Source organism: Amborella trichopoda, chromosome 1 (assembly GCF_054954075.1).
Source record: "Amborella trichopoda isolate Santa Cruz 75 chromosome 1, AtrichopodaSantaCruz75HAP2 v2.0, whole genome shotgun sequence".
NCBI classification, from domain to species: Eukaryota; Viridiplantae; Streptophyta; class Magnoliopsida; order Amborellales; family Amborellaceae; genus Amborella; species Amborella trichopoda.
In genome coordinates, this window is record NC_142336.1 from 59,133,588 (window position 1) to 59,274,231 (window position 140,644).

Below are 140,644 nucleotides of genomic sequence, written 5' to 3' on the forward strand. Positions count from 1 at the left end.
TTTCGAATGATAATGAGGAATTGTGATGATCTGGGTTTACTCTTGCCTCGGAGTTTCTTTTTTGAAGGAACCAAACACAGATGGTTCTATTTGGACCGGAAAGGGTTTTTGGGTTTTGTTCAAGAATGGTGAAGTCTGCCATGGATGAAGGAATTTAGAATTTGTTTTGGGTTGAGTTTGCCATGGATGAAGAGATCAGAGCTCTCAGCAAAATTAAAAGAAGTGAAGATGACAGTGATCTAAGAGGTGAAGCCAGTCCAATGGCTGTCTACCTTTGGGCGGATGATGATGATTATTATTATTATTATTGGAATCTGTTGGACGGATGAAATATTTTCCATATAAAGATCTCAAAACAAGTTCAGATCATATTTTGGCTCAACCATGCCCCTCCCCCCATAGGTACCAAAAGATCACATACAATTTCTACTGCATTTAACAATTTCTATTCTACTTAAATAAGCAAGCACTTACATGCAGTATCCTCAAAACACAAACAGAGAGTGAACACTAGGGGGAGATATGAATTAAAGTGCCTCCTTGATCACCCACCCAGTAAGCTCCAAAAGAATGAACTTTATGAACAATACCAATAGTTGGTTTTGGGGGGCACTTTCAAATACAAGCACCTAAAAATATATGGGATACAATAAAACTGTTTACCTTTGATGCAATATGGTCAACAACCATCCCTGACCTTCAGATGTGAAATTGAGCGGTTGGATGAACACTTGTTCACGCTCAAAACTTACGAAATTTTTTCTCAACCTATGTACAGGAAAACGATAAACCCAGCCATCTAATTTTCATCTAATGAACTCGGATTTGTGGGGCCTTTGTGTATGAAAGGTAACGGTCTTCATTGTATACACATACAGTGCCTGATGTGTGGGGTATCAATGTCGAAAGGTCTTCACAACCTGTTCTATCCTTCGCCGGCAAAAACTACATACAGTGCCTGATGTGTGGGGTATCAATGTCGAAAGGTCTTCACAACCTGTTCTATCCTTCGCCGGCAAAGTGGGCAGCTTGTCAAGTGCGACGAGCATGATGTGCAACAGCACATATGACCACACCTGATTATACATACTCACTTAGACACAATAGCCACCATAATTCTTTTTTGTTTTGATAACTCAAAAGTCAGCAATTAATAATGGACTCGATACGACACTTCATCTTAGTATTAAGGCGCTCTCGCCTGACATCCAACATCCAAGCTTCCATAGGCGGAGAAGTTGAATAACTGTTCCCACCAAAAAACCATGCGACTTTAAAAGTGGGTTAGAGCCCATCAACACTGTCTTTGAATAAACATGGACATTGTATCTGGGGTCTGAGAACCGCATTCCATATACATAAAGGGCGCGGTTTCTATATGGTTGCAACCTTAAACAATCCAATTAAGGCGCACCTCGCAATTTTATCATAACATGTAATTTTGTTGCAAATTTTTTTTAGGATTATCTTAAAAACTATTTTCATATCTAACTAGAAAATTTTAATTCCAAAAATGGTTAAAATCAATTAGATCTATAAATATACGAAAATATTGAAAATGGACGGTCTAAATAATGTATTGCAAGATGCACTATTTTTGGGACTCAAAAACTTCGTTTTTTTAATATTCATACATCACGATGTCAAATGATCAATTATTAGGTTTTTCAACATTAAAACAGCTTTTCCACTAGATTTTTGCGGTGCATCTGTGATTCTACATTTAAGGTTGCAACCTTATATAAACTTTTCCCATACATAAAAGGTATAGAATATTTTTCGCACTAATTACAATGGTAGAATGATCATCATCTTAGTAATCTTCACTGGCACATGCCATCAAAATGATCGTCAAATGATAAATATGTGCATGGAATGATTAGCTTACATTTTGGTGGTTATTCAAAAAGAACTTTGGTATGTGTCTTAAGGATAATTGGCTTGGGTTGTTATTTTTACCTTGCTTAAATGGCTCATTAAAAGCATTTCCGTCCTTTGTTATGTTAAAAATTGGCATTTTATAGGTGGTAGTTTTCGCCATTTGCCAAAGGCAAAAGTGAGAATAGCGCATGAAGCATGGGTGTTTATGGTGCTAACATCAGCAATGACATATATTTAATGATCAATAATATTATTCATGCTCTGTAGTAACATTTGGTGAAACTTCACTTATCCATAGAGTAGCGAACTGTTAGCCCATATTAGGATTGGTGGTAAATACAAGTAAAGGTCAGAACCTAAGAAATCAAATAATCCAAGTAGACTTTGGGGAAATGAATGAACTTACGGCACAAAAACAGCATTATATTGTTGCTCCAGGCATATCACACAAAGATCAGGCATCATGCATTCCCTTTTCATGTTGGGTTCTAGGCCATCTTCAGCTTTCCCATTAGCCCCTGCTAATATAATGAAACCAATATCAAAGGATCAAGAAAAACTGCAAAAGAGAGATTTTCAGAAATAAGAGCAACTTCAGACTTGCAAAATTTACCCTGGTTATCTAGCTCTGATCGCTGAGCTGCTGCAAGAACCCTGAAAAAATTAAGAAAAATATTAGACAAGACAAATGGGGCAATCAAAAAAATATTTACACAACTGAGAAAGATTCATGATGCCTTATTGTTAAATATCTGAAAGAAAAATCACAAAGCAAGTAAGTTGTGTTGAGGAGATCCAGACAGATCGGAAAGTACACACTTACCAAGCCATGAACGTCACATACAACAGAGGATTACTTAATTTTGAAAATATGCATTTTTTTTTCCAATAAAAGCAATGCAAGCATTACATTACAAAAAATTCTAAATTTCCAAATATTTTATGTAACCAAATGATCCTAAATAATATGTGACAATGAAAGAGTTCTTTAGAAAACACATTTGGGATTCAGCATCTTTGCCGAGTAGTTAAAGCATGAGGCCTACAACACAAGCAAAAAAGTTTCAAGCTTCAACTTCAAAAATTAGTGATTCTTCAAGATATTAATGTATAATGAGTCATTCCAAGCATTAGTTGTTTCATTCCAGAAATTCATTTGTTCATATTTGTTGCTTCAAAAAATACATACCACATATAGCCTTATATAAAAAGGACATGGATTCCAGAATCTGTGCCTGACTTGGATTCGAAGAATCTGACACACCTACCTATGTTTTGCCAAGTCCATACGTCACATACATATTATATATTTATAGACAAAATTCCTTTGTGATCTCTTAAAATAAAATAAATTTTAAAAAATAAAACATGCCCATCCAAATCAAAGACTTCAAATGATAAGGCTCATGTGCCTATATCTGTCTTACTAAATGGACATATGTGACTCACAATGCAGACACACGTCTTACAAAACTGGCACACACCTAGTTCATCCAATCTATGGACTCACATGTCCACATTGCAGACCAAAAATTGAATTTTTTTCCAACATGCAGGTTGATACAGATTTTTGGTGTCTGTATGTACGTTGACAAACATGTCTAGTACGTCGGTGAGTCGGATTCTCCCCTACGCACACAACATGCATATCATTGTTACATTGCATATGACGGAACTTGAGTGGGGTGGACTAGGATGTGCTTAGGGTTCTTGTTGGGACTCAGCAGTGAGCATGTGGAGTCAAATCCTTCCCAAGTAGGTTTAACCTTTGAATAATGCGGTGCCCCAAAACTTGTTTTAAGTCCCTGTACAGAAAGGGTGAAAGGTTATTAGATAAGGCTGACTCCATGGAGAGGCCACTTTCTTTTACATTATGGAAGCATTATTCATTTATTCTCATTAAAGAAACATTGGTCAGCAAGTTTCACATGTCCCTGTATCATATTAATTTGATTTTATATGTCCATCATATTCCGCATGTCCACATAATTTGCAGGAAGCGAAGAGATTGGAACATTCCTTGTGCATTTATAGAGATCTGGCATTTTTTTCCCCAAGCTCTCTTTCTTGGGTAATTACAGTTATAGATATCCTGCAGTCTTCATCTCGTTTAGTCCTAGGATACTGTTTCAAGACAGTCGTATTTATGGGGGTCCTGCTGTGTGTCAATCTTCTGGGGAATTTCATAAAAGAAAAAAAATAGGATCTCTACGTAACATAAACTAGGTATTGAATGTAAATTGAGTGGTTAGAACCAAGTGACAACAGTTAAGAAAAAATCTTACCTTCTTTGCAGAGCCTTGCGACGCCTTCTTTCAAGGAGATAACTAACCACATGCTTTGCCATCAGAAAAGCACCAAATACTGTGAACCCCAAGGAAGCAAACCGGTACCACCTGATGTAATAGCAACCATAAAACAAGGTCTACATTTATGCATACCTCTCTCTCTCTCTCTCTCTTTGTGTGCGTGCATGTCTGCCTGTGCGTGTGCGGGTGTGTGTGTGTGTGTATGTGGAAATTTTGATTGATAACAAATTCAAGAATTACCTTGACCATTGACCAAGATTGGCAATAAGGTCATCGATATTCTTCGGTGTCACATAGAATGGTCCTTTATGGGGTCGTTGTATCCTAATTGTTCCAATGTCATCCTTAACAGCCTATGGCAACACAAAACCAAATCAAAAAGGGAGAAGGAAAAGCATAACTACTACAAGCACGACTAGGAATGTAAACATCAATCTCTTGCTGGAATAGGAAAGTTATAATTGACAACTTTAAGGAAACAATTATAATAGACTCATTCAAAGTTAAAATATAGTTCAAGTACTACTGCAGTTCAATAACTTCTAACCATAGCTTAGTCAAACTTTTATTGTATACGTTTATCGTATACGGAGCACCCAAAAATTGTGGGATGCCATTTTTTTGATCTTTATGTAAACCTTTATCCTATGAGGCTGAAGGACAAGTTCTATAGGACAACGGTGTGACCAGATTTGCTCTATGAGTACGAATGTTGGGCGAACAAAAAACAAAATACCCATAGAATAAGAATATCAGAGATGAGAATGTTGAGATGGATAAGTGGCAAGACAAGAAAAGATAGAATTCGAAATTAATCTATTTGAGAGAATTTAGGTGTGGCACCAATAGGCGATAAAATGCGAGAGAGTAAACTTACATGGGCTGACCAGGTGTGGCGTCGACCAAGTACAACACCTGTTAGGAGGTGCGCGTTAATTCAAGTGGAAGAACTTAAAATGACAAGGGGTAAGCCCAAAAGGACATGATTGGAAGTAGTCCGAAAAGATATGGGGACTTATGGCCTCATTGAGGATATGACCTTTAATAGAGTAGAATGGAGAACCAGGATTCATGTAGCGGAACCCAATTAATTGAGAAAAGGCTATAATGATGATGATGATGTAAACCTTTATCCTATATATAGAGTTCATTTTCTTCAAAAAAAAAACTTCATATAACAATTTTGCTAGCATAGTGAAAACAAAAGGGCTTTTGCAGAGAAGAATTTCATGAACTTGGGGAAAAATTACCTCCCCAACAACCATCAACGATGTGCCTGTGGGAAGAACTCTTTCGATCCTCTTTACTCCAAGCATCTGCAGCAACATAACTTTGCTAAAAAGATTGATAAAAAAGGACAAAAGCTTTTCTAAAAAGAAACCAAATTGGTTTAATAATCATTCTGATCTTCCAAAAATATCTTAATTAATACAAGAATACACAAACCTTGAGGCCTTGCAAATAATCCAATGTTCCACGCACTAAAGAACGCCCTGATTCCTCAAAAACTTCACTGGCAACAGATAATACCAACCCTGTTGCGCCTCGAGCACCAATGACAACGACACGACCAGTCCCATCATCCTGTGAAGAAACCGATTTCTAAAATCAGGATTCAAGAGTATCATACAGATAATAACAATGCAACCATATCCATATTTACCATAGTCATGAAGAGGAAAGCTACAAACATGGACACGAACTTGAAATGGTTTGTTTAAAAGGATATTAACCTAAGCCATATCGAAGCACCCTTCTCTCTCTCTCTCTCTCTGTCAGAGTTGGCAGTGGAAAAACAAAGTTCTTGGTTGCCAGCAGTGCCTTCCTCTCTCTTCAAAGAGGGGTGTGTGTGTGTGTGTGTGTGTGAGAGAGAGAGAGAGAGTGAGAGAGAGAGAGAGAGTGAGAGAGAGAGAGAGAGAGAGATAAGGTGGAGCTGAGATTAAGTGAAGCTCCAACAACTGTCTGTCGAATATGGCCCCAAATAGAGGGAAATAAACCAAACCTCCTAAGCTTGATAGATGTAGATTAGGTCAAATTGGGGACAAAAAGGGTGTGTGTGTGTGTGAGAGAGAGAGAGAGAGAGATTCTACGGATGTATATTTTCAACTCAATCTTCATCAGAAGCTGCTCCCAACTCAAACATAAAATTAAACAGAATCAATATCACAACAGCGTAAAGAGGTTAAAACAATTACCAAATACCAAGGAACCTCTTTACTCATAGAAAGCATCAAGGCAGAGTCTTGTATCCAAGATCCAGTGTCATTGTGCTTTAGAAAGTGTTGTTCTGCCTGTAAGAAAAGTCAGAATTAGACACCCATTTCAGCTCATTCAACTTCAATACAGAAGAAAAAAAAAAAGCCTAGAAATGCATTCACATACCGTTTCCTCTAAAATTACCCCTCTTAGACCACTATGCTCACAGTGAATTGGGGTATCTGACCCTACTCGCCCCGAAACAGTAACAACCAGTGGTAAAACTTTACATGCAGTGTCAAGAAGTAGTGCTGCATGCATGAAGTTAGAAAACCCACCTTTAGTTTACTTCTTAGCAAATAACAACCACATTAACTATACAGTTGCAATGGAATAGTCAGGGAGTCCAATTTCAGCAGCTATGACTTCACGAAAAAGTTTATATCTATCACAAATAGTACATGAACTATGAAATCAGTTCCATGCATTTCATATTTCCTTGTTTATTGCTCAATTTTGTACTTCCCATGAGGAGGATAATGTACTAAGCAGCTTTTCTACATGAGATATTCCTAAATGAATTGCATTTCCAAAGAAATTTTCCATTCATTTGCAAAAAAAAAAGAAGCTGCATTACCAAATATGAATGTACAATGAATTAGGATTTCCCGCTGAGAGGGAAAAATAAACAGGTTAAATAACATCTAATATCTCACAAGGACATACTTAATAATCAAAAGGAAAAACGAGGATACATTGTGGATTAAGATTTTTCCATTCATAGATTAACATAACAATCGGGCATTTCCAAGTCTGATAGAAAGCCATATAATAGAAAGCCCCATACATCCAATAATAATTTCAAAGGAAGAACATAAAAGAGAAACAGTTTAAATCGGACTTTCAGGAATTAATGTAGACATATCAAGATCACTAACAAAACATACAAAAGGTTGGAACTTTCTGAAAATGATAGATAATATAATAGGTGTTGTGAGAACAATGTGAAATGTCTTTATTTAAAAACAATAAAGTTTATAAAACATATTACAGAAAAATAGAGAAAAGAAAAACAACTTTCCCACATAGCAAATTAGACTTTCAGAGACCATATTAACAATCCAATCCACCAGAAAATAAAAAAAATAGAAAAATAAAGAAAATTTGGAAATTTTATATAAGCAGGGAAACCCACTCACCCAAGTCCTTCAATTGGTTAACAATATATTAGACTTTCAGAGACCATATTAACAATCCAGAAAATAAAAATAAGACTAGAACAATCTATAACAACGGAAACCCACTCACCTAAATTCTTCAATTGGTTACACAGCAAATTTCACTTTCAGACACCATATTAACAATCCAATCCACCAGGAATAAATAATAATAATAAATAAATAAAAAAAAAATAATAATAATAGTGAAAGATTAGGAAAAATCATATAATAAAAGAAACCACTTACACAAATCCTTCAACTGGTTAACCCTAGTTACTGATTTGAGAACATCTGCATCCCTGCACAAAAATACCAACAATAATAAGATCAAATTATATAATATAAAATTCAACAGTTCTAATTAAACAAGGATAATGAAAGACTAAAACCTAATAAATTCAGAAAAATCTTAATTAAAAGAAAATGGGTTACCTTCCACTGTTCCTTCCAAGAAGATAGAGCGCAGCTGCACTGAGACAGCAACTCAATCCACCCCATGGGATCATCCTCAATCAACTTCTACTTAATTCTCACTGTATTTTCCCAAAAAATTTATAGCTTATCTCAAGAAAAATCATTCAGAAAGAAGGGATGGGATCATCCTCAATCAACTTCTACTTAATTCTCCCTGTATTTTCCCAAAAAATTTATAGCTTATCTCAAGAAAATTCATTCAGAAAGAATGATAAAACATCTAAAATAGAAAAAAATGGGACCTAATCGTGAGGGAAAGGTATGAATAAAAGTGAATAAAAAATGCAAAGTGTGAAGCGTTATTTTTTTTTTTTTCAGAGAAGAAAATGAGAGTAAAGGGTTGGGAACATGATACCATGAGTTTACGGGAGGAAAGCCAATATAGTAAAGCAGCTTGGGGATGACGGTAATGTCCCTAATCTTTTTCATAATGACTGAACGATATTTTGTAATTGAAATAATATTTTTTAAAGGGAAAAGTTTATATAGAACCGAGGCTGTAAACAATCAAATTAGAGCGCACTTCAAAAATTTCACTAGAAGAGCCTTTTTTGATACTCAAATATCTTCAAATTGATCATCTCGACATCAAGATGTATGGGCATGAGAAAAAAACGGATTTCAAGTTTTGAAAATAGTGCATCATGTAATGTATTTTTAGACCATCAATTTTCAAGATTTTCAAGTTTTCATATATCTGCTCCATCTACACTATTTTTTAGGATTTAAATTTTATAATTAGAGATGAAAATATATTTTAAAGCTATTGCAAAGATTTCTAATATTGAAACCACATTTATCGACATTATTTGAAGGTGTGCTCTACATCGATTGTTTAGAACCCCGGCTCTATACAAACCTCACTCTGGAAAAGTTTATATAGAGCCCTGCTCTAAACAATCAAATTAGAGCCTACCTCAAAAATTTCACTAGAGTAGTTTGTTTTGATGCTCAAATATCCTCAAATTGATCATCTCGACATCAAGATATACATATATGAGAAAAAAATGGATTTCAAGTTTTAAAAATAGTGCATCTTGTAATGTATTTTTGGACTGTCAATTTACAAGATTTTCATAGATCTGCTCGATTTACACTATTTTTTAAGCTTTAAAATTATAACTAGAAATGAAAATATATTTTAAACTATGACAAAGATTTCTAATATTGAAATCATAGTTCTCAACACTATTTGATGATATGCTCTACTTCAATTGTTTAGAGCCTCAGTTCTATACAAACTGCTACCAAAACTCATAAATCTAAAACCTTCTTTAAAGATGAATTTGGAACGATAACGTAATTGAACAGGTCTATCGCTATACCAAAAGCTTATACTTTTATAATTAAAAAAATATGATAAATAATTCTATAAAACCATCCTCCATCTACCCATTTGTGTAGGACCCTAAAAGATCAACATTAAATTTAATAGAAATCTATAGAAAAGTCAAGTTCCACACCCATGTGAAAACTTTTCTAGAAATCGATGCCAACTTTAATGGTGATATTTTGGGGCTCTACACACATGAGTAGGAGAGGGTTTTATCGGATCATTACTCTTGAGAAAGTATATAATAAAATCATTTATTTTCGGTAGAAGTTTAGAAGTGAAAACTAGCGATTGGTTTGTGACATTGTTCGGGCACAAAGTTCAAAAAAATTTATTGAACTTGTTATATATTTTTAACCTTTCAAATTTTACATCTAATCGATAAAAGTGATTGTGACCTCCCTTGTATCAAAAGTGATCCCTTTTATAACTTACTAGTAGATTTGACGAAAATAAAAATAAATCAAAGAACAAAGGAAAATTGATATTATAATTTTAATGTATTTATCTAATGTTAGATGGAACTTAAAAATTATTTCTATAACCCAAAACATTATATCAAAATATCATAGTTTCGAGCACTTAGGAATTCATTGTTAAAACTTTGAAAAATAATCATAAGGATATTTTTATAATATAGAAACTTTGCTTAAAATAACTTCAATTTTAATATTTTCAAATCCTTCTCTCTAAACCTCCACCCTCTCTCTTCCGCCCTCCCTTTCTTTCTCTTTCTATATATTTTGGATTTTTTAACTTTCTAATTTAGTGATTAGATTAGAAAAATACACTTATTTAAGCTAGACATTTTAAGATCTCTCCCTTAAACTTATTTATCTTCTTCATTTTCTTTTCATTTATCTCTCTCCTCATGTTTTTTCTCTCTTTCAATATCCTCTCCACTTTTCTCCCCCTTAAAGATTATGTTTTCTCTCTCTTTCAATATCCTCTCCACTTTTCTCTCCTTTAAAGATAGGGGTTATGTCTCTCATACATGCTAATTTTAGGAGATTGAGAACTCTCTATTACATTCTCTCTCTTCCCTTATGCTTATTCTCTCACCACTTCGCTCTCTTTCACGCTCTCTCTCTTCTCTTAAAGGTGTTTCGCCCTCTTTGTGGGAATGTTTTCAACATCTATAGAATTAAGGTCTTCTTTAAAGGTGAGAATGTCTCCTACAACTTCTATTGAATTAGGGTCTCCCTCAAAGATGAGAATGTCTCCGCTAACTTCATAAAATTAAAGTCCCTTCTTATTTTTAAAACAAGTGTTTACTCCTTGAATATATTTACTAAAATAACCCAATCTTTTCTTGCTAATTCTTGCATAGAAATATGCCATTGACCTGGGTAAAGCTAAAGCAACAGTAATATTTATAACATGGTCCCAAGCGGATACTTGACATGTTCCCCCTCTTCCGGGTCCATCATAAGGGAAACAAAAACCTAGATTTACTTTATCAGGTATCAAACGGGAGCTACGAGCACATAGAATGCCTTTCAATGGTATCAACATGGTCACATGGATCGTAAATTCATGAATGTAGTGTACTTAACTCTGGCCTAATAATATAGTATGGTATATAGTTAAATGGTGTGGTTAGTATAAGATTAGATGTTTCTGATGGAAATTACATCTTATTACTTAGAATCTCACCAGAAAACGTATTTTAGTCGCTAAAAAACCCTTTGTCGCCTGAGAATCTATTTCTCCCTTGCTTATGAAATATGGATATCCAAACATGGTGAAAATATATCGACACTTAAAAATAGACAATCCAATCAAATTATAAAGTAAACTATTTTTAGAGCTTGAAATCTAATATTTTTACAGATTATACGTGTAGGTTGAGATGATCACTCTAATGCTCTACGGGCTCTTAAATAACAATCACAAGTGAGATTTGAGCTACGGATTTGAAAAACCAAAGCCCTATCCTAACCATTTCTTGTATATAGAGGCTTTGCCAATTTTCGAGCTCCAAGAGGACATCCTTTACAATATGTTTTTTACCTAACTGTAAGTATCTCATGATTCTCATCGGAGTAATTGATTTGAAATCTCATAATTCTAATTACCATCATGCTCCACAATATTTATTTCTTGATTTTTGAAGTTTTGAATTGAGAAAATTCAATGTTGCATATATTTTGGACGGCTAATGTTCTATGGAGTTCTGAGTAACTATTCCCAGAATTCCAGTTAATTATTAAAAAAAATGTTCTATTGGATCTTCTTTTACCTTACATTCTAAATTTATGATCTCCATGTAATCTTTTATGTTACTTAGTTTCATGACTTCATTACGAGAATATTTCAGTAATTGATTTGAGAACTCAGGAATTATAAATATCACCGTCCTTGACTATATTTAGCCGACCCCAATTACTTGAGAAAAAGCTTTGACGTTGATGGCAATTGTCGTCGATTACGTCAATTATATTTATATTTAGATTTCAAAGTTTACAACTAGAAAAATCTTGAAAAAAATCTCATTTGTCCAAAAGCCTGATATTTAGTGCTCCAAAATGCACATGCAAAGCATGTGGGATCTATCTTGTGTCGCCATTGAAGAAACCCTTATAGAATCTGGATGGAGCTTTCATGAAAAAACATACAAGTTTCTTCAAAAAATAACAAAAGAAAAAGATACAAAACCGCCTGGCATAGAGGTTCATAAACCCTGGCCCTGGCCCAACCCGACCATCAAGCTTATATTTTGGGCCCTCACCCCGGTCTTAAACCAAATTTAGCCACCCTGCCATTGCCAGCCCTGTTCGCCATATGTGCCTATATCCATATGGCCAATGCTCTGGGCCATGTCAACCATATCTTTGAGCAGTAATAAGAATGCTCAAGTCAACTAAACATGCATTAGTGTTTCAAAAAGTGCTAGGCGGTACCTAGGCGGCTGGGGATCATGCCGCTTACGCCAGACCCAGAACCTGGACAATTTTTTTTTTTTTTGGGTTTTCTCTCTTGAAAATAGCCTTTAATGGATTTTATGTTTCAAATGAATCTAAAACCCACAATTTTGCCTCTTAATATAGCCTCTACTGGGTTTTAGATTTCAAATGAATCTAAAACCCACAATTTTGCCCATTTAATATTAAGGTTTTAGGTTTTAAATAAACCTAAAACCTACAATTTTGCACCTTTAATATTAAAAAAATGATCAAAAAATGCCCTGGATGGGGTATTGGCCCTAGGCAGGTTCAGGTGGGCGGTCGCCAGGTTCAGGTGGGCGGTCGCCAGGTTCAGGTGGGCGCCTAGGGTTTTCTACCTATTTTTGGCGCCTAGGCTTGGGCGGTGCGCCCAGGCCCCCTAGACCGCCTAGGCGCCCGCCCAAACGCTGAGCGGTCCGCGTGTTGAAACACTGACATACACCACCCCAGCACATTATATGGAAATTAAATATTTTCATAATATACAATAATAACATTTTTCTCTACATTTTGAAGGTGATTCTAATAAATGGCAAAATCTTTGAAATTTAAGTCAACAATGAGATCATTTTTTTCTACGAGGGGAAAGCTCTTGAATGAGGCACAAAAAGAGGATTCACAAAGCAAACCCAAAATCTTTGTGATGCACAAACTCATGTCACAGAAAGTGAAACAGCAGCAGATCTGAGTTTAACACCATCTTCTTCCCACTTGGATTGCAGAGCAGCCGCTCCGGCAATAATCGCCTACAACAATTGGCATTCTTTTATTTAACTTGAACACACCATAATTTCAAGTTTTAAATGATTCTAATTAGCCTCAGCTAGCCTCAGCTAGCCTCAGTACCTGAATTAGTTAAACGCTTTACATACTCTGGTGGAACCATGCTAAACAATTTTACTTTCTTTGATTCTTCTCATTACCCACTAAAATATACACGTTATATTCATCATGAGTTCATTTATAAAATAATTAAAATTTAAATGCTTTGCATACTCTGGAGACAATTTTACTTTATTTGATTCTTCTCATTATCCACTAAAATACACACGTTAGATTCATGAGTTAATTTTAAAAACAATTAAAATTGTGAATCAAGTTACATGAAACGGAATATTTAGCCAATGCTCAAGAGTTACTCAATGTTGTTGATTTGGAATCACGAGATGATGCCACAAATCATGTATTCATATTATTTATTTTATTTCATTTTTTATTTTTTTTACCTCCTTCACTATTAATCTTTCTGAAATATACTCTTGCCTCAGTTCAAAACCTTTCTGGCTTCTTTATCCTCGTATCTTTTTTCCTATTTGATGTAATTTCTCCAACTTTCATAGTGTTCGACAAATACCCATGAAAGAGAGAGAAAGTGCCAAAACTTCATGTGTCCAAATATTTCTTATGCCTAGACGCTTTATATATTTACGTAAAAGTTTGAGAAGATAATGCCTGCATAATTTGGATTTTTCTTTTTCTTATGATACTCTCTCTCTCTCTCTTTCCCTTGCCAATCCCAAACAATTGGGATAAGACTTGAATGATGATGACTTTCTCTTTTTTTTCTTCATATTTTTAGCACACCGCCATATTTGCAAAATGCATAATGTTGGAAAAGCATCAGAAGCATGACCAATACCACACAGGAGGAGACAGATAAAAAAAAAAAAAAAACAATGGCAGTAAAACTTAAACTGAAGAATAAAAAAGCTAGCACTAACCTTTCCACTGTTCACTGCAGCTACTAAAGCAACATGCTGGTCATCTATCTGGAACTCATAGAAGTAATAAGTCCTGAAAAAAAAATCCCTGAAACCTCAGATCATTGTCCGATGGGTCAAAATCACAAAAAAAAAACCAGATAATAAAAGGTATATCTTACAAATAAAGAATAAGATTTGCAATAGGACCCATTGCAACAGTAAAACATATTAGAAAGACTTTATTTTCTTATTAGGAAGAGCAAAAACCAGGTCTATCTGAAGTTCTTAGCCAGTGCTTTAAACGAGGCTCGGATCAGGACAAGTCTGAGTCACCCAGTTCAACTCCTCTGAGTCTTGTACAGATTCAGTCGAGTCTGTAGAAGAATAACAAATAAAGGCCAAAATAAAGCGGGGCTCAGACTCGGGACTAGCCAAGGTCCCCAACGAGCTGACTCAAGCGACTTTTGAGTCAGCTTGGCAAGTTTTAAACACTGATGGTGGGAATTAGCATGACACCATCTAATCGATGGATCGATGGAGTTGGGGACAGAGGGGAATCCACTGTTTGGGTCATGTCCCACAGATCAATTGAAAATGTTCGACTAAGTGTTTACCAGAATTCGGTGACTCGATCAAGTCCACTTGGCCTCCGCTGAGTAACCTGGCCTCGCCCTAGTGGCGAAGCTAGTTTGGGGGCGGTTGGGTGCCCAACTCACCCCCCACCAAAAGCCCCCCAAACAAAATAAAAAAAAAATTAATAATCTAAAAAATAGAAAAGACCACTATCTTAGAAATGATTTTTAGATGATTTGATAGTTTTTAGGATGATTTGCGATTTTTCTTTTTTTCCTCTTTTTATTTTTTTTGAAATATTCATGGTACAAATCAAAATTTTCAATAATACATATTTTATAGATTTTTTCAACTTCTTTCCTTCTAATGATTTTTATTAACTCTAAGTACTTTTCTGATTTTTTATTTTTTAGAAGTTTTTTATTTTTCTACATTTTAAAGTGGTGGGCATAACTGAGTTACTTGCCTTGGCCAAGGGCTGAGTACCTTGGCCTGGGCAATTTCCTAAACATTGGTCTCTACCATAGTCCAGGTAGAACCCATTCTACTTGATCATTCCTCTTAGGAAAATGATAACTTTTGCATAATCATAGTAGGTCCACTATCCCACACTCCCAAATGGAAGTTCACCAAAAATAAAAAATAGTGTACTCATGTTTTTTACTTTAAAGGTTATTTATAGAACATTTTGGAAAATTTCTTATACGTTGAGGAACAATATTAACAAATGAGAGAACCAAAATACTTACAATATCTTGGAAAACTAATTGGTCATATAACACTGAAGAGGGAACTATCATACACCTTAGCATGACACCTTTTCCAACTATCACTGCAACTTTACAACTAACATAAATATTCACTATTCTTCTTTATACAATACATATCAAGATGCAACTGATAAATAGTGTGAACCTAATTATAATTGGAGGAACCAAAAAAAAAAGACAGATTTCAGGATGAATGCAGTAATTCACCTGGGACCTCCTTCTTCCTTAATTTTCAAACTATGTGCAGAGTACAATGTTGCTCCCCCTGCAACAGTAAAAACCAAGGTCACCAGAAAATAAACAACAAGAGAAACTTTGGGAGATAGTATATAGGAAGCCTAACAAAAGAAAAAGAAAACTAACAACTAAAGTTTCTATAGTTCTGGATCAAAGATAATCATAAACCATAACATTGGTCATGCGTTTGGAAATAGCTTTGATAGAAATCGTATAAAAATTTCGACCTGGAACAAAGATTTTAGATGCTTCTCTCAATGAACCCAAATCGGTGATATCTTTGGCCTGTTGCAGCAAACAAATGGTCTATAAATAACATAAGAATTCAAAGGGCTTCAACTGTACCTCACATAGTGAAACTTCCTAAAGAACAATGTGGTGTACCTTAGTAAACTATTTAAAGCAAACTCGGAACCCCATAACCAGATGCACAAAAATGATAAAACAAAAAGTAAAGGAATTCTATTCCTTTTAAGTTTTAACATAGCAAAAAAATGGTCAAGAAATGCAGTTCTTCAATGTCTTCCAACCCAATAAACCATTTTCTAGATAATTCACAACAATACAGGCAACTAACCACCATTATACCTTCCTTTTCCTCTGACAATTTATACATTTTTCTACACAAGCAACTAACAACTAACAACCATTTATACCTTCTTCGTTTTTTTTTTTTTTTTTTTTTTTACTACATGGCATGTTGTATCAAATAACAGCACCAAAAAATCATATATATGCTGTTGCAGATGAATTTGACAGTTCTTGCAAAAGGTTTTGAAAGAACAAACCTCAAGGAAAGTAATCTTAAGCTGATTGGAAGGACGAGTAACCACACTAAGAACCTCTGATCTACACCAATCAACAAGAATGAAATTAAGCAGAATATTGCAATAAACACTATAGTTAAGATCTTATTTTTTGCAAGTTTCAACTTTGACGAAAGCAAAACTTTGAAGTATAAATCAAAACATCACCCATCAGGGGAAGCAAAACGCGCAGCAAACGTCTTTGGCTTTGCTCGATCTCCATAGAGTGATGAACCTGCACTGTAATCCTTACAAAAAGAGAATGTGTCAAATTTTGTTAGACTTCACAAAAAAATCAGTAATCCTTGAACAAGAAGCAACTGAGAAAAATGACCCCTTCTTTCAGAAATTATAATATGAAATCGTTGCGAGTTTAGAAAGGACTGAACCAATGAAAAACTACTACCAACAATGTACGAAGAGACCAACACAAAGGATGGCGTTTAGTACTTCAGCCTAAAAAGTAGGACGTCTAAATCAATTATCATTTCATAGTAAAATAACAAAATTTTAATGTATAGAATGAGAAATGTTTAACAATTATTACGTTGGTGTAACCAATTATATTCAAGTGGGATAAAGCTTGAATGATAATGAAGATGATGAATATAGTTGGTGCAACAGTAGACCCTATGAACTTCGCGTTAAACATCTTCGGTTCAAATTCCATGCTCTGTATAGACTTTAATTTTCCTATGTCCAGAAGTATGGATTCTGTGTCCAAGTGTCAAAAGTATCAATATGCAAAAGTAAGAGGTCCAAATGTCAAGGTAATACGCAAAAGGTGTCTGGTTACCTAAACTCAAGCATAGAAGTAACCGTGGTTCTCATTATATTCTCACATTTCCAGGATACTTTGGTCATTTTCTATCCAGCGGCAGTTGGAAGGAGGTTCGTTTTATTGGAAATATAAACAATCAACCATTTACTTTTAATACAAGGAGACGTGATCGTTAGATTTAAAATCAGTCACTCGAGGATGTGTTATTATTTAGGTAAAATATCCGAAACAAAAATTTTTTTTTTATGGTTGCATTGCACTTTTGAATTTCACATCCAACAGCAAAAAGTAATTATACAAAAACATAAATGGTCTCATAACATACAATCCCATTATCATTACTCTTTATATGATATTCAGGGTAAATTTGTCCTCTAGATGAAGATTTTCAGTTAATTAAATTTTAAAAGAAAACCGCGGGCAGTTAACTAACCGTGGTTTGGCTTAATCAGCTTTTAAGAAATCAGGGGTAGTTTCGACATGCGAGGGAGATTTCGCTAAATTCCATAAAAGAGCTTGCAGTATCGAAATCGAAAAGCACACTTTCGAAAACACCAAATTCCCGAAATTTCGCCAAACTTCCCGCCAAATTTCCAAATTTTCGCCAAACTTTCCCGCCAACTCCAATTTTTTATTTAGGAATTAAAGTATTTTTCCACAGCACAGTCAGTGTCGTAATTTTAGATTTTCGTTAAAATTGATTCTAATTTTCTCACACATAAAAAGCCTCCTTGTGCTTCCAATCTTTCAACAAAATTTCGGTGAAATTCCAAAATTTCAGTGAAATTAAAAAATTAGCTTTAAAAAGCCTACCCCAAGTCGCCCTGAAATAGCCAAACTACCCTTCTCAACTTCTAAATGACCAAATTCGACTTCCCCTTCTTCACAAATAACCCAGTACATTCTTAAATTTCAAAGCTGTCCCTCCATTCTCAGAACCAACCCCGCTTTTCACCGGAATTCTTAGAACCGCAGCACTAATTCTCAGCCTAATTTGCATGTCAATTCACATACCTCAGGCTCCATGATGTCCTGGAACTGAGGAGGAACTCGAATTGAGAACCCATCCCCAAAAAATCGATCCCATGTCCTCGTATTCGAAACTTGAAGAACTGGTTTTCTCGGAGCTTCTGACGCTGACGCCCCTTCGGTGGAGATGAAATCGACAGCCACGTTTATCAGAGACAGCGTTCCAGTACCAGTTACCAGAGCAAAGCCCCTTCTAGAAACCTTCTCTAGGGTTTTGTTCAAATCGGTTTTAGGTTTTGGAAATGAGCTATGTGCAGGTTCTCGGAAATGGGTTCTCGGGTTTATTGGCCCGCTGAATTGTGTCACAGGGTTCTGAAAAATGCACTCCAAAGCTTTTCTACAATGAAATTTAGGGTTTCCGAAGGGTTTATAGTGAAGGTCGAAGTGGGAATGGAGGATTAGGGTTTTTGGGTCCGCCATGGCTGATGAGAACGTGTAAATATGAGAAGATAAGGGGCACACATGGTGGTCTGGGCTCCAGTGATAGTTACAGAGATTAATTTAAATTATGTTCCCATAAGGACATGTTTTCGCTCTACAAAGTCCCCAATACCTTGAACATCCTGACACCTTAAAATTTCGACTGAATTTCGGGTTCGAAATCTCGGAGAAACTTTAAAAGTCTAATATTTCGGCATTCTTTCGGCAAGCACTGGCCCACCTCTTCTCTCTCTCCCAATTCACGGCCACTAAAACGTTGCAGAGTCTCTCTATCCACTAATTCAAATATATGAACACTCTTTATCCAAAACAAATCCAAAGAACAAAAATTGAAAATGGATGAAAATTTGGGAGAAAAATCAAATCAACACGGTTGATAATAGATTGAAGCTTTGTAAATGTTCTCTCTATTAAACCCAACCTGAAATTTCTTCATTGACGACTAGTTTTCCCCGATGGAAACCATTGTTTCTTCACATTCGCTCTCCTCCCTCTTCAGTCCAAAACCCCCCATTTTCAGAGCTTCCACCCCTTCTCTCCCACAAATCAGACACTTTTCTCTCTCTACAGCAAAACCCACATCCCAAAATTCAAGAAATCTCTCTCTAGCAGCTTTACAAACACACCCAACTTCTCCTCTCTCTGACAAGAAGTGGGTCAACTGCATTCAGCAGGGCCTTGCAGCCATTGCAGTCTCTCTTGCTCTCAATTTCTTTACAGTTTCTCCTGCTCAGATTGCTCAAGCTTCGGAGTTTGATGTGATCAATGGAGGTCCACCAACTGAGTCTTATGTGGTGGATGATGCAGGGGTTCTTAGCAGGGTGACTAAGTCGGACGTTAAGCGATTGTTATCAGATTTGGAGTCAAGGAAGAAGTTCCATATTGATTTCATCACGGTCCGAAAGCTCACTGTGAGTTTTTACCAATTGGTTATGGCTTCCTTGTGCTTTTCTTCTGCTCTTTTTCCTCAGAGACTAAGAATTGAGCTCACAGAATCACATTAGTTTTTAATTTTAAGTTTATATGGGGATTCTCATTAACATCTTAGTGGTTTTGACCAAATTTGTTTACAATGATATTACTAAGATTATTTTTGTCATCATTTTGAGAAAATTGTTGTATGTGATTTGGCCAACATTTCATTACATGGATTTTTTTTTTTTTTTTTTTATTACGTGGGGAATATTTCATTTGATTAGATTTGGTTTGTAAGAAGAAGACTCTTGTAACTTAGCATAGCAAAGCACAATTATTCTCAAATATCTAATTGTTTCTTCTTAATTTTATTTCCGTTAAAATCAAACTATAATATTTATTAATTCTGGTACTCCTTATGGGCAAAAATAATTAGTCCTCAGTGACTTGGGGTCCTTTTCTTTCTCTTCATAGAGAAAACATGTGGCTACTTGATTTTGGAATACTAACTTCTATAATTTGAAGTGAAGATGTCACATGGAGCATTTTTTTAGTTGTTTTCTTGTTGAGCAAATTGATATTAGTTGCCTGGTTTTGGCGCTTTCAGCCTCTATCTTTGCCCTCGATTATACCTGATGAAATTTAGATTACTGCTACAGTACTTCCAAATTTGAGTTTCTTATTTCTCTTTTTCCGTTCAAGATGAATTAATTGAACTTATAATTTTAGGGTTTAATGTTCATATAGTTGAATATTACACCAAAGTCATTGCCTATTATAGTTAGAAGAACAATCTTCTTCTTAATTTTGTGGTATCCTTTGTTAAATTACGTTTTCATAGGTCCTGTTTCTAGTTCTCTCCTTGAATTAAGAAACTCTTGAATTGGGGTCATAATTGAACTTGCATCAATTATACCAGAGTCTGTCTTGAAACAATTTAATGATGAGTTCATCCAATTGTGATGAAAATATGTTTGGCGGCTTTGGCCAATGATATGCTCTCATATTCTTGGGCATTTTGAAATGATTTTTTCTATAGTTCAATCATCTATAAAAGCCATTGTTTTTCTTGTTGTATAAAATCTCTCTCTCTCTCTCTCTCTCTCTCTCTCTCTCTCTCTCTCTCTCTCTCTCTCTCTCTCTCTCTCTCTCTCTCTCTCTCTCTCTCTCTCTCTCTCTCTCTCTCTCTCTCTCTCTCTCTCTCTCTCTCTCTCTCTCTCTCTCTCTCTCTCTCTCTCTCTCTCGACTGCAGAGCAAAGCCGACGCATTCGAGTATGCAGACCAAGTGTTGGAACGCTGGTACCCCTCGATTGAAGAAGGTAATGATAAGGGGATTGTTGTGCTTGTCACCAGTCAGAAAGAAGGTGCTGTCACAGGTGGACCTAAGTTCATTCAAGCTGTAGGAGATACAGTTCTCGATGCCACTGTATCAGAAAACCTCCCTGGTAATGTAGATGCTCATCTACCAATGCTACCGATAAAGCTATTAATTTTCCTTTCTCGACTTATTGAACTTTTAGGATGAAGTAGATTGTTGAGGTGCTAAATATGATAAAATATTTTGCTTTTGTTACACTAGGCTACTTCACAACCCTGAAATTTAGGTTTCTCATACTTCAGTTGTATATTGGTCCAGTGCCTACTAATGAAATGAAGGCATTTGTATGCATATATGATAATTTTAACATGGAAAAGGGAGTTGGCATAACAGATACGGTTGTGGTAACATGCATAAAGAAAGGAGGCATCCCAAATTGAGTCAAATGCGTCTCAAAAGGTGTGTGTTGGTGGGGTTTACTTTCAGCCCACCTTCATATGTATTATTATGTTTTGAATGTTAGGTTTTAGGATACATAATTTTTGTGGTGGCATTAGGTAGGTTAGATGTAATGGAGTTCCTTTTGGATTCAATGCAGCAAAGAGGTTTGCAGATAAATGATGATATCACAAAGAGATCATGGATACGCTCATGAAGCTATATTAGCAAAGTGTCTCAAATGATGGGTTAGTCTAGATCAAAAGGAACTTACAATAGGAGGGGACCAGAGCCATGGGAGGATAAAAGCATTTGAGTTTAGGCTCAAAATCTGCTATTAGAGGGAAGGTTGAGAATGTCATTTCGGACGGATGTAGTGATGCACATGGGTGCCAAATTCATACTCCAGTATGCAAGTAGCTCATATGGCTAACATCCATTTGTATGCCATGTGAACCATATAAAAAGATAGTTTAAATTATGGTTAAATTATGGTTGGTGCCATGTGTCACTATGTGACGACATGTGAACCATATAAAAACAATTAAAAATTGTGGAGGGCTCATTACAAGGTTGGAACCCTAGCCATTTTAGCATACCGTACTTTACCACCTCTCTGTTCCTTCTTATTTGGTATAGAAAGGGAATTTATTTTATGTAAACTGAAAAACACAATATTTTATTTATGAATCTTTTGTATGAACGTGTCTAGTTATATTGGCTTTTTGGACCGAAAGTGCTAGACACCGTAGTCACATGTAGACACCAACAATCATGTAGGTGCAAATGTAAAACTTGACTTTAAGGTGCTGACAAGGTGATCATATATGCTTTAATCCTTGTGAGCTGTTGGTGATCATCAAGGCATCTATAGTGCCCCTGAGGTTGCACCAGAACCTTGTCAATTGCTTATTTGAGAACTATGATCATTGGCTCTAGAACTGAATGATTTCCTTGTATTTGAGAAAAACTTCGAGATTCACAGGAACTTAATCAGAATAAATCATATTTTTTATTATACAATCCACCAGTATGAACATCAACAACTTCCAATTGGATGAGTTTTTCCTCGATAAGTAACTGCTTGGGCCAACAAATCCTACCAACAAGAGAGATAGTTGGAGAGGTGATAAAACCCTAAAATTGTAATTACAAGGCCATAAACCCAAAAATGATTTATTGTTTTGTGAAAGAATGATCGGGCCTATGAGAAATACATATACATTAAGTAAATGTAAATTACATTCATTTCAAATTTATTAAACGAGGGTAACAAGTAAGAAAAGGTAAGAAGTAAGAAGATTATTCTAGGAGCAATATAGGTCCTTTTGTATTTGTGACAGTGTTACATGCACACATACACAAGTTTTGGTATCTAATTTGTATCAAAGATGTGTAATATTTTTCTCAAAAAATCGATATCGCAAGACGTGTCCTTGAATTAAAATTTTAAAATAAAATAAATAATTTTCAATGTTATATTTTTCATAATTTATACACTTATGCACTGGTGGTAGAGTGGTGGAGCATTGGGTTTCACTGCAGCAGATCCCATGCCTAACCCACACGTCTCGTGTTTTAATTGTATTTCAAACCCACCTATACTGACACATGTCAACACCTGACACAAACCAAGAAAGGTCAGGATAACATTGTTTAGTGTGGGGAAAAGAGATATCTTGGATAAGTCACCATTGCATTGATTTAAGCCTCTGTAAGTGTCGCATTTCCAAAGTAGCCCAAGCATCAACACATGAAAAAGCATGTATATATTCGTGTGAATGCACATATATCATATTCAAACACCCATGCACATGCATATATAGGTGTACACAGAAAGTATACCTTAGGTACAAGGTCACAATAACCCCTAACGATCAGATGTCAAATCAGGAAGCTGGGAGTCTCCCATTGATTGTACCCAAAGTCTGAGAAAATATTTATTGTGCTTTGCATAAGGAAGTGACCAACCCCCAGCCACCCAATTTGACATCTGACTGGCGGGGATGATTATGACCTTGTATCAAAGGTAAACAATCTTATTATATACATTCCTGTAAGCATAGATTTGTACGAATACTTCTAGGCCTTTTAGTCTATATGTTTTCTCATATTGTGATTCAAATTTCATTTTATTTGCAGTCTTGGCCACTGAGGAGAAGTACAATGAAGCTGTATTTAGCACTGCAACGAGGTTGGTAGCAGCCATTGATGGCTTACCAGACCCTGGTGGCCCCAAGTTCCAGGACAACAAGAGAGAGTCCAACTTCAAGACTCGTGAAGAGACTGAAGAGAAGCGAGGCCAATTCACCGCAGTTGTTGGAGGCTTGCTTGTGATCGCATTTGTGGTTCCAATGGCTCAGTACTATGCATATGTCTCGAGAAAGTAGACACCGGAGGCTCAATATTTATCAGCGACTAAAATTGTATAATCTGTTATATGTTGTAGAGGATATGATTTATGAGAAAATTTTCTACTATTCAGTAAAGAAACTCATTTTGTAGCTACCATACATTAATCAATTAATGCATTTACTACTTGATCTTTTCTCATGCTTAATGTGTCGAATTGTGTTCAATGGTTGTTGAATGTGTTTTAATTTTCATTCATGATAAATTTATAGTACACATTTTTTTTTTTCCCAAGTAAACAAAGAGAGAGCTGTAACTAGGCTTGCAACCTTAGTGGGAGAAGAAATGGCATTTGGTCAGAGAAAGGTGGATCAGCATATTTTCCTGTGAGGATTTGGGATGAGACGTATCGGTTTGCAGCCTCAGTGTAATGAATTCCATCCCAGCTCACATACTCGGTGGCATCGTTACATGCTTGTGCTGTTACTTGGTTTCCATTCAAGTTCTTTGTTTGCCCGCATGCAATCCGGCTATCATAATTTAATGGAGGTCCACCATATCCACAGCAAGCTGTTGTCGAGTGCTCGAATCCTACACACATGCATGCGCACACACAGAGGATGTAGGACCATATCATATCTCTTGATGAATTTACCTATCATTTAGAACAATATGCACTGTAAAACCTCTCTCTTACCGTATCGGGAATAATTTGAAATGAGGCTCAATTTGATGGAGAAAACATCGACATAAGTCACATTGGCACCCGTTAATTGGCCTTGTAGTTTGCTGCAAAGGGCATGAAGCTGCAAATTGAAGAGCTTTGATGCCTTGTTATGAGAGATGACACACCCAAGCTCATCAAGCTTTGATGGTTCCTTTCCAAATGCTGCTATGTTTTGGGGCAAACAGCCCAATGGACCTGTGTTGTGTATCCAAAATTTTCTGGCTCCCGAGTCATATATTTTCTATGAAACCAACAGGATTCATACTCAGTAATGAAACATGCCAAAGAAAATTGAACCTTGCTCTATAAATAATAGAGTAGAGGATTATATTTGGAGTGGTCAAATCACTTTACAAAAATCACTGAGGTGGTCAAATCAACATCTTTATCAAGAATTGGGTGTTTTAAAATTAGTAATTTGGCCCCCACTTGTATTTTAAGCAAATTACCAAAATGCTTTTATTTGTTCAAGATTCCAAACATGAATAAGTAAAGTCCAGATATTTTTAACAAAAATAATTGAGAGGGTACTTGAGCAAATTGTTTTTTGGGTGAATGTACTTGATCATATTGGGTCTTGTTAAAGTAAACATCTTGTTGATAAATTTGTTTTCTATACTACTTTAGTAATTTTTTGACATGGTTTGACCATTATAATGATATCTTCCCTCGTAAATAAATATATTGAGGAAGATACCACTATATATATATATATATATATATATATATATATATATATATATATATATATATATATATATATATATATATATATATATATATGCGTATAACATACTTTTAAAGCTATTGGAAAGGTTTTGATTAACCAAATAAATTATCATCCCCTCCTATTATAGAGACATATACACATATCCATACATATCTAATACTTTTCTAAATTTTTTAAATATAGAAAATTTATCAAATTACTCATGAAAGATTAAAATTTAATATTTTACCCATATAGTTTGATTTAATTTCAAAATACTAATAAAATAGCAAGGTTTGCAGTTGGACTAGTTCCGAAAAGGTAAATTGTTAAATAGCTCATCTCTTAAAGGTATTCTGATAAATTTCTCTTAAAATATTGAAGTGGATATATATATATATAAAATTGTAATTTTGAGATATTAAAGTAGAGAGAGAGAGAGAGAGAGAGAGAGAGAGAGAGAGCCATGTGTCATGTAACCTTAAGGCTAGTCTCAAATTCTGATAGAATTGTTGGGATGGAAGCCAATACTTGATCCTCACTTTTAGAGTAAAATGCACCCGCGAGATCATTTTGTCCAATATCGAATGTGTAGAGAGCGTCGTCAAAATCATCTTCTCTTGGAATAATTTTGTTCGTTTTTCCTCCTGTAAAGAAAGGCAGATAGAGAGAGTCCGTAATTAATATATTTAATTTAAATAAAAATATATTTTTAGAAATAAAATAATATTTAAATAAAAATAATAATTTTTGTAGTAAAATTAATTTCTTTTTTAAAAATTTATTTATTTATTTTTGTGGCAAGTTCTATTTAAACTTGATAACAAAATGGAAAATTAGATTGTACGTTTACCTTTAGCAAGTAATTCAAGAACACGGGCCTTGAATCTTAAGAACTGGGCCACTTGAATCCGAAAAGAAAATGGGCTCACAGATTCGGCGGTTGCCCGAAGTATGGTCGACCCAGCAGCCGCAAAATTGCTCCCCTTTCGGAAACTTGGCGATCCCAACGAATCCAGATATGCGTTGAGAAATGGTAAATTCATTTCATCAGCTGCAAAATAAATAATAAATCGATATATAAATTTCATTGAATTTTCCATATGCATGTGTTACTAAGAAAACTGAAATGCATCATGTTAATTTAAATTTTAAAGCTATTCATAGCTTCTCCCCTTCACTTGGGAGATGTAAATTCATTTTATGGTTGAAGCAGGACACTGTACACTCAATTGTTCAAACCTTCCCCCCATGCTCTTCTTTCTTTATCCCAAATAAAACTAAAAACAACCCAAAAAAAAAAAAAAAGTGGAAGGATATACCCAAAAATTTATCTATGAAAAAAGAGAAGATATTGGAATTTTTTTTGCAAAAACAATATCAAATATTTTGTGGAAGAAACCTCAATGAATGTGAAACATACCAAGAAAATCAATTATGAGACGACCATCGCAGAATCGGCCCGCCGGACGAGAGAAATATGAGCGGCCATTTGGCGGGTCGAGAGGCTCGCCGACGCCTGCTACGAGATCGCCGGTGTCCGAATTCGAGTCCCCAAAATTGAAAATTGCTGGTGGATTTAGATCGACACCTTCGACCAAGTGTGAATTTTGAAAAATTATAAAAAATAGGAGAAAGTGCAATCTTGTGAGCCAGGCCATGGAAATAATGGCCTCTCAACTTTGGAAATGGAAGTTGCAGCTTAAAAAGTGCAAGTTGGTCTATAACTATCAAGGCAGTTGTTAAGTATTTTTTTGAGAGGGTATTAAATAGCAAAGTTGGTGAGAGATGAGTATCTTCCAAGGCAGGCTTGCTTTGGCACCTACCACATAAAAAAACAAGATATATCATATAAGTTTCACATGAGCATCAAATTTTTGGACATGGAAATAGGTGTGGCAAATGGTCGGGTCGGTACCCGATGGGACATGGACCCAAATAGTATACAGGTGCAATATTTAGACATGGCTTCGACCCATTGATCGTCTTGGCTTGAACATTATGGTTGTGGAAAAAAACTAGGATTTCATGTTCTAAAAATAGTGTATATTGTAACAAATTATCTAAACCGTTCATTTAACCCTAAAAATAAATGTTCATAGATTTGTAAGATCTTTACCATTTTTTTAGTTTCAAATTTCATTATCAGTGTTGGAAATTGATTTTCTAGCCATCATGGATATTTTTTTCATTGACAAAGTGCTTTCCGGGCTAGGATTTGAGGTGAGGCTTTATTTTGTTTTCATAGAGCCTAGGCCTTAAACCTCGTCTTTTAATGGAATTTGTAAACTACAAAACAAGCAGACTGGGAGTACGGGGGTATCTACCAATTCGCTTCTCTAGTTATCTACCAATTCGCTTCTCTAGTTTTCATTTCTCAGTGTCAATGTCACCCCCACACAGTGCTTTCTCTATTGGCATTCTTTCTGACATCTATATATTTTATCGCTTCCCTCTGCACCTACCATACTCCTGCTTGGTAGTTTTCATTTTGATATTCTACACACTCAAATATGAATATGAATCGCCAAATCCCAAGTATTCTTGCTTCTTCATTGTTCGAATCATTATAAGAAATGAGGTATCTATATCTATAAAAATAGAGTAAGTGGATCTAACCTCTAACTATTGAATTCGTGAGTATATTAGCCCGAACTTTCAGGTTCTCATCTCCATATATAGTATTATTTGATCCTAAACATAGAATCTCTATTCTCCCCCTTATCCAACCGTCTATTTTTTAATGGAGGGCTAAGATTGTCCCAATCACAATGACACGTCTTTACACTTTTTTATTTTTAATTTTTGTTCTATAAAATATTTTGAAACCAGATTTTGGACGTTCATTCCTCTATTAAACTCGAATTAATGAAAAATATAAAAAAATTATTTTCAATGAATTTAAATGACCAAAATACCCTTGGAATTTTTAAGGGGTATTTTGGTCATTATTTTTTATTGAAAAATTATTGTTAATATTTTTTATAAGTGCGCTCCAATGAGAAGATAGCACGCATCAAATTTCATATTCAGAAAAATTGTATTGAAAAAACTAAAAATAAAGTACTTTGAGACATCAGATCTAAGATCAAATGGTGAGCAGCTCTCTTGAGAAAAAATGGATGGCTGGATGGTAGGGAGAGGAGAGAACTTCTATGCTGTAGGGAGAACATAGAAAACTTTCCCTTTGCACATTACTCAACAAAATAGATGAGTAAAACTTTACTGGTAAATTGCTTGGTTTCACGTGCCAAATTTTATAAGGTGGTTGTTTGGAAATTCACAAAGAATCTCAATCTTTTGTCTAAATTTAAAAATAGTTCATTATACTCAAGTCCCACTTTTTCATAGTGCATATTGTATTTTAATTTTTTATATAGATCGGTGTTCAAAAGCTCGAGCAAGCCATTCCCCCATAAATTGGTAAACCTGGTGCTTCAACGGGCCTAACCGCTTCAACGAGCCTAACCGAGCAAGTCTCAACTGGTCCAAAAAGTGTTAAAAGAAATACAAAACAAAACTCATAAAATATGAAAAATACATTTACAATATGATTAAACAAAGTACATCGACATGAAGTTGAAAATTCATGAAAAAAATGGATTTTAAAAAATCAAATTGTGAATAGGGTATTATTGATTTTTTTTTAAATGGAAAAAATATAAAAACAATTATTCATGGCCAAAGAACTTTACAATTTGCCAAAATAATAAAAACTATTAAAAAAATATATTAATAACAAATCCCTCATTTTTTGGGATCTCATATAAATTTATTTGAATTTTTTTACAATACTTGGTTGGACCACCAAAACTAACTAAAACTAGATCGGAAGTGCTCGATTATGATTTGACCGGCCGGTTATGAGTTCGACATGTTGAGTTTGTGAACATTGTTGTACGTCATATTAAGCCGCAAAAGTTTGAGATAATCTACTCATTTTGTTTAGGATGCAGGCTATGTAAGGCCCATGCTTTATGAAAAATAAAGAAAAGCCTCACCTTGAGTCATCGTCCGGAAAACACGTTGGGTATTAGGAATCTTTATGAAAGCTCTAAAATCAATTTTTAACCCAATTATGAAATTTAAAGCTAAAAAAATTATCCATATCTCGCAACTTAATGAACATTTATTTTAGGGCAAAATGGATGATCCAAATAATGTGTTATAATGTGCATTTTTTTTAAAGCTTGAAATCCTCGTGTTTTTTTCCACAATCATAATGGTCACGATTGGGACGATCGATTTGAATGTGTTTTTTATGCCATAACAACTATTTTCGTTGAATTTTGAAGTGAGGCTTTGATTATTTTAATAGGACAATAGCTCTATCAAAATATTATTTATTTATTTATTTCAAATTATTATTTGAAAAGTTTATATATACATGTCACATGATAGTGAGAAGTATATAGATGCAGAGTATAACCAAATGAAAAAAGTTTATATAAGGTTGCAACCTTAAAATGTAGTATTATAGATACATCTAAAAAATCCATTGAAAAATGTTGTTTTAATGTTGGAAAACCCTCTATTTGATCATCTCGACACGAAGAAGTATGAATACTAAAAAAAAATAAAAAAAAGAAGATTTTGAGTATGAGAAATAGTGCATTTTGCAACACATTATCTAGACCATCAATTTTCAAGAGTGTCATATATTTATAGATCTACTTGATTTAACTATTTTAAAAATTTCAAATTTTTATAATTAGATATGAAAATGGATTTGAGATAATCTTAATATTTTTTTACGCAAGAAATATATGTTATGATAAAATTTGGAGGTACGCCTGGGTTGTTTAACGTTGCAACCTTATAGAACCACACCCTAACCAAATCTATATAAAAGTTTTAAATTACAGTACGCGCTAAAAAAAAGCAGGGGGGGGGGAATGTTCAGTGGGTGCCTCTAAATTTTGTGCGGAAGATCACTGGAACCAGCAAAAATAAGAGAAAAGAATAAATGGGGGATGAAATTGAAGCCTCTAGCTATAATGGGTATCGGTTAATTGCAGCTTTCCTGGCCATGGAGCCCACCGATTGGGTCATCTCCTTAGCCAGGTATTCCCCCATTTTTTCCCCCAAAGTTTACATTTACATTTCTCATCCTTCATTTCCAGTTTTTTTTTTTTTGCCTATCTAATGATATAATATTTTGATTTCATCTATTTTGTTTGCTATGATGAACTAATGATCATCTGCACTCAATAATTGCAAGTGTTTTTCAGATAATAACTGAAATATTATGGATTGGTCTATTCAAATATTGAACCTTACTGAATATGCAAGTTTATTGAGTAATTACTGGATGTGCATGAACTGGTTTATTGGAATTTTTGAATAAAATGATCATTCTTTCAAAGATTGGTTAATCTTTTGTTTTTTCTTTTTACTTTATTGTTTGATGGGGTAAATTATTGGATGGATTATAAGTTACTGGGCCTCTGAAAGAAATAATCGTAGTTCCAGATTCATCGTGTATGCTTTAATGGGTCGCCTCATTTGGAAATCTACTTGTCACTGTAGCTAGAAGTTCAAATCCGGAACACTTTTTTCTCTGTCTTTTTTATTTTGTTTTATTGTATTGGGGAATACCATAAATTCAAGTTCTAGATTCTAGAACAAGCAAGATACATATTTCATAGTGGCATCAAGGAATAGATTGGCTAGAAAGCAAAGCTTCAGACCCAATTTTAATTTTGGAGTTGAAAGCGACTGATATGTAATAGATGCCTCATAAGTTTGAATATATGTATATGAATTAATAATGTAGTTCAAATCAAAGAGAAATTATACAAGGTCAAGTGGCAACTTCTTAGAAACCATACATAGGCCAAGGGGTCATTGGCTCTGGTAAACGTGACTCCTTTGTTTTGAAAGCTTTCTAAGCTGGACTGATTTACAACATTATGATAATGTTATGCCCAACATACGTTTCAAGTATGGAGGTTTTGTGAACATGCCCATGTTGTACTTTGGATCTAAAAAATAATAGTTTAAATCGTCTGTTCTTCATTTATTCTCTGTGATGTGCATATGTATCAATGCGTTTGCATCTTCTACCATAAAGAGTCTGTAGATTACAAAAGAATTGTTTTTGACATCACATTGTAATATAATTATAGCATTTTTCTACTCAATAATTAACTCTTTCAATTTGAGGTGAATCAGTAGTGTAAACTGGGCCATGTCACACCTTTTGAATGATGTCTTTCTCAATCAATCTGCAAATCTGTATCCCCTAGTTAATGGAACAGGGAAGTATCTAATAGTCCAGGAGATTATGGAAAACCATAGCTCATTGGGATCGTCACTCTCCAATGCAATGATGGTTGGTGAACATGAGCATTTCGGACCCACCAAATGGATCATGTCCTGTTCTGATGTGTTCACCTTCTCTTCATCGGTGTCCACTTTATCATTGGATGGCGATGAATCCGATGGATTATAGATAATTAAGGATAACCTAGTCCATCGTCTTACAGTGTACTTTCCTCATTGAAATTCCTGTTAAAATTCTAAACTACATTGTATAAGATCTGAAACTCTGTCAACAACGTATTTTATTGAGGTTTATTATATTTACAATGCAAAGAGTAACTATATAGAAATTACTGCTATTTATAAGGGTTATAATATAAGAAAGCCGGTGATCTTTATGTGGATTAAGATGTTTGCTTTGTTCCCTATATTGAATTTGATTTGAAATACAGGCACCTGTGTTATGTGTTGTTTCAGAATGTTGTGTTTACATATCTATTTTAAATGTAGAGAATTTGGTGGAGGGTCCATAACACAGGAAGTTCAACGTTTCATTTCTGAACATTGTATCAATGGCCTGGTAGGTTCTTCTCTGAACTCATGCGTCCTTGTACTTCTGACGTAGTGCATAAAGACCAACGTTGTAATATTCGATGAATAAAATACACGGAAATGGATGCAGTTGTCTGGTGATATAAAAATTAAAGGAAAACAAGAACAATGCAAGTTTGTGTAAAATGGATACACTAGCTGGTCCTTAAACCTGACCAATTGACGAGGGAGGGAGGGATACTGTGCCTATGTGTATGATGCGCAATTTCTTTAGTTGTGTATATTGGATGGTAAGATAGTTGCTAGGAAGGAATTATTCAGGACAGATGGTTTGTGAGAGTTGCTTTAAGGGAATCAGTTCAGGTTATATTGTTTATAGCTTTATATATATTAAAAAAGAAGAAGATGATTTTAGAATTGATTAATGTATGGGCAACTATGGGAAAGCGTAGCTTGGTATTAAATTTTTAGTTTTAACTATAGATAGGCTGAATCTTTTAATTTTTGGCTTGTTATTGGCCTGCTTTGGCTGAAGCATGATTGGAAACCAAAAGAGTATTTGATTTCTTTGGGAGAATTATGAAGCCCATAATACAGTGATAGATTGTACGGTTGACAAACCTTTTTTCTTAAACTAATTGTGTTTATGGGTGTCCACATTAAAGATACACATTATAATCTTCTAATAGATCAGAAAATTGACAAAAGACAAAGTCCTAATTGTCAAGCTTTTTATTTTTTTTGCATTATATTTTACAACTTATTTTTTTTTAATTGTTTTAACTTTGAAAAAAGTTTATATAAGGTTGCAACCTTAAAATGTAGAATTAAAGGTGAACCTCAAAAATCCACCATAAAAGGTATTTTTGATGTTGGAAAACCCTCTAATTGATCATCTCAACGTCGAGATGTATGAATGAGAAAAAAAAAAAAGATTTCAAATCTGCGAAATAGTGTATCTTGCAACACATTATCTGGACCGTCCATTTTCGAGATTTTCATGTGTTTATAGATCTACTTGATTTGAACGATGTTTAGAGTTTAAAAATTTATAATTAGAGGTAAAAATAGATTCTCAAGCCATCCTAAGAATTTTTTATATCAAAATTACATTTATAATAAAATTTAGAGGTGCGCCTCAATTGGATTGTTTAAGGCTGCAACGCTTGGCAAACCACCCAACCTTTAACTTTTATTTGTCCTGTATAGTTAGGAATAATTTGGTACACTTCTCACATGATCAGATGCTTGTGTATAGGCATGCAACAATCCCAACAGCCATTTATACATTAAAAGCTTTTTAAAGAAGGTTATTCTTGCTGCTGAATCAAGCTCACAAGAGGTGTTGGATGGCTTGTACGAGCAGTATGTGCATTATATGACCTCCTTCAAGGTAAATGATAAGCTCTATGGATTATGTCAAATTTTAATTGCATCCTTTGTGTAATGTTTTATTTCTTCATTAGAAGTTATCTTTTATTTGATTTATTGAGCTAAGTTTGAAGTATAATATCATTTCCTTAGGAAAGTTTCAGAGGCTGGTCCATGCTTGCCTAAAGATTGCTCTCGGATCGGCATGTGCTGAACTGCCAGTGGTCTGAGCCGCTTTAGGGTGCATCGGCAATTGTATTATTTTCTTCGTGCATTTATATGGACAATTGCAGTGCAGAGATTAATTGTATTGTTTATGTTCTTGATTGCTTGGGTAGGATGACACTGTATTTAAGGGCACAGCTAGGGTTTATAAACGAATTTCATTTATATTCCCTGGTAAGAAATATTGAATCTCTTTGTTCCTTGATTTGCATTGTTTTTATATATTCCTTTCTAGGTTGGATTATGATTCCTTCAACATGTTTTATAGGCCATAGTGGGGATCTGAAATGTCCAATTCCAAAAAAAATGGTTGTGCCATTGCGGTGTTCATTAAACATGCTCGAAGGAGATACGGGGTATGTTTGTTATTACTTATCTTTGAGTTGTCAGAGACATTTTCTTTGCAAAATTGACAGTGCCAATGCATGGGGAATCAAAACTTAACTGAATTTTGCACAGATATATGTGTCTTACTGATTATTATTGCATTTAGATCTCCCCTTAAAAAAAAATTCTGCTGCTTTTATCCTTGCCCTAAATTTCTGCTTTTCATGTTTCTGTCTAAAGAAACAAATCAATGGAGAATCATTGGTTGGTGTGATTCTCAGTGGTCTAGTACTGTTGATTTTATCAATCTGATCAAAATTACTTTCACATTTGATATTTTGATATGAAGCTTGCTCTTTTGAATTAATCAAACTAACTTGCATCAGAGCTATTTGCAGTAGGTCAGGGTTCATGCATTACATCTTTATCATAATGTCTTTCTTTGATTGTTTCATATCTTAAGTGCAAGCAGTTGCTGATAACATTCTGCCACTTTGAGTTGTGGATTTCGAAAGACCACCCTTTCCATGTTTGCATCCGACTGTCAGGAGGTGTACTTTCCAAATTTACCCCTCAGCAATAAAGCCTATTTTTTAAAAAGAGATATTTCTACAAGATGTTAGTATTTAAAACACATGTTTATTTTTCTTCTATTTTTTCAAAGGACTACTTGAGTTATTCAAATGCCATTATCTTGTTTTATATATTTCTGAAAGAAAACTGCATGAGATACCATGGTTTATAACACCAATATCTCATGACTTGTAAGATATCAGTGTTTTAGGGAAGCACTAATTTGAAATTGTATTTTAGAATAAAAGCCGTTTAAAGTGGATGGGTAAAATCACAAACTTCTCTTAGTATAAATTATGGCATGGGACCAAAAGTCAGAGGGCTTGAGTGTTATATTGACCATCTCCTAAGTGTGTTTTACTAAAAACCCAAATAAAATTGCCACTTGTAGGCCTTCTGTTGTGGATCAAATTTCAATTTTATAGTTCAGTTTAAATGGTGCACGAATTCTCCAATAAAGAACTGAAATATCATATTGAGATTTGGTACCATTGCTTTTGTAGATGCTGTGTCTGGCCTTCTAGCCTTTTCTTATCAGAATGCATACTTTCGTTTCCTGAGACCTTCTTGAAGAAGTGTTGTGTGGAGGTATGGTGCTTATCTTCATGTTATGTATTTGGTAGCAAGCACCGGTATCTGGTTTTTGTTTGTGTTCCTCATGCTTTCCATGCAACAGGTCGGTGCAGGTCTTGGTTTAGTTGGTATATGCCTTGCTTCTGTCAATGCCTCCAAGGTATGTAATCAAGTATGTGCAGTTTCCAATTTATGAAATTTCAAATTCTGTTTGTTGCTCAAAACTGTCATGGTGCTTTTTATGCGACAGGTACGTATTTCTCAGAACTTTATGTTTTATTTCCTTTTTAATATTAACTGGATAAGAGGGCAGTCAATTGCCTATTGGCTTTGCTAATATGGGTATGGGGTTGGGTAGTGGTTACATATTGGAAGAGCTACCTTTGTTGTATAATGTGTTGCTTTTGCCCTTCAGTTCTTAGATAACATGTTGCCGGGATCAGATGGGAAAATAAATTCTATGAAGTGTGCCAAACCTGCTGAAAGAATTGGTTTATACTTCTATTTTTTCATGAAAATTTGGCTAAAATCAATCCAATATTGGGTCGAATCAATTTCAGAATAACTCTGAATCATCCCACTAGGCTGGCTTGTGGACCAAAATGATTCATAGCACAAGGCTATTTGATCGAATCCATTTCAAAATAACTCTGAATCATCCCACTACGCTGGCTTGTGACCAAAATCATTTATAGCTCAAGGCAATGATATATGATATGTATCCCTACCACAAACTATATGAGTACATAGTCTGAGGCATCCAGATTGGTTGCATCATTCTCTCATTTTCACTAGAAAAAGTAGAAGACAAGCTGAGTATTCTATGAGAAGACAAGGACATAATTGGTGTGTGGCAATGAGATTCAAAACCCCTTGATATAAGACTGGATTCTCCCTAATCCATGTAATTGTAAGAATGTCTGATATACAGAACTTAATATGCCATATTACAACAAAGATTCTAAGGCTGTCGGAATCCTCATCAGCTAGCCTTTGTTTGGCTCCCCTGGCTTCATGTGGTGAATTTTGCACAGGTGACACTAACGGATGGGGGTTTTTCTACTTTGGTGAACATGAAGCATAATTTGGAGCAGAACCTATCAGTAACAGAAGCTGAGACCAAGCTAGAAGAGCATCAGAATTTCAAACGGGTGAGTTTGATTGGCAACAAGTAGGCTTTTGACCAGACCATTGATGTCTATCTATGTAACTTAAAAGTCTTAAACAAAGACTTTGTGCCTTATATGATCATGACACCAATAAAAAATGGATTGTAGGAAAAACCCAGGGAAATTATTTGGAATCCCAACTTTACAAGTGACCAGCCTGTATTGTTAAAATATTTTTAAGGGGTGGGTCAGGTTTTGAGTTGGGTGTCCCTATAGTTTCCTTAGCTTTTTTAACAAGCCCCTCAAAAATTGCATTTGTTAGACCAATGTGGCTTATGGTTTTCAGGTAGAGTGCAAATACCTGTCTTGGGAGTCGGCATCAGAAAGTGAGCTTCAAAACCTTGGAGCCGACATAGTGTGAGTGGTTCTTCAGCTTTTCATTGTATTGTTTTATATTACCTAGACACACACGGGTATCTAAAACTCTGTTCTGATGCATGGCTAAGGGCATGTTTGATTTTTTGAAGTTTTTGGAAGTGGGAGTTGAATGTCCCAAAAACTCCCACTTCCAGGTTTGATATCACTGTTTGGGAGCTGCGCCTTCCACGCAGCCTTTTTCTATCATCAAATTGGAGCTGTTTCTTAAAGACCGCCCTTCTATAAAAAATGATGTAAGGGCAGTCTTCCATAATTTGTGGGAGTCCCTCCCACTTTCAAAAACGCCATGTATCAAACACACTCTGTGTCAGATGCAGCGGCCTAAAATTGAGATACAGGAAGACAATAATATGCTATATGTTAATGTATATAATAAATATTCTTATATTTATTACACTTACATGTAGTTCGCATAGTGGTGAAATGCATGAAGAGGGGACAAGGTGCCTGGGGTTCAAACCCCCACCTTGAGCTTTAATGATTTTTCATTATCCCCCATCTCTGGAAATGTCAACACAGAGGGACTCCAGGAATGGAGCGTCTACTACCCAACATAGGTAGTATAAGCATGGTGACTTAATCCTCACTCTGTTATTTTGCTCACAGTTTAGGAGCCGATGTTATTTACGACCCATTATGCGTGCCGCATCTTGTTCGGGTTCTTGCTGCCCTATTGAAACAAAAAAATTATTGGCCTCATCAGGGGAAGGCAAGTCGACATGGTGGGGCAAATGGGCATGATTTTGATGATAATGATGGTGGTGGGGATCATGAAGGTGAACATGGTTGTTGTAGAGGTAAAATGAATGGCAAATATGAGGCAAACAAGAATAACCAACAAGAAGATGATGATGAAGATGATGATGATGGTGATGGTGATAGAAATAACAATGACAGTGATGGTGAGTGTTCGGCATGGGGATTGTTGACAAAGGGAAAACCCATGGCTATGATAGCAACAGTTATTCGAAATATGGATACTTTCAATTATTTTCTTAAGCTATCGCACGAGGCACATCTTACAGTTGTAGACGTAACTGAGAATATGAAGCCATTGGAACTACTCTCATACATGTACTCATATGATAGGTCGAGTATTCGGATGTATAATCTCACTTATTCAGGCAGTTAAATTGGTCATGGGCATGCTCATATGAATGCAACTGTGCAGTTCATTGGGTCTCTGAGAGAGTGATGGCAGTATACTATTCATTTACTCACTCTAGCAAAACACATGCTAGGGATACTCAAATTTGGAGGATGTTATCTCTACAATCTATAATCCAATTACCTTAGCAGTTCTGAAATAAACTCAATATATACTAAAAAAAACTAATATCTCTTAGAGACTGGCAAATTTTTGAATGGCTAGATCTAAATTTCATAAAAGTCAAAATTCAAAAGTTTTCTTTTGAAAATAATTGACTAGTAAATTCTTATGTGGTTAAAAAAATCTTAGACTGAAAAAAATCTTAAATAGTTGTTTTGATCGAGTAATAATTGTGCGGTATGCTCCTGCATGAATATAATATATGTGCTCATTGCACAAATACCTTTTATTTGTTTTAGGGTCCGTATAATAAATTTTAATGAATGAAATTATACGGCAAATATAAAAGCATGGGTACTTATATTATTTGGCTCACAATACTTCCAAGTCCTACATATAGATGTGTTGGAACTTCATGAGATATTTGAGGGGGTATTGGAGTGGTGATATTTAAAAATATAACTTTGATGATGAGTTTTCTAAAAGTTTATCAAAAGCTACACAAGATATAGACAATTTAACATCTCACTCATTTTCTTCAATGTAATTTCTAAAGTCCCACGAATTGGGCTAAGTTTGGTAGGGTAGAGAATGGGTTGGATCGGGATTCATATCCGAAAAGCATACATGGGACCTAGAATATTTAGATCCGGATCTGAATTTAAAAAGTATACATAGGATTTGGATCTGCGTCCGATCGGATCAAAGAAATATATTTATATATTATTTTATATCTATAAAATAATATGTAATATATTACGTTCGATCGGATCCAAGAAATATATTTATACATTATTTTATATCTATAAAATAATATGTAATATATTAATAATTAGGTCAGATCCTTTTGTACCCAAATCCATATCCAAAGCACCATTCAGTTCTGCATCTGACCAATCGGATCCAAAGATCCATACCCAAATGTTACCCATTTATGACTATTCCAACTCATTATCAGGTGGATTTTGACGAATATTTTGCAATTGAATAAAAAAACTATGAGTATAATCTTGTACGGTTCACATCTCATAGTTGTATAAAATTTCCCAATTTCAAATATGGTTTGATAAATTTCCATGAACTTCTAAAAAAAAAAAAGTTTACAATTCTCCAAATAAGCAAAAGAGGGCGTATAGCATGTTCTCGCGGGAGCATATACCATACACTAACTCCCTTAGGCATATTAGCTACATGGGAGATTCTTTTGATATGAAATTTAGCGACCTACCTAAGAACCACTAGATGAAATTTCGAAAACCAAAAGTTAAATTTTGAGTTCTTGTACACTTAGATCTAGTCCAAATCATAAAGTCCTTATTTAATTTTGGGATGTTACTTTTTTTCAAGCATTGGAGCATGGAATTTGTATTTTTCTGTTTTTGAGGCTGCTAGTTTTAAAAGGTTACAAGTTACAACGAAACAATTTGGAATCCAAAAATTAACCCTAGCTTAGAATTTACCCCAGGGAGTAAATAGGACCAGAGGGAGCAAATAGCCCTTATGCTCCTACAAGAGTAGTATATCTTTGGGGAAGGAAAAAGTTTATATAAGGTTGCAATTTAAAAGGTAGATTTAAAGAAGCACCTAAAAAATCCATCAGAAAAATGTTGTTTTAATGTTGAAAAATCTCATATTGTTCATCTCGACATCGATATATATGAATATGGAAAAATAAAGATTTCCAATCTCATAAATAGTGCATCTTGCAAGATATTATCTAGAACATCTATTTTTAAGATTTACATATGTTTATAGATCGACTTGATTTTAACCATTTTTAGAGATTAAGATTTTATAATTTGATATGAAAATAGATTTTCAAATAATCCTAATAATTTTTTACACTAAAATTACATGTTACGATAAATTTTGGAGGTGCGCATTAATTGGCTTGTTTAAGGTTGCAACCTTATAGAAACCACACGACATCGAGATATATGAATATGGAAAAATAAAGATTTCCAGTCTCATAAATAGTGCATCTTGCAAGATATTATCTAGAACATCCATTTTTAAGATTTACATATGTTTATAGATCGACTTGATTTTAACCATTTTTAGAGTTTAAGATTTTATAATTTGATATGAAAATAGATTTTCAGATAATCCTAATAGTTTTTTACACTAAAATTACATGTTACGATAAATTTTGGAAGTGCGCATTAATTGGCTTGTTTAAGGTTGCAACTTTATACAAACCACACGCTTTGGGGAATTTAAAAAGGCCCTTTCCAATTTCCAAAAGGAAAAAATTTATATAAGGATGCAACCTCATAATGTAGAACTAGCACCTCAATAATCCATTGGAATAAGTAGTTTTAATGTTGAAAAACCCTTTGATTGATCATCTTGACATTGAGATATATAATCATGAAAAATAAAAAGATTTCAAGTCTCATAAATAGTATATTTTACAACATACTATCTATACCATCCATTTTCAAGATTTTTCGTATGTTTATAGATCTACTTGATTTTAACTATTTTTGAAATTTAAAATTTTATAATTAAATATAAAAATAGATTTTGAGATACTTCTAATAACATTTTACCTCAAAATTATATACCATGATAAAATTTGAAGGTACACGATACCGCTACCGCTATGATCCGTATGCACCGTATAAAGTACAATTTGATGTTAAAAATAGAAAAAAGAAAAAGAAGGATGTGTTTCTACGAGTGAGCTGACTCATACTTGCATATGCATGCCCCTACTTAAATTTACCTTAAATATAGATTTTTAAATTAAGGATGTGTTTGAAGAGCTGACTCATACTTGCATCTGCGTGCCCCACTTAAATTTACCTTAAAAATATATTTTAATTTTAAATTTTAGATATTCATGAATTAGGTTAAGATGATCTTAAACAAGGGTAGCAACGAGCTAGGTACGGGTTGGGTCTGGCCAGACTCGGACCCACCTGGCATAGAAGTTATCGGAACCGGAGCCAACCCAAAAATATATATTTAAATGTTATGTTAAATATATACATGTATTATTTAAATATTATATTTAAAAATATAAAAATTGTCTATAAAGATACCATTTACTTTTTGTACAAGGAAATTACAATCATTCTCGCCCCTTCGATTTCAACATAAATGGTTGTAAGAGTGTCATTGATTAAACACAAGTTTCAAAAAAAGAAAAAAATTCAAAGTTCCTTACTCACCTCAAGCCATCTAATTTGACATTTAATAAGTGAAAATGGTTGGGATCTTTGTACAAAAAGGTAAATGATTTTATTTATAGATAATCCAACAAATATATAATTATATTTACTTAAATGTTAATTATTTATCATCATTTTAGCTTTTTTTCAATTAATTGGGGTCGGCTTCATGAATCCTGATTTTCCATTGTGCTCGAATAAAAGCCATATCTTAAGTGAGGCCATAAGTCCCCATATCTTTCTGGAAGACTTCCAACCTCGTCCGCCCTACCTCTTGTCCTTTCGGTTCTTTCACTTGAACTAATTCACACTTCTTAGCAGGTGCTGTACTTGGTTGTCACTACATTTGGCCAGCCCACTAAAGTCTACTCTCTCTCATTTTATCGCCTATTTGTGTTACGCTTAAATTCTCTCAAATGGATTTATTGTGAATTCTAAAATATTATGTATTAAATGAGTAATGATTTTATATGACTCTCCCCCACCTATATGTGAAGGACCCCAAATGATAGCACAGATATCTAGAAAAATTATTACATGAGTGTGGGACATGACGATCCGTACCAAATTTAATGATAATCCTTTAGGGTTCTATACACATGGATGAGAAAGGATCTTATAAAATAATTTTTCATATTAAATATTATTTATATAATAATATTATTCAGGTCAGGTCCACTTGATCCAGTTATTGGACCCATACTCGTGGCCAGGTAGGGTGCGGACATCAGGTCGGGTCCCAAGTCTATTCCGCTCCTTATCAATAATATATATATATATATATAAATAAAAGAAATTTAATGTTTAAAATATAATTTTTTTATAAATTCATTTTAGCCCTTTGAATTTTTTACAACGTCCTTGTCAGATATAGGCGTTGGGAGTCAGCGGGCTCTTTCTGTTTCCAAAAAAAGAAATACAAATTACACTTTCCCATTCTAAAAAGGCCAAAAGCCTCAATTATATTTGCCATTTTGGGCCTTCAAATCTTATATCATTGAGGTCTGAGGAGGAGAAAATTTCCACTAATTGTAAGGGTAATTACGGATGTTCTGATTCCGGTGTCTGACAAACCGACATCTTCCATGCTTAAATAGATGAATACAAATTTGAAAAAAATATATTATGCATTATTTCGAGGGTTATTTTAAATTACTTGAACCCATCAAGAGAATTTTTCTCCGATATATTCAATAAAAAGCTATATTCTTTAAGAGAAAACAAGGAATTTTTTTTGCAGGAAATCATGGCTGAGAAAGAAGTAGAGGTGATACATTCATGGTCGGCTCCGAGATCACTTAGTACCAGTCTTCTGTACTCTTTTGCTCAGGTACCTACTCCCCATTTCATGTGTTTCTTTTGGGCAGTTTTGATTGAATTTTTGGCGATTTTAAGTGTCTTTTGATATTTTTATTGAGTCTTCGGTTATTGTAAGTTTTTTAAGATCGCTTTTTGCTGAGAAATATGACATTTGGATTGATTAGAGATTTTTTGTTTTGATCTCAGGGTTGTGGTTTTGTTTTAGTTTCATGCACTTTTTTCTTTTTTGGGGGTTTTTATTCTTTAAAAGTATTTTAATGTATGGGTTTTTTCACATAAATATGGTGTCATTCCACTTCTAATTCCTAGTTTTTTCTTAGTTTTGACATTTTGTTTTAGTTTCATGCATTATTTTTTATTTTCTTTTTTTGGGTTTTACGTTTTAAAGTATTTTGACGTTCCCAGAAATGTGATAGAATTTCACTTCAAATGCCTAGATTTTTATCAGTTTTAATATTTTGTTGAAAGTGATATCATTGAATGGGGTTTTTCATATATGAGGCATTGTATTAAAAGAATGTTATCAATTGGGTAATTCTAATTATTGTTCTACTTTGTCCTTGATCCAGTTAAGAGCATTTGTTTTCAAAATTTCCATTAACTGGGTTCTGAAATAAATTTGATGTAAAATTCATTATATATGCTGAGTGGAGGAACTCTGATTTGTTTCTTCTTTTTGTTTTAGTTATTCACATAGAAATTTTCTATGAATGGTTTGGAATTTTTCCAGAGAGATGACACAGAGGTGCTTGATGAACCTCTCTATGCTCATTTTCTTAAGGTCACTGGCATAGAAAGGCCGTATCGCGAAGAATTGTTAGCCAAAATGGTAATTGTCTTCTCCTTTTTTTTGCTACCCCTTTTTTTTCATTTATCTTTTTTGTTCCTCTGAAGTTTTCATAAACTTGCAGAGTCAAATATCACAAATCCATAATAAGGTATTCATTTTTAGGAACTTACTATTTCTTGATGTTTTATAACACCGAAAATTTGAACTTTTTAATGTAATGTTTGTGATCATCATTATCATCATCATCATCATCATCATCATTATCATCTTCTTCATCGCACTCATCATGGCCTAATTTGTAGTCTATATGGTTAGCTGGCTTTTTTTATTGATTCTCATTTATAATGATAACAATTTTCTTCTGCTAGCAATGATTCATGATCAATGTAACACAGTAGCCTAGTTGGTCTCTCTAGAGATAAAAGAACAAGCATCTCTAGAAATGAAAGGACAGGCACACGACTATAACAATAATAAGTTCATTTATTTAATTTTATGAAATATCCTTCATCATTACAAAAATTATCATAATCACAACTTCAATAGTTACATTCATGGTCACCATCTTAATCATCTTCATTGGCATGTCAACTTGTAGTGTCATTCTTTTGGTGAATTACATCTTGCCCTTCCATGGCAATACAAAATATCCACTTGAGATTTGCAAATGATAAAACTGTCGTTTTCTCTTCTATGGCTGTTGTATTTGCTACTTCTTTTCAGGAGTTTTTTTAATAAAAAATATCAATTGTACTTTAATGTCTTTCATAAAGAGCCAATACATGCAACCAGTGATTCAAAAGTCGGCGAGTTGAATCGGACTCGTCCGATTCGACTCGGGAACCAGCAGTGAAATATCAGAAATCGCTGGCAGTGAAATATCGAAAATCGCTCGGTTCTAGAGAAGAACCGATGATTCCATGCCGTAAATCGCCATGTGACGTCATGCCCGGTTTTAGAGAAGAACCGGCGATTCCATGCCGTAAATCGCCACGTGACATCATGATTCTCGATTCTTTGATTCATGATGTCATGGCCCGCTGATTCTTCAATGGGCATTTTTGAACCATTCTTTGATTCATGACGTCATGGCCCGCCAATTATTCAATGGACATTTTTGTAAATTTTAAAAAGTACATTAACCTTTAGGTCCGCACACCTCGTCACGTGACTCTCTTCACTTTGCACGCGTTATCCTCGTTAATTTCAAAGAGGTATTTATTCACTACAACTTCTTTCTACCTCTTCGATGTGGGATAATGTGAAGGTATTAACTTGAAACATTAATATATAATATATTTTGTTTGCGCTTTTAATACTACGAAGTAACATGTGGCTTACTGGTTATAATTTTCTTTCTGCATGTGGAGGAGGGTGTGGGCCATTCTCCTTGGGACGAAAGGGGTTCTCTTATCAACTATTTTTCTTGTCAATTTTATTTGTTTGAGGTCAAATTTTTTTCTTATAAATATTTTTCTTGCCAATTTTATTTTTTTGAGGTCAAATTTTTTTCTTATAAAAAAAATAAAAGGTTTTATTTATCAATTTCGCTTTTTGTCAATTTTTTTTATTATCAAAAAAATGAAAGGTTTTTTTATCAATTTCACATTTTGTCAAATTTTTTTCTTATCAATAAAATAAAAATTTTCTTATAAAAAAAAATGAAAGGTTCTTATCAATTATTTTTCTTGTCAAATTTCTTTTTTTGGTCAAAAAAATAAAAAATTTTTGTCAAAAAAAAAAAAAAGTAATAAAAAGTTATTGTTAAAAAAAAAAAAGTTCTTATTAAAAAAATAATAATACAGCAAGTATTTTTGTCATAAGAAAAAAATGAAAGGTTTTTTTATCAATTTCGCTTTTTGTCAAATTTTTTTCTTATCAAAAAAATGAAATGTTTTTTTTATCAATTTTGCTTTTTGTCAAAAAATTTTCTTATCAATAAAATAAAAATTTTCTTATAAAAAAAAATGGAAGGTTATTATCAATTATTTTTCTTGTCAAATTTCTTTTTTTTGTCAAAAAAATAAAAGGTTTTTGTTAAAAAAATAAAAAGTAATAAAAATTTATTGTTAGAAAAAAAAGTTCTTACAAAAAAAATATAATACAACAAGTATTTTTTTATCAAAAAAAAGGTTCTTGCTAAAAACAAAAAAAAATGTAATACGACAAACATTTCTTGTTAAAAAATAAAGGGTTTTTTTCAAAAAAACTAAAATGTTCTTATAAAAAAATCGTTCTTTATTGCAGTCCCTGTATGATTATATACTTCATCCATGATAGTTCTATGATTTTTATTTTGTGTGATGTAATTTAATGGTTAAAATAAGTTCACACTGAGAAAAAATATCTAAATATTCACATATTGATGAAAAAAATGAAAATTAATAACATAGTACCCCGATCTTATTGGATTCCTAAAAAACAACATTTATAATAAATTTTAATAATTTTTTTATATTTTTTTCACAGCTTAATCCGACCGATTCGGCCGATTTCCCGATCCGGATCCCTATTCACTGAACCGGATGGGTTTTTGGGGTACCTGATCCTGGCCACCGATCCGTTTTTTAAACCACTGCATGCCACTATGGCAGCCCTTTATAAAATTGACAAAAGATGCACCAAGTGCATAGTTTTTTTGCGACTAAAATATGGACTTCTAGGATCTCATTGAGGTATTTGTATGGTTCTTTTGTGAAAATTCTAGTATTTCAAGAGTTCATGACATCCTGTTCAGAAAAATAGATATGTCTGGTGTGATACTTCAGAAGAAACTTCATTGGCATATCATTAGGTTTGGTCCATACAATATAATGGGCAATGCAACTTGTAGTGTCATTTCTCTCAGTGAATTACATCTTGCCCTTCCATGACAATACAAAATATCCACTTGAGATTTGCAAATGATAAGACTGTCGTTTTCTCTTCTATGGCTGATGCATATGCCACTTCTTTTCAGGAGTTTTTTTAATACGGAATATCAATTCTACTTTAATGCATTTCATAAACAGCCCATACATGCAAGTATGGCAGCCCTTTATAAAATTGACAAAAGATGCCCACAAAGTGCATAGTCTTTTGTGACTGAATATGGACTTATAGGATCTTATTGAGGTATTTATGTTGTTCTTTTGTGAAAATTCTAGCATTTCAAGAGTTCATGGCATCCTGTTCAGAAAAATAGATATATGTCTGGTGTGATACTTCAGAAGTAACATGTTAGAAATGTACATGACTCTCACTCACTCACTCACTCACTCTGTGTGTCTGTGTGAGTGAGTGATGGCTTATGCTTTTATGTTGATGGATTGATGGCTTATCATTGGAGTGAATTTGCTTGTCAAGTAGGATTCGGATGGTGATAGGGTTGTCAAGGAGGTAATTTATGGTCCTGGAGAGAAGACGTATCGCTACTGCAAGGTAAATATCTCTGCACCCATGCACACTATCTCTTTGAACATCATCAGATGGTGGAAGTTATATTTTTGGTACATGCATTCTCTGAATCTAAAATTTGTTGCTATAATGCTTAATAGGTTTTAATGAAACAGAGAATAAGCTCTGATTTATTGCTTATTAGAGCGTATATGTTGCAAAATTTGACCCATGATGGAAATACAAAGCTCCAGACGACTTGTTTTCTCTTTATTGAATAGCCTTTAATTTTGTTTTCCCCAATGCATCTAGTGTATGTTCAAAGGATGGGGGGGCAACTTTTTGATGTTTCTATCTCTATGGTCTTTGAAGAAACTGAGATTTTGCTTGGGGCATGTTCTCCTTGTGTCAAAGAGGCCCCTCAGTATGATTTGCCCCATGGTGGTACTGGTTTTCCTTTTTGAACATGCCCTCTTTTTTTTCTTCTTTTTTTTTTTGTGTTCTGCAATTTATATCTCAATAGAGACCAATGGCTTTATTTTTGGATTATGATTTTGAGCAAAGGTCTGGTTGGGATTCATGTCTCTATTATCTCTCTTTGTCTAGCAAATTGGTCAAGTTCTGTTAATATGAGAATCTAGTTTATCTTTATAATTGTATTCTCTGATTTCTTCATGATTTCTTGTGCACAGCACATGGCAAAATTTCACCTTCCTGGATTACCAAGTGACTTGATGAAGAAGGGCAAACATTTTTTAATAATTCGGAATCCTATTGATGTTTTGGTAAGTTATTGTGGTTTATCTCTTCACTATTTCATAAAGCATTCTTTGTTAATAATCTATGTTATATGGATACGACATGGACTAGCATAAGTATTATATGCAGAGCATGATGTTTAAGAAATACTTTTTATGTTCCACATCAAAAAATTTGAAAATATGATACGAACTTTACCATACAACCTGACCTCATGTTAAATGCTAATGACTCCTCTCGTTTTCTTATGGTTTAAGAAATCTTTCACATAATTTGAATATCGCTACATGGGCAGTATAATTCTATTGGAAAAATGAACCATCGATGGACATGGTATAGCTGGACACTATTGTTTTATTGGATATTCTTGGACCTGACACTGTGCCTTCCTTTATTTTTTTCCTCTAGGCATCCTTCAATAAAGTGCAGACAGCCTCATTTTTTGAGCTTGGGTTGGCAGAGATGGTAAAGATATTCAGTGAGCTCTGTGAGATTGGAAAACCTCCAGCTATCATAGATGTGGCAGACCTACAAAAAGAGCCTGAGGTACATAAGATTATAAATCTATTTGTTGTCCATGTTCTCCTAATATCAGACAGATACGGTTTTTGAACTGAGACTGAGAAGACAGATATACATTTTCTGATCTACAGCTTGAGCTTGAGCTTGAGCTCAAGAGTGAGCTTGCAAGAACGAAGAGTATCTGCCTTGGATCTATTTATGTGATGTATAATGTTTTCTTCTATTAATAATTATTTTGTTCTGTTTTTGTCAGAAATCCATAATTTTAGAATACTTAATTTATGGAATATAGGATGGTCTATTTTCTGATATTAGAAACTGTGAGAACTTTCCAAGGTGCTTGTTTGGTTCTTATGAGACTGGCTTTTTCGCCTCCTTATCTATATTGTAACTCCTTCCCCCCTTGTTAGTTTATTGGATCTTATCTAGCCAAACACAGAAAATAAAGATAAAAAGTTACAAATTAACCGCAAAAGCTATACATGAATCTGAGAGGAACAATCCCAGACCTTTCATGGATTAGGCAATGAACAGTTTGTTCCTGTCAGATTTGTTTGGGAATGTTTTCTTTTTTCTTTTCTTAGATATTCTATATTCGTTATAGGGTTATGATAGGTATTCACATTATGGATTAATTTATCATTGTACTCAACAATTTTGGACACCTATTCCCTTGTTTTATACATGGAGTATTTTTTTAACAATGGTAATTTTGGTCATTTGGATGGGTGTGACATCATCCACATTGGGTGTAATGTTACCCACATGGACACACTATTAGAATTTAATGCTCCGTGTGAGTGATGTCATACCAATGTGGATGATGTCACACCCCTCCTAATGATAAAAAAAACCCTTATGAAAAAAATTCACCATCTACAAAACAAGGGTACATAAGTGTCCAAAATTGTTGAGTAGAATGATAAATTACTTTGTAGTGTGAGCGCCCTAACATAACCCTTCGTTATATAGCAAGGTGTGATAATGTGAGATATGAGCAGCCTTATTCGTTTTTTGATTCTTTTGGGCTGTCACTCAGAAAAAAAAAACAAGCACTGGGCTGCAGCTTATAATGTTGAATATGTAATGTTTCCTTCTAATTTGGACACTTTAGTTTGATCCATATCTTTTGTGTGCTATTGATGCTTTTATTAACAGAAAAAATGAAAAAAGGAATATTGGTTCCCCAATACCATGGGACTGATAAACTGACCAAGGCTTTGTTTTGGGATTGGAGTTGGCTATTGCTGAGAATGCTCTATCTGAAGAGCTCGAATGGGTTATGAACACTTCATGTAATTTAACTAAATCAGGGTTCCCGATCCCATTTTGGATCTAATGGAACAACAACTCTTATTTGCATCATTTTGTCTCATATCAGGAATGGGATTGGGACTCCCAAACTACGGCATGTTGACTGCCAGCGCAAAATAAGGAGTTCTTTTTTCCTGGTGAAGCGTAAAATAAGGAGTTATGCTTTATAAGGCATTGTAGAAGGATTCCTGGATGCACATAAACCATAAGTATACATAATTGTACATCATACTTGCTTGTTGACTTTATTTATAATTGTCATTTCATCTTTAAGATTTGATTTCAATCTTTAGTAATTCCTTAACTTGATGGACATGCAGGCAGCCTTGCGTGGTCTTTGTGAGGATTTGGGCATTCCTTTTCAGTCATCAATGCTCACGTATGCAAATGTTTTCCACTGAGCTCTCAATATAGGATCTACAAAATGTATAGCTATGGCTTGGAGGGAACTTAGCCATGAAGAATAGTACTTCGAGTATAGCTATTGGTGTACTTGCCATAAAACAATTATATAATGGACCTTGCTTTTCCATATTGTTGAAAACAGTGATAACTAGGCTTTGCATGTATAAAGAATTATTCTAACAAAGAATGTACTACTTGCCTTTATATTACTCATTCTTGTCAGAGGCTTTGTTGAAGTTTTAATAACAAAAAGAAGAAGAAGTTGAATTTAACTATGCATTAGGCTATAAGAAAGAAAGTCCTGCTACTCTTAGTTCTAATGTTTGAAGCCAACACAAGTTTAACATGAGCAATTTGAGATTGTGCTTTTTTATTTTTCAAACTGTGGTGTTACAACTGAAGTATATAGATCCTTTGTTAGGTGGGAAATCAGATGTTAAGTAATGATGCTATTGTTAATTTTTGAACCAATATTATCAGCATTTAAGTAAATAAAGGTTTCCTTGCCAATTGCATTCTTTGTGCTAGGTGGGAAGCTGGTCCAAATCCAATTGATGGGATATGGGCACCCTGGTGGTACAAAAGTGTACACAAATCGACATCTTTTAAATCAACACGGGAGTATCCATTGGTATATTCTCCAAAATTTGGACTTCTCTTTACCACTTTGCTGGTTTGATATCTTTAGTGTTCCATAATAATATCTTGCATAACTGAAGAATTTGGTGTGAGAGACAAAAGCTCATTTGACTCTGCAATCTTAGAAGAAAGTAAAATTTTCTTTTTCTTGGTAATAATGTGCTCTCATACTATTTCCGTATTCTTAGGCTGCATTCTAGCTTCATTTTTTTAGTATCCCTCAAAGAAACTATCATTCTCCATTTATTTAGTAGTGTGCCTTACAAACTAACATTTAGTACTTAGATCAACCTTATGCTTTCTAAAACAAATTTATTTCAGCCATTTCCATCCGAACATTATGACGTACTAGAGCAGAGCCTTCCATTCTACAACTTGCTAAGGAGCTTTGCTAAGCGCACGTCATCCTTCCGGAAATCTTTGTCCTCACCTCTACCTAGTCTTCCTGTTCCTGCCAATGAAAAATTGCTTGTGTGGGTGGGTGATGAGTTGATGACTCGTGAAAGTGCAAAGGTATGTGCCAATCCATCAAAGTACAGAATGATGCCTCATATAATGTCATGCTTTCATTTTCACCTATCAAAGTTCTTATCGTCCCATTTGTGCTTTGCCATGGTCTGCTTGTTATCTTTCCTTATTCTTTGTTATTCGGTAGGTCTCGGTGTTTGACTCAGTTGTCCAAGGTGGCGATGCCGTGTGGGAAGGACTTCGAGTTTACAACGGAAAACTTTTCAAGCTTGATAGACATTTAGATAGGTGTGGAGCCTCACCTCAACAATTGCTGCTATTTGAAAGTACATACCCTTTTTTATTGTTTAAAAGTGGAGAAGGTTTATGTGCACTAGGTTGTCACCGTTTAATAAAATGATGGATGGTGATGGAGATAGAGTGGGACCATCATTGGGCCCACATCTTGTTCTAGAGTGCTCATTCTGTCTTCATCACCTCCCATCATTTCAATGGATGGTGATGGCCCTAGTGGAATATGCTTTTCAACAATCCATTGGATTATAGAAAACATTCCCTTAAGATTATGCATATCTCAAAGTTCTTCAACCGTGCAAGTGCACAGGAATGAATATGTTCCTTTTCTGGTTTCTCAGATTATTTGACTCTGCAAAAGCTTTAGATTTCAAACATGTTCCAGAGTGCATTGAGGTAATTCCTGAATTGAATTTCATCTGTGTAAAACAGTTTTGCTTCATGGTTTTACTTAAAACAGAAATCTATCTTCGATTCTGATTGGGGATGGTGTTTGGTAAAATTTAATATTAAAAATGGGTTTTGGGTGGTGAGTCAATTGAATGCTTTGAACTCCCTCATTCGTACTGCTAGTAGAGGTAAGTCAATTGAAATGCTTTGAACTCCCTCGTTCGAATCGTTACTAGAGGTTGTATGGCTTTCCAGATTAAGCGAGCTATATTCTCAACTCTCATTGCAAATGGGATGCTAGACAATGCACACATTCGACTCACCTTAACACGGGGAAAAAAGGTATCTTGATAAGCTTAAATGCAATCTAAAACAATGTCCCTTGATTATTTTTGAAATTAAAGTTTGTGTGAAAATCTACCTTCCATCCGCAGGTGACATCTGGAATGAGCCCAGAATTCAATCGTTATGGATGCACTCTAATTGGTAGGGGTTGATCTTGTTCATGATATTATCTTTATGCATTGGACCTATAACATACTTTAAGTGTTTTCTCAGTAATGTTCTATCTTCTCCTGAAGATTGTAATTAATGGAGCAAGCTAAAAAAAGCTGGAATTTTTGGTTGGTATACAGTTCAGCTGCATGGCCATCTTATATAATCTCATTTCAACTGACTTTAGTACTTATCCTTATGAGTAGGGCTCATATAATGGCTTCTTTTCAACGGATTTAAACTGTGATATAACCCTAAAGATATTCTTTGTTAACTGTATTGTATTTATTCTATTCTTTGTTAACTGTATTGTATTTATTCTATCAAAATGCACATGGATAATCACCATACAGATTTCCAATTTAAAAAAAAAATACAAAATTTTCTTTGATTGTTTGATAACCTTAAAGTTGCCCTTGCAGTGGTTCTTTTATTTATGTATGTATTCTGTTATGTTGAATGGTTTCTTCGTCATAACTAGTTCTTGCAGAGTGGAAACCACCAGTATATGACAATTCAGAAGGGATAACCTTGGTCACTGCTACTACACGCAGAAATTCCCCAAATGTGAGTTTGGGAGCATTATATTCCCGGCTTATTCATTTTCCTAGCATAATTAAGTGCATCTCTTCGTAAAAGTTCCTCATCTTTGTACAACAAAGCGAGGGTATTGAGAAGTTTGATATTTCGAAGAGATATAATTTGCTCATTATTATATACTTAGATCTTAAATTGATTGATTCAAGTCTGGATATCTCCTTCAACTTGTGCTCTCATTTAATGCATAATTGGATTGGACTGAAGCCCCAAGGGTTCTACAATCACTGCCTGTTGCACAGAATTGGGTTCTACTTCTTGTTAAGATCCTTTTTTTTTTTTTGTATGTTGATATCTGTATGAGATACTTAATCAAGACTGGAAAGTGAAATCAAATATTTGATTAACCAGGACTGGTTCACACTATCTATCCGTCAATGTCCAGTTAATTTGAAACTCATGAGCCCATTGGACCATTGTGTTAAATAGTCCATTGGACTATGGTGTACTATCCGTTATGGGTTTGTTGCAGTCAGACTAACTATTGTGCGTTCTGTGTCAGAACTTGGACTCTAAGATTCATCATAATAATCTCCTTAACAACATTCTAGCCAAGGTACAATCTCTTGTATTTATACTGGACAGCTCTTTTTAATCTCATTTATTAGCTTATCTATTTTATACTGGAGAGCTTTTTTTAATCTCATTTATTAGCTTATCTATTTTATACTGGAGAGCTCTTTTTAATCTCATTTATTAGCTTATCTATTTATACTGGAGAGCACTTTTTAATCTCATTTATTAGCTTATCTATCTTATATAGGTTTTGATGCTCAAAATGATTGTCATGACTTCCAAATTACTTGGTCGTTGCAGATTGAAGGAAACCTTGCGAAAGCAGGTGATGCCATCATGCTGGACAAAGATGGCTACGTGTCTGAAACAAATGCAACGAACATAGTGAGGGCTACCACCTTCATATACATTAGGATTATATATGCCTGTGTGTGTGTGTGTGTGTGAGAGAGAGAGAGAGAGAGAGAGAGAGAGGGAGAGAGGGAGATGCATGCACAACACATATGCATGTAACTGATTAAAAATAGGAAAAGTATACAAAGGGACCATTTACTTTTCGCACAAGCTGGTCATAATCACTCTTGTCCTTAAGATGTCAAATCGGGTGGTTATAAGTTTGTCAGACCGACTCAAAGTTAAAAAAAAAGACTTCTCAAACTTCGTGACACACCCCAATCTGTCCAATTTAGCATCTAATGGCTAAGAGTAATTGTGATCTCCTTGTAAGAAAGATAAATGGTCTTATAGTTTACAATCCCTTAAAAATAACACCTATATATGGAAATGTGTATGCTCTTTCATGTTTCTGTTTCATATTTCCAATGTATGTCCAGAGCTTCTGTTCGATTTCCGTTTTGTATGCATTAGAATCATTTGCTTCACTGTATCGAAAATCGAGAAGTGATCTTCTGCTATACTGATGCAGTTTATGGTGAAGAAAGGCCATGTATCAACACCTCATGCTGATTACTGCCTTCCAGGCATTACCCGAGCTACAGTGAGATACTAGACTATTTCTTTTAGCTGAGAGGCCATTTTGATTTGAATGTCTCAAATTTATTGTTCTTCCATACAATGACTTTTGTTGGAACTGTAGCCATATATTTCTTAGAGAAAATATCAATAGGATGGTCAACCCACCTCAAAAAATCAATGAGGTGGTAAATAAAGGGATTTATCAAAACAGTGGTTACTTCAGAAAATCCTTTCACTAAGGTACCTCCTTAACAATTTTGTCAAATGCCCACACACTGGCCCTGTTTGGGGTTTAGAATTCAAAACAAGTGAGAGCATTTTGGAAATTTGGCCTGCTTAAGTCACCCTGGCCAAATGACTTTACCCTGTTGTATTCCCAGCCCAAACCTTTTTCTTTCATTAAAGTCTCTCTCTAGGGTTGGAACTCGGACCAAGTGGGGGCAATTTCATTTTTTGGCTCAACTTCAGTGGCCCAAGCCCGATCACAAAACTACTGCTGGTTGTTCCTGGTTCCAAAAGCAAAAAATGTGTTTTTTTTTTTTTAAATCTCTTGTTCTGGGAGATGAATCTAGAATAAGTAGGGGAATTTTTGTATTTGTCCACTTAATCAAGTTGAGCCAAATTACAAAAGCTTGCTTGTTCTAGATTCCAATCCTAGAATAAGCATCGGCAAAATCATGGATAAAGTACCCAAGTAAAAGGATCTTAATAGGGTTACCACTTTATTGGTAAATCAGTTGATTTAACCACTTATTGATTTTGTGGTTTGACCATTTTGGTGATATTGTCTCCATTTGTAATGGGGAAAAATTCCCGTGTTCTTGTTTATTCAAATCAAATGAGAAACAGAAAAGAGAGAGAAATAGTTGGGGAGAGAGAGAGAGAGAGATTGTATGCTTGTACATTGAAAACACTAGCATCCTGTTCTTCTGATATTCAAAATTGCAGGTCATGGATCTTGTGGTGAAAGAAAACTTTCCATTATCAGAGAGGCGTATTAGTTTATCCGAGTTCCATACTGCTGATGAGGTATCCATTTTGCATGTCGTTTGAATTTGAGCACATAAAGAACGTAAATTATTGAATATGAAAAAAATTCTTGTTCAGTTTGTTGAGAACAGATCGTCTCTCTCTGTAGATACTAAAGTGGGATTCCAAAATGGGGGTTGCTATGTTCTGTAGAAGAAAAGAACAAGCACTGGCTTTTTTTGTTCGTAAAAAAAAAAAAACTCTGTTTTCTCATTAAAAACAACGGAGAATGCAACTCGTTTTTCCTAAATGTTGCCTGGTATTATTGAATCTGTCTTCACCTCCTGCCCGGCCCAGCAGAAATAGAACCAAACCAAGCCCCCCGTTCTGATCCATTAATCTCTGCAAGCGGAGGTTAAAAAAAAAGATAGAAAGAACCCTATTTTGAATTATGAAATTATCGGAGGGCAGCTTTTTAACCGCATATTTGTGATTATTGCCACTCTCCAGGAGTATTTAAAAACAATAAACTTTCATTATTAGGGATGAGAATATTAATCATGGGAAGTTATACCACGCATCATTGGTGGATGCTATATGATAGATCTCAATGATGGATGGTGGAATTTAGCCATGTGTGGTGAATGTCTGCCTTCAGAAACTACAGTTAATCTCTGCCATCTGTTATTTTGATTGAATGGTTGATAACCTGCGGAAAATGCACTTTTGAGAACTGTGTTTATAGCTTCTTGCTTTTGTTCTTTTAGCAACTGACCGCGATGAGCTGCTTACTGCAGGTTTGGACATCGGGAACAATGGGAGAACTTACTCCGGTAATCTCTTCCTCATTGAAAACCTTTGCTGCAATATGTTACCCTCGAAATCTTTTTAAATGTAACAGCAGTAATTCTAGGTCCTGTTTAGGACTTGTTTTGATTGCATTTGCATCTCCTCTTTCGTGTTTGTGTCCCCTCCCTCTCTCTCTCTCTCTCTCTCTCTCTCTCTCTTACAAACGGACATGTGTACAACTTAACTTGGGTGTCCCAATCGATTCTTTGTCTCTCTCTCACAGTCACACAAACAAGTGTTGTAATTTAAAGCAGTGGTTAAAAAACCCAGGTTTGGGCTCTCACTCGGAAATGTCCCGAGCCCATTTCAGAGACTTACTCGGCCAAATCTCAATTAGAAGATACTTGAAAATTTTTTTTACTTAGGTCAGACTCGCCCAGTTATTAGGGTTAGTCATCCAGATCCTGCACCCTGCCGGGTCCATGTGGTGTGGGTTAGTCCAAGCCTGAGCAATTTTTGAACACTGATTTATAGTAACATATCAGTTCGGATTGTCATGATTGATCTTTGCCCAACCTGAGTCAGCAATTTTTTAAACACTGATTTATAGTAGCTTATTAATTCAGATTGTCATGATTGATCCTCTCTCTCTCTCTCTCTCTCTCTCTGTTGTGCATGCCGCATGCTCGTGATTTATCAAATTTATCAATGCAGGTTGTCATGATAGATGGTCGAGTTATCGGTGATGGAAAAGTGGGGCCAGTGACTAGAAGGATACAAAATGTATATAAGGTGTTGACAGCAGAATCTGGGGAGTCTATACCACACACTGAATAGAAGAAGTTAGTTGGAATAAACTTTCTTAGATTTTTATTTGGTCTCTTCCTGCTCTTCTTCTAATTTTATTTTGGAGATTTTCTCATGTGATCCCTGGTTTTTCAATAATGTAATCTCCACACATTAGTGTCATTTGAGACTTTGAAGTGAAGAGCAGTGGAAGCATTATCTGCTGGTTTTTCTGTTTTTGCCCCATGCTCCCAAGCCTGTGCTTTATGGGACATTTTGACATGGCATTTGACACAAAAGGTTGAATTCTTTTTACCGATTGAAATGTAGACCAAGTTCTCAGATAAATTAGGAGAAATCTCTCCTTTTTGTTGGAGAAAAGGGATCGATCCCAATTTTCCCTTTTATTGTTTTTCAGCCGATGAATATAATGTTCAAGAAAAATAGGAGCATTTTATATAAGCCGACTAGCATAAGCGACTTTGTGCTCGAGAGTATGTTGAATCGCAAACTTTGCATTTCATCTTGGACAAAAGGGAAAATATCATTAAGGGGTCATGACTTCCTTCAAAATCATCAAGGGTGTGAATGCATCTGAATTAGCATTTTTTTTTATTTTTTTCACCCAAGTACCTCATCGAAAAATACTTCACAAATACTCAAAATTGCCTTTCTTCAATCTTGAATAAGTAGGGGCATTTTAATAATTTGACCTATTTAAAAGTTCCTAACCTAATGATAGTAATATTTTTTATAGTTTAGAGCAGTGTTAAAAAAAAAACCGATCCAATCTGGGCGATCGGGATCGGGTATTGGCTGGGCCATTCTGGATCCAGTCATAAAACGGGATTTGATTGTGTCTGCACAGTAAATCGGTAATATGATGTCACAACTCACCGAGTCTGTTGATTATGATGTCACAACTTACTGCGTCTTATCGAGTCTGTTGATTGTGATGTTATAATTCACCGAGTCTATTGATTATTATATCATTAATCCAAGTATCTCTTCGAAAAATACCTCATAAATACTCAAATTGCCTTTTTTAAGTGGAGGTATTTTAGTAATTTTGATATACTTAAAAGTTTTTAACTTAATGATGGTATTATTTTTTATGGTATAAGTGGGGGTATTTTAGTAATTTAACATACTTAAAAGTTTCTAATTTAATTATGGTATTACTTTTTATAGATAAGAGCAGTGTTCAAAAAAACGTCGATCTGATTCGATCGATTTGAATCGGGTATCGATTGGGCCGTTTTGGATCCAGCTATAAAATGGGATCCGGCCATGTTTGCACAATAAATCGGTAACATGATGTCATAACTCACCGATTCTGTTCATTATGACATCAAAATTCATCCCGTCATGACATTTTTTTAAAAGGATTTTGTAATACTTTTTTTTAAAGTGTAGAGGGTATTTTTGTAATTTTTATTAAAAATGAGGCAATCACGTGTACCCCTTTCAACCTTAAAAGACTTCATTTTAAATTGTGGAGGGTATTTTTATAAATAAATCGGCAACATGATTTCACAACTCACCGAGTCTATTAATTATGACATCACAATTCACCTTGCCTATTGATTATGACATTACAACTCACCCTATTATTATATTTTTTTAAAAGATTTCATAACACTTTTTTTTATGATATTTTTTTAAAAGATTTCATAACACTTTTTTTTTATGATATTTTTTTAAAACATTTCATAGCACTTTTTCTAAAGTGTAGAGGGTATTTTTGTAATTTTTGTTGAAAATGAGAGCAATCACTCACCTTATTATTATTATTTTTTTAAGATTTCATAATACTTTTTTTAAAGTGTAAAGGGTATTTTTATAATTTTTGTTGAAAATGGGGGCAATCACTCAGCCTGCTATGACATTTTTTTAAAAGATTTCATAACACTTTTTTTGAACTATAGGGGTATTTTTATAAATAAATCATTTACCCTTCCGTGACATTTTTTTAAAAGATTTCGTAACACTTTTTTTTTAAGTGTAGAGGGTATTTTTGTAATTTAAGATTTCATAACACTTTTTTTGAAGTGTAGAGGGTATTTTTGTAGTTTTTTTACTTCTTTTTTTTTTTTTTTTTGTAAATAAATCCCTCCAGGGCCATGCTCTTTCCAATAACTTGTTTTGAAGTGTTGAGGGTATTTTTATAATTTTTGTAAATAAATCCCTCTAGGGCCATGTGCCCATGCTCTTTTCAATAACCTCTAGTGTCACGTGTTCATGCTCCTGCATATTTAAAGGTGGTATTGAAGAGGCTTTTATTCACATCAAACTTATGTTATTTTTTAGATATAGGATATTTCATCTTATTCAATGGTCAAATTATATTTTTTACCTAAGATTTGGACATTTCATCATTCAAAGGTTTAATTAAAAGATAGAGCATGGGCACACATTATTGGACCGTTGGACATTAAATACCATTCAATAGTCTTTTTTTTGGATGTAGGATATTTCATCCCATTTTATTTTTTATCCAGGAATAAATGGTTTAATTATATTATTTATTTTTATAACATGGTGGTCTTTAACATAAATTTTAAAAAACATTAATTTAAAAATAGGGTTCATACAATGAGGCCATTTGAAATCTCTCTCTCTATCTATCTCTCTCTCTCTATACTATCAATCTCTTCCACTAAATTTATTCTAGAAACTTAAAAAATTAAATTTTTGAAAAATTAAATTGTTATTTGAAATTTGATATGCATTCCAATAATTTATATATTGATAATCAAATATTGTATCTTATTTATTAATTTATTTGCATTATAAATTATTTAATGTACTATTTTTTCTTATAGTTGTTAATAATATATTTTAAATAGATAATATTATAAGATACTTCATACATGATAATTCTATGATTCTTCTTTTGTGTGATGTAATTTTAATGGTTAACATAAGTTCATATAGAGAAAAAACATCTCAATACTCGCATATTGATGAAAAAAAATGAAAGTTGATAATATAGTACCCCAATTTTTTATTGAAATCCTAAAAAAACATTTATAATGATTTTTAATAATTTGTTTTTGAATTTTTTATTACCGAATTCGACCGATTCGGTCGATTCTCGATCTGAACCGTCGATTCACCAACCCGAATGGGTTTTTGAGGTGCCTGATCCGGGGCACCGATCTGTTTTTTAAACCAGGTTCAAAGTATGTCAAATTACTCGAATGGCATGCTTGTTTAGGGTTCTTAACTTTAAACAATTGTAATTTGGGTAATTTTAAAGATATTTTATGAAAGCATACTTGAGTGAAATAAAAAAAATTAAAACAAAAATCTATAATGTTAATTGGATTTTTTTGATCCCTTATTGATTTTATTCTTTAGATGATATTATTTTAAAAAAAATGAAATCACACAACAAACGCAAGCGATCTATTTAGTAGATTTAGGATTTATGATAAGATGTGATAAAGTTTTACACTGATTGCATAATGTAACTTATGTCCGGGCTTGCACTGCCTAAGGAAAATTTTAAGATACTCGCCTCATTACATCAAATAAATAATTGAAATAAGGAACATGATTCACGTAATGAATCTCAAATAATTAAAATAAAGTTTAGATGATAAGGATGATGATATTACGATTAAACCTATCCGTTTAAGGCTTAGATGCTGAAGAGGACGATTAAAATAAAAGGTATCCGTTTAAAGCTTAGATGATGACGACGATGATTATAATGAAAGGTATCCGTTTGGTAGATCCTCTATTTAGGCCTTTAAAAAAAAAAAAATCGTATTTGATTAAATGATTATTTTTTGAATCAAATAAGAAATTTCGAAATTGTTTTGTCAATCCAAGATGCCGATAACCATCTGCCAAATCTTACAGTGCATGAGAGTGAGTCCAAATCAGCACGATTCATATAAGAGCTTTCTCTATCTCTCAAATGAGTGAGGCATGAATGCCCCGAAGGTTCCTTCTTTCCCTCCTGCTCTCTCTCTCTCTCTAAGATGAGTGAGGCATGAAAGCCCTTGCACATTCCTTCTCACCATTTCTACCCCAGTATTCACAAGTCCTGAAACCCTGTTTGATCTCTCTACTTTCGCAGCAAAGCCATGGCCTCTATCAAAAGCCCCACTTTTCTTCTACTGACCACTCGCCCAAGCATCGCCCAACGGTTCGAACTCCCTGCAAATTCAGGTACTTTTCCACCTCTCTTCCCGCTCGAGAATGGATAGAACCGTATGTGGACATCTCTGATTTAGTGGAAAACCCTAAAAATTTCAAGCCTTCGCCTTGGATTGAAAAGGTAATCGAGCTTTTAGATGGATCACCAGACTTGGAATCGCGTCTTGATGATTTTTGCCGCAAGTTTTTGATCAAATTGTCACCAACATTTGTTGATCACATCCTGAAAACCCTAGAAAACCAGAGCTCCCGAAAAGGCCTAGAAATTCAGAAATCCCCCAACACTTTAGAAATTCGGAAATCCCCAGAAATTGCAATTCGTTTTTTCAAATGGGCTGGAAGGCAAAGGAAGTTTATTCATAATATCGAGTCTTTTGTCTCGCTGATCAATTTCTTGGCATCTTCTGGGGAGTTCAATGACATTCATTCAATAGCCCAAGAGTTCAAAGTACAAAATGGGGTAAAGCTCTCTGCTTTTGCTTCCAATTCCCTGATCAAGAGCTTTGGGATTGCTGGAATGGTTGAGGATTTGTTATGGGTATGGAAAAAAATGAAGGAAAACAAAATTGAACCCAGCTTGTTTACTTATAACTGTTTAATGGATGGTTTGGTGAATGCTAGTTATATTGAATCTGCAATTCAAGTTTTTGAGGTTATGGACAGTGGGAAAAAGGCCCCAGATACTGTAACTTACAATATACTGATTAAGGGTTTATGCAAAGATGGAAAAACCCAGAAAGCCTTGGAGAAATTCAAGCAAATGGGGATTAGGAACATCATCCCTGATAAAATTACTTATCTAACACTAATTCAGGCTCTATATCCAGAGGGGAACTTTGATGCTTGTTTGGGTCTTTACCATGAGATGGAGGAAAAGAGTGTAGAGATACCTCCCCATGCATATAGCTTAGTCATTAGCGGGCTCTCTAGAGAAGGAAAACCCTTTGAAGCATTTAGGGTTTTTGAGGGCATGGCTCAGAAGGGGATCAAACCAAATGTGGCAATTTATACTGCTTTGATGGATGGGTTTGGGAAAATTGGGGATGAGAGTAAAGCGACAGAGCTTTTCAATAAAATGAAGGCTGAGGGGCTAGAGCCTGATGAGGTCACTCACAGTGTTATGATTAGCACTTTGTGCAAGGCTGGGAAGGTGGAGCAGGCTACAGAACATTTCGTTATGTGTAGAGAGATGGGTTTGGCTCTGAACTCTATATCCTACTCTTCGCTTATCAACGGGCTTGGAAAAGCCAGTAAATTAATGGAGGCCGAGAAGCTCTTTGAAGAGATGGTGGACACTGGGTGTATTCGCGATTCTTATTGCTACAACTCACTCATGGATGCCTATGGAAAAGCGGGCTTGGTTGATAAGGCCTTGGACCTCTTTAAGGAGATGCAATCTGAGGGTTGTGCACCAACTGTCTATACATACACCATATTGATTAATGGGTTGTTTAGGGAGCATAAAAATGAGGAGGCCTTGAAAATTTGGGATATGATGATTGATAAGGGGGTCACACCCACCCCGGCTGCTGTCAGAGCCCTTTCAACTGGACTCTGTCTCTCTGGAAAGGTGGGGAGGGCTTGTAGAATAATGGATGATTTGGCTCCTAAGGGGGTTCTTCCTGATACAGCTTATGTTGATATGATCAATGTATTGTGTAAGGCTGGCCGTGTAGAGGAGGCATGCAAGTTGGCTGATGGGGTTGTGGATAGAGGGCGTGAGATTCCGGGGAGAGTGAGAACTGTGCTCATCAATGCATTGAGGAAGGCTGGTAACGCCATGTTGGCCATTAAATTGTTGCACAGTAAGATTGGCATTGGATATGATCGGTGGGGCAGCGTTAAGAAGCGAGTCAAGTTCAGGGTTCTTCTTGATGGGTGAGACTGTTAATTAGATTGTTGGGAGGTTCAAGACGATGGCTCAATTAGATGGTGATCATTGTTGCAAAAGGTTGTGGGTTCCGAACCTGGCCTATGTAACAATGAGCGATGATGACATTGTTGACAGTCTGGTTAGTGATTTTGTGGCAGGCTCATCAGATTAAGAAAAAGGAGGACCAAGTGAGGAATCTTGAGTAAATTGATCAGCTGTAAATATCTCATTCTTGGGGCAACACAAATAGGAAAAGCAAAAAGGAACTTGAGAATTGCTTGTGGACTAGTGCTGATTGGAATACCTATCTTGGTATGGGATTGATGTTTGTTTTCTTCCTCAAGTGATTTTTCTAGTAAGCTATCATACTCAAATAGTTAATAAAAAAAGTTTATTTCCATTGAGAATTTTGTGAGTAGATTTCCTGTATCTTAAACCTTTTAGGGGTATCATTTGATCATTATGGGAGCTATTTATCTATGTAAACTTGATTGCACTGCTTCACGAGTGTGAATCTTATTTCCCTCAGTCGAAAGAGTGTGAATCTTATTCTCTTCAGTTTTAAGTGCCGTACTTGTTCTGTTGTACATCTGTATCTGCTCAGATATACTAGATGGTGAAAACGGGAATCTAAGAAATCCAACTTCAAAGGGAAGAACCTATGAAAGAAAGTATGATTCGGTCGAGGACTGCAAAGGCCATGCAGTTGTTGTTTTTTTTCTTTTGCTTTCTATAAAATGAAATATATTTTACCATCTGTATATCTCAAGGTCATACAAATGTTAGACCTCATTAGACACTTTCACCAGAATGCTTATTGTATACACTCCCATTCTATTGGAGGCAATAACTAGCGCGCTCTCTCTCTCTCACCTACACGCGCACACATGCATGTAAAACTTATCTTTGTTGTTACAATTGATCCTTCTCTCTTTCTTTCTCACACACACACATACACATACATGTGCAGTGTCGTAATCTATACCACTGTCTATAAAGCTGGGTTCAGGCTCTGACTGACCAGGATCCTAGCCCAAGTCGGACACTAAGCCAAGTCGTGCCTGACCGAGCATCAATGAGAGAATGTACATCAACCAAAGAATATACATAAAAATTTTGGACTTGGGTCATGCTCTCCCGATTTTTAGGGCTAGTCATCCGGACCCAGCTCCCAGGTTTATGGGATTTGAGCAAGTCCAAGATCAAGTGAGAGATTTTTAAACATTGATTTATAGAAACTTATTGTTTCAGATTGTTATGATTGATCCTCTCACACGTGATTATTAAAATCTATCTGTGCAGATTGTTGTGATCGACACTTGAGATATCATTGATGGAACAGTGGCGACAGCAACTTGAAGGATACAAAATGCATACAAAGTCTTGGCAGCAGAATCTGGGGAGCTTATACCACGCACTGAATAGAAGTAGATACAAATTGGAATAGACTTTCTTGGATTTTATTTGGTCTCTTTCACCTCTTCTTCTTCTGTGTTCTCCAGGTTTTTTCATGTGTCCTGGTTTTTCGATAATTTAATTTCCACATATTTAGTCTCATTTGCGACTTTCGAGTGATTAGTGGGATCAGTATCTGTTTTTTCCACTTATTTAGTCTCATTTGGGTTTTTAAGAATTCAAATTTGATTTTTTTTAAGTACTTTTATTTTTGAATTTACATAAAATTCTCATGCACCTTTTATGTTTTAAAAATAGGCCCTATATTTTCTATTATATGCTTTAAGTCTCATTTTTCCATGTTTTTCTTCTCAAATTACCTAATGTTGAAATATCTAATGTCCAAACTGGGGTCTGAGAGATTGGATCCTCGAACAAGTTTCTTTGTGATTAAGCAGCTTTGGACATCCAAATTTGAGGTGGTCTTTCACTTAGAAACAAAGACCTAGTAGCCATGTCCTGGCATTATTGTCTAAGTCCACCTACAATCCAATCTTTTTTTAATGGGTGTGGTTTCTATAAGTTTGCAACCTTAAACAATCCAATTAAGGCCGACCTTCAAATTTTATCATAACATATAATTTTGATCTAAAATATTATTAGAATTATCTTAAAATCTATTTTCATATCTAATTATAAAATTTTAAACTCCAAAAATAGTTAAAATCATGTAGATTTATAAACATATGAAAATTTTGAAAATGGATGGTCTAGATAGTGAGTTGTAAGATGCACTATTTATGGGACTAAAAATCAAAATTTTTTTTTTTTCATAGTCACGCATCTCAATATTACACATCTCGATGTCGAGATGATTAATTAGAGGGTTTTTCAACATTAAAACAACATTTTTCAATGGATTTTTGAGGTGCATCTGTAGTTCTACATTTTAAAGTTTTTTTTTTAATTAAAAATTAGTTCAAATGTAGGGGCGAATTTTTTTAGTAGTGGATGGCCGAAGTTCCCACTTACCATAGCACTCCTGCGTTTATTATGTGGGAGTAGAACCACAATATGGAAATGCGGCATTCCATGCTTCTTTAAAAACTTTATAAACATTACTTTTAGAAGTCCTTAGGTTCGGACATCGAATTCTCAGTTCAACTCTTTTGCTAGTTTTTTAAATAAAATTGTGTTTTGGACATTAGATATCTTAATCGATCCAATTACAAAACAACTTATTTAGCCAATGTCGTTGATTCAAATGAAAGATTTGGTTTGGACCTCCGAATTGGAGGTAATTTAAAAATCAAAGTGCGACGAAATTACGTCCTACCCCTTTAATTAACCATTATTACCAAAATCCTTTATAACTCATGCCCATTTTGAAAATTTTCATTTTTTCTCCAAACTGTCTCAACTTTAAATTTTCAAAATCCGAACTTGTTAAACCCTTAACGGTGCCACATATATTCCTCCTAAGTTACTGGTAATTTTAAGTTTGGGATTTGAGACCCCGAAACTATTAACTAGAACGTAATTTGACAACAGTAGCAATCTCGGGTTTTCAAACCCTGAAGTTTCTGGAAAGTTTTGAAAATAGAAAAACTTCAGAGCTTAGAAATGTTTGAGGTTTCTGGAAACTCTAACACCTTTGGGATTTGAAAACCCTAGAAACTTTATGGGAATCTGCCTTTCTTTGTTTATGTTTAACCCATAATATTCTCTTTATGTTTCTAAGCAATTGCATTTTAAACTTCGGATTTTGAAAATCTGGATAAATAGTATTTTGGTTATTTTTAAAAAATCAGAAAAAAATAGGTATGAGTGTAATAATATTAAAAAATGACAATTTAGTTATCATCATCATAGCTTTTTTTCAATAACTGGGGTCGGGTAAAAAGTGGAATTTAGTAATATGGTTAATGAAAGGAATACGAACATAAATTTCTCATAATTTTAGAATAGATTTTTCTTCACTTAATTCTTAAATCGAAGATATGTGATAATAAATTAAGGAAAGCACTTTGCAATACCTATGGCTGAAATTGTACATTGATTTCGCCTATAGACTCGCTGACGTCCATTTTTCGCAGATGGTGGGGATTTCGCATCGCACCAACTCTAATATAGTTGCTGTGATTTGCAACGGCTTTATTAGAACCGGTGTAGTGTCTGGGCATTGATGAGCCAAGCATGGGCTCCTGCCTGAGTCTATGGGACATGAGCTTATTGGGTCAATCTAAGAAAAATGACTTAGGAATCTATATCTAGCGGTTTGGTGATGGAAGAGCGGTAAGAGCTTGAGGACGGTCAGATTGTAGATCGGAATGGTGGTCCCAGCGATGTTTGTCCCTTCTTACCCATTGATTCTTCAATGGTTTCGGGGATGCATGCCAAGCAGAAGAATGTGGTGGTGGGTTCCTTCTCACCACCTTCAAATGATACTTTTGGATCGGGTTACTGGGCTAAATGTGATTGGGGTTAGTCTTATACTCCAGAAGTTAAAGTGCTAGGTGATTTCAAGGTTGCTTTCTTTCTTAGAGAGGAAGCGGAGGTTCATTGTGCTTTGCGTAATAGATTCCCAAGAGTTAGAGGTTAACTTCTTTTCTTGGACCTCTCGTCTCTTAAGGTTCATGATTCCTTTGCTCAAAGGGGCGTTTTGTTGTCATGCTTGGAACTTGAAGATTATTCAAAGGATTGCCAATTGTTGTGGCGATTATTGTGATTTGGATTGGGATTCTTTTCTGGGCATGGATCAAACTTCCATTAGAGTTAAACCTAGATCGAACTTCCATTAGAATTAAAATTTGGAGGCTCTCCAATGTGGTTGTTCGCAATAATATTTGGTGCTTTTGGGGGGCTTTGGATATCGTGGGACCCCCATATTTTATATAGTTTTTACTTTGTTGTAGGGACATGTTTCTTTTTGTGGGGTTTCATGATCCTACTTCAGGATTTTCGTGGGGTTTGGTGAATGTGTGTGGACCATCTTTACATACTTTTAAGGAATGCTTTATTAATGATCTGTTAGAGGTCTTGAATGGGATTAATTTTAATGTTTGTTTGGGAGGGGACTTTAATCTTATTCGTTGGCTTGAAGATTCCTTGTTTGGTACTACCGTGAATGTTTCTATGCATTTGTTTAATTGCGTTATAGAAAGACATTCGCTGGTTGATCTTCCTATTGCTGGTACCACCTTTACGTGGTCTAACAATTCTACGACCAACCTACATATGTCTAAGATTGACAGGTTTTTGGTGTCCGGGGAGTGGATAGATGCCTTTCCTTTAGTTGTTGTTCGGGCTCTTTATAGGTTATCTTCGGACCATACCCCAATTTTGCTTGCTTGCAATCCGGTGGTGGTTGGGTCATTAGATTACTAGTTACACAAAAAATTGATTAATATCAAACATAAGCTCATTTCGTGGAAGAGGGAGAACAAATGTCATATTACTAATAAGACTGATGAGGTCCTGCTTGAGATTGACGCTTTGGATTTATCCATTCAGCAGGATGGAGTCTTATCTGAATTAGTTAGCTTAATGAAAGTGATAGGAACATTAAATATTTTCATACCATTGTTAGTTCTCGTAGAAGGATTAATAATGTCTCAGGCTTGATGGCTTTGGGGGTTGATCAGGATGCTGAGTTAGCTATAGGGGAAGCTGTGGTTAAACATTTCAAAAAGGCTTTTACTTCTTAAATGCGCTTTACCTTGAGGTTTGATCGTGTTCCTTTCTCGACTTTGTCTCTTAATTCTATTGGTCCTCTTGAAAGGGAGGTCACGATGGAAGAGCTGAAGGAGACGGTTTTTGCTTTGTTGGGGACAAAGCTCCAAGGTCGGATGGTTTTCTTTTGATTTTTTTTCAAAATGGGGTTTGATTAAAGAGGAATTGTTTGAAATGGTTAAAAGGCTTTATGATTCTCCGGGGGGGGGGGGGGGGATTTTTCAAAAGGGTGAACTCTACTTATATAGCACTAATCCCCTAAAATATATGTTATTGTGGAGTTATTTGATATTCGGTCCATTAGCCTGCTTACAAGCTTCTACAAGATTGTGATCAAAATATTGGCAGAGAGATTGAAAGTTGTGCTACCCAAGTAATCTCCGGCCCACAATGTGTATTCATCGAGGATAGGTTGATTTTGGATAGTGCATTTGTGGCTCAAGAGTGTATTCACTCTAGAGGTTTAAATCAAAATTTAGGAGTTGTGCTGAAACTAAATATAGAAAAGGCTTATGATAGAGTTGAATGGGGGGTGCCTCTTGAGATCATGAGAAGAGTGGGTTTTGGAGATCTTTGGCATAGTTGGATATTTGGGTGCTTGTCAACAACACACTTTCAGTGTTATATAAAGGTAGTCCCATCGGCTTGTTTAGAACTTCAAGGCGGCTGAGACAGGGTGATCCTCTTTCTCCATTCTTGTTTACACTTTATGCGGAATGTTTTAGCCTTTATGATAAGAAATGTGGTGGATAGGCGTAAATTTTCTAGCTTTTGGATTGCTAATAGTGACCTTAGCATTTTGCGTCTTCAATATGCGGATAATACGCTTATGTTCTGTTAGGCTGCGGTGGAGCAGATTCAGAACACACCTTTTTTGAGATGTTATGAAATGGCTATGGGTCTAAAAGTTAACTTTCAAAAGACTTCGATAATTGGTATCAATTGTGATGAGTTGGTTCTCACATATTTGGCATATATTCTTAATTGTGGGATTGAGTCTTTTCCTATCATTTATCTTGGGTTGCCTATCTCTGATAGAAGCCTCCCTAGTTCGGTTTGGGATGGGATACTTCAACGAGTGTAAGTGAAGTTAGATATTTGGAAATACAAATATCTTTTTATGATGGTAGAGCTACTTTACTCCAAGCTTACCTTTCAAATTTACTCATTTATCAAATATCTAGTTGCCAAATTCCTTATTTAGTTGTTAAAAAGATCGAGAAGATGATGATGGATTTCCTTTGGGAGTCAACTGGAGAAGCAAAAAACTTTTACTTGCTTAAGTGAGATAGGGTTTGTGCTCCTAAGATTGAGGGTGATTTGGGTTTTAGGAAATTGAAGTTGGTCAAGCAAGTGGTGATGGTGTAGTTTATCCTCTAAGGATCATCAGTAGTATAAAGTGTTGGAGGCTAAATATGGGTTGGACAGGCATGGTATATGGTTAGGTAATGATAGAGTAGCTGGTACTACTATTGTTTGGAAGGCTATTGCTTATTGTAAGCCGTTCATAACGAGAAATATTCGATGGAATGTTGGTAATGGGGAACTTATTTCTTTTTGGAACCATACATGGCTGGGGGATTATCCTTTAAAGTTGGTCGACCCAGAAGTTTTCAATAGGGTGGTTGATCAAGATGCGAAAGTGGTTGATATTGTCGAGGGGTGTGGTGATAATGCTGCTTGGTGTGTGACTTTGCGCTATAATAGGATCAGTGGAGTGGTTGTTGATCAATTTCGTTATTTGCTGGAAGCTCTGGATAAGGTTTATATTCCTTCTAATATGGAAGATAACCTTATTTGGGATTTAGTGAGTGATAGGATATTCTCAGTCAAATATTGTTATCGATTATTGTTCCATGATAGGTGGCGGTGGTCACCCCCTATGGTTGCAAAAGTTTGGAAGTGGCCTATTCCTCATAAAATTCAAATTTTCTAATTACTGATAACCTTATGAGAAGAATGAAGATTTTGCCTAATATTTGTCTTTTGTGCAAAGAGGATGTGAAATCAGTAGCCCATCTTAATCTTGATTGTTCCTTTGCTTTGAGAATATGGGGTCACTTCTTTTCGCTTTTGGGCTTTCATCCAACGATGCCACAGGAGTTTGGGGGCGTCATCTTGGAGATGTCTATGCCTCATTTACCTAAAATTGGATCTATCATTTGGAAGATTATTCGTGGTTTAATCCCTTGAGAGATTTGGAAAGAAAGAAATAGACGTACATTTGATGGTGTTTGCCTTCCGGTGGAGACAGTGTTAAACAAAATTGTCCTCACTTTGGTCTACTCTTAGCATTTCCAAGGAAGGCAAAAGTATTTTGAAGGTGGATGTGACCACTAACCTTCGGAATTTGATTATGTTGGGGGTGGCTAAAATTAGACCGATAAGTTTTTGGACTCCACCATTGCTAGGGGTCTTGAAACTTAATTTTGATAGGAGTTCGTTGGAGAATCCAGGCCAAATAGGTGTAGGGGGAGTCGGGAGTGACTGTCATGGGAATGTTATCTTCAGCTATGCAAATCCAGTGGGAGAGGTCACAACAAATTGTGCTGAATTGATTTCCCTTATCCATGGTATAAATGTTGTGCAAAAGTAGAAATTTGGAATGATTCTTGGATTGTAAAGGATGATTCTTTGTTGGTGCAAAAAAGAGTTGGGAGTTCCTTGGAAGCTGGTCCCCTTGTGGTCTCCGGTATTAGACATTGCTTTTGCTTTGTCTGTCTCTTTTTGTCATGTCTACAGAGAGGCCACAAGTACACACTCTCTCTCGTTTGAAGCACCTAATCAGTCTCTCTCTCTGGTCATGGAAGCTTGGGTCCCTTTCTCTCTAACCTCAATTACAGCAGGGCTTCGCTGCCCTCTATCTCTCTCTCGTCTTAGAAGCTTGGGGCCCTCTCTCTCTCTAGCCCCATTTACAGCAGGGTTTTGCAGCTCCCTCTCTCTCTCTCTCATTTTAGAAGCTTGGGGTGCTCTCTCTTTCTCTAACCCCATTCATAACAGGGCGTTGCAGCCCTCCACCTCTATCTCTCTCTCATTATGGAAGCTTGGGGCTCTCTCTCTAACCCCATTTATAGCAGGGCTTCACTCATTTAAAGCAGGGGTTTACAGTCCTCTATCTCTCCTCTCATCTTAGAAGTTTGGGGCCCTCTCTCTCTAACCCCATTTTCAGCCGGGCTTTTGCAGCCCTTTCTCTCCCCCCAACTTAGAAGCTTAGGCCCTGTCTCTCACTAAACCCATCCATAGCAGTGCTTTGCAGCCCTCAATCTCTCTCTAACCCATTTACAGCAGGACTGTGCATCATTGAGAGCATGGAGGCGAGAGCAGAGAGACGATAGGGAGTTAGAGAGCAGATAGGGTTGAGAGAGTGTGAGTCGTGAGAGACCAAAAGAGGCGTCCAATGAGACGAGGGAAAAGGCTGCACTTTCATCTTTGATTTAAAATTTATTTGGATGGTAATTTTTTATTCGGATAGTTTTTTTTTATTTAATCTAAAAATTTGGTAAAATCTTGTTTAATCTAAAAATTTGGTAAAATCACCGGTCGTTCAAATGGTTAAAATCCTTTTTACAATATTTTTAAATTATAATTAAAAAACATTTTAATTTTGAGTACGTCCAAACTGGCCCTTAACGACTGAAAACGTGGTGATTTTTGCCCCGTTCACATGGTTTATGACACATTACAAAAATGTATGTCTTGACCATAGAAAATGTACATGATAACATTCTTTTGACGTCCAATATTTGGATGGATGGTGATCATCATGTCAAAGTTTATGAGCCCCACTCACTATCCATCACCGTTTGTTCATCACTCAGACAGTGATAAAACTTGCTACACTCATATGAAGCATAATACGTTGCCATTTTTTTATGCTCAAATGGCGAACGGGAAGAGAGGTTCCAAAGGATCGACCTTAAACGAGAGAGAGATCAGACTCTTTTCGGCGTGTTTGATATTTGAGAAGATGGAACTTACCGGTTTTTATTCATGTTTTGTGTTTGATAAAAAAAAGGTAAAGCCTTCTATGTTGTTTCTACAATATAGAAGTTCGATCCTCTACTTATCATTCTGCTGTTCATTTTTTATCAAGAGATCCATTTACCGTTTGATCTTAGATCCGACGTCTTAATGTATTTTATTATTAGTTTTTTTAATATAAATTTTTTGACATAAAATTTGGTACTTTTCATCTTTTCATTGGGTACACCTATAAAAAATATTAATAATAATTTTTCGATAAAAAATTAATGATCAAAATACTCTTTAAAGCTTTTAAAAGTATTTTGGTTATTTTATTTTATTAAAATTTGTTTTTATATATATATATATTTTGTTAGTACGAGTTTAATAAAGGAATGTACTTCCAAAATTTGATGTCAAAATAATTTATAAAAAAAATAATTAAAAATAAAACCGTATAGAGACATGACATTGTTATTAGAACAATCTTAGCCCTCCATTAAAAAATGGAGGGTTAGATAGAGAAGAGGATAGAACTTCCGTAGTAGGGAACATAGAAAAGCTTTCCCTAAAAAAAAAATTGTAAGATATTCTCACTTTTACGCATTAAAAAAGTTTAGTGGAAAAAAAAAAAAAAGGATCTTCATCCCTTCCTCACCCTCTCGACTGCTCCTCTTTGCCTCCACCTCCGTCTCTTCAGGTACTTCTCTCTCTGACCCCTCTTCTTCTGTCTCCCTCTGTCTCTAGCCCCTCTTCCTCTTTCTCCCCCTCCCTCTCTTTCTAACTCCTCTTCATCAGGTGCCTTCCTTTTTCCCCTAAAAATTTCCCCTAAAACCAGAAATTTCATTATTGAGCATTTTAGGAGTTCTTTTGTGGACAATAAAATGTTGAAAATTATTAGAATCGTTAGTTTTGGATGTGCTTTATCTTGTAGGGTTTCAAAGATTAAATCATTAATGGAGAAAAGATGCATCTTCTGATTGTACAGCTATGTTTAGGGATATGGTAGAATACTTTTCTGGTTTTCTTTTATTGGGCATTTTAGGGCTTCTTTCGTGGACAATAAAACCAGAATGTTGAAAATTATTAGAATCATTGGTTTTGGAGTGTGCTTTTATCTTGTAGGGTTTGAAAGATTAAATTCATCATGTATATGGCATTTTCTGATTTTTTTTCATTATCTATATCTCTTTTTGTTTTTTGGTTGAGTTCTGCAAATAGAGTACCAGTTTGAGAGGTATTAGAGTTTTAATGCTATGAATGAGTCTTGAACTTCTAGGATTGTAAGGACGGGGGACTGTTAGTAAAAAATAATACATTTTCTTCGTATATTTCTGTTTTTTTTCCCCTTTTGAGTACCAACATATTAAATTTCAAGAAGAATTTGTGAATGAAATGTGGTTTTTCTTTTTTATTAACATTTTAGGGTTCCAAAGGAAATTTACTAACCCTGCAGACTGTATTATCCTCCTCGCCCAACTGAATTGGGTATTTTTACTGCTTTCGATGAGAACACCTTCTTAATGATGAATAGATGCCTAAGACGTCTTGCTTTTTTCAGACATTTTTTTTTCAGATATTTTATGAATGGAAGTCTATCAGATTGTTCTCTTATGAAAATGCAGATTTTTAGATGAAATTGCTAGTCTTTCTTTGGATATTTGAATGGATGCCTAAGCAGTCTTGCTTTTCAATCTCTTGCTCGATGCACTAAACATGCAGTTTTTTAATTGTGTGAATGGATTCTTTCTAATTACTGCATCGATGGACATTAAAGATCGCCACAATCTGATTTGGATTTTATTTATTTATTTTGAAGGCCTTCTCAACATGAAAATGTAGTCATTTGGACAAAAGTGTAGTCTTTTTTATTTTTTGTTCAGATTGTTGATGAGTGAATGTCCAAGATCTGTGTTTTTTCTTTCTTGCTAGATGGGTATAAGTGATTCTGTTCATCACAATCTATATCATCTGTTTTGTCTAGGTTGTTTTTTGGCCAAAAATTGGTGTATTTGATCTGCTATTGACAACTGAAGGAATGGATAGTTCATGGCGTGAGATTTATTGAAGTACTTGTTTTTAATTTTTAGGGAGTTTTTCATTTACTCTCTATTGTCATTTTAGGGCTTGAAAGATTGTTATGGGAAACCTGTGCTCTACATTTTGCAACTTTCACAATCACTTGCTAATCTTCCAGCATGTTATCAAACACAGAAACCAAGAACTTCTTTAACTTCGCAGGAGGTTATCAAACACAAGAACCAGGAACTTCTTACAGTAGTTTCTATCTTCCCAGCAAGGAGGAACTTTCAATTTGCAGTTCATGAACTTGCTTCCAGTTATCAAACAGGCCCTAAACGAGAGAGAGAGATCAAAATCTTTGTATGAGTTTTTCCATATATTCAGAGCCCAAGAAGCAAGGCGACCATGCCTTGGAGGCCAGTTGCCGTTCCCTCAACATCATGTGTCTGTGGTCTCTCACCATTTCTTTCATCTTCTAACAACCGTACTATTAATTGCAGAGGGCAATTCTCTAATGGGGTTTCTTTTCTTTGCACTGGGAATCAATGGAGAACACCCCAATTGCTCAAAAGAAAAGGTGGGTTCTTTCTGGTTTCATGTGTTGATAATAGGATCAATTGGGGAAAGGAGGGAGTTTGGCCTGCTAAAGAAATGGTTGGTGAGAAAGTACTCAGACTTATCAGTGGTGCAACTTCTAGTCCTGTTGCCCAATTCATAGAAAAACCTACGACTTTTTTGCATTCTATGGACCCTAGAGTAAAGTTGGTATGCTGCCCATCTCTCTCTCTCTCTCTCTCTCTCTCTCTCTCTCTCTCTCTGTGGCATACACAGTTGTTATGTTCTTCCTTTCTTGTTGTTAAATTAGATGTTCATCTTTTGATCAAATCAAATTAGCTGTTTATTACACATTAATGTTTAACAAGTCAGTATGCTATATCACAATAACGGTGGTATTTTGCTTGTAAAATAAATTAAAGTTGGTATTTTTATCTGTGAATTATGTTTCTGTTTGGGTTTTGCAGGTGTGGCTTCTGGCCTTGGTAGTGTTACCAGCAAGTTCCAATATTGTGATACGGTCAAGCTTGGTTGCTTTTCTTTCTCTTTTATCTATATGGGCTCTTCCTGACCATATTTGGAAGGTATAATTTTTAAAATTTAGATTAATCGGTAGTGATTATATATGTGTTTTAGAGATTTGGTGATAAAACTTAAATTTTCAGTGAATTTTCCTTTGTTGTAGGTAAATTTACTTGACATTTGATCAAGTGAAACCTTTCTTTGTGTCTTAATTTATACTTGTACGATCTTGTTTCAATGGAAAAAATTGAGTTGAGAACAATGTAACAGGATGGTGTCAATTGTGTTTATTTGGCCATAATTAATATGTAACATTATGGCCGACTCACTCTCTATCTGATCATGACTTGATAGTTGGATGGTTCCAAATAGATAAGATATATATGTGGAACTGTGGATAGACATACAAAGGCCACCCTTCTATTAAATGGTTTGAGTTGAATATGATAAGAAGATGGTCTTTATTGAGCCATGTCTCTATTTGTTTTTGCAGGACCAATTGGGGAGAGTGGCTTTCCTTTCAGGAATTCTGTTTATAATGTTGGCATTGGGTTCTGATGGTGTACCCCCACTGGTTCAACCAAGAACACCACCACCATCTATGATAGGATTACCTAGCCTACCCAAGTCATTGGAGGGTTATTCTTACTCAGTTATGAAGCTTGGACCACTACAATTGACAAGAAAGGGTCTCTCAGTTGCGAGTGCATCAGCTTGTTTATCATTCACAGTGGGTCACTTGCTCTCTACCTATTGCTTACTAACTCTATTGACTTCATGGTACGTGTTTGCGAACAATGTAAAAATCTTTTCTTCAGTCAAAGGTTATCTTTTCTTCATTCTAAATCTTATCAGTTGTTCTTACACATGTAGAAACCAATGGTTTAAAAAACGGATCGGTGACCCGGATCGGGCTTTCAAAAAACCGATCCGGATCGGCGAATCGGCGATCCGGATCGAGAATCGGGTGAATCGGTCAGAATAAAGCTTAAAAAAAATCCGAAAAATTTATTAAAATTCATTATAAATATTGTTTTTTAGGAATTCAATAAGAAATGAGGGTACTCCATTAAGAATTTTCATGTTTTTGAATGAATATGCGAATATTGATATGTTCTTTCCCAGCATGAACCGCCATTCAGCATTTAATTTACATCACACAAAAGGATGAACATATAATTATCATGGAATAAGTATATCAACATTCATGGACTACAATAAAGCATAAAATTAGTAACATATGATCTAAAAATAAAAATGATAGACGACGTTATTGTTCTTCTTGGTCACGCTGGTGCCATTGATTGAATTCGTTTAACAATTCATTGATTCGATCTAAAAACGAATCATCGATATTAACAGGTGTCTGACTATTCCCAAATCCCCGAGTGTTAGTGTTTTGTTGTGTTTCCAATCTAAAATCCCCGAAGATTGTCCATCCTTCATACTCACCTGCACTGTCGTGCTCATCCCTACACTGTTGCTGTTGGGACTCGATATGTGAATAATATGGCTGAGATAGGGTGGCCTCAGAATCATCATCTCTCTCAGTTTCTCTTTGAATAATATGGATTAAAAAAAAAAAAACAAATTTTCAAAAAAATCGATCATGGATTTTAAAAAAAAAATCACAAATTTTCAAAAAATTCTATCATGGATTACAAAAAAAAATTCGATCATGGACTAAAAAAAAAAAATCACAAATTTTCAAAAAATTCTATCATGGATTACAAAAAAAAATTTGATCATGGATTAAAAAAAAAAAATCACAAATTTTCAAAAAATTCAATCATGGATTACAAAAAATTCGATCATGGATTACATAAAATTCGATCATGGATTACATAAAATTCGATCATGGATTACATAAAATTCGATCATGGATTACAAAAAAAAACAAGCAAAAAAAAACAAAAAATTCAATCGTGGATTACAAAAAAAGAAAAAAACAATTCGATCATGGATTACAAAAAATTCAATCATGGATTATAAAAAATTCTATCATGGGTTACAAAAAAAGCAAAAAACAAAAAATTCTATCATGGATTACAAAAAAAAAAAACGAACATTTCGATCATGGATTACAAAAAAAAAACAAACATTTCGATCATGTATTACAAAACATTCGATCATGGATTACAAAAAATTCTATCATGGGTTACAAAAAAAAAAAAAAAACAAAAAATTCGATCATGGATTGCAAGAAAAAAAAACAAACATTTCGATCATGGATTACAAAAAATTCGATCATGGATTACAAAAAATTCTATCATGGGTTACAAAACAAAAAAAAAAACAAAAAATTCGATCATGGATTACAAAAGAAACAAACAATTCAATCATGGATTACAAAAAAATCGATCAAGTATTACAAAAAAATCTATCATGGATTACAAAAAATAAAAATAAAAATAAAAAATAAAAAAAATAAAAAATAAAAAAAAATCCGTACGGGACTCGCCGATTCCGTACAGTGAATCGGCGAGTCACTGTACAGAATCGTCCGGTTCTCTCTAGAACCGGACGATTCACGTTTTTTTCGCCGATTCGATCCGTCCAAGGCGATTTTCGAGTCGAACCGGGCGAGTCCGGTTCGACTCGGCGTTTTTTTAAACACTGGTAGAAACCAATATCTGTCTAGCATTTTATTAGGGAAACAAGCGAACATATCTTGACCTTAAGAGAATTGTATCGCCAACATAGAAATTTTTAAACGCTAAAAATGGCCCTAATATGAGGATTGTTAAATTTATAATCTCTAGAAATGGAGTTTCTTCACTTGCCTAAGCTATGGATTCTTCCCTTAAGATTCTCCCACCTTTCTGAGTAGTTTCTGGTTGTTTATTACTGACATTATTGGTGGATTGGACTATGCCTTTGTGGGATGTGACCCACAACAGTTGTGTTACCACTTTTAAATGCCCAAAAAGAAAAGAACTTTAAAAAATGATTGTACAAACTGTTAAACTAAACCTGATCTGCTAAAGAACCTCTTTTTCATTTTATTTTTTCATTTTCTTGGGATATTTCTCCTTTTCTCTACTTTACTGCTATTGTGATCATCAATTGGTATTAGTTAACAGTTTCTTCTCATACCTGTTTAGTTACTTGTTTTAATAGGCAATTGTTAATTAGTATCAACAATCAGTTTTGTTGAGAAAGGCAACTTTTTCGTGGAGTAGATAAATGCACATTGAGTTTTCTCAAGTATGAGACATTGTTTTTGCTCTTAAATTCGGAAGTAATTATTTGTGAAATTGGAGGGTCATTTCGTACTAACGAATTACAAGTATACCTTGTACGCCAACCCAATAAGAAAATTTGTTACTTGTTTATATTTTCACTGGCAGTATTTTGTTCAATTCAGTAATCATGCTTTTGAAATTGCCTACAAAAGTATTTCATTCAAAGCATCGTTGGATCACATAATATCATCCTTGCAATAGTTCCTTCTGCTTTTGATTACTTGCTTTTTTTCTTTTTCATTGATGGATTTGACAAAAAAGTTGGCAATTGATTGAAACGAATGTGCTTCTTCATGATAGGTCTTCCAAAGCTCAAGCCTATGCTTAACAACTACAACCCCAGAGCAACTTGCATTGGCGTGGCGTTGGTTTATGCTTCCTTTGTCATTTATTGGTGTTCCAGTTTCTGAAATTATACTTACTCTGTTGCTCTCTTTGAGGTTTATAAATCTAGTTTTTGATGAGGTAATTGGATCACTTAATTGAAGTGAATGAAAAAAAATGGCCTTATGTTGCAGCTCAAAGAAACTTGTAGAGATTCCTATTCCAATAAAATTGGGTTACGTTATGTTGGCAGGTGAGGAACATTGCATTAGGCATTTTAGCTCGAGGCGTACATTGGAGGGAGTTGACAATCATGGAGACACTTGATGGTAATTTGTGGATACCATTATCGGAAATTAATTGATTATTTGATTCATTGATTACTTGAATTTTGCTTCTGTTTATATGCACAGTTCATTGACCTTTTTCTTATGCAGTTTATATGAAAATGTTGGATCGTTTTTTTGTGTATTTGCAGTTTTTTTTACTTATGTTCGTCAGATCTTCAAAAACATTTTCAGCCATGCTGAGCAGATATCTCAGGTTATCCCTATCTCACGACTGTTATCCAAAGTAGTCAGTGCTTTGCTCTCTGTTTTTTTAGCCTGAGAAAAAGAAGGGGGGCCCGTGGGCGCGGGGGGGGCCACAATTCGGGTAACATAGGAGGGAATGGAACGCTCTAATCCAATTAATTAAAAGAAATACTTAGTTCATTGGGCCCATCAGTCATCACCATCCAGTGATATGATGGATGGTGACGGAGAGAGATTTGGGTCATGAGTGACACTCCTCTCTCTCTCTCTCTCTCACACACACACACACACACACACACACACACACGCCTATCATTTCATGGGATGGTGATGACCCTATAAACTGTTATTTTTCCGCAGTCCGTTAATCTGTAGAATGCTTTCCTTACTCATAATGAATAGGTTATTCCCATTTAAATGCTAGTAATGCATTAAGGCGTCTTTGATAATAGGAATTTTTTGGAAGTGGGTGTAGAACATTCTACTACCATGTTTGAAGATGCCTCGTGGAAGCATGTGTGTAGAAGAGCGGTCTTGCATGCTTCATTTTTTCAATGTTAAAATGGGGGCATTTTTTGAAGGCCACCCTTCCATCATTTTTATGGAAGGGCGGCCTTGCATAATGAATGGGAGACTACCTTCTGCTCCGATATGGAAGGGCAGTTCAACACGGCCTTAGTGTTTCTTGGATGACTCACCTATTGAAGCTTTTATTATTCTTTTATGCTAAAAAAAGCTAAAGCTATTGAAATTTTGAGCGAGGAGAATCGTTATTAGAACTGTCTGAATGAAATGATCTGTAGTGCTAATATAACTCTCGAAGTTAGACTGCTCTTTACAGCCATGAAAAGCATTTCAGTTTATTTTCGGTGCTTCTTTACCTGTAAATTGATCTTTACAGGGGATCTAGTAAAAATCGTATGCAGCATGCTCCAATTTTAAATCATTTTGACCTTGATGCCCTTTTTGAAGAAACCTTCTAGAATAACAAATCATAAGCTTGTTGTTTCAAGATAATCCTCATATTTCGCACTTTTCCCTCTGGTAGAGGCGATAAGGACTTCACGTCACATTGCTCTCTCTCTCTCTCTCTCTCTCTCTCTCTCTCTCTCTCCCTCTCCCTCTCCCTCTCCCTCTCCCTCTCTTTGACACACACACACACACTCACTCACTCACACACATACACAAAGGGCACATATAAGCTTGTAGTTGACTCATTTCTCAATTCTCCTACGTAAGAGTTTTTTGCATTTGTTCAGGCAATGATTGTTAGAGGTTTCAGAGGAAACAGCAACAACCACAAGATTTACTTACCAAATTCATCCATTGGAATGTTAGATGTTGTATCCATTATTAGCCTCCTCAGCTTAATAGTCGCTGCCTATTTATCCGAATCTTTATTGATATGATCCTTGAACATGGTAAGCCACTGCTCATCCCTCTGTTCCATTTTGTAGTTTATAGTGAACTGGCTTTGTTCTTATTTCTTTGTATTTTACCTGCTGGTCATGTTGCATTCATCTCTCTGTCTCTCTGTCATATTATTAGAACTGTTCTCTATTTATATTTCCTCATTTAACTTCTCTGCCTTGGCAGTTGCTAAGAAGATTGATGAAGAGTGATAAAGGTGGACCAATTGATGAGATAATCCCACTGTTTGATGTCATCATGCATGTACACATGAATGTATAATGTTTGTACATATTGCATGCATTGCATTTATTTGACAAAAATTGTTTCCTTTGCCCTTTCATGGATGCATCTGGGGTTTCTCCATGGACGAACTGGAATAGTGCCAAATAGTATCATGGTTACAACATTCAGATATGACACTTTAGATATTTTGACACTTTTTGTAAACCAGTTTTCTTTTTGTAAACCATTTTTTGTTAAAAGCTCAGTTATAAAGTACTTCAATGTCATCTAAAATCCCATCTTCCCCTTTCTAAATATTGTACAGATCTGCCGTGTTCGAAAAATCAATTTTAGAGTTGGTATTTCTGGAACTTGTGGTCGTGTCAAACACAGATACACCCACATTGGCCAATTTCTTTCTTTTTTAATGTTAACAAAATTGTTGTTATAACTAGATTTTTTGAGAGTTTGCGGATTTCTTATTCCACCTCTCCCCATATGAGAAAAGACAATTCACAGCATTCTGTTTGTTGAGCTTGTTTGGGCATGCATGATTTTTCTATGCTTTGAATATAATATTAAAAATTGGTGGATGCCTTTAAAATAAAATATATTACGTCTCTGTGTTTTACAAGTAAAACAGAAGTTGTAATGGGCTTTACCCTGGTGATTTGAGTGTGATTTGTTCACTGATATAAGGATTGAGGTGTCCCAAATTTGGCAAGGTAATTGATATTTTAATTTACAGAAAGTGGTGGACATGGAAATTATCTATTCAATATTTTCTGTTCTTTTTCTTTTTCGAGTAGCAATGACTTGAGAGTTATCTTTTCACCCCAAATTATAGTTATTAAAATCGCAATGGATTGGACTGGTCGGTCTGACCGGTTTTACTGTTGATTAGTGTTTTAGGAGGTCTAATCCAAAACAAAAGTTGGGTTTGTTGGAAAACTGGTTAAAATTAATGTTAGATTAGTTTTAGCCTGTCATACCATCTAGTTTTTATCAACTAACTAAATAAATTTGGGTGAATTTATTGTTATATTTTATACTTTTAACTATTACATCTGTGTTTTCTTTTTAAACTTTTAAATCCGGTTCTACTAGTTGGACCGACAAACCGACTTTTTTAACTAAATTAAACCCCTGTTGTCGGTTTAGTTCCAAATCAATCTCGATAGTATAGTCATATTTGGCTACCAGGCTCTTCTTCCTTTCTAATGCTCAGAGCGAAGAGAATCCCATCTAAACGTTCTATGGGTGAATAAACGCATCTAACAGTGGTGTATGGTATGTGGTGTATACGCATGCTATACTATGTTTTGATCTCCACCGCCTAATGTCAAAGATGGTCCATTTAAATAGATATCCTTAGTTGACGACTTCGAACTTTCCGTATTTTTTGTTGAGTCATTAGTCTTAAGGGAAAGGTTTTTATACTCCCCATCCAGCTGTCTGATTTAGACCAAGCGAGCATATAATATTTCATAGTATTTTATTTTAAATTTTTTATACAAATTATATATATATATATATATATATATATATATATATGAAATTTGGTATGTGCCAATTATTTCAATAGGGCACACCTAAACAAATGTTGTTGATAAAAATACAATAATAAAAAATACCGTTGAAACTCATTTGGTCATTACATTTATTAGAAATATTTGTTTTATATTTCTTGCCGGTGCAAATTTCATAGAGGAGTGGATGTCGAAATTTTAGTGTCAAAATGTTTTGTAGAAAAAAATTAAAAATAAAATAGTGTAAAGGCATGACATTGTGATTGGGGTCATTTGAGCTGTCCATTCAAAATGGACTGTTGGATAGGGGGAAGTATATAAGTTGTATACAGTAAAAAAAGTAAAAATTCCCAATATCTCTTCAGAGGCTTTATATTAAAAAAAAAAAGAAAAAAAAGAAGAAGTAAGATGGAATTTAAAACCCCACCAATCTCACCAAACCTCTTTTTCCTCTAATTAAGAAATTTGAAGTTTTAGAGATGGGGTATATCTCTTGGGTACAAAAACTTTTGAAAGTGCTGGTTTAGATATGATTTTGAGGCTCTGTAATTTTATTTTTTTTCATATCAATAATTGTCCAGTCAAGATGTTTAATTTCATAAATTTTCAGCATACGAAGTGCGGACTACATTTGTTGTTGGGGTTTTGAACCCCCCGATTCGTTGGGGCAGCCGGTTTCAAATATTTTACAAGATCCGGATTGGCATGACCTATTTAAATCACCAAATTTAAACACTACGTTTGTCAATTCTCAAGTGCTCGTGAATATGCCATATTTGCGAATTCATTGAGCCTTACATTTCAGAATTAGGGTTAGAAATAGATTTTCAAGCTATCATAATGTCTATATACCACAACAGCATTCTCGTGTTTGGAGATGCAGCTCTACTTTTTTTTTCCCCGATAATACCGCCATATAGAAATCGCACACTAAAAAGAAAAACCCGAGAAATCATTCTATAGAAATCTAAATATCTCAGCAATGTAGGTTCCACAAAAGGAAATTAAACCAAAAAAGGGACATCATATATGAACACGGTTTCTCTGTGGCCAGCCTGCATATTGTAGAAATGCAAGCTTGTCCATAAATATGTTTTTTAAATATAATTTGATCCTAATTTTTAGAGAATATATATAATCTTCAACATGGAGATCATGAAAAAAAAACAAAAAATAGGAAATTGAAAATAGTAATTATTAAAAAAAACATTTGGATCGTTAGTTAGTTACACTGGTTTTTAGAGGGGCCACCTATTTGCATCCATCTTTAAGATAGATGCTTTATACCTCCGGACCACATATTGTAGAAATGCAGTCTAGCCCGTATGAAACAATTTTTCATTATATATAGAAAAAGGTTAAACAATTTTTCATTATATATCGAAAAAGGTTATGTTACTAACATGTTTACTTTCATCTAAGTAATGTATTTGGGTAATTCCTACTCAGCCATATACGAATGGTTCAGTGATTATACTTGGAAGGAGTATAGTGGTAGGTGCTCATAATGGCCATCCTCAACCAATAACAAGAACCATGCTGAAAATATATATTTAGAAATAGAAAATACAATTCAAGGGGTCAAAACCGCTTGCAAAATCATTGAAAGGATCAATGCACTGCTCACTTGAGTCTCAAATACGAAACATATATGTATTGATGTTGCCAAACGGTCCTCGTCAATGGATACAAGAGTAGTTGCATTTTTATAAGGAAAAGGTTTACGTAAGGTTGACACTTTAAATTGTAGTGTTAAGATGTACGTAAACAATTCCTTTGAAAAATGGCTATTTTGATGTTGGAAAACCATTTAATTTATCATCTCGATATCAAAATGTATAGATATGAAAAATATATATATTTTAAATCTAAAAAATAGTACATCTAACAACATATTATTTGAATTGTCTATTTTGTAGATTTCCATTTGGTTATATATTTGCTTGATTTGAACCTTTTTTTCAAGTTTAAAAAAGATAAAAACAGATTCTCGAGCCATCCTAAAAAAAATCATACTAAAATCTTATGATAAATTTTGGAGGTGTTAATTTGATTTTTTAAGGTTGCAACCGTATGCAATCCACACCCTTCTTATAAGCAACGTTGACAAGGAAAAGAAAGGGAAAAAAGAGTTTCCAATGGTTATGGTGAAAATAAAATAAAATCATCAACTTGTTTTGGTGTTTGGTGTTGGAGTTATTTTTCTTTTTGTACATTCACAAGGAGTAGACTTTAGCTCCTGGGTATTTTGCCCCTAAGTTGGGTTTGGAATTAGCAGCGATGTAAACATGGTTATACTAAGCCCACCTACTCCAATGTGGGCTTGACATCTGCCCAAACCTGGGCCAAGCCTCAACCATAGCGGCCTAGTCCCAGGCCTCACTCGGGGCCCTTAGCCTAGTTCAGGCCAGGCAATAATGCATATAATTAGAGCATCAATTTCATATGAAACAATCACAATCACCTTAGGCCGTTACATGTGGAATTGGGTAGCTACGACGTACTAGTGGTGTGCTTAAAGAAAAAATTTGGGGGAATGTACGAAATGGTATACTCTAAACCATTGAATTTCACATTGGGCTTAGGGGTGTTTGTGATCGTTTTGTATACAACAGAAGGGATCACATTGAATACTTTTCTTTATTTTCTATCACGACAGAAGGGTGAGGTTTGTATAATGTGCATAGCTTATACTATATAAACTAAGGTACATCGCTAAATTTTGTCAGAAACTATAGTTCTGATGTAGGAAACCTTATAATTGTTCGAAATTTCATGTTCAGCTCTAGTTATAAAATTTAAAATTTAAAAAACTATGCAAATTGAACATATTTTCTCGAAAATCTTAAAAATAAATGGTCCAAATAATTTGTCATAAAAAATATCATTATGAGGACTTGAAATTCATTCTTCTTTAATATTAATACATATTGAGTTCAAGATGATCTATTGAAAGGTTTCCAACAACTTAGAAGCATTCTTTTGTGGTGGATTTTTAAATAAAGGGTTGCAACCTTGTATAAACTTTTTCCCACCAAAAAGATGGCGGCGATATTATTTTTTACCACCATTTATTTTTACGGCGGCGCGCACTTGTGCGGAAACGCTAATCGGAAAGCTTTTACATTTGCCGCTTATTTGAAAGACCGCGCACCAGACGATAGCAAGTTTCACTTTGATCTTCGATTTCAGTGTTTTTCTTGTTCCTTGACTTTTCCATAACCTAATTAATCACGATATTTTTCATTCCATTAAAGCTTCATAATCAGTTCAAAGCGCCTGCGAGTTTTGCGTGTTTTCTCAGTTGAGTTGGATCATGTATCTTTTCTTTCTTTAGTACAATTTTCTGCTACTTCAATGTGTTCCCAATGTTGCAATAGAACAAGAGGAAACCCTATTTGATGGCTATGCCTAAAATTTTATCGCGAACCTAGGGTTTGTAACTTTTAAGGAACATGCAGTTGTCTCCATAAACGTGAATGGCCAAATCACGTAAATGGCTGTAAAACCCTAATTCTTATGTAACATCTCTCATTGAGCTAATATATTTGATGCTTGTCAAAGTAGGATTAGAAATTGCGCGGTTTTATGAATACTTGTAGACATTCTCCATTTATTTCAGGTTTAGTACAGAGTTAGATGCCATGGAGAAGTCCTCTTTATTTGCAGGTTGCCATTTTGATAGGAAGAGATTTGCAAAAGACTTTGCCAAATTCGAGGTATACATCTTTACAGCTTTTCACTGTCAAAAGTTTTTTTTTTTCAACTGCATTATTGACTTCAGATTCGTCTTATTTGGTTTTGAATGTCAAACCCTCTCCCATCAATTTCATCATGCATATTCTCATATCTAAAACTATGAAACCATCATAGTTATAACAACCAATCCCAGAGTATTACCATTTATGTGAACTCATAATTGTTTAATTATTTTCTTAGTTACTGAAGAAAGCTAAGAATCCACCTGATATGGTAGTGGAAGCATCAGAATCTGTGGATGGATGCACAGTGGGAAAGAAGAGAAAGAGGAAATCTGGTAGTAATATTTGATCTAACTTTTCTGAGTTCTTATTTTTGCGATTTAAATGACTCGTATGATGTCCTGATTTGATTTTGTGCATTACAAAAATTTTTGATAGCAATTGTCAAAGATTCAATCTGGTTGGGTTCATATCAATGATTTTTTTGTTGAGTAACTTTACAAGTTTCCTCTATTGTTGAACTTAGTTTCTTAACTCAGAAAGGTGATTTGAAACATATCTTTGATTTCTGTATTTGCATATTGATATTTTAAAGTGTGAGCAAATGCTATGTGAGGAACTGATGATCATTGATTGAAATAATAAAAAATGAAGCTTTAATAAAATTGTTATCCCCAGTGTTTAAGGAGGCCCTCCTTGGTGCCTGCGCGGCACCATGAGGCGGGCCTAGGCCCCAGGCCTGCCTATTCGTAGACGGGCGCCTAGGCTGGGGGGGGGACCTCTAGGCACCAGCTAGCACCTTGGCCCAAGGTTGTGCATGGTGCCACCTAGCCCACCTAGGCATCTAACCCAACCTGCCCAACACCCTAACACCCTGAACCCCTCCCTCAATGTTTTTGGGGTGCCTCAATCTGGAGGTGCCTTCCTAGGTGGTGCCTTTCCCCTTCTAAAACATCGGTTATTCCTACACCCCATAATACTTGGGTTTGCAATGTGTTAGATAGAGGGCCCAATATTCTTGCGCTCTTGGATGTAGTGATTCGTGGATGCTGCTTGAAGAAAAATGTCTGGGCGTCTGCAGATGGAACTAGGATGTTCATTGTTCATTGGTATCTTTTCTCGAAGTTATTTTTTGTGTGGTTTATGGTGTTTTTTTCCCTTTTATTTTGAAACAGCAAGCAGCGAGGGATTCAGGGTTTTCAAGAAACCAGAATTGGAGGAAATCAGCAAAAGCAATGACAAAAAGTCTAGCGCTTCTGAAGCTGAAGAAAAAAAAGAGCGTAACAGACAGATCGAGGTTAGAATACAGTCTTAGTTGTTGAGTGGCTGTCTTAAATGACCTAAACATCTTATGCTTTTACTGCAACAGTGTAGAGTTTTTTTTTCTGCAACGGTATAGAATTGTTTCATGTTTTTACACATTATTAATTACACCCCACATCTATAGTTGACTGGCATGCCACCCTATGGGGAAATAAGTGCTAATTTTAAGCATATATTTTCTTTATGCTTTCTATTATACTTCACAAATGCTATTCTCATGTTGGGTGCCATGGGATCCTGAAAGCTGTGTGTATTTGGACTTCTCTCTAACTTTAACTAGACCTCCCCATATTTGGGGAGCCTCTCTATTGCAATTAGTTGAATACGGATTCTTAACCCAATTAGTAAACAATTTTGTTGAGGAAATATACTCGTACTTCCTCATTTTCATGAATAGAATATAATTACCACTGAAAATAAGAAAAAAAGACCCTAACACATTTTAAAGGATGTAATCCTTGTTTCAGTGGAGCCTCCCCATTTTGAGTATATGATTATTGCTTGTAAAGACATGCTTGTAAAAATCAAGGTCTTTTTGTTATTTACAAAACATACTGTAGGTGTTCTTGTCATATTTAAAAGTTATGCTGTTTTTATGATGCTTAATGACATATGGATTCAGCAAGCTGCCCTGCTACGCAAGAAGTATGGAATTCATATTGCTGGGCAGACGGTTCCCTCTCCACTTCAAAATTTTGAGGAGTTGAGGTTAAGGTATATGTCTAATGCAGTTAATATTCGACTTAATTATGCACTTATGCTTGAATTTCATTAGTTCAATTAGTTAATATTACAATGTTATATTGTTCTCCTTTTATTTGGACAATGCTTTCTCCTTTTATTTTAACTTGCTGCTGAGTGCTGAACTTGTATTCAGAAAGAATGAGGAACTTGTTTGAGTTTTAAAATATTATTTTAAAGATGTCTCGCCTATTCAAGTCTGTTAAGAATCTTGAGTGTGGAAGTATTCTTCCTTTCCTCTTCTGCATAGTGTTGAATTCATATAGCCACTACATGATTTCCTGGCCAAATTGCAATTTTGACCTATTTGAAAATTTTCACCAGCGAGTTGACCTCAATGGGTGTTTGATTCACTTATTGGATATTGGTTTCCAGCTGTAATTGGGATCCCAGATTGATTTTTTGCAAAGTTACTCCAAGATGTTTTGCAAAATATTCATTTTGGCTCTTTCTCTCTGACCCGCCCCTACCCCTCTATAAACCACTTCCCTCACCCTTGCCACTACAACACCACCACCGCCAATATCACCCCCTAGCCACCACTACTCTTCCACCTTCACCGCAGCCTAGCCACCACTACTCCACCACCCACTCCACCACTTCCATTGTCACCGCACCCTAGCCACCACCACCACCGCCTGGCTGCCACCACCTCCTACCCACTGCTGCCACCACCGTCAACACCACCTCATATCCGCTGCCGCCACCACCTTGGCATCACCACCACCACTCTACTAAACCACTCAACTATCACCATCACTACCACCACCATCACACCAATAATAACAATTTATAATTCAAATTGTAACAATCAAACAGTCATTGAAAGCAAATGATAATCAACCAAATTGTTGTTTGGTTAATTGCAATTTGAAAAAATACACCATTTGACAAAATTTTGTAAACAAACAGTTCCATAGTTGCTTAGGTACATTATAACCACTCAATTATAAATATGGACCCCAAAAAAATAAGTGCATTTCTTGTGTCCTCCTTCATCAATATCTTATCTAATTGTGTCGTTCCCGAAGAACCTAATGTCTTTTTGATGTGACCCAAGTATCCACCTATACTGGTGGTTGAGTAGCTATGAGGCTCTCATGGCTTAATTGAATATTGTCTTTTATCAATATCTAACCTTTTGTGCTGTCGATTCATTTATACAAACATGTATTCTTAATGAATATATTGATATTGCTCATATGAGAGTCATAACAGTGTTTTCAAACTTGGCTCGGCCTTTGAAGTTGGGCCCTAGTCTGGTTGGTTACTTGCAGGAGTCTGAGTTGACTCGCCCAGCCTGCGCCGTGTTTGCAAAGAGCTGAAGAAAAGCTGAAAAATGAGAAATATCGAAAAAATCAGTAAAATGAGTAGAAAATAATAGAATCAGTGTATCAAAAAGCGCTAGGCGGGTCCTAAGCAACCTGGGGGGTCCAGGCCACCCAACGCCTAGGCAGGTGCCCAGAATCTGAACGGCTGCCCAGTTGAAAAAAGTAAAAAACATACCAAATTATCAATATACCATATTCCAAGTTGAGAAAAAAAAAGATAGACGTCGAGAAGAGAATTTTGGTAATCCATATTGTTAAAACAATAAATTGTAAGCCATACAACTCTCAACACAACAGAAATATACAGAAATTTAGAAAAGGGCAAGCTTTCTATGCTTCCCCTACAGCATAGAAGTTCTATCCTCCCCCTTATCCAACCATCTATTCTGAATGGAGGGCTAAGATTGCCCCAATCACAATGTCATGTCTCTACACTATTTTATTTTTATTTTTTTTCTATAAACTATTTTGACACCAAATTTTGGACATCCATTCCTCTATTAAACTCGCACTAGCGAAAAATATAAAAAAAATATTTTCAATAAAATAAAATGATCAAAATACGCCTGAAGGTTTCAAGGGTTATTTTGGTCGTTATATTTTATCGAAAAATTATTTTTAATATTTTTTATAGGTGCGCCCCAATGAGAAGATGGCATGTACCAAATTTCATATTCATACAATTTGTATAAAAAAAACTAAAAATAAAATACTTTGAGACGTTGGATCTAAGGTCAAACGGTGAGTGGCTCTCTTGATCAAAATTAGATGGCTGGATGGTAAGGGGAGGATAGAACTTCTATATTGTAGGGGAAGCATATAAACCTTTCCCTTTAGAAAATATACAGTCTAACAAAAGTCAACACTCATGACTCAACACAACAATCAATAGACTCAACACTCAACACTTAGCACCAAGAGGCAAGAGTCTTCAGTTGTCATTATCATCATCATCATCATCATCATCAGTTATCAATATGGCAAACCTCATCATATGCATCAGAGTTGAGGCTATCATCATCAGAGTCATTTCCCTCTTCAATATAACGCTCGTCCTCCTCTGTTTCTTCTAAATCTGCCTCTTCCTCCTCCTTTTTTTCTACCTTCCTCTTACTAGTATGTGCAGTCTGTGCAGATGAGGTCCTAGGAGTCTTGATTGCTCTATCCTTTTTTTTATATTTTTCTAAACTCAAATATTGTATAATTTCCTCCTTGGTAGCCTCAGGAACATTTTTACATGGGGCAACATCCCCCTTAATACCGGCAAGGTATTTTTTAAACCGGTAATGCCCCCATTAGTATCATTTCCATAATAATTTCATTTAATATGATTTTTATCACTTGGATTCGGGTTATAACCATACTTCCAACCCGGATCACCACTCTGACTAGAACCTGGAGAAGATACTTCTATAGAACAAGGCTTATTTTCATTATTTTTTGGTTCTTCAAAATTCAGAAAATGCCTAATCTCATCCCGAACTGCTTCAAGAACCATTGTACAAGAAGCAACATTACCTCTAATGTTAGCACGGTGTTTTTTGAATCAGCTAATACCCCCATTGGTATTTTTTTCACAAAAATTACTCTTTATACAATTTTGATCATTTAGTTTTGGGTTGTATCCATACTTCCAACCTGGATCACTTCTTTTAGAAGTAGTAGAAATAGAAATAGATCTATGACAAGGATTTTGTTGTTGTTTTTGTTTTACGTAACTTATAAATTGTTTAATCTCCTCTCTGATAGCTTCAGGAACATTTTTACAAAAGGCAATATCCCCCTTAATATCGGCAAGATGTATCTTAAACTGGTTTATGCTTGCTTTTGTATCTTTTTCACAAAAATTGCATCTATAATTTTTGTCATTTGGATTCGGGTTGTATCCATAATTCCAATCACTCCGACTAACTCCTGAAGAAGACATCTCAAAATAAAACAAGCAATCTAAAAAATGCACTTACTTTGGTTGCTCGAACTTCAAACTTTGAGAAACGCTTCAATGATTCGATCCAATGAAATGTAGTTTTTTGGTAGTTTCTTTCTCTCTAAAAGGGGTTCTTGTGGGTTTAGGTTTCAAATGAACCTAAAACCCATCATTCTAAACATTTATATCTTGAAAAAAAAAAAAAAAAAAAGTACTTTTCTGCCTTTGGGCGGGGTGCAGGCCCTGGTCCCTAGGGCTGGGTGTTGGGCGGCCGCCTAGGCGGGTTCCGTACCGCCTATGCGGCCGCCCAGAGACCACCGCCTATCGCCCAGGCCTTTTGGACCGCCTAGGTGCTGGGCGGTCCCTTTTTTTGAACAATGAAAAGAATGATGAACAACAAAAAAAGTATACTGAAGATGGAAAGTAATTCTTGATCAAACTTTAAAAAAAAAAAAAAAAAACATGCTTGATCAAGTAATACTATTGAAGAATAAAGCATATGAATTTTAATGTTTTTTTAAAAAGAAACTTCTGAAGACTTTCAAGCAAAACTCTTGGTTTTTTGATCTTCATGCTCGATGAAAATCGACACCACCAATTCTTGTCGAAGTTTCCTCAGACAAGCCCAATTGAAACCCTCAGAGTAGTTTTAAGTTTCAATTTTAGATTAGGAGATCTGAGTCTCTTAAGATTTTTCAGCTGAATAGTGAATCCAACACTCAAAAATCTAATCGTGTTTCTCTTTTTGTGTGAAATAAGCCTATGATTGGACGACAACCCAAAAAATAGGTGGAGGGACCAAATATCATCGAATATCAACCATCCATTGCAAAGAAGTCACATGTTTTTGCATCGGGCAAAACCCAGGCCAGAATTTTGATCTCTTAAATCCATCAAATTTGATTTTTCTCAAATATGATCTATCTGGTGGACAGATCATGCAAAAATAAGTCTATGGATGAAATTTGAGGTCAGATCAGGCTCTTTAGAGGCTCTAGGGTTAAAAATGGTGAAAGAAAGGGGGCTGAATTTCTGCCTGCCTTTTTAAACTCACATGTACATACTCGGGCAAGTGTACATTCTTAACCATATATACTCCCCTTTTGGGTGTTTTTTTTTTGGGGGGTGGGCTTAGGTATGGGTTGGCCGTTTAACAGTTAGATACTATAAGATGTTTGACATCTTTGAATATTGAACGGATCAAGGACTATGTGGAGCATTAGTTTTTCTCATGAGATAAGGTTTCCTGAAATTAGGTTTGCAAGTTGCATCCATATAGGATGTTGTTGCCACAATTTTTTGTATAAAATAGAATATGAGATTTTAATTTCTCAGGTGTTGGGACTCGTGCATTTTAGGTACTTGAGGTTCTCTTGATTTATGTTCATGATGTTTAGATTTTATGAGCTCATCGAAATGTTTAAATCTGGTATTTCTTTATATTTGAAATAGGTATCGCTGCAGATTATATCTAATGCGCAATTTAGAGAAGCTTGGATTTAGCGAACCAACGCCTATCCAAAGACAGGCGATCCCAGTCCTCCTCTCTGTATGAAATTCAATTAAGCTGTTTCCTTTAATTTAATTTTTCCTTGCATATCTGCTGCAATGCTTTTGTAGCTGTTTTGAATGCTTTATTGAAACAAAACTACAACATGCAGGTCATTATGTATCATTCTGGGTTTTGATGTTGTGTCCTTAGTTGTATAATTCTTAGTTCTAATTTATGTTAGGGACGTGAATGTTTCGCTTGTGCACCAACTGGTTCAGGAAAGACTTTGGCTTTTGTACTTCCAATTCTCATGAAATTAAAGGTATCTTTGTATCTTTTTCACTAACTGTTTTCCATTTATGTCTATTGTGGCCTTCATTATTTTTATTTTTTGTATTCAGCGTGCATCAAGGGATGGGACTCGAGCTATAATAATTTGCCCTACAAAGGAGTTAGCAGTTCAGACAACAAGAGAATGCAAGAAGTTGGCTAAAGGAAGAAAGTTTTTCATCAGATTAATGACTAGAGCTCTATCGAGATGTGCAGATTTTGAGAAAATGCCTTGTGATATCCTTGTCTCCACCCCACTCCGCTTACAAAAATCCCTTGTGAAGAGGAAGCTCGATCTAAGCAGGTACAAGTATATATATATATATATATATATTAAATGATTTTGTCCTTGATGACTATCTTGTCTTTTTGAAATAATTGGCTGTTTCCAACATTAGCAGCACTATTTTCTTTATCTTCGGTAACATGTTATAAACGACAGCGAGGCTTAGTCTCAGATCCCTTTTTTTTCTGTAATGAGCAATGACATGTGCTATTTTCTTATTAAGCATAAAAACAGATTCAAACACTAGTCAACCTGTTGTGGAGGATCGGAGTTTTGTGCACAATTTAGTTACCTTTCATGAATCCATTAGCCTCTGAACTTGTTTATGAATGACAAGCGTCTCCTCTTGTACTTGTAAAAGTATGTAAAATGCATTTATCAGGTTTGAGAAATTTCTTATACCGGTGCTCGTCATGTTTCAGAGGTACACTCATTACTTTTGCATCGGATCTCTCCTGTAATTTAATGTAGTTATCCTATGTTATTTTCTTACTTCCAAGTGGTATTTTTGGCATTTATAGAAAGGAATAAATAGGGATGCAACCAATTGAGATATCTGGGAACGATATTTCATTATCTCAACGAAGGGACCCTTATTCTAGAATTCTTATTCTTTCTAGTTCTAGGGCCAAGACAAGCAAGGACTAAAGAATAGGTTTCATCATTGATTTTGATTGCAATAATATATCAATAAATTATCTGTATCTTTTAGCACTTATCCTTATATTAAAGGAATCTAAAATAGACTGCATCATCAGGGCAACTTTTCTGTGTTGATTGAAATTTTTGTTCGTAACTGCTCAATAGAGATAGTTGATTGCCTATTGCTTGGATTTGTAGTACGGTTTCAGACTAGTGCCTGAATCTGTTGAGATGCTATTGTACTTGGAAGGCAATGCTTATTCAAAATGATAGAAAAACATAAAAGTTCTGGAAAAGACTTTCCTGCTATTAATTATTGTTCCTTATGTGATAATTTCTCCAGGGTGGAGTACCTTGTGTTGGATGAATCAGATAAGCTATTTGAGCTTGGTTTCATGGAACAAATCGATTCAGTGGTTAAAGCATGTTCAAATCCTAGGATTGTTCGTTGTTTATTCAGTGCTACTTTACCGGAATCTGTTGAAGAGCTTGCACGAACTATAATGCATGATGCAATTCGAATAATTGTTGGTAGGAAGTGAGTGATACCATTTATCCACGAGTAGTTGATGCTCTTTGTAGTTAACTGACTTTTTCTTCTGTCCTGATCATCTATTTTATACTAAGAACTTATCACATTTGGACAGGAATTGTGCTTCAGACTTGATAAAGCAGAGATTGGTTTTTGCTGGGAGTGAAGAAGGAAAGCTACTTGCACTTCGCCAAACATTTGCACATGTAGGCTACTGATCTGAAATTTATCTGGAATGTGGAGTAGACTGCTATTTAGCATCGGGTTTGTCTAAGCCGAAGCCTAATTGGCCCCCAATACAAATTCTAACAAACTTAAGTTGTGCGGAATTTGACACATTTTTTTGGGGGAAAAAAATAGCACTTTGCTACCGAATAAGAATCTGGACTTGGTTTCCTCTTCTATGACTAAGAGTCATGGATTCATGATGGCTGGGTTTTGTGAACAAATTTGAGCCTGGATAATTTGCTCTTTACTCTTCTACTATTGTACTCTATAGACTGGAAAAGGCTGAATTTCCTGCATTTCTTCAGCAAAAATAAGCGGATTTGAAGCTATTATGTCCTTGGGTTTCCTGCTGTGGTCTAGGAACACTAGGAACTAGGACCTAATGGTGGAAAAGGTTGGAGAAAGTGACAAATTAGGAAAGAGAGGTCTTCACTGGGGCAGAGAGAAATTGCAATTTAGGCACCTCTCACTAGCCCTCAGGGTTTCCTTACTGTTTTTTTTTTCTCCTCTAGTGTTCTTCTTCTGGCATAAGTTACTTTTCCACATTTTCTTAAGATTCTACGTCAAGTGCTTCTACCTTCGATATAAAGGTTGCTTTCATTGGGGGGCCAAGGTGAATTTCATGGTATATTTAACTAGTCAAGTTTTGCTATTATCAAAAGAAACCAGTTTAATTTTGAGAAATGATTTCGAAGTTTGGGTTAGGTTTAAATTTAAGAAATTCAACTTTTTTCGTCACAAAATGACTGTCGAAATCTGTCATGAAGAAGAATTGTTGGAGGGCTAGAGCTGGGCGATTTAGTTTGGAACTGAAGATGGTGGGAAAAGAATTAGTTAGAATCCCCAAGGGTGTCCATTGAATCTGTGGTGTCACACCAAGGAGAATCTGACTGTCGAATTAGGAGGTGGTTCCATCTTCACACGTGTGTTTCCGTAGTAGATTTCCAATCCTAAGTACTAAACCAAGATGTTAAACCTTATTCTCGTATTGAGATTTCCAAATTAGGATTTCTTGTTGAAGACATGGATTGATTATTTTGCCTACTTGAAAGATCCTACAGCTGAGTTGAGCATTGGGAACTATTGCTGATTTTTCTTGCTAGGTGCAGATTTAGGAATTTTCTTTTTGCTGATATAACAGGACAATGGTTATTTTAATTTTAATTGCGTAGCTGTCTTGCAGTTCTATTAAGAATTATTCAACAGGAGGCCCCTTTTAGCATAGTTAGCTCTAATCAAATACTGCTAATATTTATATTCTTGTCTAGAGTACTCCACTATTTTGTTTACATAAACTTGATGATTACTTGCTCTCCCTGTTCAGTGTTTTTAACTTAATCAATTTATTTGCAATGTGGAACTTATATGTGTTGAAGGTATATTCATGCTATACATTCTTATGAGCTGCTTTGCCTTGCATGACATTTCATGCATGCTGGCTCATTGTTTGTATGATGTGTTTTTGTGAATTTATCAGCAATTCTGTGCCCTCTACACTGCTTTTGAAGTGCATGAGCAAAGCTAGTTCCCCTTCTAGTTTGCCTTGCTCCACACTGTCTCATGTGTATTTAAAGCCTCGGGTAAATAAAGTTTTATTTTCTTGACAGAGTCTGAATCCTCCGATCCTTGTGTTCGTTCAAAGTAAGGAGCGTGCAATTGAGCTCTACAAGGAACTTGAAAATCTGAATGTCAGAGCTGGTGTTATCCATGCCGATCTCACTGAGACAGAGGTATGCTTTATTAACCACTTCTTCATGAATTATCCCTGGATTGATGCTTAAATTAATTGGTCTTCAATAATATAGCTAACGATAAATCATGTTTCATGAAGTTCTAGTTTCTGTAGACTGGATGATTAGTATTAAGTTCTTTGAATTGTAACAAATAAACAAAGGGGAGGCTATCATGACCTACATGAAACAAAGTTCTGGACGATGTTCATGTAGTGGGTAGTCACACGTTTCTAAAACGATTTGTACCATAATGTAGAAAGTTGCCATCAGATTGAACTGGTAGATCATCTGCTTTTGTTCATGAACATAATATTTATTATCTCTCTGTTCTTGCAGAGAGAAAATGCTGTCAATGGCTTTCGTGAGGGAAAGACTTGGGTCTTGATTGCAACTGATGTTATTGCTCGAGGAATGGATTTCAAAGTTGTCAACTGTGTGATCAACTATGACTTTCCCGAGTCTGCCACAACTTACATACATCGAATTGGTATGTTGAAATCACTTACACCAATATTCCACTGTTATTGTGCACCATTTCATATTTCACTGGCATAGTATCAGTCATTACCTGCCAACTGATGTCTGAAAAACTGGCAATTGGCTCCAGGAAATCTCAGGAAACTCTCATTCTATCTGTGAATGTGAGAAAGGGAATGGGAAAGCAAATTATGTAAATTGTCCCTCTAAAATAAAGGAAAAGAGGAAACCTTCTGCTTACTACCCTGCCATGTGTGTGTGGCTGAGAGAGAGAGAGAGAGAGAGAGAGGAGTCTCCCTTATGTTCAAGAAGTGAGGTGGCTGAGAGGCCTCACTGCCCCGCCCTAGGCCTATGCGGCTCAGTGCGGGGTGGTGACCCTAGATGGCTGACTAGTCACCCAAGGCATCGCCCGGGGGGGTGCCCAATGCCCAATGCCCAACGCCTGGGTGCCCTCCCAAAGCCCTTTTGGTTAGCGCAGAGATTGCCCTGGCCAAAAAGGGGGAAAAATTTAATTTTTTTCACCCTTCGGAAGGGGGAAAATAGTATTTGGGTGAATTTTGGCCCCCCAAAATCCTAAACTCTATTTGTGCCCCAAAAATTATATGTTTAGCTCAAAATCAATTATTTTTTCAAGGATCGAATTTAAATTCTAAGTTCTCAATTTTGCATTCTATTTTTGTGATTATAATACGTTTTTAGCTATGTTTTGCTATATGTCTAATTAATAATGTAAACTTCATGATGGCTTAATCAGCTGTCATGGTGGTGTGTCGTTCATGTGCATCAATGTCTGGGGTTCGAATCCCAGCTTGTTGTTAACTGACGCCGTGGACACCGCACTTCTCTCTTTCTCCCCTCCTCTCTCTCTCTCTCTCTCTCTCTTTCTCTCTCTCTCTCTCTAATATCTCAAGAAAAAATAATGTAACTTTCAAAATTTGTAATATATTTTTGGCTATGCTTGGCTTTGTTTCTAATTTATATTGGAATTTTGAAAATATTGCTCTATGTTTGGCTATGTTTCTAATTGTTAATGCAAAATTGAAAATTTATAGTATACTTTGGCTATATTTGGCTATGTTTCTAGTTTATAATGGAAATTTGTAAATGTTACTCTGTGATTGATTATGTTTGTAATTTATAATGCAAATTTGAAATTTTAAAATATATATTTATGCTATGTTTGGGTTTGTTTCAATTTATAATGCAAATTTGAAAATCTCGCTCTATGTTTGGCTATGTTTATGATTAACAATGCAAATTTGAAAATTTATAATAAATTTATGGCTATGTTTGATCTTATATTTTTCGCTGTGTTTCTAATTTGTAATACAAAATTAGCATTTATGAAACGCCCCTTCCCCCTATACAGTGGCCACCCCGTGACTTGGGCAGCCCGCCCCCACCTTCTGGAACATTGATCCTCCTCCTTGTAGTTGGGAGAGGCCACTTTACTCCTCATTTTCTAATGAGAGAGAGAGAGGAGCATCCCCCTTACAGTTTTCTTTCTTTTCTGAATGTAAAAATGGGACCTGGTGGGAATGAAACTCTAGGTGTCATGCTCTGGGACCTGCCACGTTAACAACCTCTGCCTAGAGCCTGTTGCAGTCGAACCTCACCTTTTTGGTTGGGAGAGGCCTGTCTGCTCCCTCATTTGTGTGTGTGTGTGTGAGAGAGAGAGAGAGAGAGAGAGAGAGAGAGTATGATGAGAAAATCAGAGAATAAACAAGAAGGCATACACACAATCCAATGTCCCTTCTCACGATGGTTAGTGGGGATGAACCACGTCCCAGAAGTATAATGCACTGTGTTTCATTGCATATTTTTTTGATAACTTATTTCCGTTCAAATTTGTTACTTTGTTGGTTCACACAGGTCGAACTGGAAGAGCTGCTAGGAAGGGGGAAGCAGTGACATTATACACTGAAGCTGATGTCCCTCTTTTGCGCAACATAGCAAACCTGATGGTGGCCTCTGGTTGTGAGGTCCCTTCATGGATCCTCGCATTGCCCAAGCTGAGGGGGAAGAAGCACCGACCTCAACGTGAGCACATATCTACCTTGCCAGAGGATCAAGCAATTATAAAAAGTGGCAAAAAAAGGGTGCCCAGGAAATGAGTTATGCAAAAAGAGGCAAAGAAAGTAGAGCCTAGCAGGTGAGGCTTTTCTTCTGTTTTTTTAATGAATTTTGTCTCTTGATGCAGATCAGTACCATTAGTTTGAAATGTTTTGTGCAGATCAGTACCATTAGTTTGAAATGTGTGCTATGTAAAATGGATAGCTATGGTATATGTTAAATACTGATAGAGTTTTGGATGGACAGCCATTGAGTTCTCATTTCATAAAGCTGATTTTTTTTAGCATTGTTGTCTGAGCGGGAGCTGTAAATAGAGGAATCGTGTTAAAAAATTCTGTGTGTATTTGTTATATTTTTGGAACAGATTTACTTTAATTATTGGGTGATATATTACTACAACCATGTTGGAATATTTGATGATAAACTGTCTTATCTGCTCTTTGTTGATGTGTTCTATGAGTTCTTTATCTGGGTTTTAAATGGCCCCTTCTGTTTTTCTCTTCGGGTCTTCCTTCCCTGTTTAATACTTCAATTTCTATTATTTCTTTCAGTTCAGATCTTGGTCTCTCTCTCTCCATTCATATTCGCTCTCGCACAATATGCATTCATATTCTCTCTCGCACAAGAAACTTTTCTTGTCTTTTTTTTTTCCTTTGGTTTGTTGCTTCCTATGTATTTGGTTCTCCCTATTTCAATTTTTTCTTTATTTTTTCCTTTTCATTATTGTATTTTGTAGTTGGGTGGGACTGATGAAGTCAATCCATATCCGAATTTCAGATTCGGATAGTCAAAGCATGCATATGCTATTCCCTTTCCTTCTATATGGAACTATTACATATTATTTTAGATCACATACACACCCAAAAGAAAACAAAATAAAAAATATGAATATGTTGTTGAAGGGAATTCTGGTCTCACAAATCGAAAGTTTATTTAGACCCTTCCAGTGCGGTGTCATGGCCAGTGCACGGTTGACTGCGGCATTTCAGCATTGACAGCTCCGATATAGAATAGCTGTGTCGCACTCAAAATGATGACGAATGCTTCCAATGTCCACTGTAAAATAAATGAGGAAATAAATTTCACATATAAATAAAAAATCGATTAACTTTGTTCATATTGTCCGCTACAAATGAGTTAGGAAAATCATCCATGTTTGAAAACAATAATAATAATCTAGAGAAGATATGGTGACTTATGGTCTGACTAAAGGTATGGTGGATAGCATCTAAACTGTCCATCTCCAAAATAGACAGCTATGGATGCTAGTAGCCTGCCACTATTGTTATGGAAGGATCACTTATTGGTGTCCATATATTAAATTCAGCAGTTCAAATACTCTGCTTTGATTCTCACTTTTGACACAAAGATAAAAATGATTCAGATTTTCAAAATAGGAGATTCATCAATCAGACACTTGGGTCATTCTAGTTCACTTACAAGGGTTTCATTTCGACCTCCAATGTTGATCTCCTTGCATGCAAGCCTGCCATGAGTACACTATTCAGAATTCCACTCTTGAAGAATTAGAAAAGTAAATTCTTATACATTTTCTTTCATTTTTATTAGAATAAAATCTCTAAAATATTACCCTTTTCTACAATTGCCTGGTGTGCTCAACAATGAGCAAATATTATACTATTCATTTCTTTTCATATATCAAATTTCTTTTATGGATTTTTTTTTCTGCTAGGTCAGCATAGTAAGGATTCATTCATTCATTTTCCCCATTTTCCTTTCTTTACTGAAATTTACTTCTTTAATTTCAGTTTACTGGTTTTAACATTCTTTAGTTTTTGATCATCTTTAACAAAACAGAGAGTTGTGGGCAGAGGTTATTAAGGTGGCGGGTGCCACAACATAATGTCTAGATTTTTGTTGTCAGTAGGTCCTAAGTTAACATTCAAAAAAGAACAAAAAAAGAAAAAGAACAAACAAAAGGGACCAAGAGGCCCAACTTAAATCAACCAAACCCTCATTGCATGTGAATGCTTCACAGCCTGATCTCTAGCAGCTCATCCTCATTCATGACCAGGGATCAAGGATCCCTGATGAAATTTAACTGAGCTTTCGAATATTTATTAGAGTTGGTAAATAGTTAGCATCAGCATTCACATGCAATTTGAATGGTAAGCCTTCAAGTTGGGACTCACTGGGGTCCTGAGCCCGAATCAGCATCTTGACTTTGCAGGGTCTTAATAAATTAGCAATAAAACCTTGGCACTGGCAAACTCGGCCTGTTCCCAAGGTTTTTGGTTTTCTTCTGAACTGGGTGGCCTTTCAGATCGAACTCGCCTACTTTTTTGAACACTGAATGATCATGATAGGTACTTACCCCATGGCTAATAAAGTGAGGCCCCATGTCACGATGGCGGATGATGAGGCCAATGCCAGATTGTTGAGATCCCATTCCTTCATCATGCTAAGCATTCCACTGATCAAGCTCCCAATGCCTACCACTCCAGCTATCAAAGCAAAGAGTACAAACAATCCTGTTGCCTTGTTTCCCATTGGATAGTAGATGGGAAATAGGTGTGCCGGCAGAGGTTCGGCAGATGCTGCAACAACAAGATTGTCATGATGCTCATTCCACCATGGACACAGATAAAATATCTATGTATGCATATGTATCTGTTACCATGATTATGCATAAAATGTAAATGTATGCTATATACAAATATACATGCGCAACATCTATATGCATCCTTTCCACCACGAACACATATATAAACATATGCACACATACACATGCATGTGTCTGTTACCATGGTCATACATAAATGTAAATATATGAATCCATATGCAGAGATAACTTGTATATGGACCCACATGTGTGTATCTTTGGGAAAATATATGATTTTACATGTTTGTGCCTTACATGGATATGGTTTTTTGCATATGTTGATACATCACGGATACGAAACCCGTGTCAAAGACCTAGGTACTTAATTTTTTTCCTTTAAATTTCATTATAAATGTACCTAATATCATCTAAATTCTCATCTTCCCCATTTTCTAGATGGGTTATGGAAGTGTCGTGTTTGAAAAGATAATTTGAAAATTGGCATTTGCTACACTCGTATCCATGTCAGACATTAATACATGTATTCCACATCTATGTAACAAAGATAACACATCAAGAAACATGTGTTTTGTTCGACTATTTCAAAAAAAAAAAAGGATTTCTGTTATATAAAAAGAACATTGCTATTCCTCATAATAAATTCTTGAAAAGCTTTTAATGTAAAAAATTCCTCATTTACCTTTGATGTAAGTGTTATCAATGCCATAGTTGATTGCCCAGCCAGCAATTATAACGACTATGATATACATGATTAGGTTGAGGCCGAGGAGGGAGGACACTGATGGCTTCATCCCCCTGATACAAAAATTACCAACTGGATTGGCCTAGGAACAATATTTCTTGAAATCAGTTTGCTGTTGCGTGCAATTTATATGAGGTTATGAAGTGAATTGTGAGCTAGTATTCACTCTAATTTAGTTTTTTGCTGCTTGTTTTGAATGTTTTGAGAACTTTGACTTGGGTGGCAAGAAAGGAGTCGGATGCCATACATGCTTCAGTGTAGGGGGATTCTTCTCTTTTTGCTTGGGAGGGAGAAGAATCTCCTACTTTACAGCTTGACTGTAGAGAAAGAGAGAGGAGTATATTATTTCCTCATAGTTTGATATTTGTAAGCTTGACTGTAGAGAAAGAGAGAGGAGTATATTGTTTCCTCCGAGTTTGATCTTTGTGAAAGAGAGAGAATTTCATTTTCTTCGCATATTTTGATTATATCTTTTCCCCTTTGAGTTTCATAAGAGAGGTAGAGAGAGAGAGATTCATTTCCTTTGTATATTTAGCCCATGGTTAGGGAGAGACGGGAGGGGGAGAAGGAGGGATTGGAGAGAGAGAGTACTGCATATCCTTTCCTAAATTGACTCGCATTGTTAGACAATAAGCCAGACACAAGCTTTCAATTAGTTACAGTTTCGTAGGTAAAAACTCTTGTGGAGTTTTCAATGCACTTCAGAAATGAAAAGGAAACGCTTTTCATATCATTAAAGTGTATTTCTAAGGTTTAAACGAAAGTTACTGGGATTGGAATGGTTGTCGAACCAGGGATTAGTACAGTCAAAACAGATTCAATTGTTGGTCAAACTGATTGGATTATATTTTAACAAATTAAAAAAAATTATAGTTTAAAATATGAAATATATTAAAAAAAAAAAGTTTTTCAACTTTATTTAGGTAGTTAAACTGATCAGAACAAGATGGTCCAACCACCAAAATTTAGAAAATGTTAAACTTTGATTGCTTTCAGCTCAACTAAGCTTTTACTTTAGATCAGAGTAATCAAAATCAAATCCCTAGGTAGTTCGACTGGATGGACTCGGTCTTCGAACTTGGGTATTCGTTATTGAGGGAAGATTATATGCTCCCATAGGGAAGTATTTGTCATTGAGGGAAGTTGTGCATTTGCTTCCTCGAGCAATACCCTAAAGTCGGAGTATTTAGCATCCTTTTGATGTCACCTATGCAATCTTGCGACCAACATAAATAAGATAGGATTGCGCACAGACCAATCAAGGAGAGATCTAAGAGTTAAAGGTAATAGTTATGAAGCCCGAATCATACCACTTGGTCAGCCCGGCCGGACTACCGATCAGTGCATTGGATAAATTGCTCCAAAATAAATATGGATTACCGGCCGGTGCATTGGATAAATTAAATACTTACTTTGGTAAAATACTAGTCAAAATTAGTCGCTTACTTGTTTGGTGGTTGGACTATTTGGTTTAGACCGGTTCGATGGGCTAAATAAAATTGAGAAAAAATTTTCTCGTATATTTTATATTTTTAAACTATTATTTTTTTGGTACAATTTGTATAGAACCTAGGTTATAAACAATCAAAATAGAGTGTGCCTTCAAATAGTATCAAGAAATGTGGTTTCAATACTATAAATCGTTATGATAGTTTTAAAATATATTTTTATCTTTAATTATAAAATTTTAAATATTCAATAATAATGTAAATTGAGCTGATCTATAAAAACTTGAAAATCTTGAAAATTGATGGTCCAAAAAAGCATTACAAGATGCACTATTTCCAAAACTTGAAATCCATGTTTTTTTTTCATGTCCATGCATGTCGAGATGATCAATTTGAGGATATTTGGGCATCAAAACAATCTCTTCTAATGAAATTTTTGATGTGGGGTCGAATTTGATTGTTTAGAGCCTCGGTTCTATATAAACTCTTTCTTTTTCTTTTTCTTATATCTTATAAAAAACGGTTCCAAACAATTCGACCCCAATTTTGATTGGACCTGACCCTTGTTGGCGAGTCCAATCTTGGTAACAATAATTCACGATATCCTTTTCGGAAAACATAAATTCCTTGTCAATATAAATATAAAGTAGATCAATGCAAACTTTGCTCCCGCACTAGCGCAATCTTAATCACCAAAGGTTTTACTAGTCCTGTGGGAGTGTACTGTGCATTTGCTCCTCAAGTAAAACTCAAGCTTAGAATATTTTGGGGACCATAGATTTGGAGATGCAACTTTTATAGCCTAAGAACAAACCTCAAAGAAATTTGAATGGGAACCATTGGACGGCTAGATCGAGGTGTTCAAGAGCTCAAATCCAAATTTTTGCTTAAAATACTCCTTTGGTAATACATGTATCCCAAAATTGCGGATCAAAGATCTTCTCCTGAGTAGCTTTTTTTCCCGAGGGAGCTGTTATACAGTATATTGTCCCCCGGGAGCATACTGTACGCCCTCAAGATCATCGATGCATTATGACATGAAATGATACTATGGTGTACCACGAATGGCTATAATAATCACCTCAAAAAAAATTTCCTAGGACAAGATGTACCATCAACCCCAAGTCCTAAACAGCACCCCTGCCCTTCTCTCACATGCACATGTACGTCATTGGGCTATTATTATTTGAGATTAGCCACACGCATATAATGTGTGCAGCTAGAAATCTTCAATCATTTGATTTTGATCAAACAACTAGGAGTGAGCTGAAAATAGTGTCAATCAAGTTTGTCCGGTCGTAAGTAATACATGACAATATTGTTGGTTCGTTATCTGCCATCAGATCAATATCAACTTATTAATTATCTTCAAACACATAAGTTATATACCAGAGACATAGAGAAAGCTCGATGTTTTGAAGGTTACTGTTAGCACGAGGCCCTCAAAATCCATCTATTCTACGGATTGAGAACTCAAAAACCATTCTATGCCCTGCAATTCCATTTTTGTCTTAAACTGGTGAAATCCGAGTGTTCTAGATGTGTTGAGATAGAGCATATTGAGATAGCATGCAAGATGAACACTTCTAAAGCTCAACTCCATTTTTTTTTTCTAAGATTTTAATATTGGGGGATCAAGAGGTTGAATTTGCATATTTTTCCATCTTAAACTTCCAAAATATCCCATTGACTTACCCAATAAATATATATATATATATATATATATATATATATAGAGAGAGAGAGAGAGATCCAAAAACATAGGAAGATGAGGGGTGCCACACTTTTTAGGTCAGAGGCCTTACCCCATCAATTAGTTTAGTTTTTTCTGACCTTACCACCATCAATTAGTTTAGGTCAGAGGCCTTACCCCATCAATTAGTTTAGTTTTCCTTAATTATATTTTGGGTGCGGTTTCTATAAGGTTGCAACCTTAAACAATCCAATTAAGGCGCACCTTAAATTTTTATCATAACATGTAATTTTGTTGTAAAAAATTCGTAGTATTATCTTGAAATCTATTTTAATACCTAATTAGAAAATTTCAAATTTCAAATATAGTTAAAATCAAGTAGACCTATAAAAATATAAAAATCTTTAAAATGGACGGTCTAGATAATATGTTCCAAGACTCACTATTTTCGATATTCAAAAACCTTTTTTTTTTCATATTCATAGATCTCGATGTCAAGATGATTGATTAGAGGGTTTTTTCAACATTAAAACAATATTTCCAATAGATTTTGAGATGCATATGTGATTCTACATTTTAAGGTTGCAACCTTATATAAACTTTTCCCCTATATTTTTTTATAAACTTTTCCCTTATATTTTTAGGTTGGAGGCCTTACGCCACCAATTAGTTTAGTTTTCCTTAATTATAGTTCTCTTATTTGAAAAACATATAAAGGGAATCTCTACATGAATTGTCAAGAACATATAATAACCTCATTATTCGGGGATGCTTCATCTTAAACTTGGTGGAAGATGGGAATCTCTCTCTCTCGAATAACATATATATATATATATATATATATATATATATATATATATATATATATATATATATATATATATATATATATATATATATATATATATACCTGGGTTAAAATAGAAAGTTAAGACAAAGCCAAGGCTTTATAGAAAAAGTAAAGCCTCACATTAAAACTCACCAAAAAATTATAGTTCAAGTTTTGAAAAATCGACCATCTCGACCTAGATTATTCTAGTTCTAAAAAAAACTAGGATTTAAAGCCTTAAGAATATTATGTAATGTAATGCATTATCTAGACCATCCATTTAGAAGTGTTTGTAGATCCACATTACTTGCATCATTTTTTTTTGAGCTATAAATTTCATAATTAATAGTGAAATATATTTTAGAGTTATCCTAAGTATTTTTCCGAATCAATTTATTGTCAAGGCTTTATTTTTTGGGATAGTCTACAAAGAGACCATTTATCTTTGGGTTTTGTTATGCTACACCACATGTCCTATATACCCTTAAAGTCGTCAACATTTTGAACACTTAGATACCCTTATCCTATACTATTGCAACTTTTTGTTGGGGGTATTTCAAGTAATTTTTAAAGGTAAAATAGAAATTTCTAATAGAAACAAAAGTATTTATTAATAATTGTGGACAATGACATTACCGATATAGTATGTAACATCACCCACATGACACAATAATTATTTTTTAACTATTAATAGAATACCACTTTTGTCTTAAAGAAATATCCATTCCACCCCTCTAAATGAAAAAAAATGCTTATGTTTGAAAAATTTTGTATTACAATTCAAGATCATTTAAGTGTCCAAAAATGTTGAAGACTTTAAAGGTATACGCCACAAGTAGTATAACGTAAAAAAACCTTTATTTTTTTATACAGGGAGGTCATAGTTATTCTTGTCCTTTAAATTTGAAAATGGGTAATTGTAAGAGTGTCATTGAATTGACATAAAGTCCTAAAAAAGACTTCATGACTCATCCCAAGGGGTAGGGGCAGTGGAGCATTCCCCAACATATAGGGGATGGTCTAGGGGCAGTGGAGCATTCCCCAAAATATAGGGGATGGTTGAGGGGAAGAAATCCCTCGTGGGATCTTTTTCCAGGGTCCCTCCTTGAATCTTCTTCTAGGGGGGAAGAAAGCTCTGATGCCCAAAGTTAGGTGGCCAGGGAAAGGTCGAAGAAGCAAATTATCTGCAAGCCCCACGTCCGTTGTTGGTTGGTAAGAGGCGCAAATGGGATGACCGAAGAGGGCCATTGCAAGCACCACGCCTGTTGGTGAGAGGTGCCCGAAGAAGGAAACAGGCGGCCTGCGTGAAAGAAGGACTTTGTGTGATCTAGTCGTATAAATTCTTCTTTTTTTTTTTATTCATGGCTCAGGTCACTCATAAGTAGTCTTTTTATAATAAATCAACTTCAAAGAAAATAAAAGAAACAAATTTAAGATCTCAAAAACTTGATGCGATTATAAACCTTTCTTTTAATAACCAAGGAAAACAAACACTATGCTTGAAAATAATAAAAGACACAAGAAGTAAATATAGCAAGAAACAAAAAGAAAAGTGCCAGAGATTACTTTCACCAGGCTACTTATATCCCACACCGAGTCTCCACCTTCCGATGACATGTGATCAATTGTCAATCTTCAATCTCAATATTAGGAAAGCAAGTTTAGGTCAAAACCTCAAATAGAACAAGAACTCATTTTCAATCAAATTCTCAAACTTAAGTAGAACCCCTTGATAGCCTAGTTGAGAGAGACAACATCTCCTTACTACACCCTAAGCCCTTTAGCAATATCACAACAAGATGGGGCCGTACCCCTTTTTTCTTAGCATAAGGAGAGAGAGAGAATTTCTATTTAGAGAAAGAGAGAGTTTCTATGAGTGGGGTGTGCCCCTTATGTAAGGTTATGAGATAGAGAGATTGGTGTTGAGAATTGTGGGTAGGTTCCATCCCTTTTTATAGCGCTTCAAGGGGTTTTAGGGTTTTCTATGACTTGCCTCTTCTTGTGAGATTGAATATGTATCATTGATCTTAAGAGACTTGCGGGGTGAGAGATATGAGCCCTCTATTCCATAGATATGCCATCAAGATCATATGGAAAGTGCTAGAACCTTTATCTTCCATTCCTTAAACCATTTTCCCATCAACTAAAACATATATATATATATATATATATATATATATATATATATATATCAATTATAATATTTTGCTTACTATACTCATGCACAAACCTCTTCACACATTCCTTACTTGATTTCAAAACTTCCTCAAAATCCAATGTTTTCAAAATAAAGTCTTTCTTCACCCTCAAGCCACAAGCTTGATCTCATCAAAATAGAAAGATCTAAGAGGTGGGGTATGCCACCAATGATAACATCTCATGGGCCCCCACCAACTTGCCATGGCGGGCCCCCACCAACTTGCCATGGTGGGCCCGCTTGCACAAATGGGCCCCTATGTAATTTTAAAATCAAACAAAGATTTTTAGAATTTATTTGAATATTTAAATGAATATATGATTAATTTCTCTATTTTTATAAATCCAAATTTTATAAATAAAATGCCCAGAGATCAAGAAAAAATCAAATAACAATTCTAAACATAATATAATATTAAACCAAGCACAATTCAATATTTTTATTAGGAAAATGATCCATGTTGTCTATGAATAAATAAATAACTATTGAGGCACTCCACCTTCTACTGTGGACTACGGTCCACACTAGCTTTCTCAAACCGACCCAGTGTTGCTTATGACCCACAGTCCGTGCATGGCTCATTAGTGGGTCATCAAAGTTTAACCAATGGGCAAGAGGTCGTAATCCCAATCTATGGATTTCAGGTTCTCCCCTAGAGACGTATCAATGTCACCTAGACCTGACGCAATCCACAACTCTATGGTGCATATGAATAATCTCTCGCACATGCATAAGCTTCACCCCTCAATTTCTGAAGGTCTCCATCGTACAAGGGTCACACAGTCTATCGGCTCACTTTTCCTGACATGCACCGACCTTATCAAGGAATAACCCATTATAACCCTTATCGATTTATTCTATATGCTTAGGTAACATGGATTTTTCCAACGACTGACCTAACTTGTAAAGCTCAGCCCAATATCAACAAATATGATTTTCTTAGTATGGTCCATATAGAACCACATTCACATTGAGTTCATGTTCCATTATATCAATAAATTTAATTACAATAACTCATAAGGCCTTTAATGGCCACACACACCCAACAACTCTCACGTTGCCTTTGAAGGCCTTACATTCTTTCTTCCTCACTTTCTCTTATTCCCATCTCTCTCACATGTCTCACGAAAACATTAGGTGCAAGCCTCTTTGTCAGGGGGTCTCGTATCATTAACTCTGTGGGTATATAACTATTCTCGATCTCTCTAAATCTCAATCATCGTCGTGTTGTAGCAAAACATCCTCACTGCCTCACAACGCACGGGGTCAAAGTTAAGTCGATTAAGAATTTTTTTAATCCATACAGCCTCCTTGGCCACTAAACAGTACGCCACGTACTCAACCTCTATAGTGGACAGCGCCACTGCATCATGTTTTTTTGACTTTCCAGAAACAATCCCTCCTCCAAGCATAAAAACATATCCAGATGTGAACTTCACATCATCTAGATCCGCGAGATAGCTTGCATCTGTATAGCCTTCAATTGCTATTTCAAATCGTCTTCTCTATATATAAGCGTGTAATTTACAGTCCCTTATAAATATCTGAGGATTCTCTTAACTGAATTCTAATGCTCAACATCAGGGTTGTATTGGAATCGGCTAACCAGCTCATGACGAAAGACAAGTTAAGCCTTGTTCCCGTCATGGCGTACATAAAGGATCCCACTACGCTTCTATGTGACACTCTCTCTATGGATTTTATATCTTCGTCTTTAGTAGGACACATCTTATTATTGAGCTTCGTCTTTTTGTCTATTGGGGTAGACGTGGGTTTACATTTATCCATCTCAAACTTCTTCAGTATCCTCTTGCAATAGGTTATCTAAAAAAGTCGGATGGTTCTTTCTCTTCTGTTTCTTATTATATTGATGTCCAACACATACGAAGCATCTCCAAGATCCTTCATGTCATAGTATTGATTGAAATTTGTAACAAAAGCCTTTTAATGTAAAAAAATTCTCCTTTATCTTTGGTGTAAGTGTTATCAATGTCATGGTTGATTGCCCAGTCAACAATTATAACAACTATGATATAAATGATTTAGGTTGAGGCCGAGGAGGGAGGACACTCGTGGCCTCATCCCCCTGATACAAAAATTACCTACTGGATTGGTCTAGGAACAATATTTCTTAAAACCAGTATGTTGTGGCATGCAATTTATATGAGTTATGGAGTGAGTTGTGAGCTATTAATTACTCTCTGAATTAGTTTTTTGCTGCTTGATTTGAATATTTTGAGAACTTTGATTTTGGTGGTAAGAAAGGAGTCAGATGCCATGCATGCTTCAGTCTTGGGGGATTCTTCTCTCTTTGCTTGGGAAGAATCTCCTACTTTACAGCTTTGACGGTACAGAAAGAGAGAGAGGAGTATATCATTTCCTCCATTTTGATATTTGATAACGAGAGAGTTTAATTTCCTTTGCATATTTAGACTATATCTTATCCCCTTTGAGTTTCATAAGAGAGAGAGGTAGAGAGAGAGAGATTCATTTCCTTTGCATATTTAGACCATGTTTAGAGTGAGGTGGAGGGGGAGGGAGAGGGATTAGAGAGAGAGGAGTATTGTATGTCTTTCCTAAATTGACTTGCATATTTAAACAATAAGCAAGACGCAAGCTTCTATTAGTTACAGATTCGTAGGTAAAAAAATCTTATGGAGCTTTTAATACCATTTTATAATGAGAAAATTACAACAAAAATAAAATAAAATTCAAGACAATATTTTCTATGCAATTTACCCCCAACTAGATTTTTTCTCTCACTTTTTTTCTTCAAAACAAACTTTCTATGTAAATACCCTTATGGAAAAAATTCATTTTTTAGACAGAAATGCCCTTCCCATACACAAAAATCATTTTGGCCAAATTTGACGTTGACTTGTAGACCCAGTAGCACATTGTCGGAGCGTGCCAGATCGTTCTAAAACAACTACCAGACCGAAATTGAGTACTGTCAGACCACCTTTTACACAGTGCCAGAGTCCTGGAATCCAATAACATATAGTATCGGACCGCCCCTTGCAACTGTCGAACCGAACTTTACACAGTGCCAGAGCTTTTCTGCCGGCCTGTACTATACAAAGTGTCGGAGCTCTACTATCAGACCACACTTACACAATACCGAAGCCCTTAATTTGGTGGGATAGAGGAGAGAGGCATAACTGAGTACTGTCGGACCACCTTTTATACAGTACCAGAGTCCTGGAATCCAATAACATATAGTATCGGACCGCCCTTTGCAACTGTCGAACTGAACTTTACACAGTGCCAGAGCCTTACTGCCAAACGGTACTATACAAAATGTCGGAGCCCTACTATCAGACCACACTTACACAATGCCGAACCCCTTATTTTGGTGGGATAGAGGAGAAGATAGAGGAGAGAGGCATGGATAAAGTAAAAATAAGGGAGGGCAGTTTAGATATTCTTTTTTTTTTTTTTTATTGGGGGTATTTGCATGGAAGGTATATTTTAAGTTAGGTTAGAAGTAAATTACATAAAAAGTGTAGTCTTGAGGGTTTTTTTTTGTAATTTTTCCTTTTATAATTTATTTTAGAAATTAAAAGGAAACGCTTTTCATATCATTAAAGTGTATTTCTAAGGTTTAGAGGAAAGTTATTGGGATTGGAATGGTTGTCGAACCAATCAAGGGATTAGTGCAGTCAACATATGTTCGATTGTCGGGTGGATCATATTTTAACATATAAAAAAATTTAAAATATGAAGTATATTAAAAAAAAAAAATTCAATTTCATTTAGCTAGTCAAATCGATCAGAATAAGATAGTTCAAGCATCAAAGTTTGGAAAGCACTACCTTTGATCCGCTTTTAGCTAAACCAGGCTTTTATTTTAGACCAGACTCATCAAAGTACCAATAGATAGTTCGACTGGATGGATTGGGTGATCGTGTCCGGTCTTGATAACTATATTTCGTACTTGGCTTAATTGCAGGGTATTCAACATTGAAGGAAGATTGCATGCTCCCATGGGTGCAAATTGTGCATTTGCTTCCTCGACCAATACCCTAATTGGGAGTATGTTTGGATCCCAAATTTTGATGTTACCTATGCAATCTTGCAACCAACATAAAAAAGATACCCTAGATCAGCATAAAGAAGGTTACACCTTAGGATTGCACACAAACTTATCAAGGAGAGATCTAAGTGTTAAGGTCATAGTTATGAAGACTGAATTAGACCACTTGGTCAGTCAGGTACCGGTGCATTGGATAATTTGTTTAAAATAAATATTGGGTTTGGTAAAACACTAGTCAAAATCAAAATTGTTTGGGTAGTTGGACCATTCAGGATAGACCAGTTTTATTGGCTAAACAAAATGAAAGAATTTTTTCTTGTATGTTTCACAATTTTACACTATTATTTATTTTTCTTATATCTTCTAAAAAATGGGTTGAATCAATTCGATCGTAATTTTGATTGAACGAGAACCTTTATCTTAATAACTATAATTTAGGTAACTTAGAAATCCTTTTTGCAAAATATGACCGCCTTGTCATTATAAAGTATATACTAACATTACAAATTGAAAAAATCCTTTACGCCATTCATTTGAGGGAGCAAAGGCAAACTTGGCTTATGCATCCTTAATCACCAAAAGTTTTGCTACTCCTGCGGGAGTGTATTGTGCATTTGCTCCCTCAAGTAAAACTCATATGTTGGGGACCATAAATTTGGAGATGTAACTTTTATAACCGAACAAACAACCTCGAAGAAATTTGCATCACACTTTCTCTGTACCTCAGAAAAAAAACAAAAAAATACAAAACAAAACAAAAATCTCAAGATTAAAGGGGAACCATCCAATTTTTGGACCTCTAGATCGAGGTGTTCAGGAGCTCAAATCCAATATTTTCCTTAAAATAGTCATCTTGTAATACATGGATCCCAAAATTCCGAATCAAAGTACTCCTAAGCTCTTTTTCAAGAGGGAGCTGTTGTACAGTATATTGTTCTGCAGGAGCATGCTGTACGCTCTCAAGATCAAAGATGCATTATGACATGAAATGATACTATGGTGTACCACGAATGCCTATAATAAACACCCAAAAAATAAAAGAGTGTCCATAGTAAGATGTACCCTGGGTCACGGCCTTCCTGTCCCATCAAGCCCAATTCCTAAGCAGTACCCCTGCCCTTTTCTTGCATGCAAATGTTCTTCATTTAGCTGTTATTAGTTGAACACATAATATGTGTGTGGTTAGAAATTGACAATTGATTTTGATCAGAGAACTAGAAGTGAGCAGAGAATAGTGTCAAAAATGTCAATTGAGTTTGTCCGGTCTTAAGTAATTTATAACATTATTATCGGTTTATTATTTATCATGATATTAATATCAATTAATTAATTATCTTCAAATACATAAATTATATATCTGAGACGCGTAAAAAGGTCGATATTTTGAAGGATACTGTTAGCAAGCGGCCTTCAAAATCCATCTATTCTTTGGATTGAGAACTCAAAATACTATTCTAAGCCCTACAATTCCATTTTTGTCTTAAAATGGTGAGAATCTGAGTGTTCTAGATGTTTTGAGATAGAGTATGTAGAAATGGCATTCAAGATGAACACTTCTAAAGCTCAACTCCATCTTTTTTCTAAGATTTTAATCTTGGGGGATCAAGAGGACGAATTTCCAGATTTTTCCATCCTAAACTTGTAAAATATCCTTACTGACTTACCCCAAAAAAATTCCAAAATATCCCTACTGACTTACCCCAAAAAAATTCCAAAATATCCCTACTGACTTACCCCAAAAAAAAAAAAAAGAGTTCCCAAACATAGGAAGATGAGGGGTGCCGCACTTTATAGGTTGGAGATCTTACCCCACCAATTAGTTTAGTTTTCCTTAATTATATTTTTAGGTTGGAGGCCTTACCCCACGAATTAGTTTAGTTTTCCTTAATTATATTTGTCTAATTTGAAAAATAGATAAAAGGAATCTAATGAATTGTCAATAACGTATAATAACCTCATTATCTGGGGATGCTTCATCTTGAACTTGATTGAAGATAGGAATCTCCCTCTCTCTCTCTCTCTCTCTCGAATACCTCTCTCTGTCTCTCTCTTACCTGGACCAGGGTAGCCTCCCACATGCCAACCCAAAGGCCACTTTACATTTGGTTCAAGGGATTGTACACTCCTGCTCAATACCTTACCTTGCCACCATCAAAGGAACCTATTCATTAGCTTTTCTTAAATTCCATTTCTATAGCTTCCAAGAATAATTTAAAGTCATAATTAGCTTATTAAAGGCTAAGCCCCAAATAAAAATAACCAGTGATGTTCACGTCTAGTGATATTAAATATTAATACTCGAATAAATTTTTGATATCTACTTTTTTATTATTAAACGAGAGGGATGCCCCATCTATTTTTATTCTAAGTGTCTCATTTTTCTCTTCCTTAATAAATAAATCCCCCCATCCACACAATTTTCTCTCTTCTCTCTCTTCCTCCTACACTTTTCTTTGAATCTCTTCCCCATGTTTTGTGCTATGTGGCACATCTTTCCTCATTTCTAATAAATCACCCACCCCCCAAAGGTTTTTTTTCTTAATAAATCTCTCCCTCCCCCCCCCAACAAGATTTCGTCGTTCTCACCCTCTTACACTTTCCTTAAAGGTCTTATCTCTTTCTTAAATCTCTCCCATATCTTATTTATACCATCTACAGTTTTTCTCTTTACTGTTTCTATCTCTTTTTCATTCTTTCCCAAAATCTTTCTCCTGTTTATTTTCCAAAAATCTCATATTTTTTTCTTATTTATATCATCTATGATTTCCTTTCTACCGTTTCTCTCTCTCCCTATTTAAATAAAATCCTTCTCCCATTTATTTTTGTAAAATCTCTCCCTCTCAAAAGTCACTCTAAGTGGTTTCTCTCTCTCAATGGTTTCTTTCTTTCTCTCTTTATTTTCTCTATCTTGGAATAACTCTAAAAAATATATAATAAAGAAACCCCATTATTTCTCTCCCCCTTTAAGTGATAACTCCCATCTTAAATCTCTCCTATAATATTTCCCATGTTTCACTCATTTTTTTCTCTTTAAATCTTTCTCTCAATTTCTCCCTCTCAAAATATCTTTTTAGGAAAAACGTCTTCTATCCTCTCTCACCATAAACCCTCGTGCCCCTGCCCAAAAGCCTGTGACGCCTCACCTTATCCTACAAGAAAACAATGTATTTATCTCTTTCTCGCTCTCAAGTTTATTTCTTTACTGATATCTTACAAGGATTTTTTAGCTTGAAAATAGTTTTCTAAGAGAAGGGTAAAAGGTATGATGTCTGTCTCTATCTCTATATAGTATATTTTCAAACTGTAAAATGATTTTTTGCCTATAGAAAATAAGTGGTTTGATCTCTCTCACAGGTCATAAAACTGAATTAGATCGAAAAAACTAACGTTTTAGATTCTTGAATAGTTGTAATTTTTTTATTATAAACTTGAACATAGTAATGAAATAATAATATATTTTTAAAATTGTAATATGAATTTTTTTACATATAGAAATAAGTGGTTTGATCACTCCTCAAGTTGTGAAACTCAATTAAATTGAAGAAACTAAGGATTTAGATTCTTGAATAATTCTAATTTTTTATATACACTTGAACACAATAATAAAAAAAAGTATATTTTTCAAATTGTAATATGATTTTTTTACATGTAGCAAATAAGTGGTTTGATCTCTCTCTCACGGCTCGTGAAACTCAATTCGATTAAAAAAACTACGGATTTAGATTCTTGAATAATTTTAATTTTTTTTATTATAAATTTGTACATAGTAATAAAATAAAATTTATTATTACTTATTAGTAATATTGTTAATATTATTATTTTATTTTTATTTTGACTGTTTATAAGTTATTTATTTATGTTATGATCTTTTCGAGCTTTCTTTTGCTATTTTCTAGTTGTATTATGCCTCTATTATCTATTTTATAAATTATTTTTGTCATATAACGTAAAGCCCATATATCTTGAATGCTAATGTAAAAAAGTACTTCTTTTCTTTTTGATTCTTATGTTAGATTATATCAATTTTGTTTCTATCTCAATTTCACCCTTTATGATTTTAAACATTTTGTTATATTTTAGTTTTTTATGAATATTTTAATACTGCATTAATTTTTTTATGACAGTAATAGATTTCTCTAGCTATTTTCTTACTATAAGTATTATTTTTAGTTTTTTAAATATATTTATTTTTCCATATTCATGATCTTCATGTTAGACTCCATGTTAAAGATTACATGTTCTTAAAAATTAAGTCCTAAATTCCATCTCAAAATAGATTTATTAGGAGGCCCGCATTTCTACATAAGCGGGCTTGGCCATATAGAAACTGGGTCCTTTACAGAAATCATAATTATTTAATAAAATTATTCAATTATGAAAATAAATTCAATAATTTCTAAGACCATGTATTGAAAATATTTTTCAATAATAAATATGTTTCAGTGATTAATATTAAATATCACGTGCAAACGCAAGGGCATGTTACTAGTTAAACTAACATGCAAAAAACATATTCAAACTTTTAAAGAAGAGAGAGAAAATAACATGCCAAAAACATATTCAAACTTTTAAGGAAGAGAGAAAATTTGATGGATTCATGGGCTTTTGTTAGATAATAATTGTTTAAACATATTCAAACTTCAAATAACTTTTTGCTAATGCTTGTGATCAATTAGAGGGAGGTAGAGATAAGGCGGACTAAAATTGCAGAGATTTTTAGTATTATGTCCCAAAGCACAAAAAAATAAAGGATGCGGTTCTATGAGCATGTATAAGTCACCTCATAAAAATCTATTTTTGAGATGGATTTTTTTACCTAATTTTTAAGTACATGTAATCTTTAACATGGAGATCATGAATATGAAAAAATAAATAAAGTTTTAAAAATTAAAATAATAAATCTATTAAAAAAATATTTGGACTGTTAGTTTCAATTGTTTTTAGATGTACTACCTATTTTGTTGTTTTTGGATGGACTACCTATTTTGCATCCATTCTTAAGATGAATACTTTATACCTTGGGGGTCGTATATGTAGAAATGCGGTCCCCGCCACATGAAACAATTTTTCAAAAATAAATCAAACTAACAATATCCACAAGTTCACCTTGGGATCGTAAATGTAGAAATGCAGCCCCCCTCCGCATGAAAAAAATTTTCAAAAATAAATCTACCTAACAATATCCACAAGTTCTTGCTAGGATTGTAATTTATATCCAAAGAAGGGTCCCACGTTTAATCAATTTAGGAGTTTTAATCAATTTATGAAAGGGTCTAAATAATCAAATTAGAGCCTATCTTCAAATAGTATCGAGAAATATGGTTTCAATACTAGAACTCTTTGCAATTGCCTTAAAATATATTTTCATCTTTATTTGTAAAGTTTAAAGCTTCAAAAATAGTGTAGATCGAAAGATCTATGAAAACTTGAAAATCTAGAAAATTAACGGTCCAAAAATGCGTTACAAAGTACACTATTTCCAAACTTGAAATCTATTTTTTTCTGATGTCCATTCATCTTGATGTCGAAATGATCAATTTGAGGATATTTGGGCATAAAAAAATTGCTTCTAGTGAAATGTTTTACGTAGACTCGAATTTGATTGTTTAGAGCCTCTATATAAACTTTTTTCTTTATAAAAATGTAAAATCTCTACACTCCTACATGTGAACACACACACATCATCATATATGTGCTTCACACATTTTACTGCAAGGATTGCAAAATTAAATTCAATTCACGATTAATAGAAATTATTAATTGAACCCTTTATTTCAAAAATGTATCATTTGCTGTCAAAATTCTTTAGTGCATCTTCCACTGGAAATAATTCTAGAGTAACTTGTATTCAACTGATTATTTATACGAAGAAGAATCTTTTTGGTGAATCTACAATAAATTCAATAATATAAGATTTAATCAAGTAATTTATTTGTTAACATTTCTGTTTTTTAGTATTATGTTACTTATTAATTAATTCTTATTAAATATTAGTCTTAAATGATTCTTATTTTTAATATTTATTTTTCTGATTATCTTTTTCATTTTTAATCATATTATTTACTAAACTTTTGCTCTTTTGGAAACTTCCTCTTTTCTATACAGGTTGGTTTGATTGGGCATTTGCTTCAAAATGGATGCATTGTTAGTAAATTTTGTATGCCCATTTATTTTACTAGTCTTTTCTCTGTAGGATTTTGTTAAACTCTCAAGGAGTCGGAATTTTGTATTTATGTTTTTTATGCAACTTTGGTTCTATATATGGCGGTTTTACTTTGCTTTTGCTTTAAAATGTATGCATTGTAATTGAATTTCTATACTCCCTCTTTTTAGTTGGTTTTGAAATGTGTGCTTTGTGTTTCAGGCACCATGGTGGCTCCTATAAGCATTAAGATCATGGTGCCTCCTCCAAGCATTAAGAGTAAAACCAGGTCATGCAAGTGCCCTTCTAATTCATTGCTTTCACCCACCCGATAAAGCGAGGGAAAGGGTTCGAGTTGTGAAGAAAGGGCATGCAGCTAAAAGAGCTTGATCTTAATTGAAATCAAAAGGCACAAGATATACAACTGGGGCAGAGACTGATTGTTCGCAACATAAATTGGGTTCTGATTCTGATTTAGTGCGTTTAGGATACTCAAGAAACGAGTTATATAGACACAAAGACAGTAGAGCTCAAGGTATCAAAAAACGCTAGGCGGCCCCTAGGTGGTCAGCCTGGCGCTCAGCGCCTAGGCGGGCGCCCAGATCCTCGGGCGTCCTGCTAGGAAAATCATCCATTTTTAGCCTTGTAGTGGAAAATCATAGCATTTTTAAAAATATTTGCTATCCTAATGTACATATATACATATATTTGTATCAAATTTTGTAATTTATTCCATTTCGCAACATACGTTTTACTTTAGCGGTTCAAAAATAAATCTCATAGCTTTTTTATACAAACTTGGGAGTCAAAATGACTCATTTTGCCTTTTTGAGCGAATTTTAAAAGTAATTTCTGCTTGACTTCAGTGGGCGCCCGCCCAAGTAAAAACACCCATTTCAGGCGCTTTTTCATGAGTCGTGCGGTTTTTTAAGGCGTGTGGTTATTTTGTTAAAAAACACCTAGGCGTCGGGCGAACTGTTTTTTTAAACAATGGTAGAGCTACTACGTGAATTTTTTTTTTTTGATTTCGCCTCTTTGTGCAAATCAATAACTTTAGTTTGAATTCTAAAATGATTAGTTACAATATTGTGTAAATGGATATATATGCTATATGTTAGACGTCAATGAAGTTCTTGATAGACACTGGTCGGGTGCCTCGATCTTGCCCCCCGGGTTGGGATGACCTTGGGGTCGGGTCATGGTTTACGATGAGTCCGGGACCGGAGATTGCTCTCTTGGGAACCGCATGAAGTAGGACGAAAGCAGGGTGCCAACTAGTGAGAGCTGAATGGAAGGTTATGAGAAAGGATTTACCTCACGTGAGTTCGTGATATACTCGGGCTAGCTCGCGTGGGCGCCCTCTTAGATCACGAAGAAAAGCCCCTAAGTCTAAGATTGGTACGGGCTCGCCTCCCTTGACCTACTTTATTCCTTCTTGCGACCACACATACATAAGAATGTCTAGACAAGTTGGTCAAGGGACATTGGCTTGTCATGGTGTGGTCGTGCGCATAAACGCATGTCCCTGGGGTAATAAGCGTGGAGATGATAGAGATGAATGAGGGAGATATTCCTTTGGCGTCTTCTTGATGAGGAACCCATGACAACTTTGGGAAAATATAGAAAGAAGTAAAAAAATGAAGATAGGAGAGAGGAGAGAGGGAGAGAGAGTAAAGAGAAGACTAGGATGGAGAGATAAGGAGAGTAGATGAGAGGTAGAAGGATAATATAGAGAGAGGATAGATAAGAGATAGGAGATTAAAAGAGGGAAATGGACAACATCTTATGCTGCCGTCCGGGAGAGTGAGAGAGAAAGATAAAGAAAAGAAAAATATCGACAGTGGTTCATGCTACGACTCCAAAGAGAATGAAGAAAGAGAGAAAGTATGGGAAGAAAGAGGGAGGAAGAAGAGAGAGAAGAAAGAAAGAGAGGAGTGAGAGACAGTGGGAAGAGACAGAGAGAAAGAGGAAGGAGAAAGAAAAGAAAGAGAAAGAAAGGGGAAGAAAGAGAAGAAAAAAGAGAGATAGGAAAGGAGAAGAGAGCAAGAGAAGGGTGAGGGAAAGTGAGAAGAGAGAGAAAGACAAAAAAGGAGGAGAAGAGACAAAGTAAAAGGGAGGGGAAGAAAGATGAGATAGTAAGAGAGGAGAGAGAAAGGAAGGGAGAGAAGAGACAACGAGAGGAGCTAAGGAGGAGAAAAATGAGAGAGAAAGAGAGGAGGTGAGGAGGAGAGAAATGAGAGAGAAAGGGAGGGAAAGTGAGAAGAGAGAGAAAGAAAGAAGAGAGAAGGGAGAGAAATGAGAGAGAGAATAAGGAAGAGAGAGAGAGAGAAGAGAAGAAGTGAGAGAAAGTGAGAAGAGAGAAAAAGAGAAGAGAGAAAGGGAAGAGGTGAGTAGGAGAGAAATGAGAGAGAGAGGGAAGAGAGAAAGAGGGGGGAAAGAAGGAGAGACCGTCCGAGAAAGTGAGGAAGAAGAAAAGAGGACATAAAGGAAGAACATGGACGGCGGTGCTGTTGCCCAAGGAAATAGAAAGCAATAAGCACAAGAGAGAATGAGAGAAGAGAGAAAATGAGAGGAGAGACGTGGGTGGCGGCTTGTGCTGCTGTTCGAGGGAGTGAGGAAGAAAAAAGGAGGATATAAAGGAAGGATACGGATGATGGCTTGGGCTGCCGTCCAAGGAAATAGAGAGAGGAAAAGAAGGAAAGGTGCAGAAGAAGAGACGACCGACAAGAAGGGAGGGCAAAAAGGAAAAAAAGAGGATATAAAGGAAGGATATGGATGATGGCTTGGGCTGTCGTCCAAGGAAATAAAGAGGGAAAGAAAGAAAGGTGAAGAAGATGAGAGGACAGACAAGAAGGGAGGGCAAAAAGATTGTAGAGAGAGAGAAAGGAAGAGGTGGGGAGGAGAGAGGAGAGGGAGTGAATGGGGTAAGAGAAAGGGAGCAAGCGAAACAACGGCTGAGACGTACCATTCGGGGAATATGGGGAAAAGAGAAAGAAGAAGAGAGAGAAGATAAAACGACGGTTGAGACCTGCCACTCTGGGAAAAGCCTCTGACCGTCGCTCCGAGAAGGTGGAGAAAAGAGGAGAAAAAGAGAGAGAATATGAAGCGATGGTTGAGACCTGCCACTCTGGGACAAGGCTCAGACCGCCAAGGGAGGGCTTTAGAAATTATCAAAGGGCGAAGTATTCTAATGAAATTTATGGCAAGGGAGGGCTTTAGAAATTATCAAAGGGCGCTCCACAAGCCATTCGAAGACCCTTGAGTTATTACATGCTAAGTATTTATAGGCAACCATGGGAAACATAGGTGGATGCCTAAAAACTAACCTAATTGCTGAAAAGTACATTTTTGCTGAATTAAATAAATGCTAAAAGTGGGGTAAAATGATGCTTTTGCCCCTTGCTTGTAAAAAGCTGAGTAATTTCATATGAGCCCCTGGCATGGCCATGAGTTCACGTGAACCTCTCGTGGCTGTCATGGGGTCCTTCCGGCCAAAATAATATTAGTTGCTTGGAGAGCTCAGTGAGAAGATCATTTTGATATAAGTCTTGAGCCATGAATCGAAGTCTTCGGCTGCTAACTCTAAGAGGTAAAATAGTGAAGATCTTGAGAGTTTTGGATTCAAGATCTCTCTTGTTCTTTGATTGTTTTCCTTGATTTCTTTGTTGTAGATTGACGAGAAAGTCGTCCTGAACAGTTTGCAACAAGAGTGGCTCAATTTGGTGTCCGAATGATCACTTTCTCAACTTGGCAATTTTGGTCGGAATTGGGATTCTAGTGACCGAAAATTGCATCTTCTTTGTCCCTGAAATACGTTAAATCCAACTGTTCATCATGCGCGAGGTTTGGCCCGAATGGAGTCTTCGACCTTATGGTCGAGATGCATCCATTCTAAGACCGATCGGGTGCGCAGGCGTCATGATCCAGTCATTTGATCAAACAGACCTTCTTCCTCAAATTTCCTGCAACTTTTGTTTGTCCATGGCGATCTTCTCTCTTCGATTTCTCTCTGCTCAGGCTATGCCATCGGGCGAGCCATGTATCAAAATAGTCACGCCGATGAGACGAACATCCTCCCAAAGTTTGGGCTCATTCCGACCCTGGATGAGGGAGTTAAGATCATGGAAAGTTCAGCCTGAAATTGGAAAACACAGTTCCCATAAGTGGAAGCTGATTCTCTGAGGGTGCACCAGGATTGCGTGTGGCCTACCCATTTCTAGTAAGTTGGCCGCAAATTGGTCCAGGAGTGTCCGAATGACCCGAAACTTGGTATCCTGAGGTTTTCAAACCTTCTAAACCCAATGGACACAATCCGGTGGTCATTTGAAGCTCGAAAAAATAGGGTTGTAGTTGCAGGGTCTCTTTTTAGCATGACAGAAGCATATTACTGAAAAACGGGTTTAGCCTTTGATCCACCTTAATCTCCTCGGATTGCGACGATACTTAGCAGGCGTTCTTAAAGGACCCTTAGCCATGTTTTTTCATTATTTTGGGGCTATTATGGACCATCAGGAATTATATTCAGAATCAGGGTTTATTAGTCTACTGCTTCCATAGTCCACAGGCATTTTTGTTCTTGTGGTCTTAGGTCGCAAACTGCTCTCTCCTTATGCGAACCGGGGTTAACAAGTGTCAGAAATATACTTCGATAGATAGTCCTTGAGTTCTCATTTCATTCTTGTCTATTTGACTTAAGTATAGCTCATGAAGTAGGCTAATTTAGCATTGTTGTCTAGGCGGGAGCTGTAAAAGGAGGAAACATGTTACTGAGAGTGTGAAAATTCGGTTTCCGTCGATTTGTTACATTTTTTGTAATGATTTACTTTAATTATTGGGTGATATATTAATGCAACAATGTTGTAAGTTTGATAATAACATGGATCTTGTCCGCTCTTTGTTGATGTGTCTTATAAGTTCTTTCTCTGGGTTTTGATTGGTATCCTTATGTTTTCTTCTATTTCAGTTTTTCCAATTAATTTTTTCATTTCTCTTCTTTTTTCCTCTGTTTTCTTCTCTTTGAGTTTTTCCCATTTAATTCTTCAATTTCTCTTCTGTTTTCCTCTGTTTTCGAGTTTTTCCCATTTAATTCTTCAATTTCTCTTCTTTTTTTTGGATGCTCTCTCTCTCACATTATACATTCATTCTCTACATTCTCTCTCTTTTATCGTTTCCTGTATTTTAGTTCGACTGTATTCCAATCAACGTTTTAAAAAATGGTCCGCCTGGCGCCTAGGCGGCCTGGACCAAAAATCCGCCTGCCTAGACCTAAGCGATCCTACACGGGCAGATGTACTAGGGCGAGCACCCAGGCGGGTTAGGCGGGCGCCTAGGCGGATGTACCTGGGCGCGCACCCAGGCAGGTTAGGCGAGTGCCCAGGCGGGCACCTGGGCGTATATACCTGGACGGGCACCTAGGCGGGCTAGACGTTTTTTGTTTTTTTTTTAACTATGGGGCACCCGAGGTTCTGGGTGCCCGCCTAGGCACTCGGCACTGGGTGCCAGACAGGCCGCCTAACGTTTTTTGAAACTTTGATTCCTATATTTGTTGCTTCCTCTTTATTCCATTTATTTTGGTTTTCTTTCCTTTTTTCTTTTCATTTTGCATGTTTAGGGGCTCCACAAGACATTGTATTCAGATTTTGCATGTTTAGGGGCTCCACAAGACATTGTATTCAGATGGAACTAATGAAATCAACCCAAATGTGAATTTGAGATCCGGGATAGCCGATGCTTGCATATTTTATTCTCTGTCCTTTTACATAGAACTATAACATATTACTTTTCTATGAAATTGAAATCACATACACTAAAAAGAAAATGAAATCAAAACTATGAATTTATTGTAAAAATTAAAATTATGTTTCACCCAAGAAAAATAAAAAAGAGAGTCTTCCAAATAAAAAGTTTAGACCCTTCCAGTGCGGTGTTTTGACTGGTGAACAGTTGACAGTGTTTTGACTAATGAACAGTTGACAGGGGCATTTCACCAGACAGTTGCGATATAGAACAGTTGTGTCGCACCCAGAATGATCACAAATGCTTCCAACGTCCTCTATAAAATAAATGACGAATCAAATTATACATAGAAATAAAAAGACGTCAAACTCTGTTGATATGATCCACAATGAATGGGTTAGGAAAATAACCTTTATTTGAACACAATAATGAAAAAAAAATCCTCCCTCATTATAATGGTAATGGTCCCAGGAACAATCTTTCTACTTGTGACATTGGAGTTTCTCCATGTTTTGACATGTCAGCAAAGGCCTCCATATGGAGCCCTACTAATCCTTTCTGCTTCCATTTACCTGTCAAAAGATACTTCCTCTAATGTGTACTATGATACATTGGGTTCAGTGTGTATGTGTACTATGCTACAAGAGCAATACTGTGGATAGCATCCTAACTGTCCATCTCCGAAATGGATGGTTATATATGCTAATGACCTGCCACTGGTGTTATGGCAGCATCACTTATTGCTCTCCATTTATTAAATTAACAATATCATATCCCATGCTTTGAGTCTCTCTATACATTACTCTCATCTGAGCTTTATCCCAACTATTTAGGGTCAGCTACATGGATCTTATTCTCTCATTCTACTCTATAAAGGGCTATACCTTAAGCAAAATCATAAATTACCATATTTTTTCTCACTATTTCCATCTATATGTTTTGATTCTCACTTCACACACACAGATAAAATCACACACAGATAAAAAAATCATTCAGATCCTCAAAATAGATGATCCATCAATTAGGGACCCATGGGTCATTCTAGTTCACTTACCAGTGTTGCAATCCTTCCTCCAATGTTGATCTCCTTGCATGCAAGCCTGCCATGAGTACACTATTCAGAATTTCACTCTTGAAGAATTAGAAAACTAAATTTTTATGCATTTACTTGCATTTTTATTAGTAAATGCTCAATGCATGTGAATGCTTCACAGCCTGATCTCTATTCTCTTTCTCATTCATTACCAGGGTCAAGCCTTCAAGGATCCCTGATGAAATTCAACAGACAATCATATAAGTTAATGAACAGTTAAGATTAGCATTCACATGCATTTTGTATGTTAAGCCTTCATGTCCGGACTCGCTGGGGTCCTGAGGCCGAGTCAGGCAACTTGACTTGGCAGGGTCTTAATAAATTGCAATAAAACCTTGGCACCGGCGAATTGAGCCAGTTCCCAAGGTTTTCTTCCGGACCTGGCAGTCTTGCTGAGTCGAAGAGTCCAAATCAGACTCGCCTACTTTTTCAAACACTGAATGATCATGGTAGGTACTTACATCATGGCTAATAAGGTTAGGGCCCATGCAATGTTGGCAGATGATGAGGCCATTGTAAAATTGTGACTTCCATTGCCCGCGTTACACTAAGAAATCCACTGATCAAGCTCGCGATGCCTGCCACTCCAGCTATCAAAAGCAAAGAGTACAAAGAATCCTGTGGCCTTGTTTCCGATTGCATAGTAGATGGGAAATAGGTGCACATGAAGAGGCTCGGTAGATGCTGCACCAACCAAATGACCATAACGCTCCTTCCACAATTAGCAAATAGATAAACATGTACATACATACATATGCATATATCAGCTACCATGATTATGCATAAAATGTAAATGTACACACATATGCAACATACATACATATGCATCTGTCTATTACTGTGATCGTGCATAAATATAAAGACATATATTCACATGCATGTATATATGCATATACATACCATGATTATCCATAAATATAAAAATAGACATCCATGTGCATGCCTATATGCATAACATGTACATGAAGCCACATGTGTGTATCTTTGAGAAAGTCTATGATTGTACATGCTCATGCACTGCGTGGATATGGTTTTCTGCACATGCTGACACGTTGAGGACACGAAACTCATGTAAGAAACCTAACTTTTTCCTTTAAATCTCACTATAAAAGTACTGAATATAGTCTAAATTCTCCGCTCCCCCCTTTTCTAAATGGGATAGAAGTGTGGCATTGGAAAAGACAATTTTCAGATTAGCACCTTTTACACTCATATTCATGTCGGATAGAAATATGTATTCATGTCTATCTAACAACGATAATACATCAAGAAACATGATTGTTTTTGTTTTTGTTTTTGTTTTTGTTTTTTTTTTTATTGTTTTTTTTTTTTGGTGACTAATTCAAAAAAAAGAAAGAAAGAGGACTCACGTTATATAAATAGAACATTGCTATTTCTCATAATAAATTCTGAAAAAGGCTTTTAATGTCAGGAAATCCTACTTTACCTATGGTGTAGGTGTTATCAATGCCATAGTTGATTGCCCAGCCGGCAATTACAGAGACTGCAACATACATGAATAAGTTGAGGACTAGGAGGCAGAAATATGATGGCATCCATACTAGACAAGCAAATAACGGATCTTTTCTATTTTTAAGCATATTTCTTGAAACCAGTATATATTTCTTGAAACCAGTATGCTGATGCATGCAATTTATATGTTATGGTGTGAGGTATGATTTACTCTTCTGAATTAGTTTTTGGAAAAAGTTTATATAAGGGTGAGGCCCTAAACTATCAAATTAAGGCTTACCTCAAAAATTCACCGGAAGAGGTTGTCTCAATGCTGAGAAACCCTTAATTTGATCATCTCAACCTCAGGATGTATGGACATGAGAAAAAATAGATTTCAAGTCTTGAAAATAGTGTATCTTGTAATGTATTATTTAGGCTGTTAATTTTCAAGTGTTCATAGATCTGCTTGATCTACACTAATTTTTAATCTTTAAATTTTATAATTAGATATGAAAATGAATTTTCAAGCTATCAAAAAGATTTATGATACTGAAATAATATATGTCGACATTATTTAAGGGTGTGTCTTACTTTGATTGTTTAGGGCCTCAGCCTTATACAAATTGCATCCTTAGTTTTTTTTTCCTTCTTGTTTATATTGCGAACTTGACTTGGGTGATAAGAAAGGAGTCAGATTCCATGCTTGGGAGGGAGAAGGACATCCCAATTTACAGCTTGGCGAGAGAGAGAGAAAGTAGGGGTGAGAATTTGGGTTCGGATCCACCCAAATACGGATCCAGATCCAAATAATATATATGAGAGCCGGATCCAAAACCCATACATAGGATCCGGATTAGGCTTTCTAAAATTTAAAAAAAGTATATATTATATATAAATTAATATATATATATATATATATACTATTTTAAAATCAAGTTGGATCCGGATCAGATCCATCTATACCTGGGTCCAATCCAAATTACTACTTGAATCCATATTTTAGATCCAGATCTGAATTTCTTATCTGAAGATCTATACTGAATCCGAAAAAGATCCCAAATTCGGGTTTTGGATCCGGATCGAGTAAAAGGGGGGGGCATACCGTTCTTCTGACTTTCATATTAGAGAGTGTATTTCATTTCCTTTGCATATCTAGACCATGGTTTAGAGAGAGAGATAGGAGTTCCTTTCCTAAATTGACTTGCATGTTTAAACCATGGTTGTTTTGTAAGCAAGCGTTTAAATCGTTGGGGGCTTTATCAAATGGTTTAGGGGATCCCTTGTGCACATGAGTGTAACACGTCGTTTTGTAAGCAAGCGTTTAAATCGTTGGTGGCTTTATCAAATGGTTTAGGGGACCCCTTGTGCAAATGAGTGTAACAGGGACATGTGTGTGGTGCACTATACGCCACACACAAGCTTATATTAGTTAGGGACGCGGTTAGCATGCAGTCGAGCCCGCATATGTACAAATGCAGGCTTGGCAATAAATATATTTTTTAAATATAATTTGATTCTAATTTTTAAAAAATATATAATTTTTAACATAGAGATCATGCATATGAAAAAATAAATAAATTTTGAAAATTAAAAATAATAATTATATTAAAAAACCATTTGGACTATTAGTTACAATTGTTTTTAGATGGACCACCTAATTGCATTCATCTTTAAGATGGATGCTTTATACCTCTGGACCGCATAATGTACAAATGAGGTCCAACCCACATGAAACAATTGTTCATTAGTTACAACTTTGTGCGTAAATTACTCTTATGGAGCTTTCAATACCATTTTATAAATTACTTGAAAAAAAACGCTTTTAAGTTAACTACTGGGTGCAAATTGTGCATTTTGTCCCTTGGGTAATACTAATTTGCGATCCAATTTTTGTAATGTGACCTATGCGATCTTGCGACCAACATAAAAAGACAACCTAGATCAACATAAAAGGAAGTTACACCTTAAGATTGCACACAGACCATTCAAGAAGAGATCCAAGTGTCTAGGTCATAGTTATGAAAACTAAATTAGACCACGTGATCTGACTAGTCGGACTGTTGAACGATACATTGGATGGTTTGCTCTAAAAAAAAATTGTAATTCGGTAAAAAACTGATTAAAATCAATATTTTATTTGTTTTAGGTGGTTGGACTGATCGGATTGGATTGATTTTTCTTGTATATTTTTTGTTTTAAAATTATTATATTTATTTTTTTTATATCTTTTAAAAAATGGGTTCAATCAGTTCAACATCAGTTTTGATTGGACCAAACATTGTTGGCTAGACCAATCTTGTTAACTATGATTTAGATACTTAGAATCTTTTTTTAAGAATATATACGCCTTATGGTCATTTATTTGAGGGAGTAAATATAAAGTTTGCTCACGCACTATCGCAATCTTAACGGCCAAAAGTTTTGCTACTCCCTCACAAGCATACTCTCCCTCGGGTAAATCTCAAACTTAGGATAAATTTGGAGATGTAACCTAACAATGAACCTCAAAGAAAAAAATTTGAGTCACTCTCTTTGTTCCTTAAAAAATAAAAATAAAAATAAAATAAAATAATAAGATTGAGTAGAAACCATTTAATTTTTAAAAGGTGAGATTGAGGTATTCAAAAACTCAAAATTCCTTTTTTTCTTTCCTTAAAATAGTCATCTAGTAATACTTAGATCCTAAAATTGTGGATCAAAAAAGTTCTCCCCAGTAGCTCTCTTCCCAAAGGAGTTGTACAATATGCTCCCTCAGGAGCATGCTATATCTCCCAAGATCATCGATGCATTATAACTTCAAGTGATACCAGGGTGCTACCACCGAACGCCTATAGTATGATGTACCCTGTATCACAGCCCTTGTGCCCTAACCATCAAGCCCAATTCCGAAATTGCCCTTGCTCTCCTCTCTCGCACACACATTTACTTTATGGGTGCAATTTGTATAGAGCCGAGGCTCTAAACAATCAAAGTATAGCGCACCTTCAAATAGTGTCGAGAAATGTGGTTTCAATATTGAAAATCTTTGTGATAACCTTAAAATATATTTTTATCTTTAATTATAAAATTTAAAGCTTCAAAAATAGTGCAGATCAAGCAGATCTATAAAAACTTGAAAATCTCAAAAATTGACGGTCGAGAAATGCATTACAACATGCACTATTTCCAAAACTTGAAATCTATGTTTTTCTTATGTCCATGCATCTTGATATCGAGATGATCAATTTGAAGATATTTGGGCATCAAAACAACTTCTTCTAGTGAAATTTTTGAGGTGGGTTCTAATTTGATTGTTTAGAGCCTAGGCTCTATATAAACTTTTTCCTTACTTTATTCAACTTTTATTATTTGATATTTTAAACAACAAAAAAATTTATATAAGGTTGCAACCTTAAAAGTAGAATTAAGGTGCTTCTCAAAAATCCATCAAAAAAAGCTGCTTTGATATTGAAAAAACCCTATGATTGATCATCTTGATATTAAAATGTATCAATATGAAAAAGAAAAAAGTTAATGAGTCCTAAAAACAATACATCTTGTAACATATTATCTAGATCATCCATTTTTCAAAATTTCCAAGTGTTTATAGCTCTACTTGATTTGAATCATTTTTTGAGCTCAAAATTTTATAATTAGATGTGAAAATAGATTCTTAGGCCATCTTAAAAAATTTTTACACCAAACTTACATCTTATGATAAAATTTGGAGCTGTAATTTACTTTGATTGTTTGAAGTTGCTACCTTATACAAACCACACCCTTCAAACAAAGGGAAAGCTGGGTAGCTGCACACATAATGTTTGTTGCCCCATAATCATTTTAATTGAACAGATTGGAGTGCGCTGAGAAAACGTCAAAAGTGTCCATCATGTTCACTATCTACTATCAGATCAAATATCAAACGACTAAATGTCTTCAAACCAATGTTGTAAAAATCGGCGAGTCAAACCGGACTCGTCCGGGTTCGACTCGAGAACTGGTACAGCCCGTGCTGGTTCCAGTACAAAAACGGGAACCGCCCGATTCTACTCGATTCACTCCTGATACGCATGCGACACACACGTTCGATGTGGGATAATTCCCAAACATCATTAAATGAATCAAGACTGTAAATATATTCTATTAATCAGCAAATTACAACTATATGTGATGAGGTGGTGTGGTGGTTAAGACCTTAGTTTTTTTACTTGATGTCTCAAGGTCGAGTCCCCTCGTGAGCGTTACATTTTTGTGTAGTATATATTGTATAAATATTTTTGTAAATAATATAAAAAACATAAAAAATAAAAAAAGTTAATTTTTTGTATAGCGGTTAATTTTTGTTGCATATAGTGATATAATTATTTTTTAAAATAATATGAAAAGCATAAAAAAATAAAAAATAAAAAATTTATTCTATTTGAAATATCTATCTTTCTACTAACAATCTCTTTTACTAAATTTATTATAGAAACCTAAAAAAATAAATTTTTGAAAAATTGAAGTGTTATTTTCAAAATTTGTACGTATTTTATTAATTTTTATATTGATAACCAAATCTTTTATTTTATTTATTAATTTTTACATTATAAATCATATAATGTACTATTTTTCTTACAGTTGTCAATAATACATTTTAAATTAGATAATATTATAAAATATTTTTAATTTGTTATTATTTGTCTAAGCAAATAATTATAAAATATAAACTAATAATTATAATTTCATTATACAATATTATAATTAGTTAGGTTTTAATAATTTTGGATTATAGTTAGTTAGACTGTAATAATTTAGATTTTTTTAGCAGATTAGGGTTTTTCGCCAAAACGAGATTTTAATGGCCATTCTTTCATTGATTAGTCTACACTTTATAATAGTCCATGTATAATTATATATTTTATCTATGATTTTTCTTTTATGTGATGCAAATTTAATGGTTAACATAAGTTTATACAAGAAAAAAGCATCTCAATATTCACAAATTGATGAAAAAAATGAAAGTTAATAATGTAGTACCTTCATTTCTTATTGGATTCCTAAAAAACAATATTTATAATGAATTTTAATAATTTTTTCGGATTTTTTTGAAGCTTTAATCCGACCTATTCAGTCGATTCTCGATCCGGATTGCCAATCCGGATCGATTTTTTAGGTGCCCGATCCGAATCACCGATCCGCTTTTTAAACCATTGCTTCAAACACATAGGTTGTACACGCGGAGGCGCATGGAAAGCTCGATGTTTCTCAAGGGTATCAATAGTACAAGGCCCTCAAAATTCATCTATTCTGTAAGATGGAGGACTCAACAACCCTTCCTAAGTCCTGCAATTCCATTTTTGTGCTAGACAAATAGATTTGATACTCTTAAGATGGTGAAAATCTAAGTATTCCAAATATCGTGTTGAGATGACATTCAAGATAAGCACTTCTAAAGCTCAACACCATTTTTTATAAGATTTTAATCTTGGGGGTGGTCAAGAGGAAGAATTTGCAGACTTGCATCTGAATCTTCCAAGAAGATGAGGGGTGCACACTTTTTAGGTTGGACGCCTTACCCCCCACCAATTAATTTAGTTTTCCTTAATTATATCTGTGTTTATTTGAAAAACAGATACAAAGGGAGCCTTGTCAAGAACATATAGTAAACTCATTATCCGGGAATGCTTCTTGAACTTGATTAAAAATGGGAAAATCTCTGTATCTCTAACATTGGGGTATCAAGTATTTTATCTTGTAAGAAAGACATAAAGGGATTTGAATGCAGGTTTATATCTTATGCAAATCAAGCTAACCTGTCCAATAAAAATTCCCAACTTCCATAACCAGTAAAGTTTATGGGGCATGGTATATTATAAACTAAGTCAAACATGACAAATTTGAATTATGGCCTCACATCCTTCAATGGCAGAAGTTCTCATCTTCAATGCTAAAACAATCAAAATACATATGCCCATGGTCAAAAATTAATACAGGGCAAGCTCAAAGCCATGACAGTCCTGATTATTCTTATCTTCTTCAGCGGCTTGAAATTTTCAGCAATGGAGTACTTAACGGCCATCTTTGAGCACAAATCTACATTGGTAACGTCTCTTTAAGGCTACATGCTCATTTGAAATGAGTGGACAACTCATTCATCGTTCTTTGCATTTTTTGCCCTATACCTGCTACTGAAGTTTCTTAGCCGCAAGAGATTCGACTTCTAGGGTTGGTTCAAACAAGATTGCCGTCTCAGCAAGGAGCGATGTCACAACATATGGGTCCATGTTAGAGGCAGGTCGTCGATCCTCCAAGTATCCTATAAGAAAATGTGTATGTCAAAGAACTAAAGAGAATAGTCATTGCCATCATAAGCAAATTCAGCATTGTTATTGTTAGTTATTGCTAGGGTGACCTGCTTGGACCAACCCTAGACCTACAGGCCAGAGCCTGGCAATGGCCATGGCTCGGCCCTTCGGTCAAGGCGGGCCTCAGCCTTCCTTTAGTTGTGGCCGAGCCGAGCCAGGCCAGGTCATGAAATGCCCAATATATTGACTTGGAACTTAGCTTTAGCAGGGCCGGACCACCCAGCCTATTGCTAAGCCTAGTGATTGCGGTTGCAAGCATACATGTATGGATATGTATGCATGTATGTGCATTATGCATGCAAATGTCTGCATATATCGACTATAACACTATAATCACTTAATGAAAAGAGTGTCAAAGTTCTTGATAAAGACAATAGGGGAGAAGCCCACCTTTCCCTTGTTTCTCTGTTTCACGCCCCACTCGGATTGAGCAACCACGATTAGCAACTCCCTGTAAAGAGAATGTACGTTAGAAAGTTCCCTTTCATCTCTATTCAAATTATTCAAAGTCTTCTTTATATTTAGACATCTCCACACACGTATAATTTACATATGTCTAAAGTTATCCAATCATCAAATCAAACAGCTGGAGTAAGCTGACAATAATATCCAGCATTTAGATTAGGGAAAGGTTTCTATACTTCTCCTACAGCATAGAAGATCTATGCTTCCCCTACCATCCAGCCGTCCAATTTTGATTAAGAGAGCCACTCACCGTTTGATCTTTGATCCGACGTATCAAAGTATTTTATTTTAGTTTTTTCAAAAAATTGTATGAATATGAAATTTGGTACATGCCATCTTCTCACTGGGGCGCGCTATAAAAAATATTAAAAATAAATTTTCGATAAAATATAATGATCAAAATACCCCTTGAAACTTTTAAGGGTATTTTGGTCATTTTATTCTATTGAAAATATTTTTTAAATATTTTTCGCTAGTGCGATTTAATAGAGGATTGGACGTCCAAAATTTGGTGTCAAAATAGTTTATAAAAATAAAATTAAAAATAAAATAGTGTAAAGACGTGACATTGTGATTGGGGCAATCTTAGCCCTTCATTCAGAATGGACGATTGGATAAGGGGAAGTATATAAGTTTTATGCTGTAGGGGAAGCATAGAAAGCTTTCCCTTTAGATTAATTATCTAGGAATTATGTTATTTCTAAAAAAAACCCAAGATCTACATCATCAATAAAAAAGTATGGTTGGTTTCCTAAATTACCCAAGAGAATGTGTCGATACTGGCAGTCTCATGTTTCCCGGTTAGCCTCCGCTCATTGCCTTCTCCATAGGCACCGATGTGCTCCTTGTGGCGCAAAGAGAGGTTGCGAATTGCCTTCTTAATCACTGCATAACCTCCCTCGTCTCTCATGCTCTTGGTACTGAAGCAACAAGGAAATACAGTTCAATGAAGTAACAAGAATTACAATATTTACGAAGAAAAAGGTAATCTGGGTCATTTACAGGAGAGGTTAAGACACCATTTGGACATCTTGATAGTTTACTCTAGCCTTATCTCTCCATCTGCCATTATGAGCAACTGAGAAAATAGTTGTGTATTGTTGGACATAAATGCATGTAACCATATCCTTGTTTAGCAGCGAAAGAGGTTTTTCTTTCTTCATTTATTGCTATCAGTAAAACCTTACTGTCAGCCAGTAAACAAGGTTTGATCGATGGAGTTGAGCCTATTAACTGAAAGGACAACAAGCTCGCACACCAACTATAAGGGTGTTTTATACCTAAGCCTAAAAAAGTGGACATCTGAATGGGGCCTTAGAGTATGAAGAATGTACATGCTCCTATGCTTGTCGAAAGTATCAAGGTTTCCCCAAGTCAAATTCTAAATATGCATGTGGACTAATAAACATTTGAGGATAAACTTGCATGTTGGAGCAATTTTGTCAGTATGAGTAAGGTGAGGATACCAAGCACTTGTGCATGCTCCCTAAGTTATAACTGTCTGGGGGCACATTGATCATTTAGACCAGGCTAGTGAACTTAAAATGTGGTCAGTTCAATAGCTCAAGGGTATTTACCTCGTCTAAGAACTAAGTAAAACATGGGAATAGTTTGTGACTGTATGCAATGAGACCATTACTTTTTGCACGCCAAGGTCACAAACACCCCAATTCATCTGTCTAGAATCAGATGACTTCAGTGTGACATTTTCCTGAACAAACTCTGAGGAAAATCTTCTTAGACTACAAGTACAATCACTGGTGCATTCCCAACAACCCAATTTCACATCTAATGGCCACAGGAGATACCAACTACTTATACCAAAAAATTAACAGCCTTTCTAAATACTTTCTCTTTTCAGGTTTTTTGTTGTAATGGAAAAAATCTTAATTAATACCGGCATAAATCATTAAAATTATTTGCCGATGTAGTAATTGAAATACCTGAAATTTGTGTGGCATCCAGCACCATTCCAGTCGCCCTGCAAATTCACCAAAAATGAGTATGAAAATGAACCAAATATTTTAGAATAACATTTGAATAACCATCAAAGTTTAACTTTCAAAAACAAGAACAAAAGAAGAGCAATCAAAATTTATGTACAGGGATAGGAAGCAAAGCATTTTACAAACCTCAATTGGTTTAGGATCCAGGGACAAAACGACACCTGCCATCTCTGTAATTCTCTGTTAGTTTTCAGAAAAGAATAGAAAATAAGCCTCTCATGTAGAGAACAAAACATTAAAAAAAAAAATTGATCTAACAGAAACATATTTATCCTGGTGTTTTTCCAAGTGACGCATTCAAATTATGATGTTTATAAATATTCTTTAGTAGGATTAATAAAAATTTCCAATTATTACTTTTCATGTTAAATGAATAATATTTCACATTTGATAATTAAGGAGAAGTGAAAATCACCTCAAGAAGGTATCTCGAGCACCATACGTGATCTCCTGCATCAATACCCACACTTGGACCAACTTGATACTCCCACTGCACCAACGAAATTCAAAATAAAGAAAATAGCACATTGCAACTATGTACTTCTGCTTTTCTTTTTCTTCTTCTTTTTCTTTCCCCCTTCAAAATCCAAAGTGACCGCTACGCAGCTCTTTAATGACCATCTCTACTTAAAGCGAAAGCCAAACAATGGCTACTCAGGCTCGTAATATTGTTCATAATTTTTTGATGTTTGAGAAGTCAGACTCAGATAGACTTGCCTAGCAGACTTGGGACTCCACAAACAGGATCAGCCTGGTCCATGGCTGAGCCCAAGTTTAGCCTTGCTTTTCGAACACTAACTTGAAGCAACCGGCCCATATCAGAAGTCCCATGTCAATTCCAGCTCTTCAAACACGGAAAGCAGTAGACATAGCAAGAAAGGCAAGCTCGGTCAGGGGCCGAGTCTCAAGTTGAGTCCGGCTTTCCAGACATTAACTTAAAACAATAACCATGACAAGAAAGTGGAGCCCGGTACATGGCCGAGTCCCAAGTTAATTCCAGCTTTTCGAACACTGACTTAAAGCAATAGCCATGGCAAAAAAGGCGAGTTCAGTCCCTGGCCAAGTCACAAGTTGAGGCCGGCTTTTCAAACAGTGTCTTAAAGCAATAGCCATGGCAATAAAAGATCGAGAGAGAAACCTAGGAGAGGAGAAGCTTACCTGACCAGGCATGACCTCACCATTAGTACCACTAATGTTGATCCCTGCGTATAAGCACGCTTTGTAGTGAGCATCTGAAATGTCACGCCCAAACGCCTTGTCGGCCCCAGTTCCACAGTAATATGGTCCCTAAGGAATATTCCAAGGTGAAATAAAACTTCATATTCAGTGCTAGATTGCTCAAGTGTTTGCTCTTGCAAGAAAACAGCATTCTCCTTTTGGGATTCTTTGATGCTAGTGAAGATAATTTATAAAATTTCTGTTGAGTTTCTCAACAAATTATTAATAGCAGTAAGTTATCAAAGCATACCGATGAGGAAAACTTGTATGCAGAAGAAACTCTCTCTCTCTCTCTCTCTCTCTCTCTCTCTCTCTCTCAAAATAGAATACCTGGGGTCCAGGGTAGCCTCCCACTGGCCAACCCAAAGGCCACTTTACATTTGGTTGAAGCAATGTATACTCCTGCTCAATGCCATACCTGGCCACCATCAAAGGAACCTATCATTAGCTTCTCTGAACTTCAATTTCCATCGCTTCCCAGAATAATTTAAAGTTGTATTGGCTTATTAAAAGCTACGCTCCAAATAACTAAAAATAATAATAATAACTCATTACTAGAGGATCACTTACCATGGTACTTCATCTATGACCTTCTTTTCACTAAATATTTGAGCAGCTCTGTATCTCTTATTCGTAGGAAGTGGTTCTCCAGCTGGTGTATAAGCATCACAAATTACCTGCATTTTAATTTTTAAAAATATAAAAACATAAAATTAAAAAAAATTGATAAGGTGCAAACTATTCACAAAAGAAAAATGAAAATTCCACCACCATGCAGCTTAACTTACATGGTCCAGATTGCCATTTGACTTTGATTAAATTATAAAAATCCACCGATTAGGAATTCTCAGAACCGGTGTCAAAAGACAAAACAAGGACTCTGGCTGGGACTCACTAGTGCCCCAAGCCCCAGTCAGGTTTGATAGAGTCGGCCAACAGATATTCGGCCAATTCGAAAAAATTAATGACGCGAAGGGAATCAACCATACTGGGCCGGTTTCTATGTGTTTGGTTCCAGCAGCCTGCTGAGCCAGAGTAACTCGTGCAAATCCAAGTCGAGCTCACCAGCACTATATACGGCAATCATCTCATGTCCAAAAATTTCTAAGATTACCGAATTGCTATCCAAGTTTCTATTATGACCATATCTTTCAGATTCATCCCTAGAAGCCAAAATTGATCCAAATGTAATATAGAGACCGAAGCATCCCTCATTTCGAGCTCAAGAAAGAGGGTTGAAATATTTGAAATTAGGTCCTCAATTTCATGAAATTGAAATTCAATTTATTTCCGAAATATGTTGTTCCTATGTTCTTACTGAATTTAGAAAGGGGAGGAGAAAGTGTGAGTCATGGATTTTCTAAAAATACTTGCAAATTATTCTAGAGATTGGATAGCATGCCTTTTTTACTCACCAGAATATTATTGCCTCCACGAAATGGGTCCTTGAAAATAGCCTGTGGGCTGTCAACAAGTGAAAAGAAATAACATGTCAAAAAGTGATTTTATGACCAGAAAAGTTCAAATGAAATTCTATTCGAATACACGTTCTAAGTCACACATTTTCACTTTAGATCCATATTTTTGCAGCTCAAAAAATAGTGTAGATCTGATGAATTGTGAAGAACTAAATGAATAGTGATGATTGGTCCAAAAACATCCTTTAAGTGGACCTATTTTAAGAGCTCAATATCATTTTTTTTCCATAGTGCTGATGAGGTCGAGATCATCTACGAGTAAATTTGAGTTCAAAATCTATCTACAAATATGAAATTTGAACTTTGAATCGGAACTGACACACCGAAACCCCCCATTTTATCTCAACCAATTAAAAGTTTACCTTGGTAGTTAGCTATCAGACTAACAGATTACATGGATAAATGGCAGAAATTCAATCAAAGAAAGAAAAAAAGAAAAAAAAGAAAACGAAGTCCTACTATAAAATCACTTCACTGTCTTCACCAGGAGCTTGACCAGTGCTCGATCCATCGTAGTTCCACTTCGGAAGCCCTAATGCACTTTCAACAGGCCGAGATATGGTCTAGAAAAAAAAAAAAGAATTTTCATGAAAAAATTAATAGATTCACTGCATAGACATCAATTAATAAGTATATCCAGTGATAAATAAATAGGCAATCTCAAAAAAAATAAAAAATAAAATAGCAGGCATTCAGTAAGAAAAATGGAGATGGGCAAAATTTTCCACTAAGAGAGTCAAATATTAAGGATATTTAAGAAAGAAAAGTGAAAATGGGTAAAAATGACAATTACTTACCCTTGACTTGCTACGAAGATCGGTTCCTGACCCTCCAATCCTGAGTTAAAAGGACCAAATTTAAAACAATTAAATAAGTAATTGAAAATTAAATAAACTCATGGGGTGTATAGGTTAGTTACCCTTTTCCACAAAGAATTTACCAAAAAACTTTCTCCATTTACATTTATTACCAGACAATATCTAAGGTCATTTTTCATGGGCATAGAGAGAGAGACTTCGTAGTAGTAATTTCTAACGTTTTTTAGTGGAGAGGGGGAGAGAGAGAGAGAGTTATTCTTCGTAATTTCTACTGTGTTTTAATGGGGAGAGAGTTATTTTTCGTAATTTCTACTGTTTTTCAATGGAGAGTGAGAGTCATCTCTGCAGTAGAGAGAGTAAAGGGAGAAAATGGACCGAGAGCAGTAGAGAGAAGTAGAGAGAGAGTAACGGGACTAAACGGCATCAAGAGAGAGAAAGTAAAGCATTAAACGAAGCTGGGTGGTGTAGTTGGTTATCACGCTACTCATACGGTTCGAACCCGGGCTCAGACAAATAAAAATGGAGGGAAAATTATATTGCAGAAGGAAAAGCGTACTAAAGAGCATTAAGAAAAAAACCATAAATGAAGAAAACTAGAGAGAGAAACAAAGAGGTTCAGAAAGAGAGTGGGGGACGATCAAATACCATATATACTCTGCAATGATCTTATCGGTGATGGGAGTGAGATCCAGTTTCAGGAGGTCTTCTAATCTATTAACAACGCCATTATCACTGGCAGCTTTCACAGAGAACGCTCTAAATTTGCTGGCACTTTTGAAGCTGTTTCTTCCGCTAAGTCTATGGTTTAAGACAAGGGAATTCCACATTTTTGCAGTCACAGGCCCTGCTTTAATGGAAATTTTTGCAGATCCCATTTGGCATTGCATCGAAGGTGCAAGGATTTGCGCCATTTTTCTGCAAGAAAAGGGAAGAAGTAACTTCTAAATGTTACAATTATAGAGAGACTAATTTGAGAGAGAAATAGTACGAGAAATAACGGTGAATTTATGAGAGAGAGAGTACCCGAGAACAATTCTTGAGAGAGAACAAAGCAACAGGGTTAACAACATCGATTCAGCCAAGGTAATACCGTTGGAAAAGCCGGACGATCTAACCGCTAACCGCCTCTTAGAAGGGCCGGTTCCAGCGGTTTTTTATGATCGATCGGTATTTTAAAAAAAAATCTAATATATATATATATATATATATATACTCTCAAAAATAAAAAAATTGATTTTTAATATTTTTTATATTATGATAAAAATTAAAAATTGTTTTGATTATTAATACTCACTTTTACATTTTTCTATTTTTTTTACAAAATTTTAAAAATATCCTTAAACACAAATTGATTCTTTAAAATCTATTTTTTTCATTAATTTTCATCATCATTTGAATATGTTTTGTTTTAATCATTCTTTATATGTTTTTAATATTTTAATAGTTTTTATATCTTTTTTAATTTTTCAACACTTTTCGAGGTGATTATTCGGGCAAATGTCCCAATCCATCTCTTCTTCTTTTTGAAAAAATGAAGAATATATATATATTATCAATAAAATAAGCTGTCTGTCTGGTTATCGCACTTTGCCTTAAAAATACCTCTTCATAAGAAGACAGGTGAAG

At 35.3% G+C, this 140,644-nt stretch overlaps 11 protein-coding genes and 1 pseudogene across 91 annotated transcripts in view; 6 read left to right on the forward strand and 6 right to left on the reverse strand.

The window, feature by feature from the left end:
• Window positions 1–423: 423 nt before the first annotated feature.
• DAL1 (E3 Ubiquitin ligase family protein) lies at window positions 424–8,442 on the reverse strand. 11 transcript variants are annotated; one of them, XR_016043090.1, is made up of 13 exons: window positions 8,039–8,442; window positions 7,853–7,905; window positions 6,573–6,697; window positions 6,386–6,481; window positions 5,637–5,774; window positions 5,441–5,506; window positions 5,068–5,105; window positions 4,431–4,543; window positions 4,167–4,277; window positions 3,648–3,686; window positions 2,495–2,535; window positions 2,288–2,399; window positions 424–1,076 (listed from the first exon to the last, which is right to left on the reverse strand). XR_016043090.1 is itself a non-coding variant. In XM_020671404.2 (12 exons), exons 1-12 carry the CDS (start codon window positions 8,110–8,112, stop codon window positions 974–976), a joined length of 1,071 nt encoding a protein of 356 aa, XP_020527063.1. In that variant the 5' UTR covers window positions 8,113–8,442; the 3' UTR covers window positions 424–973. The 11 variants fall into 11 exon arrangements, 4 of the variants coding, with proteins under 4 accessions (XP_020527063.1, XP_020527060.1, XP_006850825.2 ...); XR_016043091.1 differs by having other exon boundaries at window positions 557–1,076; window positions 3,366–3,686; XR_016043092.1 differs by having other exon boundaries at window positions 557–1,076; window positions 2,288–2,402; window positions 3,366–3,686.
• Window positions 8,443–12,817: 4,375 nt separating this feature from the next.
• On the reverse strand, window positions 12,818–18,729 carry LOC18440623 (tagatose-6-phosphate ketose/aldose isomerase, putative (Mog1/PsbP/DUF1795-like photosystem II reaction center PsbP family protein)). Of its 4 annotated transcripts, none has more exons than XM_088850145.1 (7): window positions 18,243–18,729; window positions 16,616–16,687; window positions 16,430–16,485; window positions 15,869–15,926; window positions 15,612–15,669; window positions 14,080–14,152; window positions 12,818–13,104 (listed from the first exon to the last, which is right to left on the reverse strand). In XM_088850145.1, the coding sequence occupies exons 2-7, from the start codon at window positions 16,668–16,670 to the stop codon at window positions 13,012–13,014; spliced, it is 393 nt and encodes a 130-aa protein (XP_088706271.1). In that variant the 5' UTR covers window positions 16,671–16,687; window positions 18,243–18,729; the 3' UTR covers window positions 12,818–13,011. The 4 variants fall into 4 exon arrangements, with proteins under 4 accessions (XP_088706271.1, XP_011625707.1, XP_088706261.1 ...); XM_011627405.3 differs by having other exon boundaries at window positions 16,430–16,490; XM_088850135.1 differs by having other exon boundaries at window positions 16,616–16,695.
• TLP18.3 (thylakoid lumen 18.3 kDa protein) lies at window positions 18,243–23,922 on the forward strand. The gene is made up of 3 exons (XM_006850760.4): window positions 18,243–19,609; window positions 20,866–21,058; window positions 23,512–23,922. Exons 1-3 carry the CDS (start codon window positions 19,154–19,156, stop codon window positions 23,757–23,759), a joined length of 897 nt encoding a protein of 298 aa, XP_006850823.1. The 5' UTR covers window positions 18,243–19,153; the 3' UTR covers window positions 23,760–23,922.
• A 29-nt stretch (window positions 23,923–23,951) lies between these two features.
• LOC18440621 (GDSL-like Lipase/Acylhydrolase superfamily protein) lies at window positions 23,952–26,838 on the reverse strand. Its single transcript, XM_006850759.4, has 5 exons — window positions 26,581–26,838; window positions 26,011–26,211; window positions 25,638–25,804; window positions 24,419–24,689; window positions 23,952–24,312 (listed from the first exon to the last, which is right to left on the reverse strand). Exons 1-5 carry the CDS (start codon window positions 26,816–26,818, stop codon window positions 24,038–24,040), a joined length of 1,152 nt encoding a protein of 383 aa, XP_006850822.1. The 5' UTR covers window positions 26,819–26,838; the 3' UTR covers window positions 23,952–24,037.
• Window positions 26,839–29,910: 3,072 nt separating this feature from the next.
• Window positions 29,911–37,747, forward strand: LOC148783959 (S-adenosyl-L-methionine-dependent methyltransferases superfamily protein). Of its 4 annotated transcripts, none has more exons than XM_088850087.1 (10): window positions 29,916–30,221; window positions 31,932–32,001; window positions 33,232–33,366; window positions 33,683–33,743; window positions 33,838–33,925; window positions 34,973–35,057; window positions 35,146–35,202; window positions 36,077–36,193; window positions 36,498–36,568; window positions 37,196–37,747. In XM_088850087.1, the coding sequence occupies exons 1-10, from the start codon at window positions 30,124–30,126 to the stop codon at window positions 37,719–37,721; spliced, it is 1,308 nt and encodes a 435-aa protein (XP_088706213.1). In that variant the 5' UTR covers window positions 29,916–30,123; the 3' UTR covers window positions 37,722–37,747. The 4 variants fall into 4 exon arrangements, with proteins under 4 accessions (XP_088706218.1, XP_088706213.1, XP_088706230.1 ...); XM_088850104.1 differs by having other exon boundaries at window positions 29,917–30,221; window positions 37,293–37,747; XM_088850092.1 differs by lacking the exon at window positions 31,932–32,001 and having other exon boundaries at window positions 29,911–30,221.
• A 4,189-nt stretch (window positions 37,748–41,936) lies between these two features.
• On the forward strand, window positions 41,937–56,819 carry LOC18440619 (D-aminoacid aminotransferase-like PLP-dependent enzymes superfamily protein). Of its 17 annotated transcripts, none has more exons than XM_088850039.1 (20): window positions 41,937–42,072; window positions 42,276–42,365; window positions 43,086–43,184; window positions 46,494–46,565; window positions 47,213–47,305; window positions 47,688–47,825; window positions 49,436–49,494; window positions 50,049–50,151; window positions 50,481–50,672; window positions 50,815–50,915; window positions 51,263–51,317; window positions 51,567–51,653; window positions 51,746–51,797; window positions 52,288–52,373; window positions 52,906–52,959; window positions 53,220–53,303; window positions 53,845–53,916; window positions 54,843–54,923; window positions 55,661–55,696; window positions 56,367–56,819. In XM_088850039.1, the coding sequence occupies exons 2-20, from the start codon at window positions 42,282–42,284 to the stop codon at window positions 56,487–56,489; spliced, it is 1,671 nt and encodes a 556-aa protein (XP_088706165.1). In that variant the 5' UTR covers window positions 41,937–42,072; window positions 42,276–42,281; the 3' UTR covers window positions 56,490–56,819. The 17 variants fall into 17 exon arrangements, 11 of the variants coding, with proteins under 11 accessions (XP_088706165.1, XP_088706184.1, XP_088706164.1 ...); XM_088850058.1 differs by having other exon boundaries at window positions 54,865–54,923; XM_088850038.1 differs by having other exon boundaries at window positions 41,960–42,066.
• Window positions 56,820–60,143: 3,324 nt separating this feature from the next.
• LOC18440618 (Pentatricopeptide repeat (PPR-like) superfamily protein) lies at window positions 60,144–63,965 on the forward strand. Of its 2 annotated transcripts, none has more exons than XM_011627404.3 (2): window positions 60,144–62,836; window positions 63,784–63,965. In XM_011627404.3, exon 1 carries the CDS (start codon window positions 60,442–60,444, stop codon window positions 62,488–62,490), a length of 2,049 nt encoding a protein of 682 aa, XP_011625706.1. In that variant the 5' UTR covers window positions 60,144–60,441; the 3' UTR covers window positions 62,491–62,836; window positions 63,784–63,965. The 2 variants fall into 2 exon arrangements, with proteins under 2 accessions (XP_011625706.1, XP_006850819.1); XM_006850756.4 differs by having other exon boundaries at window positions 60,144–62,793.
• An 8,096-nt stretch (window positions 63,966–72,061) lies between these two features.
• ABCI12 (cobalt ion transmembrane transporter) lies at window positions 72,062–80,722 on the forward strand. Of its 24 annotated transcripts, none has more exons than XR_016043272.1 (10): window positions 72,156–72,271; window positions 73,786–74,009; window positions 74,094–74,358; window positions 74,616–74,732; window positions 75,164–75,450; window positions 78,216–78,380; window positions 78,493–78,568; window positions 78,718–78,782; window positions 80,032–80,193; window positions 80,369–80,722. XR_016043272.1 is itself a non-coding variant. In XM_088850190.1 (10 exons), exons 2-9 carry the CDS (start codon window positions 73,999–74,001, stop codon window positions 80,179–80,181), a joined length of 1,086 nt encoding a protein of 361 aa, XP_088706316.1. In that variant the 5' UTR covers window positions 72,156–72,271; window positions 73,786–73,998; the 3' UTR covers window positions 80,182–80,193; window positions 80,369–80,722. The 24 variants fall into 24 exon arrangements, 11 of the variants coding, with proteins under 11 accessions (XP_088706374.1, XP_011625704.1, XP_011625703.1 ...); XR_016043274.1 differs by having other exon boundaries at window positions 73,813–74,009; XM_088850190.1 differs by having other exon boundaries at window positions 75,164–75,400.
• Window positions 80,723–85,044: 4,322 nt separating this feature from the next.
• On the forward strand, window positions 85,045–102,534 carry LOC18440617 (P-loop containing nucleoside triphosphate hydrolases superfamily protein). Of its 16 annotated transcripts, none has more exons than XM_020671269.2 (14): window positions 85,045–85,457; window positions 85,559–85,655; window positions 85,876–85,972; window positions 86,813–86,934; window positions 87,583–87,674; window positions 92,412–92,508; window positions 92,693–92,773; window positions 92,853–93,085; window positions 94,053–94,247; window positions 94,357–94,447; window positions 96,077–96,199; window positions 96,539–96,689; window positions 98,552–98,831; window positions 102,092–102,534. In XM_020671269.2, coding segments are annotated over exons 1-13 (1,623 nt in total). In that variant the 5' UTR covers window positions 85,045–85,455; the 3' UTR covers window positions 98,794–98,831; window positions 102,092–102,534. The 16 variants fall into 16 exon arrangements, with proteins under 16 accessions (XP_020526928.1, XP_088706453.1, XP_088706401.1 ...); XM_088850327.1 differs by having other exon boundaries at window positions 85,045–85,428; XM_088850275.1 differs by having other exon boundaries at window positions 85,045–85,254.
• LOC18440616 (membrane protein PM19L) lies at window positions 99,537–102,178 on the reverse strand. The gene is made up of 4 exons (XM_006850754.4): window positions 102,016–102,178; window positions 101,088–101,310; window positions 100,193–100,238; window positions 99,537–99,808 (listed from the first exon to the last, which is right to left on the reverse strand). The coding sequence occupies exons 1-4, from the start codon at window positions 102,125–102,127 to the stop codon at window positions 99,707–99,709; spliced, it is 483 nt and encodes a 160-aa protein (XP_006850817.1). The 5' UTR covers window positions 102,128–102,178; the 3' UTR covers window positions 99,537–99,706.
• A 21,762-nt stretch (window positions 102,535–124,296) lies between the features above and the next one.
• LOC18440615 (membrane protein PM19L-like) lies at window positions 124,297–127,294 on the reverse strand (annotated as a pseudogene). The gene is made up of 4 exons (XR_016043307.1): window positions 126,700–127,294; window positions 125,714–125,936; window positions 125,214–125,259; window positions 124,297–124,475 (listed from the first exon to the last, which is right to left on the reverse strand). The product of XR_016043307.1 is annotated as a membrane protein PM19L-like (transcript).
• A 5,214-nt stretch (window positions 127,295–132,508) lies between these two features.
• The window catches only part of LOC18440614 (glutamine synthetase leaf isozyme, chloroplastic), a 10,980-nt gene continuing 2,844 nt past the window's right edge, over window positions 132,509–140,644 (reverse strand). For 3 of the 9 annotated variants that reach the window (XM_006850752.4, XM_088850371.1, XM_020671442.2), the window contains exons 2-14: window positions 139,664–139,933; window positions 138,998–139,037; window positions 138,660–138,763; window positions 138,138–138,186; window positions 137,293–137,399; window positions 137,053–137,140; window positions 136,663–136,791; window positions 135,920–135,994; window positions 135,631–135,684; window positions 135,442–135,479; window positions 134,259–134,418; window positions 133,424–133,484; window positions 132,509–132,984 (exon numbers count right to left, since the gene is read on the reverse strand). In XM_006850752.4, coding sequence (XP_006850815.1) covers window positions 132,854–132,984; window positions 133,424–133,484; window positions 134,259–134,418; window positions 135,442–135,479; window positions 135,631–135,684; window positions 135,920–135,994; window positions 136,663–136,791; window positions 137,053–137,140; window positions 137,293–137,399; window positions 138,138–138,186; window positions 138,660–138,763; window positions 138,998–139,037; window positions 139,664–139,929 — 1,302 coding nt within the window. In that variant the 5' untranslated portion in view covers window positions 139,930–139,933 and the 3' untranslated portion in view covers window positions 132,509–132,853. Of the gene's footprint in view, window positions 132,985–133,423; window positions 133,485–134,258; window positions 134,419–135,441; window positions 135,480–135,630; window positions 135,685–135,919; window positions 136,560–136,662; window positions 136,792–137,052; window positions 137,141–137,292; window positions 137,400–138,137; window positions 138,187–138,659; window positions 138,764–138,997; window positions 139,038–139,663; window positions 139,934–140,041; window positions 140,184–140,644 lie in introns of those variants that run through there. The other 6 variants (XR_016043325.1, XR_016043327.1, XR_016043326.1 and 3 more) reach the window with 6 other exon arrangements.

What these genes read in the sequence shown, in the direction of transcription:
- DAL1 (XM_020671401.2), bottom strand. Translation starts at nt 8,112, where the DNA reads ATGATCCCATGGGGTGGATTGAGTTGCTGTCTCAGTGCAGCTGCGCTC. An exon ending in ATTATTTGCAAGGCCTCAAG is followed by an intron (nt 5,507 to 5,636) that starts GTTTGTGTATTC and finishes ATGTTGCTGCAG; the next exon opens with ATGCTTGGAGTAAAGAGGAT. An exon ending in TATAATGCTGTTTTTGTGCC is followed by an intron (nt 1,077 to 2,287) that starts GTAAGTTCATTC and finishes ATGTATAATCAG; the next exon opens with GTGTGGTCATATGTGCTGTT.
- LOC18440623 (XM_006850761.4), bottom strand. Translation starts at nt 18,677, where the DNA reads ATGGCGGACCCAAAAACCCTAATCCTCCATTCCCACTTCGACCTTCAC. An exon ending in ATCTAAAATCTTTGTTCCAG is followed by an intron (nt 15,670 to 15,868) that starts GTCGAAATTTTT and finishes TTACTGTTGCAG; the next exon opens with GGGGAGCAACATTGTACTCT. An exon ending in AAGGAAGAAGGAGGTCCCAG is followed by an intron (nt 14,153 to 15,611) that starts GTGAATTACTGC and finishes TTTTTTTTTCAG; the next exon opens with GACTTATTACTTCTATGAGT.
- TLP18.3 (XM_006850760.4), top strand. Translation starts at nt 19,154, where the DNA reads ATGGAAACCATTGTTTCTTCACATTCGCTCTCCTCCCTCTTCAGTCCA. An exon ending in TCACGGTCCGAAAGCTCACT is followed by an intron (nt 19,610 to 20,865) that starts GTGAGTTTTTAC and finishes TCTCGACTGCAG; the next exon opens with AGCAAAGCCGACGCATTCGA. An exon ending in TGTATCAGAAAACCTCCCTG is followed by an intron (nt 21,059 to 23,511) that starts GTAATGTAGATG and finishes TTTTATTTGCAG; the next exon opens with TCTTGGCCACTGAGGAGAAG.
- LOC18440621 (XM_006850759.4), bottom strand. Translation starts at nt 26,818, where the DNA reads ATGGCCTGGCTCACAAGATTGCACTTTCTCCTATTTTTTATAATTTTT. An exon ending in TCTTGAATTACTTGCTAAAG is followed by an intron (nt 25,805 to 26,010) that starts GTAAACGTACAA and finishes CTTTCTTTACAG; the next exon opens with GAGGAAAAACGAACAAAATT. An exon ending in AATTTGAGACTAGCCTTAAG is followed by an intron (nt 24,690 to 25,637) that starts GTTACATGACAC and finishes TTGGTTTCATAG; the next exon opens with AAAATATATGACTCGGGAGC.
- LOC148783959 (XM_088850087.1), top strand. Translation starts at nt 30,124, where the DNA reads ATGGGGGATGAAATTGAAGCCTCTAGCTATAATGGGTATCGGTTAATT. An exon ending in AATTTCATTTATATTCCCTG is followed by an intron (nt 33,744 to 33,837) that starts GTAAGAAATATT and finishes CATGTTTTATAG; the next exon opens with GCCATAGTGGGGATCTGAAA. An exon ending in TGAAGAAGTGTTGTGTGGAG is followed by an intron (nt 35,058 to 35,145) that starts GTATGGTGCTTA and finishes TCCATGCAACAG; the next exon opens with GTCGGTGCAGGTCTTGGTTT.
- LOC18440619 (XM_088850039.1), top strand. Translation starts at nt 42,282, where the DNA reads ATGGCTGAGAAAGAAGTAGAGGTGATACATTCATGGTCGGCTCCGAGA. An exon ending in CCTTAACACGGGGAAAAAAG is followed by an intron (nt 51,654 to 51,745) that starts GTATCTTGATAA and finishes TTCCATCCGCAG; the next exon opens with GTGACATCTGGAATGAGCCC. An exon ending in CAATGGGAGAACTTACTCCG is followed by an intron (nt 55,697 to 56,366) that starts GTAATCTCTTCC and finishes TTATCAATGCAG; the next exon opens with GTTGTCATGATAGATGGTCG.
- LOC18440618 (XM_011627404.3), top strand. Translation starts at nt 60,442, where the DNA reads ATGAAAGCCCTTGCACATTCCTTCTCACCATTTCTACCCCAGTATTCA.
- ABCI12 (XM_011627402.3), top strand. Translation starts at nt 73,999, where the DNA reads ATGCCTTGGAGGCCAGTTGCCGTTCCCTCAACATCATGTGTCTGTGGT. An exon ending in TGGACCCTAGAGTAAAGTTG is followed by an intron (nt 74,359 to 74,615) that starts GTATGCTGCCCA and finishes TGGGTTTTGCAG; the next exon opens with GTGTGGCTTCTGGCCTTGGT. An exon ending in AATCATGGAGACACTTGATG is followed by an intron (nt 78,569 to 78,717) that starts GTAATTTGTGGA and finishes GTGTATTTGCAG; the next exon opens with TTTTTTTTACTTATGTTCGT.
- LOC18440617 (XM_020671269.2), top strand. An exon ending in AGCGTAACAGACAGATCGAG is followed by an intron (nt 86,935 to 87,582) that starts GTTAGAATACAG and finishes ATATGGATTCAG; the next exon opens with CAAGCTGCCCTGCTACGCAA. An exon ending in CGATCCCAGTCCTCCTCTCT is followed by an intron (nt 92,509 to 92,692) that starts GTATGAAATTCA and finishes AATTTATGTTAG; the next exon opens with GGACGTGAATGTTTCGCTTG.
- LOC18440616 (XM_006850754.4), bottom strand. Translation starts at nt 102,127, where the DNA reads ATGAAGCCATCAGTGTCCTCCCTCCTCGGCCTCAACCTAATCATGTAT. An exon ending in TGATAACACTTACATCAAAG is followed by an intron (nt 101,311 to 102,015) that starts GTAAATGAGGAA and finishes TTGTTGTTGCAG; the next exon opens with CATCTGCCGAACCTCTGCCG. An exon ending in GAGGTCGAAATGAAACCCTT is followed by an intron (nt 99,809 to 100,192) that starts GTAAGTGAACTA and finishes TTTATTTTACAG; the next exon opens with TGGACATTGGAAGCATTCGT.